Below are 122,992 nucleotides of genomic sequence, written 5' to 3'. Positions count from 1 at the left end.
AGTTCTATGAGGAGGTAAATGTTCCTACAAAGTGACTTGAGCTTCCAGAAGGAACGTACTGTTTTTACCACAAGCAAACCACAGGGAAAGCCCATTGACCCCAGGAGTTCATTGATAGATGAATGGATAAACAAAATGTAGTCTATCCCTCTGATGGAACATTATCAGCCATGAAAAGGAATAGAATACTGATTCCTGCTACAGCAAGGATTGTCCTTGAAGACGTTAGGCTAAGTGAAAGAAGCCAGTCACAGAAGGCTATGCATTGTATGATTCTATTTATATGAAATGTCCAAAATAGGCAAGTCCATAGAGACAGAGAGTAGATTCGTGGTTTCCTCGGTCTGTGGTGGAGGAAATAGGAAGTGACTGCTAACAGGGCTTCTTTTTTTTTTTTAATTTTCATTGGAGTATAGTTGATTTACAATGTTGTGTTAGTTTCTGCTGTATAGCAAAGTGAATCAGTTATTCATATATGTATATCCATTTTTTTTAGATTGTTTTCCCATATAGGCCATTACAGAGTATTGAGTAGAGTTCCCTGGGCTATAGAGTAGGTCCTTATTCGTTATTTTTTATTTTATTTTATTTTATTTTGCCACACCTCACGGCGTGTGGGGTCTCAGTTCCCCAACCAGGGATCGAACCCATGCCCCCTGCAGTGGAAACACAGAGTCCTAACCAGTGGACCGCCAGGGAATTCCCAGTTATCTATTTTATATATAGTAGTGTGTATATGTCAATCCCAATCTCCCAACTTATCCCTTCCCCGCCTTCACCCCTGGTAGGGGCTTCTGTTTGGAGCAATGAAAATGTTCTGGGAATTCCCTGGGGGTCCAGTGGTTAGGACTCAGTGCTTTCACTGCGGGGGCCTGGCTTCGATCCCTGATCGGGGAACTTAAGATCCTGCAAGCTGTACAACTCAGCCATAAAAAAAGAAAAGAAAAGAAAAGAAAAGAAAATATTCTGGGATTAGATAGTAGTGACGGTTGCACATTATCTGTGAACATACTAAAGCCATTGAATTGTACCCTTTAAATGTGTGGATTTTATAGCATATGAACTATATCTCAATGAAGCTATTTAAAATAACAGGGAAGAGTTCTCAGCTGTCCAAGATGTAGTCCAGAAACAGCCAGGTCCAGGCATAAAGGCAGCCAGGAGAGGTTGTGCCTTTGACATTTGACCACGTTCTGAAGCTGGTCAGGGTCAAGTTTTGCTTTTTCCTAGACCCTACTTCCACCTTGAATATCAAACAACCTTCACAGCTTTGAGAAAGAGAGGAGCAGCACCAGATGTACACTTGCTGACCTGGCACAATCAGCTGGCCTTGCTGTTCTCCCGTTGAGATAACAATTTCACAGAACAGCAACATCGGCCGAGGTCGCTCCGGGATGGTGATGGAACAGGACAACAGAAACGTGGTCCAGGCCACAAGATGCCAGATCTATCCCTCTCTTCGCGAATGTGAGTGACGGCTGCTTCTGTACCAATTATAGCCTTAGCTTCTCTCCAGTCTGTCCTCCGTATAGATAAGATTTATTAAGAGCCTGGATCCTAGAATTGTCCCTGCTTCCTGACAGCACCCACTCTAGAGCAAACTCCCAGATCCTTAAACTCTCCCTGGAGCCACCCAACCAAAGCCCAAATCCTGTAGTAGTTTCTTCCTAACACTACAGTCTACACTTTAGAAAGATGCGTGGCTGCAGTGGGGGAGGGACCCCCTACCCGCTCCCCCCAGTACCCACCCCCACCCCCACCCCGCACCAACATAGCCCGGGGCTGGCTCTCTGCAGGGTGAGCTGTGGCCTGCAGCCTCGTCCTTACTGCCTAATCTATAGGCAGGAATGGAGGTGCTGGGCAGATGAGGATGTAACGTATTTTAGCCACTCACTTCCCATCAAATCGAAAGAACCAAAACTTGCCTGGACTTACACAGCAATGTTGTTTAAAATAGCCCAAACTGGGAAATAGTGTGAATGTCTATCAAGGGAGAAATAATCAGGTAAATTACAGTACATCCATAAAACAGAAAACTATACAATCATTTACAAGAATGAGGCAGGATTATCTATTTAGAAAGAAAAAAAGAACGAGGTAGATGTATATATGCTGAGCTGGAAAGATAATTACAGGGTAATGTTAAGTGGCAAAAGCAAATTGCTTACTAATATGTATGTCATGCTTCCATTTAAAAAATAAATGTGTGTTTAGATATTCTCAGGAAAAAATCAGGAAGCGCATGGATCAAACTGTCAACAGTAGTTACCTGGGAGTGAAATGGGATGGGACGAAGCCTACTGCATCCATAACTTTGTTTTTTGTTTGTCTTGTTTTGTTTTTTTGCGGTACACAGGCCTCTCACCGTTGTGTCCTCTCCCGTTGCGGAGCACAGGCTCCGGACGCACAGGCTTAGCGGCCATGGCTCACAGGCCCAGCCGCTCCGCGGCATGTGGGATCTTCCCGGACCGAGGCACGAACCCGCAACCCCTGCATCAGCAGGCGGACTCCCAACCACTGCGCCACCAGGGAAGCCCGCATCCATAACTTTGTAAATGGACGGATTATGGGTGTGGCAGACCCAGAGCCGTTTGTCCCACCTGTACCCTCCCCCACCTCCACCTGGGATACTTGCCTCTCTTCCCGGCATGAACAGCATCAGCTACAGCTCACACTGTTCCTGTGGTGCCAGAACCTTGTGCAGTGCCAGGGTCACCACAGCTCCTACAAGTTCTGATGGTCTTAGAAGACCACAGGGGTAAAGGCTGCGGCTGTCTCAGTACCCAGGACCAACCCAACTAGGGGAGATCTGCCTAGAGAAGCGGGGAGGTTAATGCCCCAAGGGGAGGACTAATGAGAGACATAAAGGAGCGGGCAGATAAATCGCTCATCTTCTCCCCACCCTCCATATACCCTCCCAATACCCCTGTCTGTGCTATTGGACAGTTTTGAGATTCAGCGGTTTCACACGTTCTCCCCAGAGACCTCCCATGAGATTAAGCATCCGGCTGAGTGTTCCTGCAAAGCTGGACCAACTTCGGTAATATTCCACCTTGAATTTGCTCTCCCTCCTTTTCGGCCTCACTTCCCTTCTTCCCTGACTCTTGCTTCCCTGGTATCATACCCTCCAGTAAAGCATTAGCTCATAAGCTTTTTAAGGAACCCTTACAAAGGCAGTGGGTGATTTTTTTACTTTTTAAATATTTTTCTTTAAACATTTTATTTAATTAAGAGGCCAACCATTTAAGTGGATGAGACCCTCAAAGCAGAGAAGTGCTACCAAATTAATGTAACTGTAATGGAAAATCTACACCGATCCAGTATTTACAGGTGGAAACAGACATTGAAATTCAGAGAGCGTGCCCAATGCACTTTAAAGTCTCTTGTTACTAAGGTTTTCCATGATGGGTTTGGGGACATTATTATCTTCCATATAATGTCCTTGAGTTGGGGGGCGGGGGTTGACCATTAAGTAGAATCACTGCAGAACAAACTGAGTCTTGCGTGACGTTCTGGTGTTTAAAGATGTAATGACGATATCAGAACAGCTCATGACCATCTCAAGTCTATCAAATTAAAGGAGGAGGAGGAGGGCTTCCCTGGTGGCACAGTGGTTGAGAGTCCACCTGCCAATGCAGGGGACACAGGTTCGTGCCCCGGTCCGGGAAGATCTCACAGGCCGCGGAGCGGCTGGGCCCGTGAGCCATGGCCGCTGAGCCTGCGCATCCGGAGCCTGTGCTCCACAACGGGAGAGGCCACAACAGTGAGAGGCCCGCGTACCGCCAAAAACAAAAACAAAAACAAAAACAAAAAACAAAATAAAGGAGGAGGAGGAGGGAGTAAGGAAGAGGAAGGATAATCTACATCAGCAACCACGGGAAGTCAAGGTTGTCATGGGTAGAAGAGAGGGTGTGAGGCTATTTCAGGTGGTCAGCCCTTGGGATTGAGCCCAAGGGACAGGGCAAGTAGAGCAGAAGACTACTCAGTCTCCTGAAAAATAAGGGTCCTCGTAAACTAGTCTGTTTTCGTCAGCTTTGGCTGCTATAACAAAAAAACATAGACATGCAGATGTCAGCTAATGCTACGGTGGCAGTCATACCGTGATACATAAAGGGATCAAATCAACACGTTGTATGCCTTAAAACTTACACAGTGTATGTTAACTATACCTCAATTTTTTTAAAAAGGAGGTAAAAAAAAAAAATGTACCGTAGACTGGGTGGTTTATAAACAACAGAAATTTATTTCTCACAGTTCTGGAGGCTGGAAGTCCAAGATCAAGGCACTGGCAGATCTGGTGTCTGGTGAGAACTCCCTTCCTGGTTCACAGACCTCTGTCTTTTCACGTGGTGGGAGGGGTGAGGAGTTTCCAGCATTTCTTTTATAAGAGCACTAATCCTATGCATGAGGACTCCATCCTCATGACCTCATCACCTCCCAGAGGCCCCTCCCCCTAACATCATCACATTGCAGGGTTAGGTTTTCAACATATGAATTTGCAGGGCCTCAATCTATCAGACAGTCTATGGCAACAGCACAGGGGAGCTACACTCTAGCGCCCCGAAGTTCCCTCTCCAGTCCTAGTGTGCTTTCTCAGGCACGGGTAGCCTGATTTTCCAGGAAGCAGTAACTTCTCCTTCCACATAATCACTGCTTCTCTCTTCCACGTGCCCATGCAACTGGCTCTTCCTCCTGTCCCTATAACCATGGGAGGTCCCAGCACCCACTCATCCTTTCTCCCCTCCCCGCCTCCAGATCTTCTGTTCCTGTTGGTGGCATCAAATCTCTCTTCTTTTACCCATGGCTGAAACAAAACTCATCCAAGGAAAGCTAATATTTTGCCATTCACTCAAGTCCATAGTCTATATTAATTTTTTTAATTTCTAATGAAAATTTTCTAATATTACAGAAGGAAGAAAAATAGTATGATGAAGTTCCATGTACCCATCACCCAGCTTCAACAATTATTAACAAAAAGGCCAGTCTTCATTTTATCCATATTCCCAACCATCCCACCGACCCAGTGGGTTATTTTAAAGCAATTCAAAGACATTATATCTTTTTATTCACAAATCTTTCAGCAAGCCCATAGTCTTTAGATAGCTGTTCTGTGTTATTGGGAGGGGAGGTTGAACGCTGTGTGTGGAATGGATGGAGAAAGAGGCCCTCTAGTGGACTGATCTTTAATTCCTTTCCTATTGTTTCCCAACAGTACAGCTCGGACCCAAATTTGCATGGGCCCCTCAACAAGTCATGTGTTGTTTCCTGCTCAGCATCTGAACCCCCTTTCTAAGTTTGGGCTGTCCACCCCTATGTGATCCATCCCTGTGTGATTCTTGGTGAAAGCAGAGTTTTATTCCTTCGATGGAAGCTGAAAAAGTTAAACTTTGCTTCGTCTGATCCCAGGGCACTGGCTATGACCCAAGCTCAGCCATTTGGATGCTCTTACCAGGGATTTGAGTTTGGAATAGATAAACCATGGTACGTAGGAGGACTAAAGGAATAGCAGGGTGGCTGGTGCTTAGAGAGTGAGCCAATTAAGTGTGAGATGAAGATGGAGAGGTAGACACGGATGACACTATGAAAGTCCTGTCGGCCATGGGAAGGACTTTGGGCTTATTGTAACTTGGCATTGATACCTGGAGTGATAAAAAGTACGTGTATATCAAGATTACTGGCTGCTGTGTAGAAGACAGATTAGAAAGAAGACAAGATGAAGCAGAGGACTCGGTTAGAAGCCTACAGTAGCCTTCCAGGAGGGGAAATGATATTAAGTGGGGCTAGAGTGGTTTCAGGGAGGTGAAGAAGTGTGGAAGAATTTGAGAGATATTTTGCAGGTACAATCGATGGGACTTGGTTTCCCTAATTTCCAATTCCTCTAACAGTCACACAACAGTGTTGATTCCATGATGTCATTGTTCTGAACTAAATGCTTCAGGGGTAACAATAAAAGCAAATGTAATAGTAACAACAGCAACAATAATAATATAAATAGCAATAGCTAACATAAATGTAGCTCTTACTACGTGCCAGCCTCTGATCGAAACACTTTACGTATTTTAACTCATTTAATCCGCACAAAAATCCTGGAGGGAGGTATGATTGGGGTTATTCCCATTTTACAGATGAAGAGCTAAGACAAAGAACGATTCAATGACTTGCAGAAGATCATATAACATACTTACTGCATCAAATTTGAACTTGGCCCCAGAATCAATTTCTGGTCCTCTCTTCAACCTCTTTCCCCACCGCTCCCCAACTTGCCCCATCCAATCCAGTATGCTGACTCACACAAATAGAGCCTATTTTTTACCTGGGATTCACACACATGGCCTATGGTCTTCTCTTATTCCTGCACATATGGTATGATTCCATTTTTTCGAAATGTCCAGAATAGGCAGATGCACAGAGAGAAAGCAGCTTGGTGGTCGCAGGATTGCCCACCTGGCACACAGAAGGTACTCACTCAATAGTTGTGAGCTCCCTGGTTGGATAAAGCCCTTTTCCCATTTCCTCCCTACCCACTTCTGGAGCCTGTGTCATCTCCCAGAAACAAGGAGTTCTGGGAGGAGAAGATGTTCCTACAAAGTGATCTGAAGAAAAGTACTGTTTTTACAACAGGCAAAACAACAGGGAAGGTGGAAACAACCTAAAAGTCCATCAATGGATGAATAAACAAAATGTGGTCCATCCTTACAACGGGACATGATTCGGCCGTAAAGAGGAATGAAGCACTGACACAGGCTACAACACAGATAAACCTTAAAAACCTGAGGCTAAGTGGAAGAAGCCAGACATAAAAGGCCACATAGTCTATGATTCCATTTATATGGAATGTTCAGAACAGGCAAATCTGTAGACCCAGAAAGCAGATTCGTGGTCACAAGGGGCTGGGGGCAGAGGGGAATGGAGGGTGACTGCTAATGGGTACAGGGTTTTATGGGGAGGTTAATGAAAATTAGAGAGTGGTGATGCTTGCACAACCTTGTAAATGTACTAAAAACTACCAAATTGCACACTTTAAAAGGGTTAATGTCACTGTATGTGATCTATAGCTAAATAAACAGAACAGAATCCCTCCAAAATAAAGAAAAATGCCAGAATGCATCACCACCAAGTAAACTGAACTCAAATCAAACCAATCTCTCCATCCAACACCAGTCTAAAGAAAACATAGGGAACAAACATACTAAGGGTGAAATTTCACAGTGGTGAAATCATCAGAATCCAGACTGAGAATCTCTAAAACGCAAATAATCCTGTTTCATCAACTAATAGATTTCAAAGGGAAGGAGACCAAAAAATAGAGATGGAGGATTAAAAGAGACTAAGGGACATATCAACCAATTGCAATATGTAAACATTATTTGGATCTTGGGTTAAACAAACAAACTTTAAAGAAGTAAACTGATGAGACAATTGAAATTTTGAAGACTGGATATTGGATATGAATAAATTAATTTTTTCAAGTGTGATCATGATACACCCAGTCAGTGACTAGACCAAGGTCACAAAGCAGAGAGGTCTGGATGCTTAAGCGTCAGGATCAACTGCCTCTCCCTACATTTTTTAAGATTGTAAGCATTCTCCTAAGCGCTCAGGCCCATCATTTGTGGGGGGGGGTCACCTTGGACCCTTGCCTCCTCTTTCCCTTCCTAAAGTCATTTTCATCCCTTCCACTCTCCCATCCCTTTCCTGCCTTGGTCCCGAGGCTCAGGCTGCAGGCTGGCACTGTGGCTCCTCTTTCCTTGTCCCCTCCCAGCAGACTCTCAGTACATCTTTGCCACCTGGAGGGTAAAGTTGCCCCAATCTGGGCATTCATTATTTATCCCTTAGTTCACCATGGGTACCCACTGGGTTCAGCTCCATCCCTCCCAGCTGTGGTACCCTAAGCAAGTTACTTAACCTCTTGTGGCGAGTTGAATGGTGCCACCCCTCCTGACACACACCCTCCCCCCCCAAAAAAAAGCTATGTTCACATCCTAATCCCTGGAACCTGTCAATGTGACCTTATTTTTCAAAGTGTCCGTACAGATATGATTAAGAATCTTGAGATAAGATCATTCTGGATTGTGTGGGTAGGTCCTAAATGTAACGATAAGTGTTCTTATAAGAGATTCAGAGGAGTAGACAGAGCTGCAGAGAAGGCCACGTGGAGACAAAGGCAGAGATTGGAGCGATCCTGCCACGAGCTAAGGAAGCCGGCAGCTGGAAGAGGCCAGGAAGGATCCTCCTCTAGAGCCATCAGAGGGAGCAGGGCCCTGACAGCACCTTGATCTCAGATTTCCCGCCTCCAGAACTGGTGGAGAATGTTTCTGTTGTTTCAAGTTACCAAGTTTATGGCAAGTTCTTAGAGTAGCTACAGGAAGTTAATGTCCCTCCCTATTCCTCACTGTTCTTGATTTAGGGTGGGGATAATCATAAGTCCACTTTATTGGATTGCTGTGCACAGATCTGACCCCAGTTTTAGCACTTACCAGCTTGCCTGGCCTTGGGCGAGGGACCTGGCTTCTCTGTGCCTCAGTTTCCTCTTTCGTAAAGTAGGGAGAATAATACTTCTTTGGATGTTGTAAGGCAGCAGTTCTCAAACTTTTTGCTCTCAGGGACCTTTTTCCGAGGGCATTCTTAAGAACCATTGAAGACCCTAAAGAGATTTTGTTAGATATGTTATATCTATTGATATTTACTGTAACTAGAAATTTAAGCTGTTTTTTAAAAATTAATTTAAAATAGACACATGACATGTTAACATGAATTTTCTTTTTAATATTTATTTTTATTTATTTACTTGGCTGTGCCAGGTCTTAGTTGTGGCATGCAGGATCTTTAGTTGCAGCATGCAAACTCTCAGCTGCGGCATGCGGGATCTAGTTCCCTGACCAGGGATCGAACCCCGGGCCCCCTCCATTGGGAGCACGGAGTCTTAGCCACTGGACCACCAGGGAAGTCCCTAACATTAATATTTTTTAATAAAAAATAACCATGCTTCAAAACAAACAAACAAGTACCAAGGACAGTGGCATTGTCTCATACTTTTGCAAATCTCTTTAATGTCTAGCTCATCATCAGAGAGCTGGACCCTCAAATCTGCATCTACATATTCAGTCAATTACGATATGCTGGTCTGTGTTTCAGTATATGAAGAACATCTAGCCTCTCACTGATACATAGCCGGCAAAAGGGACCTCATAGAGACCCTTTGGGTATTGGGGAACCCTGGTGGTCTTCAGGCCACACTTTGAGAAGTAGTGGAGTAAATGAGGAAATATTTGTAAAGTACCTAGAATAATGCCTGGCCATAGTAAACACTCTGCATTTTTAAACTAAATGTAAAGCCAAAGCTCGATGCATTTTAAACTTTAAAAAATTTTAGTTTTAATTAACATGTGTCAGGTTGGGGTGGGTTTTTACAGCTACAAGGGCGTTCAGGGTTTTTTTCTGACTTCAAGGAGCTTACAGTCTGACGGGAGGAGGAGTATGTGTAACCACAGTTAAAACTATGCAAAGAGCAGTTTTATGGGAGTAGGAGGCAGATGTGGGGATGCACAGGAGGGCGCCTAATTACGCATGCGTGGGGTGGGGGGCTGTTCAGGGAAGGCTCGCCTGGACGCGGAGGGGTGGTCTGATGGAAAGGTGGATCTAGCCAGGTCAGAAGGACAGAGGGCTTGGGACAAGAAAGCTGAAATCCAAATCCCGGCCTCACCTTCTCTGTAAAGTGGTTTTTAGGCCACAAGAAGCCGCTAATAGACGTGGCTGGCGGGCAGCGCAGCCCGGCCGCTTAAGGACCAGAGGACCCCTCGACCCTTCTGCCCCTCTCCCGGGCGCCTCTCCTGGAGCGCAGGGCCTGGCGCCGCCAGGTCCGCCCGGTGACCTGGTCGGACGGGTCTACGAGCCGTGGGGTCCTCGACTCTTCCCCAGGATGGGCCGCATCCCGGAGTGCACCTCTTGAGCCCTCCATTTCTCTCCAGCGCAGGGGCTGCCCCAGACACTGTGAATCGTCCAGAGAGACCAGCAACCCACACCCCTACCACCTCCTCCCCTTCTCTTCTGGGCTAGTCTCGACTCCGCCGGGGCGGGAGTGGGAGAGGAGGAGCCAGGACCTGACTGGAGGAGGGGGCGGCGCGTCCGGACGCGCGGTGGGGGGGGGGGGGGACCGGCTGGAGCGGGGGGTGGCGGGGGGAGGGGAAGGAAGGTCCCGCGGGTGGAGCGGCGGGGCGGGGGGCTGCGGAGCCGGTGGGTGAGGGTGCAGTGTCCGCGGGGACGCCGGGGCGCCCTCGGGCGGCGGAAGCCGGGCGCGCCCCTCTCCAGGCCGGGATCGGGGCGGGGCGTGCGGTATCCCCGCGGGGGGAGCTGATCAGCTGGCGTCGCCGCCGCCAAAGTTTCCCGGAGGAGCCACGGCCGCCCTTCTTTGCCAGGCCCCGGGCGTGGGGACTAGCCGCCGGCAAGGACTGTTTCAGAGGGCAGCGGGGCCCGCTCTCCAGCCAGACCCCGCGCCTCCATTGCGCCCAACTCAGATTCCCAACTTGGGAGGCGCCGCGGGCCTGCGCACGCGCGCGCCTTCCTCGCCTCCTCCTCCTCCTTCTCCTCGTTCTCCCCCCACTGGGGAGCAGGCTCCGGGCCGAGCCGGGCGCAGAGACCCGCGCCCCGCGCGCTGACCCCCGGGTCCCGGCCCGCCGCCTCCGCCCATGCCGACGCCTGCCGTCCCCCCGGTGCGCCCTCGCTCGAGGGCCAGCTAAGCGCGGGCCGGCGGCGGCGGCGAGAGGTGGGCCCGGCCCGGCGCTGCCCTCGACAGCGGCAAGTTTGGGAGTTGCACTAGTTTGTGGGGTGGGGGAGAGGCCGGGCGGGGGGCCATGGAGGAGGACCGGGGGTCGGCGTTGGCGGCCGAGTCGGCGCTGGAGAAGAACGTGGCGGAGCTGACCGTCATGGACGTGTACGACATCGCATCACTCGTGGGCCACGAGTTCGAGCGGGTCATCGACCAGCACGGCTGCGAGGCCATCGCGCGCCTCATGCCCAAGGTCGTGCGTGTCCTGGAGATCCTGGAGGTGCTGGTCAGCCGCCACCACGTCGCGCCCGAGCTGGACGAGCTGCGCCTCGAGCTGGACCGACTGCGCCTGGAGAGGATGGACCGCATCGAGAAGGAGCGCAAGCACCAGAAGGTGGGCGGTGGCCTCAGTCTGCCCATCCCGGCAACGTGGCCGCTGGGACCTAAGGGGTCCTTCAGCACTGGGCAACTGTAGGTGCACACGTGTGTATACAGGGAATAGACGAGAGACGATCGGACTGGGTGAGGGAAGGAGGGAGGCCGCTGGCCCTCTTTTGCCCAGGCTGCGCACCCCCAGAGATTAAGAGTAGTTCTTTGGAGTCACACCTGAGTTCCAATCCCACCTTTACCACTTAATAGCCGTGTGACCTTGAGTAAGTTATTTAACCTCTCTGTGCTTTATTTCCTCACATATCAAATGGTGATACTAATAGGACCCGCCTTATGAAAATTAAATGGGATACTATCTAAAGTGCTTAGATAATATTATTCTTTTCCAGAAATGAAATAAGCGCCCCTGCCCTTCAGTGTTGCCCGAGAAGATGTGATACCGGGCCGCATTCTTCATCCCACTCCAGAGCCCTCCAGAGAGCCAAGGGGATGTGACCTCCAGTCACTGGGCTTATTGACCGCCAGTCTCTGGGTTCTAATTTACAAAAAGGAACCCTGAACCCCAGTCCAGGGTTCCTTCTAGTTTATTAACCTGAAGTGGTTTCCCCACCTCGATTTTACTCTGTGAGGTAGGGATTATTCTCTTCATTTTACAGATGAAGAAACTGAGGATCACAGTGGGGCTGGGGAGAATTTGTCCCAAGGTAGTGCTGAGAGTCTCAGCCCCAGTGGAGGTAATTCTAGTGCCTCTTCCCCACCTTCTTTGAATTGGAGGAAGATGATTTGGGGCAGCTTTAAGGCTAAGCCTCTGCCTTGTGAACAAGCGCTGGGCTCATGAGTCAGGGACTCCTCACTGGGCCGGGAGTCCAGACAAGGTGCCTGGGGAGAAGGAAGTGGGAGACGTGTGGTTTCCTGCCCCAACCTCAGCCCAGGGACGCTCCCTTCAGACTGAGAATGGGAGGAAACGCTTTTCCTTGGGGGATCAGGGCATCTGAGCAGACTCTGACTTGCTGTGTGGCCTCAGGAAATCCAGTTGGCCTCTCTGAAACTCTCTGGCCAGCCATCACATACTGTGTACTTTGAGGTCTGTGTCTTTTCAAGGAACAGAGCCCCGGCTGTGTTTGCAGTCTTAACCTAAGGGCAGACCCCTGGGTGATTAAGAGAACTAGTGTTTTGGAGGTTTGATTGTGTTTGCCCCCAGAGGTCCCTGTGCGCTGGGGTCAGGTAGGAAATTCAAGCTCCCAAGCCTTAGGCAAAGTTTCCAGGATCACACTGGGAGCTTGAAAATGTCCCTGCCCTGTAATTAATGTCAAGATTCCCAGGAGCAGCGACTTGGGAGCTAGATAGCCTGCTTTCAAGCCCTGTCACTCATCGGCTGTGTGATCTTGGACAAGTCACCTCGTCTCTCTGTACCTCAATTTTCTGAGCTGTGAAATGGGGATAATAATAGTACCTATCTCATAGGATTGTGGTGAGAATTAAAGCGCTCAGGACAAAACTTGGGCCATTTCGAGGGCCTTACCACTGTTAACTATTGTTTTTAGGCCGGGAGAGTTTTTCACCGAGGGCTCTTAGGCTGATACTGGAGACACCACTCCCACCCCAGATACCCCTACTCCTACCCCAGATCCTTCCATCTCTCCCGGGGGGTTGCGGAAGGAAGGGACCTTGAGATCCTGTCATCCAACTGCCTCTTATTGACAGGGACTAAGGGACTTAGCCCAAGTCACACAAGAAGTCCTGGCACCTATGTCCCCACCCCTAGCACTTTAGTTCTGCCGCAGCCGGACTGGAAGACACCCTTGAGAGCCATTGGAGGCCACTAGGCCTGGAGTCAGGTGGAATTCCCAGCCAGCTGCACTTATCACTTCTGGAATGCTATCAGCCAGGAAGTAAACACCAGTGTGTTCAAAGCCAGAGCTCATTTGTCAATACAGAGGACGATCTTTTCTAATTCGGAGGACAAAACCCTTTTTTTCCCCATCCCCGCTTCAGTCCCCTTTACTTCATATTCTTGGGATCAAGAATACGATCCCAGTCTCTCTTGGGATCAAGAGAGACTGATCCCAAGAGTCTGATTCCCCTCACCCCGTAAGCCTCGAAGGCTCTTCAAGGTGCTAATTCCACAGAAATCTTAGCATGTCCTTCATCTTATCTGTCTATCCATTCATTCCTCCCTCCCACCTTCCCTCCCTCCCTTCCTTCCTTTTTTCTTCCTTCTCTCTCTCTCTCTTTCTCTTGACAAATATGGCTCCAGTAAAGCATGCATCCTCTCTTCCACCACCTCTTCCTCCCAAAAGATCCCTGGACTCAGTTCTGTTCATCACTCAGACCTAGGCCACAGTCTCATCATGTTCTACCTGGTTACTCCATCTGCAGCCTTGTTGACCGACTGCAGCTTGCAAAGTGCCTTTCGAGGTGACTTGGGTGATGCAAAGGAAAGGAAAACCAGGTCCTCATCTCAGGCAGTGGGTGGGTAACAGGGAAGACAGGAAAAACACGCGAAGAGACTTTAGAAAGCAGTGGCTGTGCAGATACAAGTGCATATAATATAAACAGCATACGTTGTTCATTTATTCATTCAACAGATATATTTATTGAGTACCTACTAATTGCCAGGCACTGTTCTGGGTGACAGTGGCGACCACAACAGGTGAGGTCTTTGCCCTCAAGGACCTGACTTACTAGTGCAGTGCTGTCCCATAGATATATAATGTGGCACGTCACATTGATAAAATGACACAGATGAGGTTAATTTTTATTTTTTTGGCCGCACCAGCAATTGAACCCGGGCCCTCGGCAATGAAAGCGCAGAGTCCTAACCACTGGACCTCCAGGGAATTCCCCAGATGAGGTTAATTTTAATAACATATCTTATCAAACCCAGTCGTTCCAAAATATTATTTCAACATGTAATCATGTAAAAAATTATTTCTTATTGAGATATAATTGACATACAACATTGTATTTGTTTTAGGCTTACATTATGATTTGACATATGTACATATTGCAAAATGATTACCACATAAGTTTAGTTAACATCCATCGGCACACATAGTTAAAAAAAAATTATTAATAAGGTATTTTGCATTCTTTTTTTCCTATTATGTCTTTGAAATTCAGTGAGTGTTTAACCCTCACTGCATGTTTCAATTCAGACCAGCGGCATTTCAAGTGCTCAGCAGATACATGTGGCTAGTGGCTACTCTAATGGAATGGTGTGATTCTAGTGTGAGGAGATAGATTTTTTTTAACTTCTAAAAAATTTCAGCTTATGATAAGTACCATGAAGAAGATAAAACAGGGAAATATCAAAGAGACTGGCCAGGGATGGTGTCTAGTTGACAGGGCAGTCAGGAAGGCTTCCCTGAGGAGGTGGCATCTGAGCTGAGATCTGAATGAAGTGTAGATGCCAGCCATAGAGAGATCTGGGGGAGGGGCATTCTGGGCAGGAGGTGCAGCAAGTGCAAATGCCCTGAGGTAGGAGTGAACTTGGTGTGTGCAAGGAACACAAAGAAGGCTGGTGTGACAAGAGCAGAGCGAGTGAGGAAGAGGGGTAGGAGGTGAGGTCAGGGAGGTACAGGGGTCTGCTAATGCTGGGCCTCACAGGCCAGCGTAAGGAGTTTGAAGACAGTGCTGAGAGGAGGCTAACGAGGTGATTGGTCAGGGGCCACTTCCTGGAAGAGCCTTTTTAGCTGGTATCCAGGCAAGATCAAATTCTCCATTGTCAGCTCAGAGGCAAGAACCAGCTCCCCCAGCATCAACTTTAGTTCAATGAGAGAAGAAAAAAAAGAACTGAGGATTAAAGTCTGTATTCATCTATTGCTGCTATAACTAATTACCACAAACTTACTCAAAATCACACAAATTTATTATCACATTGGATAATATGATATTATGAATAATATCAATATGGGTAATACTGGATAAAATTCTGGAGGTCAAAAGTCAGAAATGAGTCTCACTTGGGTTAAAATCGGGTGTCAGGAAATTCATTCCTGCGGGCAACTTTAGGGGAGAATTCATTTCCTTGCCTTTTGCAGCTCCTGGGAGCCAGCTGTATCCTTTGACTTGTGACCCCTTCCTCCATCTTCAAAGTCATCAGTGTAGCATCTTCAAATCTCTAACTCTGATCTCTGCCTCGCGACCCGGGGAGCCAACCCTCGCCCCCTGCAGTGGAAGCACAGAGTCTTAACCACTGGACCACCAGGGAAGTCCCCACGTGGTCTCTGATTCTGCCCTTCCTGCCTCCTTTCACTTTTAAGGACCCTTGTGATTACATTGGGTCCGCCTGGATAACCCAGGAGCATCTCCCCATCTCAGGGTCCTTAACTGAATCACATCGGCAAAATCCCTTTTGCCGTGTAAATTCGCATATTCTCAGGTTCCAGGGATGAGAATATGGACCTCTCTGGGGACCATTGTTCCGCCTACCCCAGCCAATTACACCTGAGATAGCACTGGGGCCCTCTGTGTGCTCAGCCTGTGTCAGGTGGGAGCAGAGAGGACCAGGGCAAGAAGAGCCTGATTCAGCTGCCAGCCCACACCTGCCTGTGGGAAGGTCCCGTGGCCACTTACTTCATCATTCCACCACCACTTTCGCCCTCTAGCCCCACCCTTCACCTCCCCTGGTGACTTTGAAGCAGCTGTGCGAATACTTAGTTATTACCTCTCATTTCCCCAGTGCAGCAGGCTTCCTGACAAAGGAGATGGGATTTAGGAACTTATTTAAGAGATGAAAGGAGGCGATGCTGACATCCGGCCACCTGGGCCGGCTTGGGATGGGCTGTAGGAGGACCAGAAATCAGCAGACATATGTTTAGCACTTTCTGGGTACTGGGCCCTATTCCAAACATCTACATATATTAACCATTTAATCCTCATGACACCCCATGGGGGTAGATATAACACTGTATTCCTCATTTCCAAGGCACCCTAAGGTTGAATAACTTGTCCAAGATCAGCTAGTAAGTGGCGGAAACAGAATTCAAACTCAGGTCAACAGGCTCCAGTATCCACGCTTTAAACCAGCATTCTATACAGTTTATGATTTTACAAAATACCTCTTTTTTTTTTTTTGGTAACAGCTTTACTGAATATAATTCACATACCATACAATTCAGTGGCTTTTAGTTTATTCACAGAGCTGTGCAACCATTACTACAATCAATTTTACAACATTTTCATTACTCCGAACAGAAAACACAGACTCATTAACAGTCATTCCTCACTCCCTGCCAACCCTTCTGCCCCTAGAAAGCTGCCAGTATGCTTTCTGTATCTATGGATTTACCTATTGTGGACATTTCCCATCAACGGAGTCAAGCACTGTGTGCCCTTCTGTGACCAGCTGCTTTTGCTCACCATCATGTTTTCAGGGTTCATCCAAATTGTAGCATATGTCAGTATTTCATCCCTTTTTGCCTGAATCATATTCCAGATACACCACATTTTATTCATCTTTTCATCAACCGATGGACATTTGGGTTGTTTCTACCTTTGGGCGATTATGAATAGTGCTGCTATGAACATTCATGTACCTGTTTTTGTGTGGACACGTGTTTTCATTTCTCAGACCCTACAAGTGGAATTGGTGGGTCATATGGTAACTATGTTTAACTTATTGAGGAGCTGCCAGACTGTTTTCTACAGTGGCTGCACCATCTTACATTCTTACCAGCAATGCACAGGGTTCCAATTTCTTCACATTCTTGCCAACACTTGTTATTATGTGTTTCTCTGATTACAGCCATCCACAAAGTAATTTTTACAGACATCTTATTTATCATCACATTCAACACTGTGAGCCTTTATTTTTTTATTTTACTGAAATACAGTTGACACAATATTCTGTTAGCCTCAGGTGTGCTATACAGTGATTTAACATTTGCATACATTATGAAATGATCACCAAGCTAAGTCTAGTAACCATCTGTCCCCGTACAAAGTTATTACAATACTACTGACCACATTCCTTATGCTGTGTATTACATCCCTGTGGCTTATTTATTTTGTAACTGGAGGTACCTCTTAGTCCCTTTCACCTATTTCACTCCCCCTCCAGCGCCTCCCCTCTGGCAACCACCTGTTTGTTCTCTGTGTCTAAGAATATTTTCATTTTGTTTTGTTCGTTTGGTTTGTTTTTTAGATTCCACAAATAAGTGAGATCATATGGTATTTGTCTTTCTCTGTCTGACTTATTTCACTTAGCATAATACTCTGTAGGTCCATACATGTTGTTACAAATGGCAAGAGTTCATTCTTCCTTATGGCTGAGTAGTATTCCATTGTATATATGGACCACATCTTCTTTATCCACTCGTCTATTGATGGACACTTAGGTCGCTTCCACGTCTTGACTATTGTAAATAATGAATGCTACTGTAAACATAGGGGTGCATGTATCTTTTCAAATGAGTGTTTTTGTTTTCTTCACTGCGAGCTTTTATAGTAGGGCTCCCCAACTAAGGGAAACAGCCTCAGATTTGTAGAGTGAGTCGTCCAAGCCTGCTTGAAGAGATTCCCATTTCCGATGTACAGGGAGCTCCGGGGCCAGGTGGTATCCCTGGGATCTTTGCAGCCCCTTTCTCCCTTGGAGAGAGGTTTGTCTCGATGGAGGGTCTGTCCAAAGATCAGGGACGTGACCTCCCTAGAGAGATTGGTATGTCTGGGTCCCTGCAGCCTGGGGCTGCCCCTCCACCCTCTCTCTCCTGTCTAGACAGTTAGAAGGTACAGTTCCAATGCCGTTGTTGTCTTCAGGGCATTTCTAACTTGGCCAGGTCCTAACGGCATAAATGCACGCCTTGCCCAGAGGAAGGACACCTTCTGTTTTTCGTGAAGTTGCCATGTGGGCTAGTGATGGCCTGATCTGCTCACCTGCCGATGCTTGGTTCTCATGGAGAAGGGAACAACCCAAAGCCCCAGCAGCCCTGAGCTGCTCCCGAGGGTCAGGGGGGTAAGGCTGCTGCCCTGGGAAGGCTGTGACCCCACTCCGGCCCCTCACCCCCGCAGGAGCTGGAGCTGGTGGAGGACGTGTGGCGAGGGGAAGCGCAAGACCTCCTTTCCCAGATCGCCCAGCTGCAGGAGGAGAACAAGCAGCTCATGACCAACCTCTCCCACAAGGACGTCAGCTTCTCCGAGGAGGAGTTCCAGAAGCATGAAGGTAAGAGGAGGGGCCAGCATGGGTGGTGAGGGGAAGGCTCTCCCCACTGCCATCACCGGCATCACCAGTGACAGGAGCGTGGTCCCCAAGCAATGGTGTCTCATGCCATGTGGATTCTCACCATCACTCTGCCTGAGAGACATTGTGTAGCCTGGTGTACAGGTGATGAAACCGAGAGGCTCGTTTGACAAATTGTTCGAGAGTCCTCACTTTTCCAGCCTCTTCTCTAGGCACTGGGTGTACACATTGGGCAAGACAAAGCCACTGCCCTCGGGAAGCTTATGCTCTAGTGCAGAGGAGATAGGTGATAACTATGTAAACGGACAGATGACACAGTTCCAGATTCTGACCAGGGTTGTGGAAGAACTAAAATCTGGGGGGGATATGCTAGAGGTGACTTGGTGGGGTGCTTCTTTGGATATGGGGATCAAGGAGGGCCTCTCTGATGAGGTGACATTTGAGCCCTAATGAAGTCATGGAGTGAGCCATGCAAATATCTTGGGGGGAAGGCAGGTGCAAAGGCCCTGGGGCATGACTGTTTATGGAAACCAAGGAGACCAGTGTCACAGAAGATGATCAAGGCCAAGGGTGGTTAAAGATGAGGTCAGTGGGGTCAGCAGGGCTCAGATCACATAGCCCCTTAGAGGCCAAGATTTGGACTTTATTCTAAGTGTGCTGGGAAGAAATTTGAGGTGCTTGTCACGGGTGCACGTTTAACAATGAGCAACCCAGGGTGGCCACCCAGATCTGATCGGTGCTGGAGCCCCCCGACTGCCATTCATCCTACGAACAGTTATCTAGAACCTTGTCTCCAGGCCTTTGCTGGTGCTGGAGAAGCAAAGACAGACAGAGGGGTTTGGTCTGGGCCCCCGTGCGCTGCATCAGCTGTGGGCCCCCCAGCAGCCTCCTTCTCATTCAGAACCTGGCTCTGATCGCAAGGAATCTCAGGCTCAACTCTTTAGCCTGGGTAAACTTCCTGGGTCCCTATACAAGCCCCCTCCTTGTTGGGAAGGGTGTGGACTTCCGTGGGGGCCTGAAGTTCAGAACTCGTGTTTACCACTCCGTGAGAATAAAGTAGCACACTGTATAAGGGCCGTAGGGACCAAGGAAAAAGGAATTGTTTGACCTGGGTGCTGGCATCCTCTTTCCCGTGGGTTTCCTTTGTTGAGATCTGAGTCATGCAGTGAAAACAAAAGTCGCAGTGGTGATAAGTGTTGGTGCTAGAGCCAGACTGCCCAGTGTGAATCCTAACCCAATACTTACTGGCTGAGGGACCTTGATCAAGTCACTTGACCTTGGTGTGCCTTAAGTGCCCCCTGTAGAAATGGGGGCAATAACCATATCTCCCTCACAAAGTTGTGAGGATTAAATGAATTAATACGTGTAAACTGAATAGTACCTGGTGCCCACACTCAGCAAGTGTTAACTGTTGTTACTATGAGCTGTTGTTATCGAATCCAATCTCCTTTTTGAAAAGAGGAGGAAAACAGGCTGAGAGGGTGCATCCTTCCTCTTTATGGCTTAGCAACACTCCGTTGTCTGTTTGGACCACGTTTCGTTTATCTATTCATCCACCGATGGACGCTGAGTTGTTTCCAACTTTTGCCTGTTGTGAAGAGTGCCGCTGTGAAGGTTCTGGTACCTTCATGTTTTTCTGTGGACATGTGTTTTCGGCGCTTTGAGGTATATACCTCGGCATGGAATTGCTGAGTCCTGTGGTAACTGTGTTGAACTTAGTGAGGTGCCCACAGCCATCTTTTGTTTTTTTTTGTTTTTTTTTAAATGTTAGTCATCTCCCTAATTAATATCGTTTGGAATCCTACCTTATGGTCTGGTGGGTTTTATTTTATTTTGTTTATTTATTTATTAATATTTATTATTTATTTGGTTGCGCTGGGCCTTAGTTGCGGCTTGCCGGCTCCTTAGTTGTGGCATGCGAACTCTTAGTTGTGTCACACGTGGGATCTAGTTCCCTGACCAGGGATGAACCAGGGCCCCCTGCATTGGGAGCGTGGAGTCTTATCCACTGCGCCCCCAGGGATGTCCCCATAGCCATGTTTTGGTCTGTGACATTTCTGCAGGGCACCCAGAGGCCTCCAGGGGTGACCTTGGAACTCCCCCTGCCTACCCCAGTGATGCCCTAGAGGCCGCAGGTCCCCCAGGCACGGGCCCGAACACCCTAAGCCGCTTCCTCGGCGCTCGGTTGCATGTGTGTGCACACGGCACCCCCCCGTGTGGGAGAGCTTGGCCTTGGCTCTCTGCATCCCTGCTGGGCTCTTCATCAGACAGCCCACACGGGTGCCATCTGAGACGCACTCCATTGGCATCTCGCGTGGGTCCAGCTCCCGGGGGTGAGCTCGGGGAGCCTCTGGTGTTCAGCTCGACAGCAGCCCTCACCCTAGTGGAGAAGCTGGGCAGATGCCAGGCATGCCTTTCACAGTTATTTTTATTCTGCCTGGGAAGCCATGGGAACACAATAAGGGCAAAAGCATGTCTTCCACCTGTGAGGGGAACAGACACTGGGCCAGGGGGTCCCTGGGAGGAGGTGCAGCCCATGAAGTTAGACTGTGTGTCTGGCACCACTTTAGGCAGTGGGGCAAGGCCTAGGGGCAAACAGGATTTAGGGGGTGAGTGGGCTGGGATGCCCGCTTAGAAGAGCCAACCCTGCCCGGAACAGTGCTGCTTTCCCAGCCATTAATACTGGGCACTGCGACGTAGAGAACAAACGTATGGCTACCGAGGGGGGAAGGGGGAGTAGGATGAATTGGGAGAATGGGATTGACACATATACACTACTCTGTATAAAATAGATAACTAATGAGAACCTACTGTATAGCACAGGGAACTCTACTCAGTGTTCTGTGGTGACCTAAAAGGGAAGGAAATCCAAAAAAGGGGATATATGTGTACGTATAACTGATTCACTTTGCTGTACAGCAGAAACTAACACAACCGTGTAAAGCAACTATACTCCAATAAAAATTAATTTAAAAAAAATACTGGGCAGTGCGCTCAGAGCACCTGCCAGTCTCCTGTCTCCCCCTCCCTGGAAGTCTCCAGATTAAAAAGCACTTCCCTACTTCTTGTATTTGGAAATCATCTTGTCAGCACCTGGAAACTACTAGTTAGCACATGCGGAGATGAATTACAGATATGGAAGCAATTGGACTGGGGGCATGGGGGTGCAGAGATACACTCAAGCGTCTGGAAAAAAATCCTTGGGCTCTGGACAAACAACTCTGTCACCAGGAGAGGATGAAAACTGACCACGTATCCATTTTCTGAAGGGCAGCTGAGAACAGCACTGTCCAAAAAAAATGTAAGGCAATACACTGGTTGCTCTTCCAGTTGTGTACGTATTTCGCCTTTTACCAAAAAATGTAAGGCAAGCCACAGATACGACTATGATTTTTCTAGGTGTGGCATTAAAAGAAAGTAAAAAGGACAGGTGAAAGTAATTTCATTAATATTTTTATTTAACCCAGTAGATCCAAGATATCATCCTTCAACATGTAATCAATTTAAAAATTATCAGTTGGGGGGAATTCCCTGGTGGTCTAGTGGTTAGGACTCTGTGCTTTCACTGCTGAGGGCCTGGGTTCAATCCCTGGTCAGGGAACTAAGATCCTGCAAGCCTCATGGTGCAGCCGAAAGAAATAAATAAAAATTTTAAAAATTAAAAATTAAAATTATCAGTAGGGTATTTTGCATTTTTTTCATATTAAGTCTTTGAAATCTGGTGGGTTATTCATTCATATATAATATATATGTATGTTTTACTGTGATAACATACACGTAAAATTTCTCATCTTAAGCTGGGACAAAGTGAGAGAGCGGCATGGACATATATACACTACCAAATGTAAAATAGATAGCGAGTGGGAAGCAGCCGCATAGCACAGGGAGATCAGCTCTGTGCTTTGTGACCACCTTGCGGGGTGGGTTAGGGAGGGTGGGAGGGAGGGAGATGCAAGAGGGAAGAGATATGGAGACATATGTATAGGCATAGCTGATTCACTTTGTTATACAGCAGAAGCTAACACACCATTGTAAAGCAATTGTACTCTAATAAAGATGTTAAAAAAAAATTCTCATTTTAACCATTTCTAAGTGTATATAGTTCAGCAGCGTTAAGAACATTCACATTGTTGTACAACCAGACTCCGGAACTCATCTTGCAAATGTAAACCTCTGTCCGCATTAAACAATAACTCTCCATTTCTCCCTCCCCCAGCCCTTGGCAACTGGCCTTCTACTTTCTGTCTCTATAATTTTGACTACTCCAGGTAGCTCACATAAGTAGAATCATACAATATTTGTCTTTTTGTGACTGGTTTTTTTCACTGAGCATAATGTCCTTGAGTTTCATCCACGTTGTAGTTGTGTCAGAATTTCCTTCCTTTTTAAGGCAGAATAATATCCCATTGTATGGATAGAGCACATTTTGTTGATCTACCCATCTGTTGATGGCTGATGTGTATTTTACATTTTCAGCACACGTCCATTTGTACGTGCCCTATCTCAGGTGCTCCATTGCCACTAGTGGCTGCTGAGTTGGACACACAGAGCTAGAATATTCTTGGAGATGTGCCTGGGTAGAGCAGTCTATTATAAGGGGAATGGGCTGTGGAGTGAGGTGGACCTGAGTTTAAATCTCAGACCCACTCTTACCAATGGGTCACCTTGTTCCCATCCTCAGGTTCCTCACCTGTAAGGTGGGGTGTGGCAACTCCTAACACCCAGGACTGTTGAGAAAAATATATACAGCATCAAACGCAGAACTAGTCAATAAAAGATAGCTCTGGGGGGCTTCCCTGGTGGCGCAGTGGTTGAGAGTCCGCCTGCTGATGCAGGGGACGCAGGTTCATGCCCCGGTCTGGGAGGATCCCACATGCCGCGGAGCAGCTAGGCCCGTGAGCCATGGCTGCTGAGCCTGCGCGTCTGGAGCCTGTGCTCTGCAACAGGAGAGGCCACAACAGTGAGAGGCCCGCGTACAGCAAAAAAAAAAAGATAGCCCTGGGCTTCCCTGGTGGCGCAGTGGTTGAGAATCTGCCTGCCAATGCACGGGATCCGGGTTCGAGCCCTGGTCTGGGAAGATCCCACATGCTGCGGAGCAACTGGGCCCGTCAGCCACAACTACTGAGCCTGCGCGTCTGGAGCCTGTGCTCCGCAACAAGAGAGGCCGCGCGACAGTGAGAGGCCCGCGCACCGTGATGAAGAGTGGCCCCCGCTTGCCACAACTAGAGAAAGCCCTCGCACAGAAACGAAGACCCAACACAGCCAAAAATAAATAAATAAATTTATATATTTTTAAAAAAAGATAGCCCTGAGGGCAATTACGTCGCTTTTGTCCTGCCAGTTGAACCTTTTGTGGGATCCGAGAGTGGCTGGTACGAATTTCACCTCAATAGAAATCGTCTGTGCACCTTATATATAGGACTTTCTCCGTATGCTTGCTGTATTAGTTTCCTGGGGCCACTGTAACCACAGACTGGGAGGCTTCAAACAAAGAAATGTATTCTCTCACAGATCTGGAGGCCAGGGGTCCAAAATCAAGGTGTCAGCAGGGCTGTGCTCCCTCCAAAGGTTCTAGGGGAAGAAGCTCCCGCCTCTTCCAGGTGGCAGCTCTTGGCTTGTGGCTGTATCACTCCAACCTCTGTCTCTGTTGTCACGTGGCCTCTGCGGGTCTGTGGGTCTGACTCTCCCTCTCCTTTCTCTTATAAGGACCCAGTCATTGGATTTAGGGCCCACCCTCACTTAGCCTGACCTCCCCTTAACTTAATTACATCTGCAAAGACCTATTTTCAAGTAAGGTCACATTCTGAGGTTCCAGGTGGATGTGAAGTTTGAGGGGACATTATTCTCTCCGGTACACTCGCTGATAACATAAGGAGCTTGGGCTGTGAGACTTTGAGCGGCAGTAGAGTGGTCGCAAGCGTGTGGATTCTGGGGACTTCCCTGGTGGTGCAGTGGTTAAGACTCCTTGCTCCCGATACAGGGGGCCCGGGTTTGATCCCTGCTCAGGGAACTAGAGCCCACATGCTGCAACTAAGACCCAGTGCAACCAAATAAATAAATAAATATTTTTTAAAAAGTACTATGAACAAAAGATGGTCTGTCCATGTAATGGGATATCATTCAGCCATAAAGAGGAATAAAGCACTGATACACACCACAACGTGGAAGAAAAAAAAAAAAAGTGTGGATCCTAGAGCCAGACTGCCGGAGCTTGAATCCTGGTATTAGCTGTGTGGCCTTGTGAAAGTTAACAAGCTACTGTGTACCCGAGGTTCATCGGCTATACAAGGCGGGCAGCAGGGGTCCTACTTCGTAAAGTATTCGGGGGATAAAATGAGTTAAGTTCTGCTTATGTCAGCATCTTCTAGAAGGAGACCTGAGGCGAAGATGTTCCTCTGCAGGTGATTCATTAAGGAAGCAGCCCTAGAAAAGACTACTGGGGAAGTGGAGGAATCAGGACAGGGAAAGGAGGAAGCCCAACAGAGTCCATGCAAGGCAGCGAGCTCTGGGATGTGAGTTACTCCTTAGAGTTGCCCTGCCCTTAGGCTTGGGGCCTGTACTTTCTTACAGAGCCTGCCAGCCAGGGAGCCCAGGGTGCCTGGTCAGTAGCAAAAGCACACTGAAGGGCTTCCCTGGTGGCGCAGCGTTTGAGAGTCCACCTGCCGATGCAGGGGACACGGGTTCATGCTCCAGTCTGGGAAGATCCCACATGCCGCAGAGCGGCTGGGCCCGTGAGCCATGGCCGCCGAGCCTGCGCGTCCGGAGCCTGTGCTCCACAACGGGAGAGGCCACAGCAGTGAGAGGCCCGCGTACCGCAAAAAAAAAAAAAAAAAAAAAGTACACTGAAGAGGGGCGAGGGGTGAACACAGGGTTCTGAGGGGGTCTGAGCACCGCTTCATCCGTGGTGAGCGCTGAGCCCAGTAGCTGGTGACGGCAGGTGCTTGATAAACATTGGTGATCATCACCATCCAGTATCAAAGGCGCTTTTCTGACTCTGGGGGAGTGAAAAACGTGTGGGTCTGGTACTAAGAGACCTGGATTATGCTCCCAATGGCCACTAACTAGCAGATTTGGGGCAAGCGGCTCAATCTTCTCAGGGTGTTTTCTTCTTGTAGAGACTGAGGGGCACAGACAGTATGGGTTTGTGGGTGTTGGTGGTTGTTTTGGTCTTTAACAATGGAAACTATTACATGTATTTATTCATGTTGTAAAAGTTGAAACAAAACTCAAGAAAAACGTGAGAATTCCCTTTGCCTCCTTTCTCACTCACCAGAGGGAAGACCATCCCTTTCTCTGCATTTACACATATTCCACGTGCGTGTTGCTTTTAAATAAGAAAAAGCTCCTACAGTGCTGGCGTTGACATTGCAGGGAATGTGTTTTGTTTATAAAATAAAAGGGATTATGCTGTATGGATTGTCACTTGCCTTTTTTTTTTTGCGTTATGCGGGCCTCTCACTGTTGTGGCCTCTCCCGTTGCGGAGCACAGGCTCCGGACGCGCAGGCTTAGCAGCCATGGCTCATGGGCCCAGCTGCTCCGCGGCATGTGAGATCTTCCCGGACCGGGGCACGAACCCGCGTCCCCTGCATCGGCAGGCGGACTCTCAACCACTGAGCCACCAGGGAAGCCCTGCCTTTTTTTTTTTAACAAATTATAATTATGTGTTTACTGTTTGGATTGCCCTTTTAGAAAAATTGACAAGCGAGTCACAGAACATAACATTAACAGTTTTGAAGTGTACAATTCAGTAGCATTTAGTACATCATTTAATGTATTTATAACGTTGTGCCATCATCACGTCTGTTTAGTTCCAGAACATTTTCAACACCCGCAAAGGAGACCCTGCACCCATAGCAGTCACTCCCCAATCCCCCCTCCCGCCTGCCTTTGGTAACCTCTAGTCTACTCTCTGTCTCTATGGATTTGCCTATTCTGGACATTTCATATAAGTGGACTCATAGAATACGTGGCCTTTTGTGTCTGGCTTCTTTCACTCAGCATCATGTTTTCAAGGCTCATCCACATTGTAGCCTGTGTCAGTGCTTCATTTCTTTTTACGGTTGAATAATATTCCATCATTCGGATAGATCACATTTTTTTAATCCATACATCTGTTGATGGACATTTGAGCTACTTCCATCTTTTGGCCGTTGCGAATACTGCTGCTGTGACTTTGTCACTTGCCTTTTGCTTTTTTTTTTTTTTTTAAGGTCAAGGTTTTTTTTGTTTTTTATAAATTTATTTATTTATTTGTTTATTTTTGGCTGCATTGGGTCTTCGTTGCTGCGCGCGGGCTTTCTGTAGTTGTGGCGAGCAGGGGCTACTCTTCGTTGCTGTGCACGGGCTTCATATTGCGGAGGCTTCTCTTGTTGCAGAGCACGGGCTCTAGGTGCACGGGCTTCAGTAGTTGTGGCACACAGGCTCAGTAGTTGTGGCTCACGGGCTCTAGAGCGCAAGCTCAGTAGTTGTGGCGCACAGGCTTAGTTGCTCCACGGCATGTGGGATCTTCCCCGACCAGGGATCGAATCCGTGTCCTCTGCATTGGCAAGCGGATTCTCAACCACTGAGCCACCAGGGAAGCCCTTGCCTTTATCTTTTAACTGGCTACATAGTGTCCCATTGTGTGGAAAGTACTTGTTTAATCATTTCCTTGCTAGTGCATGTTTAGATCATTACCAGTTTTCACTACTACAGACTCGGGACCTGGGACTGACCTTGCACTTGCTTCTCTGTGCACTTGCCCGGATGTCTCTTTAGTTTAGATCCCAGGGTCTTGCATTGCTGGCGTGACTAAACAGTTGCTCAGAACTCTCCTGGCTTTTGTCTATGTCTGTGAGTCTGTTAAAAACACTTAACCTTTTAATTTTTCAAAGCACTTTCGTAACGACACTTGGACTTAGCAGCAACCTTTGGAGCAGGGAAAACTGGTATTTCTATTTTATAGATAAAATAACAGCTAACACTTAGAGACTCTTACTCTGTGCCAGGCCTGTTGTGAGCACTTCATGTAGATTAACATATGCAGCCTCACGAGAGCCCCCCAGGTGGGGCCTCCACATGATCCCCATTTGCAAGTGAGAAAACAGGCACAAGGCACAAGGCACAAGTTCAGCTGCAAGGGAAGTGGCAAAGCCAGGAATGAGTCCAAGTAATCTAGCTCCAGGCGCTAAGCTCTTTACCGTTTGTTCTCTAGCTTCTTAGTCCTACAGCTACTGACACCCTTGACAGATGAGGAGTTCCCTGGCGGTCCAGTGTTTAGGACTCGGCACTTTCACTGCGGTGGCCCGGGTTCAATCCCTGGTCGGGGAACTTGGATGTAGCTGGGCTCCAGATCCAGGTTTCCTTTCTCTGGGCTCATGCTCCCCCGCGCCCACCCCACGTAGCTGTTCTGCTCACCTGATTTCTCCAGGAGTGGAATCTGCCCCCACCAAGGATTAAATTTTACGAGTTAGGCCCTTGATGCCCCTGCCTGGAGCCTTTGCGGGACAGGTGCTCAGAGAGCAGTGAATACTTTCGTGGCTTTTTCACAGACTCTGCCTACACCTGATTTCAGCCCTCCTTCTCCACACACACACACACACACATACACACACACACACTCACTCATGCACTGTGTCTAAGGAGCGCTTTTTCGGGAGATGTTAGCAGTGTCCTCTTGTCACACTAGCCCAGGCCCAGGCCCTGCCTTGCAGCAGTGGCCCAGGAGTTTTGGGAGGGGGACACCTGGTGCCCAGAACCCCCAGATGGCCCTGTGTTTCCCCATTGCAAGTCTGGGGGCCCTTCAGCTCAGGACTCCAGCTGAAGAGCATCCTTTGAGGAGCAAGGAGTGTCTGAAGAAATAACTGACTTTATAAACTCCAAGTGGAACGTGTAGTTATTCTTTTTCATAGCTGTATAGTATTCCAGTGCTTGTTAGTATCGAGGTTTATCTGTTCATTCTACTATTTCTTAAATATTTATTTTCCTTATTTTTTTGGCTGCGTCGGGTCTTAGTTGCAACACACCAGGGAAGCCCTTGGTTCCCTGATCTTTGTCGGGGCATGCGGGATCTTTCCTTACGGCACAAGGTCTCTTTGTTGCAGTGCTTGGGCTTCTCTCTAGCTGTGGCGCACGGGCTCCAGAGCGCGTGGGCTCTGTAGTTTGCAGCACGCGGGCTCAATAGTTGTGGCACATGGGCTTAGTTGCCCCGAGGCATGTGGGATCTTAGTTCCCCAGCCACGGGTTGAACCCACGTCCCCTGCATTGGATTCTTTACCACTGGACCACCAGGGAAGTCCCTATTCGTTCTACTATGGATAGGCGTCATGGCAGTTTCCAGTTTGGGGCTATGATGAATAAAGCTGCTGTGAACACTTTTGCACGTCTTGTGCTGTACAGATTGTCCCTACTTTACTTACCAGTGTATCTGTCTTTTAAATAGCCACGTAGTGTCCGATTTTCCTGCAGTTTATTGAACCATCCTTCTACTGGCGGTCATGTGCACTGTGCATGAAGGCCTGTGGGGGCTGATGCCCAGCAGCAGCTGCTGGTTCACAGAGGATGTGTAACAGCAGTAGTAGGTGATGCCTATTGGTTTTCCCAAGTAGCACCACCGCCCCCCCGGCAGCTCAGACGAGCATTCCTGGTGCTCCGCCTTCTCTCCAGCACTTACATTGACAGTCCTTTTCAGTTTAGCCATCCTGGTGAGGATGCTTGCCCCTTCTCTCCATCCCTGCCTCTCCACTCCTGCTTGGGCTGGCATCTCTGAGGGACTTGTGCAGCTTCTCTGCATCTCTCAGCCTTCTAGCTTGGTATGAGGTCCAAGGAGGAAGCTGAGTGGTCTGAGGGGCAGAATGGATGCCCCAGGCCCACCAGTAGGAAAAGATCCTATTTCATGGCCTTGTGTGATTTCCTAGTGTACTTATTTTATATGTACAGCATTGTCAGAGAGGTGGAATAAAGAAAAGCATCGTGGGACTTTCCCTGGTGGTCCAGTGTTTAAGACTCTGTGCTTCCACTGCAGGGGGCACGGGTTCGATCCCTGGGCAGGGAACTAAGATCCTGCATGCCAAGTGGCGTGGCCAAAAATTAAAAAAAAGAAAGAAAGAAAGAAAAGAAAAACATCAGCGTGTCCCCACTTTGCAGGTGAGGAAATGGAGGTTCAGAGAGGTTAACGTCACTTCAGAAATCAGAGGCCATATGCTGTGATGGAACCCAGGCATTCAACGTCATCCTTATTGCCTCCGGGGCCTCCCAGTCACTCAGCTGACAGCTTTTCTCATCACAATTCCTTTCCTTCCAGCTTGTCTCATTTGCATACCAGGCACCCCTGCCCTCCTGTAAGTCTTTCCTCTATGGCTGTCCCTTCCTGGTCTCCTTGGCCTGACCCTCCAGCTCCGTGCAGGCTCTACGTGTTGAGATCCTGAGGTTCTTTTTGCCCCTTTAGAGGAAAATCCAGCCTCCTTACCTGGCCTCCGAGGCCCCGCATGGTCCAGCCTCACTCCCAGCTCAAGCCTGTATCACCCCCTCAGCCACTGTGCTTCGGCCACTGGCACTGCCCTCCAGTGCCTCAGATGCAGGGTCTCCTCCCATAGGGCCCCTGCCTGGGAACGCTCGTCCGCGTCACCTGGCTGCCCTTCCCCCCTTCCAGTCTCAGCATTAATGACCCTTGTCCAAGAGGCCTTCCTGCACCCGCAGTCTACATTGGGTCTCCCTCATCATTCTTTCTCAGCCCCCGTTGAGTCTTTCACAGTACTTGTTATGGTCTGTAATGACACACACATCTGTCTAATGCCTGTAAGTTGGTGAGAGCAGAATTGTACCACACTTATTTGCCATCATGACCCTAGCGATTAGCTCAGTGTCAGGTATACAGCAGGTGCTCGATAAATACTTGAGGAATGAATGTCGAACGTGTATGCACAGTAAAATGTGAGTACTCCCAGCAGGTGGCCCTGTCTCGAACAAAGTATGGGCTGGAGTCTGCCCCATGGTGACACATTCTGGTGACCTGCCAGGAGCTTCTGAGTCTTGTCCCCCAGTGGGGAGGCAGCATGGCATCATGGAGAGGACACAGGACTTGGAGTCAGAAAACTTGAGTTTGAGCCCCAGCTCCACCAGAGCCTAGCTGTGCGACTTTTGAACAAGTCTGTCTCTGGGCCTCAGTTTTCCGTATCTGTAAAATGGGACTCATGTTAAGACGGCCACAACAATAATACCCATTTCCAGTGGTTGGGAGTGAGAATGAAATAGGGTCGAGGGTGTAAAGCAGTTTATCCTTACTGGGCTTAGTAGGAGTGAGCTATACATTGGGAACGTGGAGGGGAACTAGTCCCTCTTCCATCAGCCAGCCTGGAGCATCTACCGCATATGAAGCCCCAGACTACAGAGACGATTGAGACAGGATGGCTGCCTTCTGGGACCGTCCTGCCTTTGTGCCTGTTACATAAAGCCTCCAGCTCATCAAGGGCAGGGTCTGGGTCTTCTCTGGGTTTGTAGCCCCAGCAGCATCACACACCGTTCTAGACACGCACCATGAATGCTTCTTCATCGTGGTGACTTCCTGCTTGGGAATATCCAGGACATGAGGAGGGCGGCCAGTGGAAAAGCTGGGATGGAGCGGCTTAGAGAAGGGAGTCCCATGGGGAGAATAGCTGAGGAATCACCCACATAGTTTCTTTTCCCCAGGGCCTGGTCATCTAGTGGTATGTCCCCTGAGTCCCATAGGGGAGGAAAATTGGAGAGAAGCAATGGTTTCTCCCTTGTTAATCTGTGGTTGAGCCTGACTACCACTCTCCCCAGCTCTGGTCTCCTGGGGAGCAGGGATTAGCTCTCAGGCTTAGTGCCTATGAGAGGCTGAATAATGGGCCCCCTAAATATCAGGTCTTAATCCTTGGAACCTGTGGCTGTTACGTTCTATGGTAAAATATTTACAGATGTAATTTAGTCAGAATCTTCAGATGGGCATTTATCCTGTACTATTTGGGTGCACCCTAAATGCCATCACAAGTGTCCTTATAAAAAGGAGGCAGAAGGACTTCCCTGGTGGTCCAGTGGTTAAGACTCCATGCTCCCAATGCAGGGGGCATGGGTTCAATCCCTGGTCAGGGAAGTTCCACATGCCTCATTGTGTGGCCAAAAAAAAAATTTTTTTTTGAAAAGGAGGCAGAGAGAGATTTGACACAGACAGAAGAGAAGGAGGCATGTGACCACAGAGGCAGATACTGGAGTGATGGGGCCCCAAGCCAAGGAATGCTGGCAGCCACCAGAAGCTGGAAGAGGCCAGGAATAAATTCCCCCCTAGAGTCTCCAGAGGGAGCACAGATGTGGTGACGTCTTGATATTGGACTGATGTTTGATTTTTTTTTTTTTTTTTTTTTTTGCCCGTGCTGCATGGCTTCCAGGATCTCAGTTCCCCAACCAAGGATAGAGCCCAGACCACGGCAGTTAAAGCCCGGAATCCTAACCACTAGGCCAGCAGGGAACTCCCAACATTGGACTGATTTTAAACTTCTGCCTTCTGGAACTTTGAGAAAATAAATTTCTGATGCTCTTAGCTACCAAAATTTGTTGGTTATTTGTTACAGCAGCACATGAAACTAATACAGCATCCATCCGCGCGTTCCTTAATTCACCAAAGCCCTGAGCAGACACCTACTGTGTGCCGGGCACTATGCTAGTCCAGGGAATACACAGTGAATAGGTTAGGCAAGGTCCTGCCTCCTGGGCTGACCATATACTTGGGGGATGAGGGGCAGGGAGAACAGACAACACCCTTTGAGCACCTGCTGTGTACCAGACCTCTTCTTCAATATTGGCTTCATGTGTATTAACAAGAGCAATCCTCGCAGCAGCCCTATGGGGTAGGTACTGTTATTCCCATTTTAGAGATGTGGAAACTGAGGCACAGGTTGGGTAGCCCAAAGCCACACAATTAATAAATGGGAGAACCGGTGTTTGATCTCCAGAGCCGACCCTCTGAATCACTATGCAGTATCACCTTTCATTAGATGAAAGGATGTACCAGACACTTAGCCATTGTAAAAAGTGAGGGGATGGATGAGGTGGGAGGAGGGGGCTACTTGGCGGGCGGTGGTCGGGGAAGGAGAGGCCTCTGTGAGGAGGTGACTTTGAGCTGAGGCCTGAGAATCAAGGGGAGCCAGCCTGGGGGAGGTTGGTAGGAAGGGACTTGCGGAAGCTGGAAACAGCAAATGCCCTGCGGTGGGGATGAGCAGGGGAAGGGTGGAGGGGCAGAAAGCAGGCGCTGGGGAGGGGCAGACGAGCAGAGGTGAGTCCAGGAGGAGGTGGGGGGCAGGTTCATCTCGGTGGGGAGCCGCCGGATTGTTTAAGCAGCGGAGGGAGGTGGACACACCCACGGGTCCCTCTCACCCCACCCCAGGCATGTCGGAGCGGGAGCGGCAGGTGATGAAGAAGCTGAAGGAGGTGGTGGACAAACAGCGCGACGAGATCCGCGCCAAGGATCGGGAGCTCGGGCTGAAGAACGAGGATGTCGAGGCTGTAAGTGCTGAGCCCCAGCCCTGTGTCCGCCCTCCCGGCCAGTGGGTACCAGCAAGAGACGGGATCCTCCCCTCAGGAAGCGCCCCTTCTCCCTGTCGGTCTCACTCCATGGGCTCCATGGGGTGGGGATCCTGCTTACGGCTTGAGAGGCCCAGCCCTGAAACAGTTGCCGTGCGTAGGACCCTCGGCCGAGTCTTCACTGGAGCAGTAGGAGGGAACATGGCACTGCCCAGTGACCTGACTCTTTCCACACACTGAGGAGGTCCCAGGGCCCGGTCAGCCTCTGCTCTGACTCTGAGGCTTCCTCCAGCCCATCCCCTTCATGCCCCAGCGTGGTCCAGGCTGCTCCAGGAACCTATACGGTGTCTCTGCCTAAATTAGAAAAAGATGCCCCTTTCTCAAGGCATGTTACTTCCCTCTGTTGGGAAACTGTCATAATATACTAACAAGACACTTATCTTCCATCTGTCATAAAATTATCATAGTAAATATACACATTGCCCATCTCTGGCATCGACAGAGTTGTAAGAACGTGAACAAATTTCAAACAAATCAAGGCATCTGCAGTATGAATGGCACGCCTGTAGATGGTTTGCTCTTGTGCAGTACACAACATGAGCTACTGGATGTGGCGGCCCCATCCAGTAGCCTTCATCTCTCTACAGCTGCAGCAGCAGCAGACCCGGCTGATGAAGATCAACCACGACCTCCGGCACCGCGTCACAGTGGTGGAGGCCCAGGGGAAGGCCTTGATCGAACAGAAGGTAGAACTGGAGGCAGATCTGCAAACCAAGGAGCAGGAGATGGGCAGCCTGCGGGCGGAGCTCGGGAAGCTGAGAGAGAGGCTGCAGGGCGAACTCAGCCAGAACGGAGAGGAGGAGCCTGTGGTGAGTGGGAAGCTGGCTTCTGCAGGCTGGCTTGAGGGGGGCCAGGCTGCCTTGCTTTTTCCTCATTACACTTGAGAGAAATAGGAGGCCGAGGGAGGGCCAGCTGCTGGCTAGAAGACACACAGCTGGGCAGAGGCAGGGCTGAGCCTGGAACCCAGGACTCCCAGCATTCTAGCCCAGGGTATCCAGCTCGGTGGTGGTTACTGGGCATCTGCCATTCATTCATTCATTCATTCAAATAATTGTTGACTGTGTTGCAGGCATGGGGGATAAAATAGAGAACTGGTTCCTGTCCACATGGAGCTTACAGCCAGTATGGGAGACAGACATTAGTCAAATAATCACATAATATACCGTGTGACCCAGCAATTCCAATTCTAGGCATATGCACAAGAAAACTTAAAATGTATGACCACATAAAAACGTGTACACAAATGTTCATAGCAACACTATTCCCAACAGCCAAAAGGTGGAAACAATCTACATGTCCATCAACTGAAGAATGGATAAACAAAATATGATCTCTGCACACAGTGGAACATTATTCAGCCATAAAAAGGAATGGAATACTGAGACAAGCTATAATTTGGATGAACCTCAAAAACATGCTAAGTGAAGGTAGCCAGACACAAAAGCCCCCATATTGTATGAGTCCATTTATTTGAAATGTCCAGAATAGACCAATCCATAGAGACAGAAAGCAGACTGGTGGTTGCAGGGACTGGGGAAAGGAGAGTATGGGGAGTGACTTCTGGTGGGTACGCAGTTTCTTTCAGGGTGATGGAAATGTTCTGGAATTAGATAGTGATGATGGTTGCGCAACTCTGAACGTACTAAAAATCTCTGAATTTCTTTAATGGGTTTTTTTTTAACTTTTATTTATTTTTTGGCTGCGTTGCGTCTTCGTTGCTATACACGAGCTTTCTCTAGTTGCGGCGAGCGGGGGCTACCCTTCGTTGCAGTGTGCAGGCTTCTCCTCTTGTTGCAGAACACGGGCTCTAGGCGTGCCGGCTTCAGTAGATGTGGCACCTGGGCTCAGTAGTTGCAGCACGCGGGCTCTAGAGCACAAGCTCAGTAGATGTGGCACACGGGCTTAGTTGCTTTGTGGCATGTGTGGTCTTCCCGGACCAGGGCTCGAACCCGTGTCACCTACATTGGCAGGCGGATTCTTAATCACTGCACCACCAGGGAAGTCCCTCTCTGAATTTTATACTTTAAAAGAGTGGATCTTGGGAATTCCCTGGTGGTCCAGTGGTTAGGACTTCATGCTTCTACTGCAGGGGGCATGGGTTCGATCCCTGGTTGGGGAACTAAGATCCCACAAGCTGCGTGGCACATCCAATTAAAAAAAAAAAAAAAGAGTGGATCTTATGGTAAGTGAATTATATCTTGATTTTATTTTAAAACGGTGATTCATGCTAAAGGAGAGGGATGGTGCCAGAAGGTCCCATAACTGAGGGAGGGTCTGGAGTGCGTAACTAACTGTGTGGACTCTAGAGCCAGTCTGCCTCGGTTCCTTACTGCCTCCGTGTCTTTGGATAAATTATTTAGCCTCTTTGCGCCTCAGTTTTCTCATCTCTAAAATGGGAATACTAATAACAATACTTACCCCCAGATTGGTGTTCTGAGAATTAAATGAGTTAGTTCATTTAAAGTGTTAGCTGTTGTTATTATTACCATGATAGTCTGGGGGAGTCAAAAAGGCTTCCTCAAGGAGGTGATCAAAAGAATGAGTGCAAGTAAACTAGGTGAAGCGGTGGGGGGGTGGCATGTGCAAAGGCCCTGAGGCAGGAGAAATTGCAGTGCAGTCAGGAAAGTATAAGAAGGCAAGGGTGCCTGTTGTGCAAGCTGACAATGAGGGAGAGGGTCTGAATAAGGTCAGAGAGGTCGGCAGGGGCCAGTGATGCTGGCCAGGTAAGCTGCAGAGGGAAGTCTGCTTTTTTATCTGCAGGCACTGCGCTGAGTGCTGTGGAGGTTCAAGCAGCTTACAGCCCAGTGCAGGAGACAGACTTGGAGACCAGCAGCCACACTTAAGGTGGAAGGGGGTTGTCTTAGTGGTAAGGGGTTGTCTTAGTCTGGGTTCCCTTGAAGCAGAGCTTGAGAAAAGGACTCTGGGCAGGAGTTTAATTTGTGAGGTGATCCCAAAGACCAGAGAAGTGAGGGAAGGAGGAAAAGGGAATTTGAGGGTGTGTCATTGAGGTCACAGTGGGAGCTCAGTCCCGCTGGGACCTCTGAGAAGCACCATAGAACACCTCCCGGAACTGTCTTTCTGGAGAAGAAAGGCTTAGAACAGTTATCCACAAATGCCTGTCCCCAGTTAGCTAAGAGTGGCCCCCGGAGGTGTCATCTCCCCAACACTCCTGGGCAGAACTTATGGAGCAGAAATGGAAAGACGTACAGCGTGTGCTTGAGGTGGGCCCCTGTCCACATGGATGGAACTGCACCACAGCTGCAGCAAAATCCAGGTGGGCCCAGGATGTGACACGGGGCACCAGAGGTGTCTCCCACGTAGATGTGCCCCCAGAATGTGCCAGGAACACAGAGAGAGTGCAGTTAATCCTGATGGGGGTGGCGTGGAGTTTCATGGACGAGCTCTTGCTTCAGCTGGATGTCAGTGATAATAACGCTAAGATTTTGACAGGTAGGTGTAGAAGATGGAGGTGCCGTTTCAGGAGAGTATAATGAACCATCACAGGAAAGCTCCGCCCTTGCCATTTGTTCCAACAAATATTTATTGACTGTTTCTGGTTTGCAGGCACTGTGCTGGTCTCTTGGGTTACAGGTGGGGGAGGTTAGACAGAGGAGCTTACCATCAGGTTGGCTCTAGTCCGAGCACAGTCATTAAGTGTCTTGTGAATTCAGGCCATACACTTCTAGGTTCTTGGAAGGACAAGAACCTCTGGGCTACAGATAGGGAGGTAATGGAGAGAAGACTTAAAAAGGAGAGGTTAGAGTCTGCTTTTGGCTAAAAGTGACAGAAGCCTAAGTTAAAATGGTTTAAGGATTTTTTTTTTTTAAGGAATTTTCGGCTGAATAACTAAAAGCTTTGAGTTAATGATGGCTTCAGGTATAGCTGGTTCCAGGTGCCCAAATGATGCTGTCAGGAATTTGTTTCAGACCTTCTCTCAGCTTTGCTTTCCTCTGTGTTGTTGTCATTCTCAAGCAGCCTCTTGCCATATAGTGGCCCCTGGTACTCAGCCAGCTTTGCAACCCCAGCAGAAAGAAATTGCTTCTTTCCCAGATTCTCAGCGAGAGTCTCAGGGAGCCTCTCATTAGCCCACCACTGAATCAGTCTTTGTAGTCTGAGGTTAGAATATGCATGTCGTCCATTCCTGAGCCACATGGAGATGGCACCTATCTAAGCCACACTCACAGAGAGTGGGAAAGGGAAGTTTCTCCAGAGGAAAATTGCAATGACTCAGCCCAAAGATGTGTGGGAATGGATACAGACCAATCGGAGACAACAGATGTTAATCGTCCGTGCCAGAGAGTCGGGGCTGAGAATGCCACACACAAAAAACACTGAGCAGTGAGGGATGTGGATTCTTTCACAGGGTTTCTGCAGGGGAGTGACAGGATCAGCTCTGAGCTTACGGAAGAGAGTTTGAACAAGGAGCTGGTGGCAGACGTGGCTGTTGGGAACCTTTTGCAGTAGTCCCGGCAAGAGAGGTGAGGGCTGGACCAAATCTGTAGCAGGGGGATGGAGAGGAGGCGCCAGGGGGAGAAGCTTGGCGCCATCACACCCCCCCCCCCAGCCTTCCCTGGGTACCCCTTCCAACCTCCTGAGCCCCACGAGAGCTCAGGCCTGTCTCCGGCTGGGCAGGTGGGGCCTGGTCCAAACCTGGGTCCTGAGGACATCACCCCAGCCACAAGACTCTGAACCCCGCTCCAGGTCTCTTTAGGACAAGGACATTTCACACCTCCATGGCACGGCTGCCAGTCGGTTGCAGTTTCCTTTCTGGCACGATGGGGGTGGGACAGAAACAGGGAAGTAAAATCCGGTAGCAGTTATGACTGACCCACTGAGCTTCTTTGCAGCGTCTGTTCCCAAACCCAGAGCGTCTTTGCGGGGTTTGACGGCATCCCTTGGAGCTGAGTGGCATTCAGGATGCTTGTCACTCAAACAGGGAAGCCGCGGGTAGTGGTGGCTTCATCACCCGCTGCCATGTGACTTGGGGCCTGTCCATCTCTTTGATGGTCAGTTTCCTATCTGACAAATGAGGGACATGAAATTGACTTGATTCAGTCGGTCTAAAGGTTAGTGTGGCACGGATAGAGGGTGGTGGGATCAGAGGAGGACACAGTGAATTCTGAGTGGAGAGGAGAGGGCAGTGCAGCTCTTCAGGGCCTTGAGATGGGTCTTGTGGGATGGGTAGGATGTCCAGGGGTAGAATGTGGGGCAGGCCATTCCAGGCAGGACGAACAGCATGATCCAGACTAGAGAACGTGCAGGGTGTGGCTGGGGTTGCGGTTAGTCCTGGCACCAGGTTGGTGAGGGAAGGTGGGAGCTATGGAGGGATCCAGAGCGGGGGAGGAATCCATTCTTATCATTGCCTCTTGATTCATATGATTCTTTCTGAGATGCATCACCATCATTTCAGTGTGATCTCCAGTAGGCAAGACTCTTTGTATATTTTTATAACATATTTATTGAGGTGGAATTTATTGAGATGTAATTCACAGACTATACAATCCAACCATTTAAAGTGTACAAGTCAGTGTTCTTTTGTTGGGTTGGTTGGTTTTCGTTTTGTGTGGTTTCTTCATTTTTTGGCCGCGCCGCATGGCCTGTGGGATCTCAGTTCCCTGACCAGGGATCGAACCCGCGCCCCCTGCATTAGAAGGGCGGGATCTTAACCGCTGGACCACCAGGGAAGTCCCCAAGTCAGTGCTTTTTAGTATATTCACTGTATTGTGAGATCGTCACCACTATCTAGAACTTTTCCATCACCCCAGAAAGCTATGCCATACACATTAGCACTCAGTCCCCATCTCTGTCTCCCCCCAGCCCTGGCAACCACTAATCTACTTGCCGTCTCTATGGGTTTCTCTTTTGGACATTTCAGAAATGTCCAGAAATGTCCAAAATGGAAATGGAATCATACAACAGGGGATCCTGACTGCCTTCTCACTCAGCATGTTTTCCAGTTCATCCAGCTTCTCATATTTTAACTGACGGTTTTCCTGCCTTTGACAGTTAGACATATAAACCCTTAAGAAAATGAGGCTGGCTTCCTGTCTAAGGGACTTTATATAAAATCAATAAGAAAACTGTAAAGTTAATAGTACCTCCTTGATGTCACTGTCTCTGCCTTACAAGTTCTGATTTCCTAGTAAGTGAAGGTTTTTTCTTTTTTAAGTGTACAGGGAAAGCAGATGGGGTCCTGGTGGCTGGCCTGTGAAACAGGCCTGGAGCCTGGAGCTACCAAGGGTGACCAGAGCACAGTCATTCCCCATTGCTGGCCCAGGGGCTGCTCAGAAGTCTGTTCAGTGGCCTTCAAGAGCACAGGAAGTGGCCTTGCTGTGCCCAGGCAGTGGGGAGTGTGCCCAGGAGGCCAGGCCTCAGGATGGAGAGCCCTGGTGGAGGGTGTCACCTCCCTCCACCAATGACAAGGCCCCATTGCTTGTCAGCCGGTCTCTGGGGCCTCCCTAGGGAGCACCTGGGGCCTCGGGCATCTCCCTCAAGCTGTGCCCAGAGATCCTCAGGGGACCAGCAGACAATCGGCGATAACCCGAGCCACCTCCGCGGTCCCTCGTGGAATAAGCCTAGAAGGCTCGCTTCTGATTAGCCCGATTGCCGTGTTGGGAAGAGCCTTCGCTGTGTCTCTTGAGGACTGGCCTGCATCAGTGCCTGTGCTGGTCGCCGAAGAGCTGGACCCCCAAGCTTACCCTCTTCTGCACTTGCAGGCAATGGTCCCAGAAGACAGGACTTTTTTTGCAAACCTGTCTGGGAATCCCCCAAGCTATAAGGGAATCAGGTTGCTCCTCTGATAGAAGAGCTGTCCCTGGGACTTCCCTGGTGGTCCAGTGGTTAAGACTCTACGCTTCCACTGCAGGGGGCATGGGTTTGATTCCTGGTCAGGGAACTAAGATCCCACAAGCCGCTCGGCACAGCCAAAAAAAAAAAAAAGAGAGCTGTCCAGAGGAAAAGAACTCAGGTTCTAAGGAAGCCCTTTGACGTCCTGGGTGATGTCAACCCATGGGAACTGCTGCGCCTTGAAAGCCTGTATTCATAGGAATCCCCGGATGTCAGGGTGGGAAGGGCCCTTAGAAATATTATTGGGTTTTTTTGTTTGTTTTTTTTTTTTTTTTGGTCCACGCTGCACGGCATGTGGGATCTTAGTTCCCCGACCAGGGATCGAACCTGCGCCCCCTGCGTTGGCAGCATGGAGTCTTAACCACTGGACCACCACAGAAGTCCTTATTGGGTTTTTGAGGGCTAGATGGGGAAACGAGGGCCCAGGGAGGAGCAAGCAGCTTGCCTAAAGTCCCCTTGGAAAGTGAGGGGCGTGTGGACCCTTCAGCTGGCCCTTCCCAGAGAGGCCGAAAGTCAGGGGACTTGCCCAGTGAATGTCAGGGCCTGAGTTGTTTGGGGAGGGTGGGGCTGGAGGGAGTGTGTGAGCCTGAGATTAGAGTCTGCAGCCGCCAGCACCTATGGAGTCCACAGGCAGGGAAGGAAAAAGGGGAGGGCAGTGGGCAGCCATAGAAATAGCATGTAAAAGGGAGCAGCTGCTATGTAAAAGGCAGCCCAGTGCTGCCATGTGGACCCAGTGGGATCCAGTCTTCCAATTTTTTTCCCAAAAGGAAGCCCCAGACCCAAACTTCAGTGTGAAATCTCCTGATCTAAAACCATTGGCAACTAATTCAAAAGAGTTTTAGAACACAGTGAAGGCCAAACAAAATGGGGGAGGGTGCCCCCGCCAGGGTGGGCCCAGAGTTCTTGGTGAACTCCTACACATTCGTCAAGACCCCATGCACAGAGACCACATCTGCAGTAACGTCTTCCGTGATCCTTCTCGGAGCCTGTACCTCTTTAATTATATTACCTTGTAAATTTGTGTGTATCTTTCCTCCACCACCAACTGTCCTATTTGTCTCATTAGCTCAGTGACCAGCAGGCAGAAAGTTGATGCCCAGTAATGTTAAGTAAATGCTAGACATCCGGGCTTCCCTGGTGGCGCAGTGGTTGAGAGTCCGCCTGCCGATGCAGGGGACGCGGGTTCGTGCCCCGGTCCGGGAAGATCCCACATGCCGCGGAGCGGCTGGGCCCGTGAGCCATGGCCGCTGAGCCTGCGCGTCCGGAGCCTGTGCTCCGCAACGGGAGAGGCCACAACAGTGAGAGGCCCGCGTGCCGCAAAAAAAAAAAAAAAAAAAAAAACTAGACATCTGAGGATGCTCTGAGATTAACCTGGGCAGAGGAAGAGAAGGGAACTGGCATTAGTGAGTGCCTGCTGTATACTAGGCATTTGCACTACGGAGCTTGGGTAGGGGGTACCATCTGAATGTGTGGCCATCAGGTGGTCCAAGGAGCAGCCCCCAAGGCTCTGCAGAGGGAGTCAAACACTGAAGACGCACCCTGAGGACACAGCCCCCCGAAGGTGTGGCATCAGCAGATGCCTTAGAGTGCCTTCTCGGGAAGTTAAATCCTCCACCATTTCCTCCCCAAGTTCGTGGGTGGAAAGAGGCCCCACTCCGATGCCCAGCCGGTCTGAGGGGGCGGCATGTGTCAGGTTTCAGTTTCCTGCTGCCACGAGGTGCCTCCCCTGCTGCCTGCTGCTCAGCTGCTGACCTGCCGGGTGGCTCTTCTGTCACCTGATCTGCCCTGGTGGGAGGTGTCTCCTTTCAAGTGTCCTTTCCCAGAACAGCACGTCCCTGACTCTCCCAGGACGGGAGGCCTCTCAGCTCTGTCTTCTGGAGTCCTTCAGCATCCTGGCCCATCTAGGTGGGAGTCCCTTTCTCCTTGTGCTTCTGTGGGATTTTTTTTGGGGGGTGGGGGCGGGGGGCAGTTCTGTATTTCAGTCCCTCCTTCCCTTGTTCCAGAGCTTTCCCACTGTTGTCCTAAGCTTTTGTCCACTCCTTCTAGACGATCACGAGACATTGGCAGCTCAAGGGTGTCAGGAATAGTACACTGCCTGGAGAGTGTGGGCCACCTGCAGATTTGGCCAGCTGACTTGGAAAGCTTGCAAAAACTTCCTTGCTATCAAAAAAGAAAAAAATGTTGGCAAGGATGTGGAGAATGTCAAACCCCTCCTACACCGCTAGCAAGAATGTAAAATGGGGCGGCCACCGTGGAAAACTGGCAGTTCCTCCAGAAGTTAAACATAGAGTCACCATATGACCCAGCAGTTCCACTCCTAGGTGTGTACCCCAGAGAACTGAAAACAGGTGTTCAAACAAATCTTCATACACAGATGTTCATGGTAGCATTGTTCCCAATAGCCAAAAGGTGGAAACAACCCAAATGTCCATCAGTGGATAAAAGGATAAATAAAATGTCTCTTCACACAGTGGAATAGTATTCAGCCATGAAGAGGAATGAAGCACTGACACAGGCTACAATGTGGATGAACCTTGAAAACATTGAGTGAAAGAAACCAGACACAAAAAGCCACATATCATATGATTCCATTTCTAGGAAATGTCCGGAAAAGGCAGATCCATAGAGATGGAAAGCAGATGGTGGTTGCCAGGGGCTTGCGGGGGGTGGGGGAGGGGTGGATGGGGAGTGACTGCTAATGGGTGTGGAGTTTCCTCTGGAAGATGTTTTGGAACTAGGTAGAGGTGGTACTTGCGCAGCACTGTGAATGTCCTAAACACCACCCACTGCACTACACATTTTAAAATGGAAATTTTATGTCAAGCGAATTTTATCACAGTTTTTTTTAAAAAAGCTCCTTGCTGTGGAAGAGGGCAGGAGGATGGGATTTGGGTGTGGAGCAGGCGATTTAACAGGCTAGGATCCATCTGTGTGACCCGTGTGGAAAAGAAATAAATGCCCTGCGTGTGAACATTGGCTGGGATGTTACCCACCCCGCCCCCGCCCCAACCAGGGCTTCCACCAAACTCCAGTGAAAAGATGCTCACAGCCACTGGGGAGGAGCAGGCTTGACCAGAAGGCCAGTAACAAATGGGAAACTGTATATGACTTAATATCAAATGGAAAGGAATAGAGAATTGCACATTGGCTCTGATTCCAACAACTTTGGCCAAATTAGCAATGCACTTGGCTAGAAAATGAGTCAAGAACGTGGGAAAGGGAAAGCAGGCAGATTGAAGAGGGTGGCAGCATTGGGTAGTACACGGTTTCTTCTCCTCGGACACCTTTTCATGTTATTTGTCATAAAACCCTGGGTCAGGTGGGGAGGCGCCAGGACTGCAGGTCTGGCTATCGAGAAGTCAAACAATGCGCAGGTGGCCGCTCGCTTTGGTCTCCCGAGGGATGCTGACTGCACAGAACATGAGCAGAGGCCACCCTCGAGTTCTTAAAATAGCGTCCTCAGCAAGCTGCTCAGGCCCCGGGAGGGTGGGAAATTCGGGCTCCGGCAGGATGCGGAGTGGGTGCTGGTGGCGGCGGCCAGGAATTCATTAGCAGCATCTCTGCCCTCCTCCAGATGGAGCTGGGTGGAGACGGGTGTGTCTCCGAGGCAGAGAAGGTGGCCATGGATCTCAAGGACCCCAACCGCCCCCGGTTCACACTGCAGGAACTGCGGGACGTGCTGCACGAGAGGAACGAGCTCAAGTCCAAAGTGTTTTTGTTGCAGGAGGAACTGGCATACTATAAGAGGTGAGTGCCCCTGGGAGCTCCCAGGCTGGCTCCTTTGTGAGGTTGTGCAGAGGCTGGGGACAAATTCACACCTGGAAGACAAGGATTGCATCTGTGTTCGTTGTGGGGACCATCTCTGGCCTGAAGCACATACATACCAACTCATAATTCCTTTCTGAAACTCGGGCTCAGGTGCATTCCTGTTAGAAAAGAATATTATGTATACTGTATTACCTTATTACCTTATACTGCCAGCGAGCTCTGGGGCAGCTCTTCCAAAATCAAACACGTGAATATTTTCGCAGCAAAAGATATGAACATTCCTACTAAATGGGATAAATAAAGACTGTAAACAGCCTCACGAGATTTCATTTCAGGTGTTGCCACCAAGTGAATGACCAAAAATAAAAGAAAACAAAACGAATTTTGGTTTTTAGAGCCTTTTGGATTTTGGAATTAGAGATAAGAGATGGTGGAGCGATAGAGCCTAATATTTGATCATTTAGTCCATCCGTGGCCAATGAACTCCTTGTACATATTAGAGCCACACTGTCTGATACACTAGCCACTAGCCACATGTGGCTATTTAAATTTAAATGAGTTAAACTTAAGTAAAATGTAAAATTCGGTTCCTCAGTTGCACTCGGCACATTTCAAGCGTTCCACGTGTGGCTAGTGGCCACTGTATTGAACAATGAAGATATAGAATATTTCCATCCTCGTGGAAAGTTCTGTGGACAGCACTGCACCTGGCTTAGAGCACCACCTAATACCATGCCACCTCACACTTGTTCAGCTTTGTACACACTACCCTGCTATTGGTTCCTCAAAACACACCACGCTCGGTTCTACCTCAAGACCTTTGCACATGCTGCTCTTGCAGCTGGGAAAACATTCCCCTTGGTTCTTCCCATGGTTGGCTCCTGGTCATTCAGGGTTCGGGTCAGATGTCACCTCCTGAGAGAGGCCTTCCTTCTCCATCAACACCCCTCCAAAGGAGCGCTCTGTCCTAGTCACTGTCTATCACTTTACCCAGTTTTACTTTCTTCATGGCTGTTTTCATCGTCTCACATTATCCTGTTTATGAACATGCTTGTTTTATTGTCTGTTTCCGCATTAGATGCAACAACATGAGACCAGAAACCTTATTTGTCTTGTTCATGACTAAGTTCCCTGCACTTAGGATGCAGCTTAGCTCAGAGTAGACGCACAACAACTACCTGTTGAATGGAAAGCTGGAAGGAAGGACAGATGCACCAGATGTGGTCCCTGCCCCAGTAGGGAAGATAAGACATCAGAGAAAAAACAGTGCCACACATTTTTATTGAAAACCCACTGTGAGTCTGGCACATAAGAAAGTTTTATGACAGTCTGTGCACTGGCTGTTCGAAGAAGAGAGAAATCACTTCTGGCTTGGGAATGGGGCAGAAATCAGGAAGGCTTCATGGAGGAGGTGGCATTTGAACTGGGCCTTCCCTAAAGGATAGGGGGGTACGTTTCAGGTATGGAAGATGTTGTGGGTGGCATATTCTAGGCAGAATTAACCACAAAGGTGTGGAGACAAGGAAGCATTTGGCAAGAACAGAAAATAGGAAGCCATTCTTTTCAGCTAGAATCTCCAAAGTAAACTTAAAATAGAGATGTGGGTACCTTCCTGAAATTTCTCACATGTGACCAACTGGGCCAAACGGCCTGCAGGCACCTGTGTCCGTTGCCTCCAGGACTGATCCTTCCTCTTAACTGGCCATTCCAGAGGCCAGCCTCCGAGGCAGAGAGCCTATGGGGCAAAGGCCACCGTTGCTGGTCCTCCTGGGTCCCTTATTTTCACTCCCTGAAAAAGTACATGCCCTCCCAGACCATCAGAGAGAATATTCCAGCTCTCATGGAATTTTTGACTCTTATCTCACACCTCTCAACTCCTTCCAGTGAAGAAATAGAAGAGGAAAATCGAATACCCCAACCTCCACCCGTCACCCACCCGAGAATGTCCCCCCAGCCGGAGTCTGGGATCAAGCGACTGTAAGTGCTGCGCTCCCGGCGTCTGGGGCTGCTCGCTCGCGGCTGAGCTGGCGGCTCACACGGCTTCTTACTTCTCCTGGGCACCTGCTCCAGGGCTGGGCTTGTTACTAACCACCTCCCACGGGGCTCGGCCTAAGCCCGGGGCACGCTGGGCCTGGCCCTTGACTGCAGGGTCACCTCTGTACATTGAAGGCTGAGTTCCTCCTTGCGGGGGGTCCCTGGGCAGAGAGGTTTGGGGAAGGCCTAGGGGGTGGGAAAGGGCTGGGGCCTGGGCTTGCTTGAGTGTGTCAGTCGGGGCATGTCTTTGAGGACAGCAAATACTGCATGGTGGGAAAGGTTCACGCATCTTAAGGCCTTGAAACCCCAGCTCCGAGGTGTCTGAATGGCCGCGGGTCCACCCCATATATGCTTTTCTGTGATGACTTCACCTATCCATCTGTCTCTCCACTAAGTATTCACTGGTGTATAATACAAGCAGCACTGGGCCCTGGTGGCTGTGGGGGACACACAAGAGAAAGAGCGGCCTAGTCCTAGCCCTCAACTAGACTTAAAGCTACTTCGGAGTCCTTGCGTCAAAAGACTCCTCTGAGATTTGAATGAGAGTTTGCAGACCCTTTCAGCGGCGGTGGGGATGGTGGGGGTGTGAGGGTGGAGTCATACAGTCTTGCAAACAGTTTTAGGTTCGTTGACCCCTGTAGCCCTTCAGATAAAGGGTTAAAGCTCTGGTCTAGTTAGCTAATATCTAGTAAGAATCTACTATGTGCTAATATCTACTAAGAACCTATCTGCCGGGTACCGTTCCTGCAGATAATGGCACTGAGTCCTCACTATAGCCCTGTAAGGTGAGGGCACTGTCATCCCCATTTTACAGTTAAGGAAGCTGAGGCACTGAAGTCAATCACCTGCCTAGGGTCATACAGCTAATAAGAGGCAGAGTCAGGGTTCGAACCCAGGCAGCCTGGCCCAGAGCCCACGTTTCAAACTCTGCAGGAGGGCCTTCTGCTCCCAGTTGTCTTGTGGCCTCATTTTGTCCCCTGAGAGGGTCTTCCTGACTCTCAGCCTTGCACCTTCTTAGAGAAGAGGCTTCGGTTCTTCCCCCCAAACCCTGGTAGAAGCTTTGTGAAGGCGAGTGGCATGGGTTGGAAAGCCAACTGGGGTGTGTGGGGAGAGGAACTGGGGTGTTACTCAGATGCCTCAGCCTTTTTTTTTTTTTTTTTTTTTTTTTTTTGTACGCGGGCCTCTCACTGCTGTGGCCTCTCCTGTTGCGGAGCACAGGCTCAGCGGCCATGGCTCACGGGCCCAGCCGCTCCGCGGCATGTGGGGTCTTCCCGGACCGGGGCACGAACCCGTGTGGCCTGCATCGGCAGGTGGACTCTCAACCACTGCGCCACCAGGGAAGCCCCGCCTCAACCTTTAAATTCCACTTTTGTTTGGAAATTCTTGGCTACTTCTTGTCCTGTGAATTGACGTAATCCACGGTGTTGGGGGATAGGAAGGGAACGCAAAATGTGTGTAAGTGCTGGACCCTCTGCCCTTAGAAAGGGGCGACTTGTTCAGATACCGGGCCCTGGGAAAGGCTAGCCGCCCTCTGGAGTGTGTGGATTAACACGTGGCTCCTTTCCAAGCCTCTCCTGCCAGCTTCACGTTGCTTGTTTGCTTGGCCCTCGGTCAAGCAGATCCGCTGGATTTGGGAGGGGCTGTGGTCCCCAGTTCTGGTTAAGGATAAATATTTCCTGGGGGTGAAGCTTGGAACCAGATAGGCTTCCTCTGGATCCCAACACCATGTTGGCCACGTATTCGTTTGTAATCTCCCACTGGCCCTTGAAACGCAACTCAAAGTAATTTAAAGAAAGAAAAACTGTTGGCCAAGCAGCTAGAGATTTTCAGGTCATCCTGGCTTCAGGCTCAGCTGGACCCAGGTCTTGTTCTCAGGGCTCTGCCTGGTTCCTTCTGCCTCAACCTGTTTTCCTTTCTGTGGGCTGTATTCTTGGGCGTGCTGTCCCCTCAGGGTGGCAGTATGGCCGCCATCAGCTCAGGCTTCTGCTTTCTTGTCTGAAACTCCAGTGGGAGGAGAGAATCTCCCACAGAAGTCACAGAATTGAGTCTCCTTGGCTCTGATTGGGTCACATGATCACCCCACAGGGCAGTGCATCCATAGGTCTGGTCCGGGTCTCATTCTCACGCCTGAAACTTAGAGTAGCTTTAACTCTATCCAGTTCCCATGGACAGGGATTTGGGGAAGGACAGACCCCAAGCAAGATCAGTTTGCTGAGCAGACGGAAGTAACCGGCGTCCACTGTAGCCTCATCCTGGGGGAGAGGGAGCCCTTTGGTCTCAATTCTATGATGTACTCAGTATCCTTGGTTAGGCTTTCCCATCCAGTGCTTGCTAAGAAATGGGATTGACTTCGCTTAGACCCTGATCTGTCCACCAGCCCCACTCGCATGTAAGGATGAGCAGAAGTGATCTTAAATGCTTTGGGTTAAAACCTGGGGAAATTGAGAATAAGTTCGCGAGCCCACACAGTTCCTCCCTTAGCTAGGGGAGGGGTGAGACCAGGAGACCAGCATCTATCTTCTTCTTTCAGCAGTTCCTTCCCTTTAACAATCAGACCTTTCTAGCATCTCTGCTCCAAGTGTGCTGCATTTACAGCATGTCTGGCACTGTAATTCCAAGTCATATGGAATTCTAAGACTTCCTTCTGAAGCGGGGATGTTCTGACTTTCTAGTTTTCCACTCCAGCCCCCTTTCTCTAAAACAGGTACTTAAGAGTTGGTTTTTGCAAATCTCAAACTGGGTAAAATCCAGAGGAAAGTTGTCAGAATTAACCAACAACGTTTTTCCCACTAGTTCTTCTACCCACACACGAGTAGGCTGTGGTGTCTGGTCCTCTTTTCCAGATTGTTCCAGAAAGGACCCTGGGGCCCTGTTCTCAAACCCTTCTCCCCTTCAGTTTGGCCTCTGGTTGCTCAGCAAGACCTGGGGCTCTGAGCCCAGCAGGAGAAGCAGATGGAATCTGGGAGTCAGAGACAGAGAGGGAGAGAGAATTCAGAATCTCTTGTCCACAGGGTGCAGGTGGCCAGTCCCATGGCCGCCCCAGCCTTGTAGGGGATAAGTGGAAGATCCAGATGGCACAGAAGGCTTTTGACCAGCCCAGACAGGACACTGGTCACTTTGTCCACCTTGGCCACTGACCGGAAGCTGCATCAGTGTGGCCAGGAGCTTAGAGCCTGGGACAGGGATGGATCTTCCCTGGGGACCGGGGCAAGGGAATGACAGTTCTTAAGACGGTTCCATGCCTGTCTCCCTCTCCATCCTTCACTCTCGGGCACCGGTCTGGGTCTGTCTGGTCCCTTTGTCCTTGCTTTTATGGAGTATTAGTCACACAGCCTCTTTAGTACAGCTCACAGCCATGCTCCAGCTCAGCTTCTCGCCCTCGACCACTTTTCCCCACCCTCCAGTAAGTAAGCAGTAGCTACCGTGGAGGTTCGAAGGGGCTTCACCGGTTTGGAGCACTTGAACTAGGGTATCTTCCACCCTGTCAGAGATTCAGGGCTGGGACAATTAGCCCCATTTCTCAGATGAGGAAACTGGGGCCCAGAGAAGCCCGCTGACTTCACTGCGATCACCTTGCTGGATGGATCAAAGTCGGGATTGGAACCCATGCCTTTTGATTGCCTCCTGGCCAAGACAAGACAGTGCTTGCCCCAGCTGTCTCGTTCAGCCTCCCCACCCACCTTTTCCTCACCCCATTTCCCGAGTCACCAGCTGTGGGCTGGCTGCCCAGTTCCCTTATCTCTCAAATGCACCACCAGCCAGAGCCACCAGAGTCTACGTTTCTGGGCTGAACTGGTCAAGGGGACCAGAAACTCCTGCCGCCTGTCAAAACTGTGCCCAGAAAACCTTCCAAGAATAGCTTGTGACTGAGCAGCTGCTGGCCAGTCTGGGTTGGCACTGGCTGGGCAGGTCACGAGGGAGCGCCTGAGTGGCTCCAGCCTCATCCCCAGTGGACACCAGGCACCAGAGCCCCCTTTGTGTGGTGCCCGGCTCTCAATCCCGGGCTGACAGGTATACACACAGCTGCTCGCTGCTGAGCAGGGGCGGGGGGCTGACCTGAGAGGCAGGCAGCTGGCAGGGGGCGCAGAGGCACAGCCAGGGAAGCTGCGATCAGAACAACTGGCCTCACACACTGGAAAGCTTGGCCTCGAGCAGGCAGCCACCCAAGTATCCGACGGTAGCAACAGCAGGGCATTCTCTCCCTGTCCCCCTACCCACCGCCCTGCTCACTGCAGCCCAGAAATAGCTTCTTTACAGCCACCCATCACACTGCCTGAAATGCCACTGTTAGAACTTCATTTGGTTTGATTTTTCCAGAAATAATTTGTCGCAGGGCGGGGTGGTGGCAGGGGAGTTTGAAACCAGCTACATCGTATCCAGGAGACAACTTTTGCCCAAAACAAGCCAGTCTTTCTCCATGGAAGTGGCTGTCCCTCTAGAGCAGGCGGCTCCTGCAGCAAGGCACCTGGAATAGAGAGGGAAGGGGGTCGTCCGTTCCATGATCCCAGCGAGACGCCCGGAGAATAGCTCGGCTGGAACACCCCAGGTGTCCCAAGGCCCTGGTTCATCAGTTTGGCCCCTGATCGGGCCCCAAAGGAAGTCCAGCACTTCCCAGTGGGCAAACATCTGTCCAGGCAAAATACCCACCCCGCGCATCTGGGGCCATCCCCCAAACAACGACTTTGTCTCTGGGGGCTCCGTGTTACGCTAGAGAGGGGTCCTGGTAGAGGTGAGTGCAGTACCTTGTGGCTTAGAGCCCCTGGAAAGCTAACGGTACCCGCTAGCCTGGCCCCTGGGGATTGGGCCCATTCATTTACCAAACGGAACCCCTTCTCGTTGTCTCTGAGAAGCCATCCAGGTAGTTTTGCCAAGGTGCCAACACCCAGCTAGTCTGTGAAGTTGCGTCAAAGGTGATCCAGACGCAGAGAATTCTCAAACCTCATTTGAGATAATTATATCTTTTCTCAGCCAAGCTCTTTAAAAAAAAAAAAAAAAGAAATCAGAGCTGTTCAAAATCAGCTCTGGAGGCTTGGTTGGAGTTTCTTCTTCGTTTTCCTTGCCAGACAAGGAACCGACGAGCACTCGCTGTCAGCTCTGACTTACCAGGCGGGTGACGATGCAGGCCATCTCCTGCCCGGCCCATCCTGGCTGCCTCACCTTCTCTCCTGGGTCTCCCCTGGCTGCCTTCAGGGCACATAGCCTACAGCTCATGGCATCTGGGGGAGACGTGCTGGAAGACACCCAAGAGTAATCCCACGGCAGGTTTTGACACTTCCTTCCCCACACCCAGGCCTGCGTTTTCAGCCCTTGAGGCCACCCTGTCTTCCCTACGTGGTTATCACACGCTGTATCCGTTTGCTAGGGCTGTTGTACCAAAAACTGAGTTGGCTTAAACAACAGAGATAGGGACTTCCCTGGCGGTCCGGTGGTTAGGACTTCACGCTTTCACTGCCGAGGGCCCGGGTTCAATCCCTGGTCAGGGAACTAAGATCCCACAAGCCAAGTGGCATGCCCCAAAAAATACAAAAAACAATAGAGATGTATAGTCTCACAGTTCCTAGAAGCTACAAGTCCAAGATCAAGGTGTTGGCAGGGTCAATTCCTTCTGAGGGCCATGAGAGAGAATCTGCTCCACACTTCTCTCCGAGCTTCTAGTGGTTTGCTGACAATCTTTGGCCTTTGTTCACTTGTAGAAGCATCACCCCAAACTCTGCCTCCATCTTCACATGGCCTTCTTCCTGTGTGCGTGTCTGTGTCCAAATTTCCCCCTTTTATAAGGACACCAGTTGTATTGGATTAGGGCCGCCCTACTCCGGTATGACCTCACCAAAACTAGTTACATCTACAAGGATTCTATTTCTAAATAAGGTGACATTCAATAAATAAATAAGGTGACATTCTGAGCTCCTGGGAGTTAGGACTTTTCAAAATATGAATGGGGGGCGTTGGGGGCCATAATTCCACATCAACCATAAGCAAACCCTTCGGCTGACCTGTCTGTGGAGTGTGTTTCTTTTTCATGCCGCCCCTGTTTTTATCTTCTCTGTGTCTATCTGTACTTTTCTAACCAGGATGTTTACAGCCATAATGCCCATGGTAGCAGCCGGACTGATAATAGATGACCCCACACTGCAGCCTGTCCGACGACTTGTGTCCCTCGTAGGCACTGCATTTTTCTGGTTTCCTTTTGAGCTGTGCCTTTGGAATGTCTGCTGCAGCTACTGCTGGGGCTGGCCTGTGTCCTCTGGCCCCTTTAGCTGCATGGCCGTCACCTGCGTGTTCCCATTTGAAGTGGGTGTGGAGTGCGATTTCAAACGTGCGGCTCATGACGCTGCATATGCACGAGTGAAGCCTCGGAATTCTCGGCTCTGTCACCAATAATTCTTTCTGTCTTTTCTGTTTCCATTCTAAAACCACCTTGTCCATGATCCAGTAAAGAAGGTCCTTTAAGTGACGGGTCAGTAATCAACGCCCACCGTGACCCATCCCTGCGCCCCCCCAAGTGACACTAACGCTGTGTTTTTGATCTTCACACCCTGGCTTTCTAAACCGCTTTGTTTTGCCAAGCCATAGTCAGCAAGCCATTTGATCTTGTTAAAACAGGAAAAGCAGAGGAGGAGACTTTTGTCTTGATTCTTTCTGTGTCCCCTTGGACAGGAAGTGGCAAGTGGCTTTCCTGCTTGAATCATGTAGACATGACATGTAACAGTGATGAGCGCTACTGTCTTTCTGGCCAGCTAATTGCTTTGATTACCCTATGGAAAGAGCTCACAAATAACCCAGAATGAGAAGAATGCCTTCATTTGCCAGTACACGTATTGGCTGCAGAAAAAAGAGACTTTAGCTGGTAGGGAGAATTTCTCTAGACAAACTTGGCTTGCCCCAGCTTTACAATGAAAGACCACTTTATTCCTGCTAGGAAGTTATTGTAGGATCCAGTAACCACGGAATAGGAAGATCATTTTCACTCAGATGTGATTAAAACTGAACTCCATAGGCCACAGCACTAAAAAACAAAAACAAACCAAAAAACGAATAGGTAAACGGACAGAGGGAACTGAAAATAGTTGATCTGAAGCTTTGACTTCTTCAGGGGTTCCTTCCTATTCCTGCCCCTGGAAAACATAACAGAGCTACTATATTTCTTACCAAGTTCAGAAACCAAAATTCAGGAGTAGGGGAACTTGGTAAAAATAGAAAGAATCTTTAATTAGAGGCGGAGAGTACAGAAGGACAGCTGGCAGCTTAGAGAGGGCTTTGGGGAAGCACTCAAAATAGGCCAACTCAGGTCTACTGGCCAGGGTCCTAGTCTCTGTTTAGGTGGAGTTTAAGCTGACTTTGTTTTAAATGGGCCACATTATCAGCTTTTGGCCTGAGATTTCTACTTTCATCTTTAGGCATCAATCAGATGGTTCACTCAGATTGATCAATGACCAATAGTCACAGCTGTTTTGAAAAGACCTCTTGGTCTACTTTAGCTGTCGCTATGTAGATAGTTACTGTGATAACTTCTAAAGGCTTTCACCTTTAAACTAAATCCGTTTTAATCACCATTAAATCAGTTCTTGTCACTTGTCCAAATTAATATTTCCCAAATTTCATTCACATACTATATTCGTAATGTCCATCTAATCAGAGAACCGTGTATGCTATTCCTTAATACATATTTTAATTGCCTCATTTTTCTTAACTACCTACTTTCACCTCATCCTAAGCTGTAGTAATATCCATGAGATTTGGGCTTTGATGTGCTACTTACCTAGTTTCCCAGTCCACATGCAATAATTACTTGAATTTAAAATATTCATCTCTTTACATCCGAATCGTCTTACGTACCATATGGCTTTCAAGTATTTCTTTCTGTGCATCATTAAGGTAAAGAAACCCATAATGTATGTTTCCAGTAGCTTTTTATTTCCACTGGTCATGAGAAGAAATCCTCAGTAGTGCTTAAGGCGGGAGATACATCACCTATGTGCACACCCTGCTCACACTGTGTCACCTCCAAGGTACTGTGACAGTGACACGCAGAATGCCCTGCTGCTTTCTGACCTGCACCCCGAACTTTTTCTTTCACACCTCGAGTTGATTTGCTCCCTCACGTTTGCTGCTGGCATTGCAAAAACTGTGATGTGCATGGCCAAGGGCAGCCTCTTATTTCTTTCTTTCCCTTCTCAAAGGTTTAGCTTCTTCTCCCGAGATAAGAAGCGTCTGGTCAACACGCAGAGAAACGTGCGCATCCACGAGTCCTTTGGCCAGTGGGCCAACTGCCACCGCGACGACGGTTACACGGAACAAGGACAGGAGGCCCTGCAGCACCTGTGACCGTGACCCGCCTCTGTCCTTGGACCTGAACCACCAGCGCCTGCAACAGAACCTGGCCGCCTTGGGTGTCACACCCTCAAACCTGATCCCTCCAACAAACTGTCTGCTTTGAGGGAGCACGTCAAAAAACTGATGCCAAACTCTAAAGAAACGTTTATTTATACCAGGGCTATCACCGTTTCTAATAGATGACTCTGATCCCTTAGGATATATATTTAATAAGACCACGAGCGGAAGCTGACTTTTGCATTAACTTCAGTAACGCAAGCTTCGCCAGATACATCACATGCCGCTATAACTGCTGTTTGACATGCTTTGTATGAAATTATCTGTGTAGAGGTTTTATGATCACCTTTGTCATACTTAAATGGGAGGCAGGGAAGTGGTAGGTCTTCATTAGTTACGTTCATGACATTGTCATGGTGGTAGCATAATATATAGGACGCATCGACTAGACAGGCAGGGCTTCCAAAGTCACAGGGTGAGCTGGCCCAGCTTAGGTACAAAGCAAACAGAAAACAGGGAGGACGGTCCTCCTGCCCAGAAACTGGAGACAAGTTTGCAAGAGCCTGTGGTTCTCTATTGCATCTTGTTACTGATAATGCCTAGAGCATGTAGCAATGTTCAAGGCCAGTGCCTTGGAATGTGCTATGAGTCATGCAGTACTAACCAAACAAAGTTGCTAAGGATGAGACATTGCAACGTTTCGTGTGGATTCTTTTTTTCTTGGCATCTTGTTTCAGCATTCACTGTGTCAAATACTTAAGTCCCCTGCGAAAAAGACAAATGTCCCAAAGCGGATTGAGTGTGATGTGCGGAACCCTCGGGGATGCCAGATGGTGGGTAGGGTAGACTCGCCAAAGCAATGGTGGTGGGTGAAAAGATGGCTTGGGGACCAAACGTCTGGCTGACTCATGAGGCTGCAGTGGAGACGGAGAGCCACATGCCGTCTGCAACTGGCAAGTTGGGGGGTTACCCAAGTAATGTTTTCTCTCCACTCACGGAGCACCCAGAGTGCAAGACTGCGCGCTCACGGATTGAGAGAGGTACCATTTCCTAACAGGGCACTCAAGTACATCTGACTGGGCTGCTTTCTACACATTTTACTATGGTTTGCTAAGAAACCATCAAGTCGGTTTATAGAATCGACATGAACTCTGTTTCCAGATCGCTGAGAAAAATCACCAGACACGAAAATGTTGGTTTAGAGCAGTGGTTCTCCAACCTGGCTGCCCATTAGAACTATTAGAGTTTATTCTCAGAGAGTATAAAAGCATTTGTGCTGAGGAATCCCCCTCCCCGCATCACCTTTGGTTGTCTTCCCCCTGGGGTGACCAGTGTTGGTAGTTTCCTGGGTGTCTTTCCTGAAGTAATTTATAAATATACACGCAATCATGTAAAAAATACAGATATATTCCTGTTCTCTTTCTACATAAATGGCAGCGTGTCATACACATGCTATCCCATACCTTTCTTTCCTTAGAATACCCTGGACATGACTTCACACCGGTATAAAAGACAGTGGGTCTCAACCAGGGGTGATTTTGGCCCCCAGGGATATTTGGCACTCACCGGAGACATTTTTGGTTGTTGCAACTGGGTGGGTGCTACTGCCATCCAGTAGGCCCCAGGGACGCTGCTAAATACCCTACAATGCATAGGACGGCACCCGATACCAAAGAATTTTCCAGCCCCAGATGTCAATAGTGCCAAGACTGAGGAACCCTGGTCGACCGAGTGTAATTTGTTCATGTTTGTCCAGGCCCCACTGGTGGACAGGTAGCTTCCAGTCTTTCTAAAACAGCGCTGTACACTCACACACGTGCATCAGTCTGCAGAATAAACTAGCAGCAGAATCGCCGGGTCGGAGGGTATCCGCCTTTGCCATGTTGACAACTACAGTCCCTGACGGGGGGGGGGGGGGGGGGGTGGGGGGGGGGGGGTGGTTCTACTAATTTTTTTTTTTTAGTTACCAGGGTCATTGTAAGACTAAGCCCGAATGTCCAGGGGTGGGGACTGAATGTGCCTATTTTTTCCATCCATCGGTATTCTGGTACTCAGGGTCGACAGCCGCCAGCTTAGACTCTGTAAACACTACGTAAACACTGCTGCCCCTGTCTGTGTTTCTTCTGAAGCTGTCTCACGACTCAGCTTCCCTGATGTGGAGCAGCTTGATTACCTAATGTACCTACCAACTCTAGCCCATAACACACGCTGTAAATGAAACATGGGTGAAATCATAAAGGTGTTCCTGCAAGGTGGTCTTCTGAGATTTAGGAGAAGAGTAAAATTCTGCACTGGAAATGTACAAAGGAAAGAGCATATTCTTCTAAAACAGTTCTAACAGCTGACAGCACTTTTAAGATATCGTAGGTCCCCTATGTAACGATGAGATTTATACTCCTGATGCAAAAACCTAGTAATGAATGTGTGAGTCTTGCTACTAAATCAGACATTTACTTTACATGAGACATCCTGAATTTTAAGAACCTGAGCTTTCAAAGACACAGCCATGGATAAAAGAAAAAGGTTGAATGGCACTTTCTTGAAAAATCACATGGACAGTATGGTACTTATTCAAAGCTCTCAGAAGTTCAGGTCAATATATCCAGTTTCAAACAAACCAGAGGCTGGATGATGAAGAGAGAAAAGGCAAATCAGTCCATCGGAACTAGCTACTAACCTTTCATTGATTTCATTTTCATTTCACTCTCACTTCTTTTGAACTTTCTCTTTTCCAAGGGCTGGAGGATTGCCACAGACCATAGCCCCAAAGCCCTGCAACTCTGGGTTTTCATTTTAAATGCCAGCCACCCCGCCAAAAAGAGAAAAGGAAAAAAGGTAGTCAGCATTTGGCTCGAGAATGGAGTTATATTTGTTCAAGAGAAGCTGGTTGCTGACCCAGATCACTGCTAAGACTGGCTTTTGGTACTAAGTCTCTGGACATTCTCCTTGGATTCATTTTTCTAACCCATTTTTATTTCACTGCAGCAAACCCTGCACTATGGACATAAAGGTGGAAAACACACAACTTAGATTCTGATCAGATTTGGGTTCCCAGGAGTCACAGATCAATGCAAATGGTTTTCAGCCATCACCTCTTTCTGCCAAGCCCTCAAAATGGCCATTTCCAATAGATGGGAGAAAAAGCAAATTCCGTACTGCCAAATTAAATGAGTCGTGGCTCCTTACATAGGTCTTTCTGTACAGATGCTGGTGACTGCAAAATTGTTTCTCAAGCTTATCAAATAATGGGTCCTTACAACTATAAGATGAAGGGAGTTCCCTGGTGGTTCAATGGTTAGGACTCTGCACTTTCACTACTGAGGGCGCGGGTTCAATCCCTGGTCAGGGAAGTAAGATCCCGCAAACCACCCAGGAGCCCCAAAAAACAAAAAAACTATAAGATGAAGAAGAGAAAATTCAAAGTATCAGCGTGTTCATCTTGAACCTGCATTCCAGAGTCGAAAGAAAACATACCCAACTCCATTATCATTAGTAAGTTTTTTCTGTTTCGTTTTTGTTTTCATCAGTAAGTTTTATTCAACCACCGGACTTGGATTCTGTAAACAAGCAGTGCAGGTCTCCCTGCGCTTTTACTGGTCGGGTACCTTCGTTTGGGTTTGGTAGGGGATGGAGTCTACTTACTTCTGTCCCTCTTCTCCCTCCCCTTGATCCTGTCATCTCTGAAGTCCCTCTCTCTGTCCCAGTCACCTTCTGGCCACACCCTAGTTGATTCTTTTTCCTGCCACCTCTTCTCCCGGCCCCTGTCATGGTCCCGATCCCTCGTCCTGGAGTCCCAGTGTCTTTCTCGGGATCGAGATCGCTCCCTTCTCTCCCTCTTTCCCTCTCGAAACTGGTCGCTTTTAACAACTGGCAGATTAATGGGTTTTCGGAAAGGCCGATCCCGCCCCCCAAATCTCAGCTGCCCAGATTCCTTTTTCCCCCCGAGGCCTCCTCCAAGTCGCCGAGGAATCCACCCTTTGAGAGTCCTTTCCAGTTCATAGTCCACGAATATCTCGTGTTGGTCAATAACCAGGCCATCGGCGTCCCGGTAAGCTTTGAGCAGAGAACGCTCCTCTTTGTATTCGATGAAGGCGTAGCCCTTCGAAAAGCCCGTGACCAAGTCCCTCACCAGCCGAATCCGCCGGATGTCCCCATAGCGGGAAAATACTTCCTTTAACTTCTCCTCTTTGGTCTGCAGGTTTAGTCTCGCCACAAACAGGGTGAGGAGGGGGTCTCCTGTGACGCCTTTGTTGGGGGCATATCGTGCCAGCATCGCCCTCCAGACAGCTCGATCATGTGGGTCCTCGTCGGTGCCATCAATGCTGCCAGCTTTAAGCGGGTCATACTCCTTGGCGATGGGCATCCAATCGTTCATGTTCTAAGGAGAAGCACGGCAAGCGTTTATGTAGCATCTACTGTGAGCTGCGTATTCAATCCTTCCAACAACCCCATGAAGTAGATACTGCTTTTCACCCCTTCTTCCCAACAGGGAAGGAAGAGGATTTTTCAGACGCTGTGGCCTCCCAGCTAGAAAGCAGGGGAGACAGTATCAGAGCCAGGCAGTGGGGCTCCAGAATGCTTGCACTCACTCCTCCACCAACCCTCCCCGGAAGAAGCAGAGGGCAACGTGCCTGAGTTTGATGCATACGTGTATCATCCAGCTTAGCCACGGTAGGCCACACACAAACTGTTATAACGTGGCAACACGGATCACAATCCAGAATCAAAACCCAGGCTCACCTTTCAGAGACTTTAAAATGGTCATAGGGAAACTAGCCTGGGAACTTCTGTGGAAAGGGCATTTTAAAACACTCTTTATGGGAGTTCCCTGGCGGTCCAGGGGTTAGGACTCGGCACTTTCACTGCCGGGGCCCAGGTTCAAACCCTGGTTGGGGAACTAGGATCCTGCAAGCCACACGGCTCGGCCAAATATATATATATATACATAATAATAATAATAACATTAATAAAAATTAAAAACTCTTTACTATCAAGAGTTTCAAACACATACCAGTGTAGACAATGGCATAACCTTCCATGAATTTCTCACCCAGCTCCAACCATGACCAACACCTGGCCTGTCTTATTTCATCTGTGCTCCCCACATTCCCGCTCCCAGATTTTTTTTTTAATTTTTAAATATTTATTTATTTAGGCTGCACTGGGTCTTTAGTTACGGCATGCAGGATCTTCGTTTCGTTATGCAGGATCCTTAGTTGCGGCATGCGGGACTTCTTAGTTGCGGCATGTGGGATCTAGTTCCCCGACCAGGGATCGAACCCGGGCCCCCTGCATTGGGAGTGCGGTGTCTTACCCACTGGACCACCAGGGGAGTCCCTCCCAGATTATTCTGATAAGGACTTTTTAAAAAAACAAAACTACATGGGAAAATGGTGCTCTGAATGCAGCCTTTTGCATCTGTCAGTAAACAGGGAGCAAAGCCAAAATGACAGTGACCCAGCCGCAGGCTCTTTAGTTCAAAAGGAAGATGGGGGACTTCCCTGGTGGCACAGTGGTTAGGAATCCACCTGCCAATGCAGGGGACACAGGTTTGATCCCTGGTCCAGGAAAATCCCACATACTATGGGGCGGCCAAGCCCGCATGCCATAACACTGAGCCCACAAGCTCTAGGGCCTGCGTGCTGCAACTACTGAAGCCTGCGTGCCTAGAGCCCGTGCTCCACAACAAGAGAAGCCACTGCAATGAGAGGCCCACGCACTGCAACGAAGAGTGGCCCCCACTCGCCGCAACTAGAGAAAGCACGTGTGCAGCAACGAAGGCCCAACGCAGCCAAAAAATATATATAAATAAATAAAAAGAAACTTTATATATAAAAAAAAGGAAGATGGGATTTCTTCCCACTTCCCTAGCTCATAATCCATTTATGCTTTGGAGCTTGAGAACTGATTGCAATGGTAATTTTAGTTCAGCAAGCACACTGCAACTGTCATTCATTCCGATAGATCTTTCTAGTTTGTTTGAAAGAGGGTGGGTAAGTTTAAGTCTGACACATGATAATTGATTCATGTGAATTTGCTGGAATAATTCGGTGCTTGCCAACATTTCAGACCCTGCTGGTAATCATGTGACTACCTCTGTAAAGCTTTAGAGCCAAGGCTGAAATATGTTCCTTAAAACCAGGGCTCTGTCAAATATATCTGGTGATCTTCATTCCTAACAGCATCTTTCCATGATATTTATTAAAATGGTATCTATAGTTTCCCCCCCTCCTCAAATTTTCCTCAAGGATCTTTTTTGGTTTTGTTCTTCAGTTTACAGGTTATGTAGGGGGAGTGATCACAGTGGAATTTCTTTTCCCAGTAAAATAGTAAAACACCTACAGAATAAAACCCAAAGTCAATGAACTCAAGAATTCTGACTCTCACTTAGCCTCTCCCCAAATTCCACTGCAGAACCTACTCTCCCCAGGACTGCTCCTCATTCTTTGAACGTGCCCTAATGCCCTGGCTCTGTGTCTTTCCTGGTGCAATTTCCTCTGCTGGGAATATTCCCTTCCTTTCCACCTCCCACATCTCCACTTGTGGAAATTCTACTGGTCCTTCAAGTCCAGCTTCCAGCCTCTTCCCTATGAAGCAAACCCGTTGGTCCCACAGCTCATGGTACCTCTTCTGTCATACTGATCACGTTTTGCCCAACACACAATAAACACTCTTCACAATAAACACTCTTCAACCCAGTGTCTCCAGATCCTAGGACACTTCCTGATAAATGTTGGGGAACTGAACCAACTCCAAACAAAATTCACTGAACTTATTTTGGTCCAAATCAGACAAAAAGGACCACTTCATTGAAAATTGAAAGGCAGGGACTTCCCTGGGGCGCAGTGGTTAAGAATCCACCTGCCAATGCAGGGGACACGGGTTTGATCCCTGGTCCAGGAAGATCCCACATGCCGCGGAGCAACCAAGCCCGTGCGCCACACTACGGAGCCTGCGCTCTAGAGCCCACGAGCCACAACTACTGAAGCCCATGTGCCTAGAGCCCGTGCTCCGCAACAAGAGAAGCCACCGCAATGAGAAGCCCGTGCACCGCAGCAATGAAGAGCAGCCCCCGCTCGCCCAACTAGAGAAAGCCCACACGCAGCAACGAAGACCCAACGCAGCCAAAAAATTAATTATTTTAAGAAAGAAAGAAAATTGAGAGGCAGGACATTACACCATCTGCCACCAAATTGTAAAAGGAGGACATATATGCGTCTCATCATTAACAAGCAACTTTGGAGAAGACACCTCTCTGGTATCCTTATCAGTAAAAGGATGATAAACAACTAGAACAAGGGAAGGAGCACGAGAAGAGTGAGACGCTTTTGGTCCGGTCTGGGCTCTGCCTCTAACTCACTTTGTGTCTTTTGTCTATTATGGCTGTAATTTCTCCACATGGGGTAAAAAAGGAGAGAGAGATCACTGTGTTGTTTGGATCTCTGCTCTGGTATTCTCTAAATGGACCTAAAATTCTTAAGATTCTAATCGTACTATCGCAAGGTTGCAGGAAAAGCAAACAAACAAAAAAGAGACCATAGTATAGTTAACCTGTATTGAACACTTAGGAGGTGCCAGGCACCGCGCTAAGCACTGAACTCCCCTCCCCTCTCAACAACACCGGGACACACCCACTTCTATTACTGCCATTTCAGATGCCAAAGGTGAGATGCAAAAAGATTGTCTTTTGGCCCAAATCACAGAAGTAGCCCAGAGGGGGAGTTAGAACCAAGGGCTTTTATTGACTCCAGAGCTTGAGCTCTTAACTCTTTCCTTAGATAGCTGTCATAAAATATAAAGCTTGAGATGGGGATAGGAAAAAGCAGGCCACGTCTGGGTGTCTGAGGCTGAGAACCCCCTCGCAGCCAAGTGGGAAAGGAACCCGTCCCCATTCCACAGGAAAAGATCACAAAGATCCACCAAATAAAGCTGGCATTGCTGTACACGGTCAGAGCTCCTGTTCAAAGCTTTAAGAGTTCCTCAAATTAAACTCTGGAAAAAAATTACAAAGGGATAAAAGATGAGTTTCCGGTTTTCTCCCTCACCTGCATGCTCCTATCAATACTCAATACCAAGAGAAGAGCGGGCTTCACAGCTTCTCGTTAATCTTTCTAGGTGTATTTCCTCCGTTGCAACATTGCATCGAGATTTTCTACCACCATCTCTCTGGATGTTTAGATTCTCGTCATTACTTCATAAACGGAGATGGGATGTGAGAGATGAATCGTCGGGGGTGGAGGTGAGTGGGGCAATGAACTATTAAAGACAAGTGTGGAAAGTGAAAAAGCACTGGATTGGGAGTCAGAACACCCAGGTGTGAGACCTAATGTTAGCTTCGGCAAAATTTAAATCACCTGTTAAATGCTGCTAAGTGCCTCTTCACCGCGTTTTTTTGTGAAGATGAGAGAAGGTAATGTCTTTGAAAGCGCTTTCTAATTATGAATTATTATACAAATAAAAACTATTCTTGGGCTTCCCTGGTGGCGCAGTGGTTGGGAGTCCGCCTGCCGATGCAGGGGACACGGGTTCGTGCCCCGGTCCGGGAGAATACCGCGTGCCGCGGAGCGGCTGGGCCCGTGAGCCATGGCCGCTGAGCCTGCGCGTCCGGAGCCTGTGCTCCGCAACGGGAGAGGCCACGGCAGTGAGAGGCCCGCGTACCGCAAAAAAAAAAAAAAAAGCTATTCTTAAGCAAACAAACAAAGCACTCGTCCCTGCAGCACTGAGTCTGCAGAACAGAACAACCGGCGCTTCCCACCAGGTGGGAAGCAAACTGAAGGCAGGCGCCCAGAGCCGTCCGAGCACGCGCAGTGAGGCCGTGGACGCTAACGCGGAAGTCTCCGTGAAAAAGTCTATACTTCCGATCCGCCCCCCGCCCCGCAGCGCCTCCGTCTCGGCCGCCGTCCCTCAGGGATGCCTTCCCCAGCCCGTCACCATCTGAGGGGGCACAGGACGGAAGGGGCCATCCTAGCAACCCAGCTGTCGCCCCCGCTCCCGGCAACACAACCCCAAAAGGTCCCCCTTTGCCCGCTTTCAACATGGCGGCCCACGCACGCGCCGACATACCGTCCAGGCCGAATTCCTTCGTCCTTCTCGCCAGGGTGGGCCCTACTCCCACCAAACCGCTCCCGCTCACCTCAGGAAGGCTCGGGCTTTCTTTCCCACGGGGCCTGGTGCCGAGCTCGAAGCGACGGAAGATTCTTCCTCCTTGACTGACAGGACCTTTACATCGGAAGTAGCAGATTCGTCACGGGCCCTGTTTCCGTTTTTGCTTTTATTTTAAGAAATTTAATCACATGCCTTGAGCATCGACTGCATATCGTCTCCGACGAGAATGAACTTTCTGTTTCTGTAAAATTTTTCACGAAGACAGAAACTGCTAAATTGAACAAAAGTTGAAAGACGATCGAATGTGCAGCTAGTTGTCTGGGAGCCGCTGGATTTCTCTCCGTAGCAAAGAGGTGTTTCAGCGCGATGCGAGTTTTGGTTCTTAGGCTCGCTTTGAGAATTTGCTTAATATTGTGGGGTTTTTTTACTCAAAAAATCCGTATGCCGGTTCACAAGGAAACTTTGTACGTATGTTTTGCCAGAGTTTTTCTAACCCGTAAATTTAACACGTTCGCTTTCCACACAAGCAAAACAGTTCTTCACAGTTTGGAGAGTTTACTTAAGAATCGCGTAGAAGCTGGTTTAAATGCCGTTTCCTGGGCCCCGCAGGGAATCAGTGAATTCAGAACCGCTGAATGAACCTCAAAATGACTTTGAGGACCCCTGCCTTTAGAGTCACGGTTAAGAAACCCAGATTTAAAACCTAAGTGTGGGAGGGAGAGGGGAGAACGGTGTGGTCAGTAAATCTGTGTAGAACGGGTAGATGTATGCATTCAGATTATGCTGTGTTTCTTTTTTGTTAGGTCAAAATATTCGGGTAGATTACGACTTGTGGTACAGCTTGAAATGTCTTGAGACAGTTGTGCTTTTCATGATGAGTCTCGTGATTTCTTCAGCCAATCATTTTCTGATTAATTCTTACAAGTGGGTCATTTCTGCGAACAGCTGATCTCATTTTGATTCCAGTCCTATTCTTAGAAGGTAAGCCAATGACCAGCTACTAAGGATGTATTACGGCTTCCTAGTTTTTATCAAATCTTTATTATGTAGGTGAAGCATAGGTTCTGAATATCTATAGCTTTCTTTAAAGTACGTCCTCTTGAAATATATTAATAAAATGTATTGAGCAAAAAAGTGAGCAATATCTATAGTTTAAAATTTCATATTTAGGACTTCCCTGGTGGCGCAGTGGTTAAGAATCCACCTGCCAGGGGCTTCCCTGGTGGCGCAGTGGTTGAGAGTCTGCCTGCCGATGCAGGGGACACGGGTTCATGCCCCGGTCCGGGAAGATCCCACATGCCGCGGAGCGGCTGGGTCCGTGAGCCATGGCCGCTGAGCCTGCACGTCTGCAGCCTGTGCTCCGCAACGGGAGGGGCCACAGCAGTGAGAGGCCCGCGTACCGCAAAAAAAAAAAAAAGAATCCACCTGCCAATGCAGGGGACATTGGTTCCATCCCTGGTCCAGGAAGATCCCACATGCCACAGACCAACTAAGCCCGAGCACCACAACTACGGAGCCTGCGCTCTAGAGCCCGCGAGTCACAATTACTGAGCCCACGTGCCACAACTACTGAAGCCTAGGCGCCTAGAGCCCGTGCTCCGCAACAAGAGACGCCACTGTTTGAAGCCCGCGCACCGCAACTAAGAGTAGCCCCCCTCACGGCAACTAGAGAAAGCCCGCGCTCAACAACGAAGACCCAGTGCAGCCAAAAATAAATAAACATATTAAATAATTAATTAATTAAATTTTAAAAAGAAATATTGTGGTCCCAGTATCTCTGCTCTGCTGGCTTATCAACGGAAGGCTTCTGGGAAAAGTGCATCCACAGCATGAATGCTTCTGCAGACTCTGAAGGTGCTGCAGACATCTTTTAATATGCTTGGTGGCCTCTTGAAGGGTCATCTGAAAGGCATCTCCACGGCTGCCACATCTATATAGTTAAAGTTTAATTATATACAAAATTACTTACATAACAAAATACTTTATAAACCAAGCAGAAGATCTGAAGGGCAACGTGAGCAACCCTACTAGAGATTTCTATAGAAGTTTCATATTTATACAATCTTTTTTCCCTTTTTCCGGTTTTATTGACATACAGCACTATATAAGTTTAAGGTGACTTACATACATCATGATATGATTACCACAGTAAGTTTAGTGAGCATCTGTCATCTCGTAAGGATACAAAATAAAGGAAATAGAAAAAAAAATTCTTTTTCCCATACAGCAGTGTTAAAAAGATATTTATCATATCATACATTACATCCCTAGTACTAATTTATAACTGGAAATAAGTACCTTTTGACTGCTTCTGTCCAATTCCCCCACCCCCAGGCCTCACCTCTGGGAACCACAAATCTGATCTCTTTTTCTATGTGTTTGTGTGTTTGTTTGTTTTGAAGTATAACCGACCTACAACACTATGTTAGCTCCTGGTGCACAAAATTATGATTTGATATTTCTGTACATTTCAAACTGATCACCACCATCTTAAAACAAACATCACCATCTTAAAACAAACATTTAAACAAACAAACAAACAAACAAACAGTTAGCATCACCTGCCAGACACTGGGCTAAGCTCACTTCACTCTCTCAACAACCCATTGCAGAGTGTATTGTAACCTTCCTGGGTGGAACAGAGCTGGCCTGGAGAGTAGGGTGGAGGACATTAGTCCCTTGGCTGTAGTTTCCTTTAATGCTTCCCTCACCCACCTACACCACCTCCCCACACACACACCCCACCCTCCCACTCATCACCCTGAATAAACATTTCACCTAAGTTTAAAAAAAAAAAGTGTGCTGTTATGCAAACACCGACTGAAAACAAGTGCTCTGGGCACCACCCTTCCTGCAACCAAATTCTTTTCTAAAGACTTTCAGCTCCTAGAGCTGAAGTCACTGACCCAGGATTGCAGGCATTTAAGCCAAAAGAGAACAGGAAGAAAGACATACTGAATGTACCACTCAGGAAATTAATGGTGCCACCAGTATTCAGAAGAGCATGAGACCTACTCTGCTTGATGTACCAAAATAGGACCACCAGATATTTGCTAATGGAACTTTCCTATGGGTGGAATTAACCCCCAAACACTTATGGTTCCATTTTTATGAAGCATGATCCACCCACTACTTTTGTTTCCTATGTCATGTTTTCCTTTGCTTAACAGTGAGTTGGGCGATACCTTACTTTATTCTCCTTTTTTTTTTTTTTTTTTTTTTTTTTGCGGTACCTGGGCCTCTCACTGCTGTGGACTCTCCCGTTGTGGAGCACAGGCTCCGGACGCGCAGGCTCAGCGGCCATGGCTCACGGGCCCAGCCGCTCTGCGGCATGTGGGATCTTCCCGGACCGGGGCACGAACCCATGTCCCCTGCATCGGCAGGCGGACTCTCAACCACTGCGCCACCAGGGAAGCCCCACTTGGACTTTTTAAAAAGCTTTGTTGTAGACATATTCTATGTGTGTTACTGATCCAGCCTTTCATAGCTTGTACCCAAATAATCATATGAACTTGGGGAGTTTCTCATACTTCATATTCTGGAGATAAAGTAGTTTATAATAGGCATAGTAATAATAATAGCCAACATGTATTGTGCACTTACCGTGTGCCAGATGCTGTTCTAAAGCACTTCACGACAATCTTATAAAGTGGCTTCTATCCTTATCCCCATTTGATAGCTGGGAAGACTGAGCCCCAGAGAAGTAATTTCCTTGCCTAAGATCACACAGCTTGCAAGTGACAGAGCCAATCAAGATTTGAACTGTTGTGGTCTGGTCTAGAATCCACCTTGAACACTGTGGTAGCACTCATACTTTTTCAAATTTCAGGGTGCATGTGCATCAGAATTACCTAGAGAGCTTGTTAAAACACAGATTGGGGCTTCCCTGGTGGCGCAGTGGTTGAGAGTCCGCCTGCCAATGGAGGGGATGCGGGTTCGTGCCCCGGTCTGGGAGGATCCCACATGCTGCGGAGCGGCTGGGCCCGTGAGCCATGGCCGCTGAGCCTGCGCGTCCGGAGCCTGTGCTCCGCAACGGGAGAGGCCACAGCAGTGAGAGGCCCGCGTACCGCAAAAAAAAAAAAAACAGATTGCTGGGGCCCACCCCTAAAGTTTCTGATTCAGTGGGTCAAGAATTTGCATTTCTGAAAAGTTTCCAGGTGATGCTGATGCTGCTGGTCTCGGAAACACACTTTAAGAACCTCTGCTGGGTGAGAAAAGAAACCAGCCCCAAATGGAATCACTTGTGCTAAGCCCTTAATATATAACTTCAGTTTCAGCCTCTCCCGGGGTGGAATTTTAAACCAATCAATCTGGAATTTCCTGATCATCCCTAGTAAGGTAATCTGCTTGATAGACTCCCCACCTTTACCCCCAAGGGAAGGCGACCTTACCTGAAATAATCCTTTCTTTTGTTTATGACTTCCTTGTCTTATCCCCCTTTTCTGCCTTTAAAAACCTTCCATTTGTACAGCTCCTCTGAAGCTCTTTTCTACTTGCTAGATGAGATGCTGCCCAATTCATGAATCGTCAAATAAAGCCAAGGAGATCTTCAAATATACTCAGTTGAATTTTTTTTTTAATATTTATTTAGGGGCTTCCCTAGTGCAGTGGTTAAGAATCTGCCTGCCAATGCAGGGGACACGGGTTCGAGCCCTGTTCTGGGGAGATCCCACATGCCGCGAACCACCTAAGCCCATGTGCCACAACTACTGAGCCTGCACTCTAGAGCCCACAAGCCACAACTACTGAGCCCGCGCGCCTAGAGCCCATTTCAAACTGATCAAACTGTGCTCCGTAACAAGAGGAGCCACCGCAATGAGAAGCCTGAGCACCGCAAGGAAGAGCAGCCCCGCTAGCCGCAACTAGAGAAAGCCCACACGCAGCGACAAAGACCCAGTGCAGACAAAACTAAAATAAATAAACTTAAAATATTTATTTATTTATTTTTTTAATTTAGTCTGCTCCAGGTCTTAGTTGTGGCTCACGGGATCTTCATTGTGGCATGCGGGATCTTTAGTTGCGGCATGCAGACTTCTTACTTGCGGCATGCATGCGGGATCTAGTTCCCTGACCAGGAATCGAATCCAGGCCCCCTGCACTGGGAGCATGGAGTCTTACCCAGTGGACCACCAGGGAAGTCCCGAATTTTGTTTTTGTTTTTTTTTTACGGTACGCGGGCCTCTCACTCTTGTGGCCTCTCCCGTTGCGGAGCACAGGCTCTGGACGCGCAGGCTCAGCGGCCATGGCTCACGGGCCCAGCCGCTCCGCAGCATGTGGGATCCTCCCAGACCGGGGCACGAACCCGTGTCCCCTGCATCGGCAGGCGGACTCTCAACCACTGCGCCACCAGGAAAGCCCCCGAATTTTGTTTTTTAACAGCTGTAATTCAGAATTGTTTTCATAATTTCCCAACGGAGAGAGAAGGGTCATGATTATCTACCAACAGATTGTCCAATTCTATGAGGGATGTATGAGTTAAGATCATTAACACTTGATAATAACAACCAGTGTCCATTGATGCTTATGATGCGCTGGACACTGGATGAGGCACTTTTCACAAATTAGCTCGTCTAATCCTCACACCAGTTTTGGGGAATACTTTTATTTTTCCAAGTTGACTGTAGGAAATGGGGATTTGGACATTAGAGAATTTGATCAAATTTATGTACCAGGAAGTAACAATTGTGAGGTTCAAGTCAAAACTACTTAACTCCACAGCCCTGTTGGCTACTACTTTACAGTCCTGGCACATAGTAGGCGCTCAGTAAATAAGTTGTCAAATGAATGAACAAAAGAATCTTTTTTTTATATATCAAAATCCTAGTTACTCAATGGAAGACACTTTGACTTTTTTTTTTTTTTTTTTCGGTACGCGGGCCTCTCACTGCCGCGGCCTCTCCCGTTGCGGAGCACAGGCTCCGGAGATGCAGGCTCAGCGGCCATGGCTCACGGGCCCAGCCACTCCGCGGCATGTGGGATCTTCCCAGACCGCGGCACGAACCCACGTCCCCTGCATGGGCAGGCGGACTCGCAACCACCGCGCCACCAGGGAAGCCCACTTTGACTTTTTTAAAGTGCGATTTACCAGGTTTCACTGTGTAACAAAAAAGGAAGAAAGATATGGTGCCTTAGAGGATCAATTTCTAGAGAAATTTCAAGGCAGAAGGAACTTTTGAAAAGGACAGTGGCGCAGAAGAGATTCATACCAGCAGTGGTGGCTGGGGATCCTGATGGTAAAAAACAAATGCAGCAACATTAACTTCTTTCTGATAAGCATTGCTCTGCGAAGGCTACATTCCAACAATGATGTTCGGTGCTTTTTAGTCTATTCACAGAGTTGTGCAACCATCACCACAATCTAATTTTAGAGCATTTTCATCACCCCAAAAAGAAGCCCTGTCTGCATTAGCACGTACTCCCCCTCCCCCTCCCCCAGCTCTAGACAACCACTAATCTACTTTCTATCTCTATGGATTTGCTGTTGTGCACATTTCATATAAATGGAATCATACAATAGGTGGCCTTTGTGGCTGGCTTCTTTCACTCAGTAAAATGTTTTCAAGATTATCCACATTGTAGCGTCCGTCATTCCTTACCTCCTTACCAGCACTTTGCTGAGGTATAATTTACCCAAAGGAAACACACAATGTTAAGCATACAGTTCCGCAATGCTTCACCTATGTATATACTCATGTGACCTTCACCAAGATCAAGATGTAGCACATTTTCATCACCCCGTAGAGCTTCCTCACATGTTAAAAGAAGGAAAACTGGTCAAGTACACATAGGATAACATTTATTTTACAAGCTTAACCGTTTTTAAGTGTACAGTTCAGTGGTGTTAAGTACATTTGTATTGTTGTGCAACCAAACTCCAAGACTTTTTCACCCTACAGAACTGAAACTCTATACCCACTAAACAACGGCCCTCCATTCCCCCCTCCCCCCAGCCCCTGGCAACCACCATTCTACTTTCTGTTTCTGTGAGTTTGTGCACTAGATATCTCATATAAGTGAAATCATATAGTATTTATCTTTTGGTGACTGGCTTAATTTCACTTAGCATAATGTTCTCAAGGTTCATCGATGTTGTGGCATGTGTCAGAATTTCCTTCCTTTTTAAGGCTGATTAATATTCCATTGTATGTATACACCACATTTTTTTTTATCCATTCATCTGTGGATGGACATTTGGGTAACTTCCACCTTTTGGCTATTGTGAATAATGCTACTATGAACATGAGTGTGCAAATATCTCTTTGACACCCTGCTTTCAATTCTTTTGGATATGTACCCCAAAGTGGTATTGCTGGATCATATGATCATTCTATTTTTCATTTTATTTATTTATTTTCTTCTTCTTATTTTTTTTTATACAGCAGGTTCTTATTAGTCATCCATTTGATACACATCAGTGTATCCATGTCAATCCCAATCGCCCAGTTCATCACACCACCCCCACCCCCACGCCGCTTTCCCCCCTTGGTGTCCATACGTTTGTTCTCTACGTCTGTGTCTCAATTTCTGCTCTGCAGGGACCTCCCTGGCAGTCCAGTGGTTAAGACTCTGCACTTCCACTGCAGGGGATGCAGGTTTGATCCCTGGTTGGGAAACTAAGATCCCACATGCCGTAAAGTGTGGCCAAAAAGAAAAAGAAAAAGAAATGCAATTGATATTTTATATTGATCTTGTAATTGATCTTGTATGCTGCAACCTTGAGCTCATTTATTAGCTCTAATAGTTTTTTTGTGGATTCTTTAGCCTGCTAATATGGTGGATTACATAGATTGATTTTTTTTAGTATTTATTTATTTATTTTTGGCTGCATCGGGTCTTGGTTGCAGCTGCGGGATTTTTTTTTTTTTTTTTTTTTAATGGCTGTGTTGGGTCTTCGTTGCTGTGCGCGGGCTTTCTCTAGTTGCGGTGAGCAGAGGCTACTCTTCGTCGCAGTGCGTGGGCTTCTCATTTCGGTGGCTTCTCTTGTTGCGGAGCACGGGCTCTAGGCACGCAGGCTTCAGTAGTTGTGGCTCGCGGGCTCAGTAGTTGTGGCTCATGGGCTCTAGAGCGCAGGCTCAGTAGTTGTGGCTTAGTTGCTCCACGGCATATGGGATCTTCCCCGACCAGTGCTCAAACCCGTGTCTCCTGCATTGGCAGGCGGATTCTTAACCACTGCGCCACCAGGGAAGTCCCTAATTTATTTATTTTTTACTTTTTTGGCTGCATCGGGTCTTAGTTGTGGCACATGGGATCTTCGTTGAGGCATGCGGGAGCTTTTGTTGCAGTGCGCAGGCTTCTCTCTAGTTGTGGTGTGCGGGTTTTCTCTCTCTAGTTGTGGTGCTCCGGCTCCAGAGCGCGTGAGCTCTGTAGTTTCCGGCACGCGGGCTCTCTCGTTGAGGCGCGCGAGCTCAATAGTTGTGGCGCGCGGGCTCAGTTCCCCGACCAGGAATCGAACCCACGTCCCCTGCATTGGAAGGTGGATTCTTTACCACTGGACCACCAAGGAAGTCCCAAAAGATAATTTTACTTAAGTCAAACTGAGGATTATAACCCAAGAGACAGACTCTCAGAAGCTCTGAGAACTGTTCTGCCTATTAGAAGTCAAAGACACAGTCATAAGCCTTTTTGAGACAAAGGATCATACATCAAAATGACATACAGGCATTTTACATAAACTTCACCAAAGATACAGAGTCCAGGTAAGCAAGCAATTAAGTCACCATGACTCCCTACAGAGTTTGGAAAGAGTGCTAATCTTTTAAGCGGTTACATTGCTAGCATCAGAAGAAAGGGGAAAAAAAGTTGACCTTTGTGGTCAAGCAGGCATTCCCACCTTTGAGGAGGTCTGGTTAATGTATAATGCAAATGTACATTGCACATGAGAGAGGGAGGGAGGAGGCCCAAATGTACAGAGAGAGGATTTTATGTTTACATTTTCTTGTCCTGCCTTAAAATATAAATTTTATTTCATTAATGTAGTCCAGTTTATCTATTTTTTTCTTTTGTTTCTTTTTCTGTGTTTTTTAAAAACTCATTGCCAAATCCATTGACATAAAGCTTTTCCACTATGTTTTCTTCTTAGAGTTTTGTAGCTTTAGGCCTTTGATCCATTCTGAGTTAATTTTTGTATATGGTGTAAGGTAAGGTACGTCACACTTTTGCATGTGGGTATCCAATTTTCCCAACACCATTTGTTGAAAAAACTATCCTTTCCCCAATGAACAGTCTTGGCACCCTTGTTGAAAATAATTTGACCGTGTTTGTGAGGGTTTCTTTCTGGACCCTCTATTCCTTCATTCCTTTTTATGAGTGAATAATAGTCCATTGTATGGATATGCCATATTATACTTATGGTAAGCCTAATATTTCTCCATATTTAATCACAGGGTGTCGTCAGGTCTGTGACTAATGGATTACTGAGCCCTTGCCCGGGGCCTTGTTTGATCATTAAAACATTGTACCGTTTGAAATTAGTGTCTGTTTTGTTCGTTTGCTTTTTGTTTGTTTGTTTTATCCTTGTCCACTCTCCATTTTGACTCCACAGCTTCACTGTGGAGAAAATCTGGTACACCTACCACGAAGAAAACTGCCAATACGTTCCTGGGAAAGACAAGCTCCATTGCTGGATTGTCTGCCTATGACTATTACAAACCCTGAATTAAATCTAAAATAACCCGTTTTGTAATCCACACTGCTAATATTCTCAGTCATACCCTGTGTAGCTGCAGAATGTTTTCTAATTTCAAAGCGGTGATTTTTGTCTTATCTATTACTCCTCCCTTCCCAACCCAAGTGCCAAGCGCGCGGCACACAAGCTTAGTGTTTGTTGGAGGGAAGAATCCAGAATACCCGCTAATATTTTTTGAGCCTTTCCTAAGCGCTTTTTGTCACAGTCATTGTCTCATGATCTCATATATTCCTCACAACGACCCTACTCCGTAGGTACGGTTATTTACCCAGGAGTAAAGTGAGGCTCGGAGGACTTAAGTAACTTGCAAAGGCCACACGCTGGTCAAGTGGAGGCACCCAGGATAGAGCCAGGTGCATAGCGCAGGGAATCTCCATTTAACTGAGGATCAGATGCCGCCGGTCCCGGTGACCATAGGCCTGGAAGCTCTGCGCAACACAGACCACTAGACTCCCGCGCGCTGCCACCAACTGCTGTTTTCCGCTTTGCCGCACGCTTCAGGAAATTTTCTCAGAGACCGGATCTGCCTCCCCGTACCATGCAAATTCTATGGCTGGAACACCTGAGTGCAGAAAGGGAAGAGTTGTGTGCTTTTTAGCCTCCTTCCCAGAATGCGGTGGAAACTCCGCCCCTGTCTCCGTGGACACCCAGCTTCTGCGGTGGCTGTCACCAAGGGCGGAGCTGGGGTCTGGGCCCCTCCCCGTCTGCAACAGCTCTCGGGCTGGGAGCGATCACTGTCACCCCTTAACCTCTCTGTTCCTCTTCGCGGCGGCCCTCCCTTTCCCTTGTCCTTTCGTGCCCCAACCACATCCTGGAGCCCGCACTTCCGCACGGGCCTCCGCTGGGACGGTGCACCGGGAGTCCTGGCCTGAGATCTGCCCTGCGTGGCCTCCTCCTACAGCCCCTCTCCGGGCCCACCCCTCGGCTGCGCTGATTGGCTGCTCCTGCCCCACCCTGAACAGGCAGGGTCCACTGACCCGCGGAAAGTTTTCCGTGCCGGGAGGAAGCTGGACGTTCGGAGACTCCGAGAAAGCAGCAGCTCCGGAGGCTGCAGGGGTCTGGGCGGCCATGGAGGAGCCCCCTTTGCGAGAGGAGGAAGAGGAGGAGGGGGACGAGGCTGGGCCCGAGGGGGCCCTGGGCAAGAGCCCCTTCCAGCTGACCGCCGAGGACGTATATGACATCTCCTACGTGATGGGCCGCGAGCTGATGGCCCTGGGCAGCGACCCCCGGGTGACACAGCTGCAGTTCAAGATCGTCCGCGTCCTGGAGATGCTGGAGACGCTGGTGAATGAGGGCAGCCTGACGATGGAGGAGCTAAGAATGGAGCGGGACAACCTCCGGAAGGAGGTGGAGGGGCTGCGGAGAGAGAGCTCGACGGCCGGCAGGGAGGTGAGTGCGGGGAGCGGCCACTGGCAGGGGGGACGCTTTCTTCTCTTGAACATCCAAGCCCCTCAAAACAAATCACTACGAGTATGCAGTCCTCAGATTAGAAGGGTTAAGATGGTTAACATTAATCGAGCACTTGCTCGGTGCTGGCCCCTGTGCCGAGTGTGTTCTAAAGCAGCGGCTTCCAGCATTTTTGACCAGGACCTTGAGCAGTGGTTCTCAAGCTTTAGCCTTGAGTGTTCGTTAAAACACAGATTGCCCGGCCCCAGCTGCAGAGTTTCTGACTCAGTAGGTCTGCAATGGGACCTGAGAATCTGCATTTCTCACAAGTTCCAAGATGATGCTGATTCTCTTGGTCCAGGTTTCACACTTTGAGAAACTTTGACCTAGAGTAAGAAATACTTTTTAACTAAAGAGAAATTAGTACTTATGACCACAAAAAGATACATATAAGAATATTCAGGGCTTCCCTGGTGGCGCAGTGATTAAGAATCTGCCTGCCAATGCAGGGAACACGGATTCGAGCCCTGGTCCGGGAAGATCCCACATGCCACGGAGCAACTAAGCCCGTGCGCCACAACTACTGAAGCCCACACGCCTAGAGCTCCGCAACAAGAGAAGACACCGCAATGAGAAGCCCGCGCACCGCAATGAAAAGTAGTAGCCCTCACTCAGCGCAACTAGAGAAAGCCCGCACACAGCAACAAAGACCCAACTCAGCCAAAATTTAATTAATTAATTAAAAAAAAAAAGAGGGCTTCCCTGGTGGGGCAGTGGTTGAGAGTCCGCCTGCCGATGCAGGAGACGCGGGTTCGTGCCCCTGTCCGGGAGGGCCCCGTGTGCCGCGGAGCGGCTGGGCCCGTGAGCCATGGCCGCTGGGCCTGCCTGTCCGGAGCCTGTGCTCCGCAGCAGGGGAGGCCACGGCAGTGGGAGGCCCGCGTACCGAAAAAAAAAAAAAAAAAAGAATATTCAGAGCAGCTTTATTCATAATTGTGTCAAACTGGAAACAATCCAAATGGAAAAGAGGAATCAATTTTTTAAATTGTGGTACATTCATATGATGGAATACTACACAACAATGAAAAAGAGCAGAGTAGTGATACACACAACTGTATGGATGAATCCTGCAGATACTACATTGAGAGACAGAAGCCAGGTACAAAAGAGAGCATTCTGCACGTGGAATTCAAGAACAGGCAAACTAATCTTTACTTATAGAAGACAGGTTGATGGTAGCCCTGGGATGGGAGAATGGTGGGGGCAGGAGGTACATTTATAGAGAATTAATCCAGGTGTGGTTACATGGGTGTACACATATGGTAAAAATTGTCAAGCTATAAACTCAAGATTAGTGCATTTTTCTGTATATATGTTATACCCCCATTTTACAAAATTACATTTTACGTTGATATCCAGTATTGATGAAACAGAAGTTCAACAATTTACCCTAACTCTCCCTTACTAAACATGATGTACAGTCATACTTTCCTATTCTATTTTTATGAATTTAAAAATTATTTTGCAACTCACTGAATTAATATCATGACTCACTAGTGAATTTCCAGCTACAGTTAAAAAAAAAAAAAACTGCCCCAAGGGGATTATCTCATTTAATCCTCATACTATTATTATTCCCATTTTACAGAAATGGAGGCATAGAACAGTTAAGTAATTTGCCTGAGGACTTAACAAGTAAGAGGTGGAGGCAGGATTTGAGCTCAGAGATGCTAGTCATAACCACACTGTAATAAAATACAGACCTATGACCTTTCTTGTAGTAACATTTGATGAGTGACTGCACTGTGTGGGCTCTGGAGCTATGGCACTAAATTAGACAAGGTCCCTGCCTTCACGGAGCTTCACATCTAGTGGGAGAGGCAAGACACACAGACCTCCAAAACTAGACCACAGGATTACAAACAGAAGTATGCCATGAAAGGACAGCAGGAACTGGGTGGCTGAAACTCATAGGGAAGAGTGAAGGTTTCCGGTAGCTTCCTTGGTACTCTTTTATTTCACCTACTCATTGCTCACGGTGACAATTATATTTGTAGATAAGGTTCTTCTTTAGTATCCGTCGTATGAGATGGTTGAGTGTCATGATTAGTAGCCTGACTTTTGAGATTCAAGAACAGTTAAATGACTTGCCTAAGATCCCTCAGCTCACATTCTGTGCTCTTTTCCTGTCACCTCCAGCTCCAGGTACAAGGATATGCAGAAAGCCCCATCATGGACCATGAACAGTGTGGTCTGCACGGGGGCCGGGTCATTTCCTGTCTGGGGCATAGCGGACAAGCTTGTCAGCCAGCGGATGAGCTGGCACGTTTTCCTCCCAAACTGTAGTCTTAAGAACAGGGGTGGGGCAAAAGGCAGAGAAAATGAATATTTAGTGTCACTAGCAGTTTATAAAAATATGCCCTAGTGTTGTTTTTTTTCTTACTTGTTTTTTTTAGTTACCATTTTTAGTTGCGGTAGACATAAAAGTTACCATCTTTTTAAGTGCAGAGTTCAGTGGCCTTAAGTACATTCACAGCCATTATTATGCAACCATCACCACCATCCTCTCTAAAACTCCTGTCTTGCGAAACTGAAACTCTGTACCCACTAAACACTAACTCCAAATGCCCCCGCTCCCTCAAGCCTCTGGTAACTACTGTTCTACTTTCTGTCTATATGGATTTACCTATTCTAGGTACTTCATATAAGTAGAGTCGGATAATCTTTGTCCTTTTGCCACTGGCTTATTTCACTTAATGTCCTCAAGGTTCTTCCATGTTGTGGCATGTGTCAGAATTTCCTTCCTTTCTAAGGCTGAATAATATTCCATTGTATGGGATCCACCACAGTTTGTTTATCCGTCTGTTGATGGACGCTTGGGTTGCTTCCACCTCTTGATTTGTGTGAAGAATGTTGCTATGAACGTGGATCCATAAATCTCTCTTTAAGTCCCTGCTTTCAAGACTTTGGGGTATATACCCAAAAGTGGAATTGCTGCATCACATGATAATTCTATTTTTAATTTTTAAAGGATCTGCCATTCAGTTTTTCATAGTGACCACACCATTTTACATTCCTACCAGCAATGCACAAGAGTTCCAATTTTTCCACATCCTTGCCAACACTTACTTTCTGACTTGTTTGTTTGATTACAGTAGCCATCACAATGGGTATGAGAATAGTTTGTTTCCTTTCTTTTTTAAAAATTTAAGTTCAAAATTCAAGTGTTACAAAAGTGTTTGCCTTGGAAAAGCTCCCTCCCCATCTCTCTCCACCCCTAGCCACCACTTCCCCTCCCTAGAAGAAATTAAAATGATCAGTTTCTTAAAGTATCCAGAGATACTTTGTGCAAACACAAGCAGATATGAATATATTTTTCCGTTATTCACACAAATGGTATTATAATATATACCCCGTCCTGCCTCTTGCTTATTTTCACTTAACATGGCATGAAAGTTGTACTAAATCAGAATATAAAGCGCTTCCTCACCTTTTAATGGCTTTTGAAAACTTCCACTGGACAGTGTTATCAAGTGCTCAACATGAGGGTTCTTAACTTGGAGTTTTTGAAACCCCCAAGAGGACCATGATTCTAATCCGCAAAATCTATGAACTTGCATGAGAAGAAATGGTATTTTTATTTTCACCAACCTCCATCTGAAATATAACACTTTCTTCAATTATGACTATAGACAACAAACCACAGTAATATTAGCAGTACCTGTGACAATCACCAATGGAAATCACAGATGTTTTCATATCCCATTACAGTGTAGTGCAGATCTCAAAACTTTGTTTTCCTTCTGTATCTTATTAGACCTGTGGCTACATCGTGTTATTTAATAAAGAAGCAGGTCTAGGAATGACAGATTTATTTTTAGAAGATTTTGATGAGTGTGTTATCTTAGTTGGTTTTCTTGTAATTCAATGCCTTTTATACATTTAAAATCAGTATTTTGAGATGGAATCCATGTGGGCTTTACCAGGCTGCCGTAAGGGTCCACGGCACACACAAAAAAAAGGTTCAGAATCTCTGCTTTAACCAGTTTCCTATCAAAAGACCTTCATGTTCCAATCGTTTGCTCCGACCCCATGCAACAGCGAATTACTCTGACCTATAGCAGTTGGCCCCCTCGGTATCTAGGGGAAGTGGATTCACTGGGTCAAAGGAAAGCCACATTGGAAGTTTTTTTTTTTAATTAATTAATTAATGGCTGCATTGGGTCTTCATTGCTGTGCGCGGGCTTTCTCTAGTTGCGGCCAGTGGGGGCTACTCTTCGTTGTGGTGCACGGGCTTCTTATTTTTTTAATTTTTTTTCAAAACCAGAACATTTATTGCGTGACTAATGATTGAAATCCTTAAGATGAACTGGATGCTGCAACAGCTGCCCTCTTGGGTTTAGGTGTTGCTCCTTCACGGAATCCATGCCTGAATCGGCGGTATACAATTTCTAGGTGCCTCATTCGACCAGTCCCGGTGGTATTTCGTCTTTTAGCTTTAGCACTCCAGTTATACTTCCTCTTCCGCTTGGCAGGGTAGCCATATTTACCACAGGTCGACTTCTGAAGGTGGTAGGCCTTAGAGCCACAGCGGCGGCACAACGTGTGCGTCTTATTCCGAGGCTTTCCAAACGAGGACGTTCCGTTCGTCATTTCGCTTCTGCCGCTGAGACCAAAGAGCTCGGGCTTCTTATTGTGGTGGCTTCTCTTGTTGCGGAGCACGGGCTCTAGGTGTGTGGGTTTCAACAGTTGCAGCTCGCGGGCTCTACAGCGCAGGCTCAGTAGCTGTGGCGCACAGGCTCAGTTGCTCCGCGGCACGTGGGATCTTCCCGGACCAGCGCTCGAACCCGTGTCCCTTGCATTGGCAGGCAGATTCTCAACCACTGCGCCACCAGAGAAGTCCCCCACATTGGAGGGTTTAATAAGTATTGTCAAGTTGCACTCCAAAGGGGTTAAAGAGATTGGCTCCCTCTGCAATCAGTGAAGGAACCGGTTTCCCCACAGCTTTTACAACACAGTATGTTTTCAAACACGCTGATGTTTATCAATCCGAGAGTAGGAATGTGGTCACTATTGCATTTCTCTTTATAGTGTGGTTTATTCTCTTTACCAACTGTAGAATATTCCAGAGTGTGGTTGTGCCTTAGTTTGTTTAACTAGACTTCTGCTAATGGACATTTAGGTTGTTTTCAAATATTTGTTTTATTTTAACTTTAGTTTGAAAAAATGTCAAACCTATGGAAGAGTTGCAAGATAAGTACAATGAACACTTGTATATCTTTCACCTCAATTCAGGTGTTATATTCAGGTGTATGTATGTATGTGTTTGTGTGTGTGTATAGTATGTCTTAAGAGATACACACTGAAGTATTATATACACACATATACATACATGTATATATGCACATATGTACTCATATTTAACAAATATTTATGTCTATATATTATTTATTCGCTCAGAATCTTCAGACATTATGTTAGCTGCAGAGTTAGTAAAAGATTAGGATCTTTCACCCTAAATACTAAATACTTCAGTGTGTATCTCCTAAGACATATTGCTACATAACCACAATAAATAATTGAATTCGGGGGAAAAGTTGGTAGAATACTAAGATCTAATATGCCATCCCTATTCAAAATTCATAATAATATCCTTTATCGCATTTTTTTTTCTGATGCAAGATCCAATGCAGGGTTATACGGTACCTTTAGGACATATCTCTTTAGTCAGCTTTAGTCTGGAACAGTTCCTCAGCTTTTCCTTGTCTTCCATGACCTTGACATTTTTTGAAGATTGTATATCAGTTAGTCTGTAGAATGTCCTTCAACTTGGGCTTGTTCTGATTCTGATGTCTCCTCATGGTTAGATTCAAGTTATACATGTTTAGTAGGGACACCACTTAAGTGATGCTGTGTCCTTCTCGGTGCCTCATATCAGGAGGCACCTGATTCAGTTTGTCATTATTGGCAATAGTAACTTCTATCACTTGGTTAAGGTGGTGTCTGCAAGATTTCTGCACTGTAAGGGTGTCTTTATTCCCTTTGTAATGCATAAGTAACCTATGGGAAAGTACTTTGAAACTGTGAAATATCCTGTTCCCCAACAAACTTTCACCCAAAAGTTTTAGGTCCATTCATTAGTCTTGCCTGGATCAATTATTACTGCGTTGGTTGCAAAAGAATGATTTTCTGACTCTATCATCTTCTACACTTATTAATTGGCATTCTTCTGTAAAGTACAGATCCCCCTCCTCCTTTCTGGTATTAGTCCGAGTTCTCCAGAGAAATAAAACAATAGGTGATATAGATGTAGGTATAGACACAGATGAGAATATTTATTATAGGAATCGGCTCACGTGGTTATGGAGGCCGAGAAGACCCACAATCTGCTGACTGCAAGCTGTAGAATAAGGAAAGCCGGTGGTGTAATTCAGTCCAAGTCAGAAGGCTTGTGTCAGGGGGCTGATGGTATAAGTCCTGGTCTAGGTCCAAAAGCCCAAGAACCAGGAGGGTTGATGTGCACTGTCCAAGGGCAGGAGAATAAGGATGTCCTGCTCAAGCAGGGAGTAAATTCACCCTCTCTCCACCTTTTTGTTCTATTCAGGCCCTCAATGGATTGGATGAAGCCCACCCACACTGGGGAGGAGCCTCTGCTGTACTCAGGTCACCAAGTCAAATACTAATCTCTTCCAGAAACACCTTCACAGACACACCCAGAAATAATGGGTTAACCAGCTGTCTGGGCATCCCTTAGCCCAGTCAAGTTGACACATAAGATTAGCCATTACATCCCCATTAATTAGTTAATTAATTTAAATTTTTATTTATTTTATTTTTTTGGCCACGCCACTCAGCATGTGGGATCTTAGTTCCCCGACCAGGGATTGAACCCATGCCCCTCTCAGTGGAAGCTTGGAGTCCTAACCACTGGACCACCAGGGAATTCCCTAAATTAAAAATTTTAAGTATGGATTCCTGAATCCTGTTTTTATTTGATGGGTTATTATCCATTCCTGTTACTATTCACGCGGATACTCAAGTCGTTCAGTTTGGCCAGTAGGAGTGCCTTCAAACTGTGTCCTTTTGATCTGTCTCCATCCCTTACACAATGGAATGTTCCAGACTCAACTTGGACTTTCCCTGTTCCAGCCCTGGACTCAGCTATTCTCCAAGGAGCACTGGCTCCTTTCTTGGAGAGTGGTACTTGGAATTCTTGCCTCTTTACCATCAACCAAACACTTCCAACAGGCAACGTCTCATCTCATCGGGTCCCTGGGAGTAGTAACAGAACAAGAGAACTTTCCTTTCTGGGATGGACAGTCCATCCTCATGAGGGAAACTGTATAAGTGATATCTTTTCTTACAGGTGAACCTGGGACCAGACAAAATGGTGGTTGACCTGAAAGATCCCAACCGACCACGCTTTACTCTACAGGAGCTGAGAGACGTGCTTCAGGAGCGCAACAAACTCAAGTCGCAGCTGCTGGTGGTGCAGGAAGAGCTGCAGTGCTATAAGAGGTGGGCTGTGCTGCCTGGGGCTCCTACACCGCAGAGCAAGACACTGCCTAGAATTCCTTGATATATTACATATCTGTTCTTATGTTCATCCAATCTACTTATTGAAGACCCACTATATGCCAGACACTATTCCTGGCACTGGGGGTAGAGCAGGAACAAAACAGAAAGTCCGTGCTAGTCTAGGGGGAAGACAGGCAATCAGCCAGAAGGCCTGCAATGAACACACAGGATAATGGTGGTGAGTGCTGAAGAGAATGTAGATCAAGGTGACATGACAGAGAGCAGAGTGCTGGGGGGGCCCTGCTTTAGACTGGGTGGTCAGGGAAGACCCCCGTGAGGTGAATGACAAGAAGAAGCCAACCATGTAAAGATTTGGTTGCATAAAAGTAGAACAAGAAGTGCAAAGGCCCTGAGGTAGGAACCCATTTGGCCAATTTAAGAGGCCCACCATGGTGGAACTTGGAATGTGAGGTAGAGGATGGTCCAGAAGAGACCGAGGGGTGGCCTTTTTGGACACAGGAAGGAGCTCTAGTTTTGGGGTTTTTTAAAAAATAAATTTATTTATTTATTTATTTTTGGCTGTGTTGGGTCTTCATTGCAGTGCGTGGGCTTCTCATTGTTGTGGCTTCTCTTGTTGTGGAGCACGGGCTCTAGGCACGCGGGCTTCAGTAGTTGTGGCTTGCGGTCTCTAGAGCTCAGGCTCAGTAGTTGTGGCGCATGGGCTTAGTTGCTCCATGGATATGGGATCTTCCCAGGCCAGGGTTCAAACCTATGTCCCTTGCATTGGCAGGCAGATTCTTAACCACTGCACCACCAGGGAAGCCCAGGAGCTCTAGTTTTATTGTAAGCGTAATGAGAAGATTTTGGGAAATCTTAAGGGAATGACACAGTCTGATTTACTATTTTAAAAGATCAATGTGGTGATTTTGATAACTGAATGACTTGGTTATGTGAGAGAATGTCCTTGTTCTTTGGAAAGACACTTAAGCATTTAGGAGTGAGGGGGTAAGATTCTTGTCTCCAGTTTACTCTCAAGTGGTTCAGGGAGAAGATGGTTGCATGGGTGGATGGGTAGGTGGATAGGTGGATGGATGGATGGATGGGTAGGTAGATAGATACACGGATAAGCATTTGAGGGATCTGGCTAGATATATGGGAAGTTTTTGTACTAGTATTACACCTTTTCTCTAAGTTTGAAATTGTATAAAAATTACAAGTTAGAAAAGATCACAATAATACTGGGTAGAGGAGGAACTGTAGGACAAGCAAGAGAGGAAATAAGGAAGCTGTTGACATAGCAGGTTTGGACTTCACTTTATCCTTCTGCACCATGTTTCCCCAAATAGTTTACTTTATGGAGGTATTTCTTGAAAAGGGAGCTCTAGGGAGTTCCCTGGTGGTCCAGTGGCTAGGATTCGGCGCTTTCACTGCTGTGGCCCGGGTTCAATCCCTGGTCGGGGAACTGAGTTCCCACAAGCCACACAGCGCGGCAAAAAGGAGCTCTGTGGTTGAATAATTCTGGGAAACACTGAGTTAAACAAAGCAGGTTTCCTTAGAGGCAGGAGAAGGAAAGATCAAGAGAATAAAAACATGGTGCCAGGACTTCCCTGATGGTCCAGTGGTTAAGACTTCGAGCTCCCAATGCAGGGGGCGCAGGTTCGATCCCTGGTGGGGGAACTAAGATCCCACATACCTCAGGGTGCCGCCAAAAAGTAAAAACCAAAACAAACAAAATGTAGTGCCAACTAATATTTACCAATGCTTACCATGTGCGAAGTGTATCCCGAGCATCATCTCAATTAGTGTTCACAGCAAGCCTATGAGTTAGGGTAATGTCATCCCCAAGATGATCTAAGGGTCAGAGAGGTCAAGTACCTGCTTGAAGTCCCAGGGCTGGTGGTGGCAACCTTGAGACATGGCGTCAGACAGCCTGACATTAGAGCCTGAACTTTTAATTATCATGCCACATTTGGACTCGGAAAGTTTGGAAGTAAGGAAATACTCTAATTCAAAACAAAACAAAGCCCCAATGATATTGTTCCTTAAATTCATTCCATGTGGCATCATTAAGAGAGCATCAAAGTAAAAATGTCCTAGGAAGCTAAATCCAAAAGAGCTGAGTTCTGCCAACAGGAATTTAATTGTCTTCCTTCTGCTGAGGTTGGAACGCTGTTAATGGAAAGACCTGTCTTCATCTCATTTAATAAGTACTCCAGACACGGTTAATTAAAAAGAGGAACTCTTAGACTGCTGATGCCATGAGCAGCTTGCTAGTGAATAACGCAACACACGTTAGTTCCAGTTTTGAATTCCCAGAGAACAGCAGATGTGCACTTCCCGTCTGGTACAGGCCAATAGACAGACAGCAGGATTCTGTTTAGTCTCCTGTGTTATATATTCTGGAGAAACCAGCATGTCAACTGAGGTGTTCTCTTAGCAACTGCATCAATTTGGAGGCTGAAGCTCATACTAATGATAGTTTTAACTGAAAGCAGATACGCTCGACTTTTTCCAAAGATGGTCACAACAGTTTTTCCCATCCTGCATTCCTTTTTTTTTTTAATTAATTAATTTATTTATTTACTTAATTTTATTTTTGGCTGCATTGGGTCTTCGTTGCTGCGCGTGGGCTTTCTCTAGTTGCAGTGAGCTGGGGCTACTTCATTGCGGTGCGCGGGCTTCTCATTGCGGTGGCTTCTCTTGTTGCGGAGCACGGGCTCTAGGCACGTGGGCTTCAGTAGTTGCGGCACATGGGCTCAGCAGCTGTGGCGCACAAGCTCTAGAGCGCTGGCTCAATAGTTGTGGTGCACAGGCTTAGTAGCTCCGCGGCATGTGGGATCTTCCCGGACCAGGGCTCGAACCTGTGTTCCCTACATTGGCAGGCGGATTCTTAACCACTGTGCCACAAGGGAAGTCCACCTGCATTCCTTTTCCAATGAGATTTTTCCACTCCTCTCATCGGAGTAGAGGTAGAGTCTATTTTCCGTCCCCTTGAATCTGGACGGCCCTATGACTTGCTCTGACCAATCGAATGTGGTGGAAGTGATGCTGTTTGGCTTCCTAGGTTAAGGCTCTAAAAGGCCTAGCAGCTTCCATGTTTGTGCTCTCAGATTGCTGCCTTGAGACCACCATGCTACGAGGAAGCTCAAGGTAGTCACATGGAGAGGTCACATGAAGAAGAACCAAGGTGCCCCATATGACAGCCCCAGCTGCATCCAGCCCCCAGCTGATCCACCAACTGAATGCAGCCAGTTGAGAACCCCAAACTAGACCATCAGGAGAACCACCAAATGAACCATAAGAAACAGAGCCATCATGAGAAGTCATAAATCATCATAGTTTTAAATCACTAAGTTTTAGGGTGTTATGTAATGGTAGATAGTGGGAAAAGGTAATTTTTAGATGATTCTCATATGAATATTATTATAATAAATATATATAATAAAAATAGAAATAATATTAAGTAATAAGAGCCTACTCTTTGCAAAGAAAGAGAGAGAGGGGTAAATTCTGCTATCTGACATTCATACCTAAAGGGGTATCTCAGTCAGCTCAAGTTGCCATAACAAAACACCAGAGACTGGGTGGCTTAAACAATAGAAATTTTTTTTCTCACAGTTCTGGAGGCTAGAAGTCCAAGGTCAAGGTGCCAGTATGGTTGGTTCTGGTTCTTCCTGGCTTGTAGACAGCTGCCTTCTTGCTGTGTCCTCAAATGGTGGGGAGAATGAGAGAGCAAGCCGTCTGGTGTCTCTTCTTACAAGGGCACTAATCCCATCATGAGGGCCCACCCTCATGACCTCATGTAAACCTAATTGTCTTCCAAAGGTCCCATCTTCAAATACCATAACATTAAGGGTTAGGGCTTCAACATATGAATTCAGTCTGTAGTAAGGGGAAAATTGATGCCTATAGCATGGACATAAATTTACCAGTAGGTACTACAACAAAATACCTAAGTGGATCTAATGAGCTTACTGGGTCAGACTTTTTTTTTTTTAATATTTATTTATTTATGTGGCTGCATCAGGTCTTAGTTGCAGCACGTGGGCTCTCTAGTTGTGGCGCCCTGGCTTAGTTGCCCCACGGCATGTGGGATCTTAGTTCCCTGACCAGGGATCGAACCTGCATCCCCTGCATTGGAAGGCAGACCATTTTTTAATTTTTTAATATTTTAAAAATTATTTATTTATTTATTTATCTATGGCTGTGTTGGATCTTTGTTGCTGCATGCGGGCTTTCTCTCGTTGCGGCGAGCAGGGGCTACTCTTCATTGCAGTGCACAGGCTTCTCATTGCGGTGGCTTCTCTTGTGGAGCACGGGCTCCAGGTGCCTGAGCTTCAGTAACTGTGGCACGGGGGCTCAGTAGTTGTGGCTTGCGGGCTCCAGAGTGCAGGCTCAGTGGTTGTGGTGCAGGGGCTTGGTTGATCCACGGCATGTGGGATCTTCCCGGACCAGGGCTTGAACCCGTGTCCCCTGCATTGGCAGGCAGATTCTTAACCACTCCGCCACCAGGGAAGTCCTATGGAAGGCGGATTCTTAACCACTGGACCACCAAGGAAGTCCCTGGGTCAGACATTTAAATGCTTCACTGTGGTCAGGCTTCTTTTGGTTGCAGGTGACAGAGATCCAATTCAAACTAGCTTAAGCACAAAAGGGAGTTTTATCTGTCACATAGCTGGGAAGGATCCTGGAACTGGTCTCAGAAATAAAGAAAACACTGCAACTAAGGCCTCAGTGTTGGAATCAGGGACTGTGTGCCTCTTTCTTTCCTCTTTGCTTCTCTTTATTGGCCTTATTATTTTGTATTAAAGACAGTCCTTCTCTGAATCTTAGGAAGCATGGCTGCTGGCAATCAGCAAGTGAGAGAGAATAGCCTTCTTCCAACTTCTGTACATCAAATCCAGGGAAGTACTCTGGCCCTCTCTGGGTCACCTGACCTAAATATCTTATTGATCAATATCAATCTAGCCCTTATCACCATCTGACTTACTATATATTTTTAAATTTTACTTATTTATTTGTTTCTTGACTGTTTCCTTTCCCAATGGGATATAAATTGCATGAGAGAAGGTATTTTATCTATTTTGTTAATTGCTATATCTATATACATTGGTACAATTTGTAGCTTAATAATATTTGTTGAATGAATGAATGAATTCCATTTATTATCTCGCTTAATCCCTCAATCCTAGGAATTAGGTATTTTCATTATCCTTATTTTACTAATTAGGAAACCAGAGGTTAAGTTAGAGGATTTATACATGGTTATATTTCTAGCAATTGGAGAAGCTTAAAGTACCAGCCAATGGAATTAGCCAAGGGAAAGAAAGAAGAGGTGTCAACAGTGGAAAGGCGGAAGGAAGATTCTAATCATCTGAGTCAGAATGTCTAACTGTAGCATTTCAATGATAATATTATTAATATAATAAAAATTATTAAGCACCTTCACTTTCAGAGCTGCACAGATAAGAGATCTGCAATAAAACAACCCACTTGGGGGCTTCCCTGGTGGCGCAGTGGTTGAGAGTCTGCCTGCCGATGCAGGGGACACGGGTTCGAGCCCTGGTCTGGGAAGATCCCACATGCCGCGGAGCAAGTAGGCCCGTGAGCCACAATTGCTGAGCCTGCGCGTCTGGAGCCTGTGCTCCGCAACGGGAGAGGCCGCGATGGTGAGAGGCCTGCGCACCGTGATGAAGAGTGGCCCCCGCTTGCCACAACTGGAGAAAGCCCTCGCACAGAAACGAAGACCCAACACAGCAAAAATAAATTAAATAAATTAATAAACTCCTAACCCCAACATTTTAAACAAACAAACAAACAAAAAAACCCACTTATTTGTCTCCTTTTTCCTAGTGGCCTGATCCCAGCAAGAGAAGGCCCAGGAGGAAGAAGAGAAAAAGATGCTCTGGTTACTAGGGCCAGCAATGCCAGCAGTAACAAGGAGGAGACAATCATAAGGAAGCTGTAAGTCACCTGGCTGCCCCCTGTTGCCACTAAATAATCACTAAAGGAAGGAGTGGGGGTGAGAAGGGGAGGTCCTGCTCTCCTGGTGGTGGTCTTGCAGCTGATATGAAAACTCATTGCCGGTGTATTATAATATCTGCCAGGCAGTAGCGTAAGCACTTAACATATATTAATTCATTGACTCTTCACAGTGACCCTATGAGGTAGGAACTATTACAATCCCCAACTTACAGATGGGGAAGTAAAGACCAAGAAGTAAAGTTACGTACCCAAGGTCACACAGATAGTAAACAGTGAAGTCAGGATTTGAACCCAAGGAAATCCAGATTCTACGCTCTACTGCCTCCCTATGATATAATAACAATAAACAAATAATAATAATATTACAACCACAAGAAAAACACAGTAACAATAATGATTGGAGTTTAAGGGGGCTAGTTCATCACCAACTTTGGAGGACCCTGGGTCTCCCAACGCTGGGACCCATAATGCAGTGTCCTCTGAATACCCCCTCGTGTTCACGCACCATTGTTAATCCCTTGTTTCTTTGGTTGCTGTGCCTCAAACCATAGAGTGTGGGACACTAGTTAAAATTCAGATTCTCAGATATCAAGTCATTGGTTCTAGGATGAGGCCCAGAAATCTGGATTTTTACTAAATTCCCAGACAGTTCTGATGTGGGGAACCCTTGGACCACACCTTGAGATGTGCCTTTTCTGTCTACAGATGTCAGTACAATTAGGCACACCTTTCCTCCACCCCAGGCTGAAGGGAGCAGCTGGTTTGCCTTGGTTGCTTTGAGAATGTCCTGCCTGGTGACAGTTTATCAGCTCCTGGTCTTTTGGATCAAAAGTGAGAAACAGCCTCGATCAAACTAGAAAGCCTACGGGGGGCCAAGCACTTAATGTGGATGAGTGATGGGGCTGTGGGGTGGGGTAGGGGACAGTTGCCCCTCAGTTCTGTCTGGCCTAGGAATAACATGTTACTAGAGCTTCCACTTCTTGAGTGAAGCCGAGAAGCCGGATTTGTTCATGGAATCTGATTTCCAAATGCCGGCAAATAATTTAAGATTAAAAATAAAGACTGTACGATCCAAACGACCCACCATCGCAGGCTGTATCAAGTCTTAGGCCGCCATCTGGCTCTTGCTCCATTATTCCTGCTTCTCAGGGAGGGCTGAGGGGACCTCGTTTTCTTCCATTCATTCGGTCATTAGTCAGTCAACAAACCCTCACTGAGTCTATATTGTGCACCAGGTGTGGTGCTCAAGCTGGGGGTGCTGCAGTGACCTATTTTGCAAGGACTTCGTGGACTAACTTCACAGGGAAATAATTTTGAGGGATCAGAGATTCTGAGTTACCTTCCAGGACAGGTTTAATTAAGATGCCTTTGTTTCAAGAGAGAGGAGAAAAGTTTATTTTTCTGTTTTTGGATCTCAGGAACATAGGGTTGCGTTAGTGAGTCTCAGCTCATGGCACAATGCACCTCGCTGTGAGTGTAAGACCCCTTCCTTCTTGGTTTTATTTGTTCCCTCTTTATCCCCATCCCCCATTCCCATTCTGCTTCCCAGCTCCCCTCCCCCTCAGCCAGTCTCCTATGGGTATTTATTTACCATGTTCTAAAAATTGTATATTGTCTTTTGCGGATGTATTTTCAATAGTAACTAATATTCTGTTTAACACTTCATTCTGTTTCCTCGTATTGTTTTTTTTTCTTCACTAAACACTGTTGTTGTTGTTTTCTTTTTTATCAGGCACTCTTTTTTTTTAGAAAAAGAAATATATATTTAAAAAGTTTTTGGCTGCACCGTGGCATGCGGGATCTTAGTACCCCGACCAGGGATGGAACCCGTGTCCCTTGCAGTGGAAGCGCAGAGTCCTAACCACTGGACTGCCAGGGAATTCCCTCAAGAACTCTTTTTAAAATTTTAATAATATATTTTACTAACCCAACACATCCAAAATATTATCATTTCAACGTGTGATCACTATAAAACATTATTAATGAGATATTTTACATTCTTTTTTTTAAATAGTAAGCCCTTGAAATCTGATGTGTATTTTACACTGACAGCACATTTCAGTTAAAGACTCGTTATGGGGCTTCTCTGGCGGCACAGTGCTTAAGAATCCACCTGCCAATGCAGGGGGCACGGGTTCGAGCCCTGGTCTGGGAAGATCCCATATGCCGCGGAGCAGCTAAGCCCGTGCGCCACAACTACTGAAGCCCGCGCACCCTAGAGCCCGTGCTCCACAGCAAGAGAAGCCACCGCAATGAGAAGCCTGTGCACCGCAACAGAGAGTAGCCCCTGCTCACCGCAACTAGAGAAAGCCCGTGAACGGCAATGAAGACCCAACGCAGCCAAAAATAAATAAAATTAATTAATTAATTTAGAAAAAAAAAGACTTGTTATGTTTCAAGGGCTCAAAAGGCATGTGGCCGCTGTATTGGACAGCATAGCTTTAGCCGATATATGGTCAGATGCCTTGGGCTTTGAGAACTGCGTTTGAATGATCTTTTTTTTTTTTTTTTTTTAGTATTTTTTATTTTAATCATACCTAACATAAAATTTACCATTTTAATTTTTTTTTTTTTTTGCAGTACGCGGGCCCCTCACCGTTGTGGCCTCTCCTGTTGCGGAGCACAGGCTCCGGACACGCAGGCCCAGCGGCCATGGCTCACAGGCCCAGCTGCTCCGCAGCACGTGGGATCCTCCCGGACTGGGGCACGAACCCGCGTCCCCTGCATCGGCAGGCGGACTCACAACCACTGTGCCACCAGGGAAGCCCTTAATTATTTTTTTAAAAATTGAAGTATAGTTGGACTTCCCTGGTGGTCCAGTGGTTAAGACTCCACACTTCCAATGCAGGGGCTGCGGGTTTGATCCCTGGTCGGGGAACTAAGATCCTGTATGCCGTGTGGCGCAGCCAAAAAAAAAAAATAATAATAATAATAAAGAAGTTGTAGTACAGTTGATTTATAATGTATTAGTTTCGGGTATACAGCAAAATGATTCAGTTATACATATATATATATTCTTTTTCAGATTATTTTCCATTATAGGTTATTACAAGATATTGAATATAGTTCCCTGTGCTGAACAGTAGGTCCTTGTTGTTTATCTATTTTATATACAGTAGTTTGTATCTATTAATCCCAAACTCCTAATTTATCCCTCCCCGCCACTTCCCCTTTGCTCACCATAAGATTGTTTTCTCTGTCTGTGAGAACATTTTAATCACTTTTAAGTGTACAATTCAGTCACATTAAATGCATTAAGATCCTGTGCATCCACCACCACTATCCATTTCCAGAACTGTTTCGTCATCCCGTCCCGAAACTCTGTCCCCATTAACCATTAACTCTTCTGTTCCCCTCCTCCAGCCCCTGGCACCCACCACTCTATTTTCGGTCTCTATGAATCTGACTACCCTTGGGACCTCATATACGTGGAGACATGCAGTATTTGTCCTTTCATGACTGGCTCATGTGATTAGCATAATGTCTTCAGGTTCATCCATGTTGTACCATGTGTCAGAATTTCTTTCATCTTTAAGGCCCAGTGATATTCCATGGTATGTATAGACCACATTCGATTTATCCATTCACCTGTGGATGGACATTAAGCAGTTTTTAAGAGCTGTCCATATAGCAGCGTAGACATCCAACTTGTTTCTGACCCCAGCAATGGGATCGCAGTTTGCCTCCCCCACTGTGGACAGTGCTGCAGTGAATATCTCCATGCTTCTTCATGTCCTCTCCTGGACCTGAGTGTGAATTTCCCAGGGATATATACCCAGGAGTGATATTGCAGGGCCGTGGGGCCTATCATCCAGGGTTCTTGCTTATCAACAAAGGCTCACACAAAAGGAGTGACTGAAAAGATTTAAAGAAGGGACATTTTACAGACGTGGGAACAGAGATGCGGGATGGAGAAGCATGGAGAAGCATCCTGGGGCGGGCAGCAGAGGGGCGGGGGGAGGGTCATACAGGCATGTGGCCTTCAGAAGAGGAGCACACAGCAACTAGTGAAACAAAGCCTGGCAGGGACAGAGCAGGGAGTGAATGCCCTCATCTCTCTCTCCTCCCACCCTCCCTGCGCCTGCAGGTGCTTCCCATTGGCTGAGCCCAGCCGGAAGCTAGAGGACAAGGGAGCTTGTTGAGATCCCCCACAGAGCTCAGCCTCCTGGAGCCTCAGGCTAGAGAAGAGAGGAGATGCTTCTGCGGGGGCAAACAGCCCACAGAGTGCGTGTCTACTTAGTTCAGTTAAGTATTACGCGCAGGCTCAGCGGCCATGGCTCACGGGTCCAGCCGCTCCGCAGCATGTGGGATCTTCCCGGACCGGGGCACGAACCCGTGTCCCCTGCATCGGCAGGCGGACTCCCAACCACTGCACCACCAGGGAAGCCCTACCAGGCTTTCTTGAATGGCTGCATGAAACAGCGTTATCAGACAAGACCACCTGAAACCACATTTACTTACTCTTCCAACAAATACTTACTGAGAGCCTACCATGTGCCAGGCACTGATCTAGGTGCTGGGGATACAGTGAGCAAGACGGATTCCCTGCCCTCATGGCGCTTACGTTCCAGCAGGGGAGGCAGAGAGTGAACCGGTCAGGAAATGTCCTAACGGGACAGCTTCAGATGGTCCTACCTGTGCTGAAGACCATTAAATAGGGTGCTGAGAGAGAGGTTGATCAGGAGCTGCTTTTTTTTTTTAAGTTATTTTTTGGCCGCGCCATGCGACTTATGGGATCTTAGTTCCCCAAACAGGGATCGAATCCGGGCCCTGGGCAGGCAGTGAAAGCATGGAGTCCTAACCACTGGACAGCCAGGAAGTTCCCGATAGGGAGCTACTTTAGATTTGGGGAGTCCCGGAAGACGTCTATGGAAAGGCAACATTCAAGCTGAGCCCTGGAAGGCCATAATGACCTGAGTTTCCCCTGCCTTCCTGGCAGAGGGAACAGCAGGTGTAAAGGCCAGAGGCTGGAGAGAGCTTGTGCAACAGAGATCATGGTGGCTGGAGCGGCAAAGAGAAGGGAGGTGAGGTTGGAGAAGGGGAGGGAGTGGGTCATTCGGGGCCGAGTGGATCCCGGTGACGACTTTAGGTTTCATTCTAAGTGCTTCGGAAAGACCTTGGAAGGTTTGAAGATGGGGAGTGACATGTCCATAGTCACCTATAAGAAGGTCACTCTGGCTGCTTTGTGAAGAAGGGTTGAGGGGACAAGTAGGGCCAGTGGGAGTGTTTCTTCCCCAAGAAAGGGTCTCCTAAGGTAAGATAATGAATGAAAGAGCATCTCCACCCTACAGCAGGTGTCAGATCTGAAGGTGTTTATGTGGGACATTCATTGGCTGAGGATCTCACTGTAAACAAGACTTCCAGACCCATAAGCTACCCATAAGTTTCTTTCCTTCTTTCTTTTAATATTTATTTATTTATTTTATTTTTGGCTGTGTCGGCCCTAGTTGCGGTGTCCGGGATCTTTTTGCAGCACGCGAGATCCTCTGCTGAGGTGCATGGGCTTCTCTCTGGCTGTGGCCCGCATGCTCAGTGGTTGCGACACACGCGGGCTTAGTTGCCCCACGGCATGTGGGATCTTAGTTCCCTGACCAGGGATCGAACCCGTGTCCCCTGCATCAGAAGGCGGATTCTTAACCACCGGACCACCAGGGAAGTCCCCATAAGCTACTGGTTTCTTTCTGCCTCTTCTAGGGGAGTTCTTTGGGTTACTTAATTGGAGTTTGAGCCTGATACGGCAAAAATACAATGTTTGTAAGCCAGCCTGAGGACACAGGTTTAAAGAGCGTGAGACCACAAATTCATGTCAGACGAGATTACTGAGCTAATGGAATGAATGAGTGAATGAATGAATGAACGACTCTCCGAAGAAGTAGGTCATGCTGAGAAGGATTTTTGTCTTCGTCCTGAGGACAGTGGGGAGCCATGCAAGGGTTTAAGCTGAGGAGTGACTGAGCTCTGCACAGTGACGCGGTCATTCTGGCGGCCCCGTGAGTGGATTGTGGGAGGGGAGGCTGTTATGCTCCTCCTGGTGGCTTGGCCTGCGGGTGGCAGTGGAGGAGATGAGAAGTGGGGGGATCAGAACATAGCTGGGGCGTGGTGACTAAAATACAGCAGGTGGGCTGAGGGGAGACGAGTTGAGAACAACTCCCGGTTGCTGGCTTGAATGACGTTTCCTGAGACAGGGAAGTGGGGTTGGCGGGGTATGCACAGGCTCAGGGTGCGGGCGGCTGAGCCCTCACGCCTATATCGCATGTGAGTCAAGGGCTCGTCCTGCTGTTGCTGGCAGAGCTGCTAGCTGTGCTCAAGAGGTTTGTCTTTGACTGGAAGCAAGAGCCCGTATCCCCATCACTGACTTTTCAGCCCACCAGCCATCTTTCCTACAACTGGAAATAGCATTGACACTGTACTTTGTGTCACTGTACTTTGATCAACCCCAGATGTCATTCCGTTTTTAAATTTTTATTTATTTTTGGCTGCACTGGCTCTTCGTTGCAGCGCGGGCTTTTCTCTAGTTGCGGTGAGCGGGGGCTACTCTTCGTTGCGGTGTGTGGGCTTCTCATTGCGGTGGCTGCTCTTGTTGCGGAGCACGGGCTCTAGGCGCGCAGGCTTCAGTAGCTGTGGCACGCGGGCTCAGTAGTTGTGGCGCACAGGCTTAGTTGCTCCGAGGCATGTGGAATCTTTCCGGATCAGGGATAGAACCTGTGTCCCCTGCGTTGGCGGGCAGATTCTTATCCACTGCGCCACCAGGGAAGCCCCCAGATGTCATTCTTCCTTTTCAAAACTTTGCATGAGGGGGACTGAAAGTTTGTTACTCATGCCTCAGGGGATATCTTTATATGTTTTGTCTGTTATATCCAAGAACTTACGTGTTACTCTTTATTCATTGCAAATATCTATTTTATAATTGTAGGTACCATTGAGAAGTTACCACTTCCTCTACAATAAAAACCACTTAAAATCAGAAATTAAAAAAAAAAAAGGTTCCAGACTCCATCTGTCAGTCTAGCACAGTAGTTATGTGGGCTCTGGGCCCAAGTCCCAGTGGTTCCAAGATATGCTGTGTGACCTTGGGCCTGTTACTTCACCTCCCATAACCTCAGTTTGCTCATCTATAAAATGGGGGTATTGATTGTACTCACCTCCTCATGTTGTTATGAGTTTGAAATGAGCTAGTAGATGGAAAGCCCTGGAACAGTGCCTGTCCCATAATGAGCCCCAAGGAAATGGCCTGCAGGAGCTGCTTACAGATTTTGCAGGAGGTTCTGCACCTCCCACTTCAGAACTCGGTCTGTTTCCTCTGACCCCTCTCTTTCTCCACCCAGGTTCTCTTTCCGATCGGGGAAGCAGACATAGATCTGGGACCATGGCTCAGTTCTCAGAAGACGACTTCAAAAATCATCTCTCAGTGCCAGTGCGTACCCACTGCACTTGCTCCTTTGTTTCCCCTCAAAGCCGTCTGAGGAGGAACGGATGAGGTTTCCTCCCCGACTGCAGAATTGAACACCCCCGAAGGCTGGGCCAGGGCGAGTGAAGCGGCACAAAGAAACCGAGAAAGCAGAAGGAAAGCGAAACGGGGCCACCTGCAGCCCCACTTCAACCCCCCAAGAGGCCCCCAGCGTGCGGATGTGCTTTCTGCTTCTCAGGGCTCACAAACGACCCAGGTCTTCACCGCGTAGCTGCGAAATACACCGGCCCAAATCGGGGTGGGGAGAACAGGATGCAGGACAAGCTGGTATGGACTTTGCAGTGATGACTTCACTGATATTTGGTGACTATTTGGTTTTGCTAACGTGACTTTCTTTACATGATTTTTTTATTAAAGTAAAATGACTTTTACACTTCCCGTGTTTTAGAGTGGCCTCTTAGAGTTACGTGACCTTGTGTAAGTTACTTCAGCTTTTTGGAGTCTTGGTTTCCAAATCTGTGAACTGTACACAGTTGACCCTTGAATAACAGATTGAACTGCGAAGGTCCACTCACACACAGATCTTTTTTCAATAGTAAACACTGTAGCACTGCACGACCTGCACTTGGTTGAGTCTGCGTATACGGAGGAAACTCGAATATGGAGGGCTGACTATAAGCTGTGTGCAGATTTTTCGACTGTGGAGAGGGTGGGTGTCCATAACTCCCTGCATCGTTCAAGAGTCAAATACACACACACACACACACGTATATATACATATATAACGTATGTATACCTACATACATATATATATACATGGTGCACATACATCTCATTGAATCTAAGTGAGGCACCATTAGTGTGTTGCTATGACAGGAAAAATGCTACAAATTATAACATTAAGAAGCTATGGATTTTAAGGCTCATCCTGATTTCAGCCATGTTAAAATGTGGGAAAAAATAAGTGCATTTAGGAATCAATGAAATACAGTCTGTAGATAGCGGGAGACTGTACTTTGCAAAGAAACTAACGAGCCTGCTGAACTCACCCTATGAGCCTGCCTTCTTAGTGAATAACACTGGCTTACTGAACGCGTTTCCCTGCCGCCCGGATTATCTCATTTATTCCTATAACATCTGAGGAGACGGGGACTAATACTAATCGTCCAGTTTACAGATTTGGAAACCAAGACCCCGAGAGGTTAGAGTACTTCACACGAGGTCACGTAGCTGGGAAGTGACTGCCCAGAACGCACACGGAGGTCTGATCCTAAGGCCTCGGTTCTTATCTGTGACGCTCTGTGTACCCTGATTCTCCAAAAAGTGCAAATATTAGTAATGAGTACAGTTTACTGTATGCCTTACCCACACCTATGTATGTTGCCTCACCTCATCCTGTACACCTATGTATGTTGCCTCACCTCATCCTGTACACCTATGTATGTTGCCTCACCTCATCCTGTACACCTATGTATGTTGCCTCACCTCATCCTGTACACCTATGTATGTTGCCTCACCTCATCCTGTACACCTATGTATGTTGCCTCACCTCATCCTGTACACCTATGTATGTTGCCTCACCTCATCCTGTACACCTATGTATGTTGCCTCACCTCATCCTGTACACCTATGTATGTTGCCTCACCTCATCCTGTACACCTATGTATGTTGCCTCACCTCATCCTGTACACCTATGTATGTTGCCTCACCTCATCCTGTACACCTATGTATGTTGCCTCACCTCATCCTGTACACCTATGTATGTTGCCTCACCTCATCCTGTACACCTATGTATGTTGCCTCACCTTATCCCTATGGGATGGGCGTTACTATTATGCCCGTGGTTCACCCAAGCACGTGCCAGCACAGTGGGGCTAAGGGGCTTGTCTAAGGCCCCAGCTGGAAAGTGATAAAAGTGGGACTTGAACCCAGGTGCCAAGGCCAAGACCACTCTGCCTCCCAAGAAGAGTCGGCAGTGTTCAAATGTCTGATCCAGAATGCCATCTCAGCAGCATCTTAGATCGGGGGGGTCCTGATTCCTGTTAACGCTGCAGCCCTGACTGGTTGCTGCCCTCTTAACAGCAGGGAGGGAGGAGGATTTCTGCACCTTGGAGGAGAGAGCTGACTTCGGAAACGAACCCAAGCATCCTGACTTCAGAACTGCAGATGCTGGGGTGTGGCCGCAGGAGCGCCAGAAGCTGAGTTCTTGGAGCCGGGCCCAGTGTGACCACAGACAGCAGAGACACGGCCGCTCCCACACTGCAGGCTTCCAACTCCAAACCCAGCCCCAGGAGGAGCAGGCTTAGAGGCAATATCTATCAGTCCTGGGCACTTGTAAACAGGGAATGATAGAAAACCACCCAAAATTTTCATCCTAATAATAGCTAACATTGATTACTGAGGATCATCTATGCGCAAGTACTTTTTATGTCTTAAACTCATCCAGTCCTCACCATCACCCCGACACAAGCACCAGTGTCATCTTCGTGTCACCGGGGAGGAAGGTGGCACGCAGGGCGGTTAGGTAACCCGCCCAAGGTTACACAGCTGCTAAGTGGCTGGAACCTGAGGTTCTGTTCCAGGGCCGAGCACTTGGCCACCAGGCCACACTTCCCCTCCAACGTGAGGAGGTAGTAATACGTGACGACTGAATCCTGTGGAAACCCCTGCAAGGCAGGTGGGCAGAGGCTGTTCTGAACCTGATGGACAAATTTCAGAGGGTAAGTGATTTGTTCAGGGTGACAGCTGACAAATGCTTAGAGCCGATCGATGCTGGGAATGGATCTTCCACCTGTAAACCAAGGACTCTACCCACCGTCCCAACCTGCCTCTAGTGCCTGGGGCTGGGGGAACTAAGCCTCTCAGGGGCGGTTGGTGGCGTGTGCGGTGGGGATGGCGATCTGGGCTGGCGGTGGGGCGGGGGACAGGACGACTTCCAGCACCACTGAGACGCCTACCTGAGAATCAACTCTAGCACGTTAGAAACAACAATGACAGTTACAACAGCTAAAATGTATGCTACTTGCCAGGCATTGTTCTAAGGGGGCAACATGTTTAACTTTTAATCTCCACAAGCAACCTCTGACCGCCCCCCATGATAAAAACGAAGAGACTGTCCCCTAGGAGGACAGTCACCAAAACTGATTCACACTGGTGCGTAGCCCTTTGTAAAATAAAATGGGAATTCCCTGGCAGTCCAGTGGTTAGGACTCCGTGCTCTCACTGCCGAGGGCCAGGGTTCAATCCCTGGTTGGGGAACTAAGATCCCACAAGCCGTGCAGTGTGGCCGAAACAAAAAGCAATACAAAACCCAAAAAATGCAACCTTTTTTCTGCCTCTGCCTTGTAAAAAACAAACAAAAAACACAAAAAACCAGAATGACACACGTAGCCTCGCCTGGCAATAAATATTTTAATTTTCATTTCATTTTTATGATGACAAATAATTTTCAAGTTTATTTCCTTTTTTTTTTTTTAAATACAAAGCTAAACCACAAACAGGTACAACCAAGACATTTTATCTCACATTTACACACTCCCATCAGATCCTCCTCCAATTCACTGACCACTGACCAGGCAAGTGTGGGGTGGGGGGAAGACTTTCTTAGGTAGCACCGTCGTGAGACCGGGACAGGGGCACTGAAGTTGAGGACAGGCTCTCATACCTGTCTCCATTCACATTTACCTGGGAGCAGGGGGCCAGGAGACCCCACGTCACAGCTCCAGAGCCCCAGGCCCCTGAACTACAGGTTAACAGAAAGTGGGAATCGGTTGCCCTTTGGGAGGAAGCTACCTGCTGCTCTTCCTGCTGTCACAGTCGAGGTGAAAACTTTACCCTTAGCCGTGATCCCTGGGCCGCTGGGCCCGCCCGCTCCCCTGCACTCCAGCAGCTGGGGTGGGGACCCTGCATTTCGGGGCTCGTAGGCTCACCCTTTGGTTCATGGCTGCATCTTCACAGGAAGGACACCAGGGGGTCTGACAAACAAAAGCCTTGACAGCAGGTCTGGAACTTTCAACCCAGCAGAATCAGGTTGGGGCGGGGGTGGGGAGATGGGGGATTGGGTAAGTAATTTCTGGTCGCACTACAAAACTTTATTTTTGATTAGAATAGTGTACCATCTCAAATCTCTTCTACAGAAACAAAACCAAAGGGGAGAAGAAAAGCCAAACTAAAAAAAAAAAAAAAACCCAAACAAAAACGCAGCCACATCACTCACTTCAAGACCTATATACATGTAAGTTGTCTTCTGTGGTTTCTTTTTTTTCTTTTTTGTTTTTTGATTTTTATTATTTTTTTTTAAAATAAGCTCAGTGTTCACATTTCTATAAAGAAATTAACCCAGTTTCGGGAACCCCTGCCCGGCAGGGCTAGGTAAGCAGTGCTTGTTCCTGCCCACATCTGCTTTGATTCCCCGCCCTGATGATTCGAGGTGCCCAGAAAAGCGGCAGCCCGTGGAAGAGTAAATCTAGGCCCGGCCCGTGAGCCACCGGGTCAGTAAGCTTTCGAGAAAGCAGAGGGGAAGACTATCTTACTGTGAAACCTTTTTAAAAAATATTCATACACTTCCACGTGCGCCTGTCGAGATGTCAGGAAAACAAGAGCTTGGGAACATCCCGTCCAGGCCGTGGGGAGGCAGTTCTTCCTCGCGCCCGCCTGGCACTGGGACGTCAGGGCTGAGGAGGGGAGAGAGTCCCGGCTCCTCGGGTGGACAAAGGCGCATCGCCCAGCTTCCTAGTTCGTGTTCGACTCTTTCCTCTAAAACCTGTGCTGAGTCTTTGACTGCATGCACGGGAAGCACAAACGTTTGACTTGTATGCAAAAAAGGTACAAAAACAACCAGAATATAAAAGTTTTGGTAATATAAGGCCATCTGTTCAAGTCCACCTTGGAAACCTGTAACAGATATTTAAATACTACAGTGAAAAGGCATCTTAATATACTTTTTTAAAAACATCTGAAGTAATCTGCTAAGATTAAATGTGTAAAAAAAAAAAAGTCAATTCCCTTTGAGGGCACTTTGTCCATTGAAGAAGGGAGGGGGGAGGGGCGGGGCCGTGGGGTTAATGCTTCAGCCAGGGGTGGGCTTCGATGGAAGCCCGGCTGCGGTCCCCATAGTCATACAGGAGCTCCTCCCCAGCCTCGATGTCGCGAGAGGCAATGAGGATGAGGTGAGGCACGCCGTCGATGTCGTGCAGTTTGGTTTGGCAGTTCCCACATTTACTGTGATTGATCAGTCTTCCCAGGCGATTTGTCTCTCTGGTTGCATCCACGCTGGTGGGGAGGGAGGGCGACAGAGGATTAAATTGATAAAGAGGGTTCTGAACCCAGTCAGAGTCATGCTTGCTCTCAGCTCTGGTGGGACGGTTATTTAGGGCCACGTTTTTGGGAAAGCAAAGTAACTCAAAAAAAATATCTTTAAGAGCTCAGAGAGGTGCTCGGTGTGGGGGATCCGAGGCAGGGGGCAGGCCTAGACGGGAATGCAAAAGGCTCTTTGTGGAAGTTCTGCATAATAAATAAGTGAATAAAATTCAACTATGTTGACAGTGGGGGGAGGCCGTGCGGGTGTGGAGGCAGGCAGTACATGGGAACGCTCTGTACTTTCCACTCAGTTTTGCCGGGAACCTAAAACTGACCTAAAAAGTACAGTCTATTAAAGAAAAAGCAATCAATGACACTGCCACACTGGGGACAGAGAAGTCAGCAATTCCCAGAGCTGTTCTGGCCACGGGTCCCAGAGGAGAGGCCAGGTGAGCCCCTACGCAGGCTTTCATGAGACTGGTCTACGTCTTGTCCCACGAGACGGCATCCAGAACCGCTCCGATCCCCAAAATTAAACATGGGAAGCGGGGGAGTGGGGGAGCTGCATCCCAGCTTTGAAAAAAGGCAGCAAGGACTAAACAAGAAGGGGGAGCAGGAGAGTCAGGATGCCCTCAGTGGCCCTCTGGCCGGACCTCTGCCGGGGCGGGGAAGAGCCACTCGAAGCACTAGGGGACTTACCAGTAGGTTTTGCTCAGATACTGAAAATAGTACATGTAGCAGCCCGTGGAGGGGTCTTGCGCGTACAGAGCCTCCCGCTTCTTGGCGTCGGTGATCTCGATGAGGTCCCCGTGGTATTCCACCACAAACTCGCCCCGGGAGAACTGCTTGGTGGCGATCACGCCCCTGCCTTTGCCGTCAATGAGGTCGATCTGTTGGGTGGTGCCAAGAGGGAGGGTTGGTTCATAACAGCAACAAACGCCACAGTGCCACGCCGGCTTCCAGGGGGCGGGAGGCTTGCACCGCGTTCTCTGAACAGCTTTACTGCGGCAGGCCATAAAATTCACTCATTTCACATGTACAGTTTGATGGGTATTAGTCAACATATACAGCTGTGCAACTACTGCCACAATCCATCACCCCAGAGTTCCCTCGTGCCCACCTGCAGAGCCTTGTCACGCCAGATCCTGAGAGATCTGCTAGGTGGGTGCTGCCCCATTTTGCAGGTGAGAAAACGGGATTAGAGAGGCAGAGTTGTGTCCATGGCCACAAAGCTAGGAAGCTGTGTAGCACAGACTCAAATCCACGTCCTGGCCTCTTCGGGGGAGTAGTAGGACCCAGTGTTCTGAGTCTCTCCTTTATCCCATAATTAACCCTCCTGGGTTTCTCCTCAGTCCATTTTAAATGGAGATGGAGGGTGATTGCTTGAGGAGTCCAGACTTAAATTCAGATCCTCCTAGGGCAGCGGTCCCCATCCTTTTTGGCACCGGGGACAGGTTTCGTGGAAGAGAATTTTTCCATGGACGGGGGTGGGGACGTTCAGGAGGTGATGCAAGCGTTGGGTAGCGGGGATGCGGCTTCGCCCGCCTGCCCGCCCGCCCGCTGCTCACCTCCTGCTGTGCGGCCGGGGACGGTATTGGTCATGCAGCCCAGTGGTTGGGGGCCCCTGCCCCAGGGGACTCCCTGGCGGTCCAGTGATTAGGACTCTGAGCTTCCAATGCACGGGGCACAGATTTGATCCCGGGTCAGGGAACTAAGATCCCGCAAGCCGTGCAGTGTGGGCAAAAAAAAATTTCAGATCCCCCTCAATGGTGGGTGGAAACTGAAGCTTTCCAACCCCTGGGTCCTAGTCCAGGGCCATCTGGCCACCACTATGGAGACTTGCTCCCCTCTCATCCACCCAGTGTGTCTGAAATATACGAAGAGAAAAGCAAATCTCCTGGGCATTGCCATTTCCCAGGAAAACAGTCTAGAAAAATCTGATCAGTTTGTCCTTTTAAAAGTTTCCCTAAGCATCATGCTAAATGAAAGAAGCCAGATAAAACAGGCTACACAGTCTATGATTCCATTTGTATGAAGTGTGCAGAACAGGCAAACCCATAGAGACAGCAAGCAGACCGGTAGCTGTCAGGGGCTGAGGGCAGGGAACGCCGAGTGAGTGCAGAGGGGTTCGGGGTTTCCGTTTGGGAGGATGAAAAAGTTCTGGAACCAGACAGAGATGATGATCGCACAACTGTGACTGTAGGATGTTCTTAACTGTGCACTTAAAATGGTTACAGCAGTAAATTTTATGTTGCATGTATTTCATAACCTTTAAAAAGTTTCCTCAGGGCAACATCTCATGTTTCCTTCGTGAGGCCTTCCCTTCAACGATACTTTTAGCATTTGGTCCCTCGACAACCTGTAACAGCCCGCCTGGTCACAGTGACCATCAGAGGGTTAAAGCAGCGCAGCTCCTATGTGAGCCTCTGCACCAGGGAAGGTACGACTTCACAGCCTTAACTTCCACGCAGTGGGCCCTGCGGCCCCTTACCTTCATTCCTTCTTCTTTCCCACTTTCAATCAATTCGTCTATTCTTTTCCTTTCTTCAGACTGGGTGCGGAGGAAAGAAAAAATGCGACGTGCATCAGCATTGTCTCCGAGGCCATTCCAGGAGCCCCGGCCGCCCGCAGGTCACTTGCAGTTGGCCTCCAGGGCATTGGTCCCAAAGGATGCCCAGGCCCCCAAGCCCCCATCCTTTCCTCAATGCCCATCTGAGGCGGACCATTCGCCACCTGGGGTTTAAAGAGGCCAAGAGGGAGACAGTGGTGGCCCCAAGGGCAGAATCGGGCTTGTGGCTATGTTCTGTTTGGCCCACGCAGACTTCTAGAAAATAGCGAAATTGCTGACATTTAAAAATCAGGACTCTGACTTCATACGGCAGCAGCCAGGGCCGTTCAGAGGCTGCGCCCTTTAGACGGGGGGCGTGTGCCCACCGCCTGCTCACTGCGGAACCTTCTGGCCTAGAACAGTGCCTGGCACACAGTAAGCCCTCAAAGCAACAACGGCCCCCCGCCACCCCACATGCACACACACAGCTACCTTGTTAAATGATGAATCAGTTACAAGTGTGCAGAGACAAATGGGAGTAATCGTGGGAGAACTGAGATGGGCGACGGGGGACTTTCCTGCCGTGACAGAACAAGGCAGAGGAGACAAGCTGAGGAGAGCCGGGGCCGTGGAGGCCCTGAATGCACGGCCCTGAGTTTCACTCTTGGAGGCTCGGGGGTTTGGGGCATGTGAGCCACCAGCTCTGAGCGTCCTAAAGAGGATTCTGGCAGCAGCCCACAGGGGACCCAGGGCCTGAGTGGGCGGGAAGGGAGCAAGGTGTTGTCTGCAGAGCTCTTTGTCCGTCTCACCCCCGCTGCCCACACCCAGCCCCGGGCCTCTGTTTCGGCCGGCCCCGGAGGGCAGGCAGGTCAGGCCTGACCTCACCCCTGAGACGAGGCCCAGCTGCCCCGCCCTTGGGCTTCACCTCTGCGGTCAAGAGCCGCCGCCACCCTGGCAGCCGCAGCCCAGCAGCCCGGCAGACAGCTGCCTCGCCGTCCTGGCCGGCGACCACCTGGCCGCGGTGCGCGCGCGGCAGAGCCAACACAAACGGCGGCAGGCACAGCGTGTCTCTCCCTCGCCACTGGCTCTGCGTCCGGGGACAGTGTGAGCTTCACTGTGCCGCCCGCTGCTTGCCGCCCGCCTGCTGCAGGGTCCGGCAGACCTGCGGCGCACCCTACTGCAGCCTCCACTGCCCCGACAGAGAGCCCCCGTTGTTGTTGTTTTTAATTAAAAAGGCCAACTCAGCTGCCGCCCCCCCCCCGCCCCGCCCCACAGCCCAGAGCGGCGCCTGGTGGAGCCCCAGCCTCCCTGTGTGGGCGCGGCGGCTCTGAGCTGGGCTGGGCGGCGTCCCGGGTTCTGGGGGCTGGCACCGCCTCGCCCTCTGCAGTGGCGTCTCTACGATGACCTCACACCGCCTCCCGCTGCAGGCAAACAGCTTGCAACAGCTTGTTCTTGGCTGAAATACGCTGCCTTTCTAAGGAAATAAAGCCAAAGCTTCTCTCTAGGGGGAAAGATGGACCTCCCCCACTTTTTAAAGGAAGTCCTGCCAGTTCAGAGGTGGGGGGGCGGAGAGAGGCTAGATCACCATCTGTACAGCCACAGCTCTCACATCAAAAGGCTGAAGGGGTCTGTTCCAGTTGAAAGGCCAGGCCCCCACCTCCCTCGTGGGGGGCAATCCTGAGCGCTACTCCCAAGCCTGAGGGTTATTCTGCCGCTCCCGGGGTGGGAGGGTGGACAGAAGCAGCCGGGGGCTGCAGGGCCCGGCCATACCCTGGGTTTCCCTAACAGAAAGGCAATAACCACACCTCACTGCATCAAATATTGATCACCTGTGCACAGCTCAGCACTCTGCAAACACGGCAGGCAGGGGCCTCACAGCCCAGTCAGCCTTCCTGCCTGGTTTTCTCACGTTCTGAGGGACAGTGGCTGGGTAGGAAAGAGCAGAGAGGGGCCCCAGGAAGGGACAACACGGGGGAAGCAACAGTGACGATAGTTAACAGGTGCTCAGTGCATACCAGGCACGGTTCTAAGTGTTCTACGTGCATTAACTTAAGAATGTAGCCCTCCCAACAACCGCACACGGTACTACTTTATTATCCCATTTTACAGACAGGACAGAGAGGCACAGAGCGGTTAAGTAACTGGCCCGACGTCATACAACCAGGAAGCGGTTCCCAAGCCACTGCTCTTCACCACCTCGAGACATGAAACTTCTGGACAGCAGAAAAACAAGCCTCCCAAGAGCACGCAGCCCTCATGGTCCTAGGCTCCAATGGCCCTGCCAAAGCCACTTTCATGGTGAGTCCTGACTTTCCAGGCCACATGCTACAGGCGACAAGGCTCCTTCACAGAGGCATCGTAACTAAGCTTCCTGGTGACCCAGAGCGTTATGACGGCCCCCACCAGATCAAGGAGAATATCGAGGCCATGGAGGCCAAGAGACTTGTCCCAAGATGATACAAAGCGAGCTCAGGCTGTGCACGGCAAGCACTGCCCACTGGGATGCCCTGCCCCTTCCGAGAGCCGGAATCAAAACCACGTGACTCTACCTGCAGCTCAGCTTTGCTCTTCCTGGAGCTCCTTCGAACAGGGTAGAAATCTGTGAGCTTACGATTCTGCTGCGTTTTTCCTTGAGCTCTGGGGTGAGAAAGGAAGAGGAGAAAACAAGTATTAGCACCGAGACCGCATTCACGTCCAGGAGGCACACAACCCCTGAGCAGCAGGCACCTTGGAAGCCATGTCACTTCAACACCTCTGTCCACCGTGGCCCAGGGTCACTCAGGCTCACCTGCCCACGGGGGCCTCAGAGAGAGTGTCAAAGACAGGCTGCCTACTCTCGGCGGGGAGCGGGCTCCTGAGCTCTGGTCCCATGACAGACCAAGATGCTGACAAACAGTGGTGTCCCCGGTGGCGACTCAGGAATCTGAGCCTTGACGGCTCAAGGGGCTGAGAGGGTGGGCGGCCTCACCCCTGCCGGCACTAGGCAGGCTGCCCTGTGTTAGGGGTGGCCTCCAGGGGGCACTTACTTTTTCCTGGGAGCCTGTTTGGCCCTGACGGGCTTTTTCAGGGCTTGCTTGGCAGCAGCTGCATTGGGAGAATCACAAGACGAGGTCGGGGTTTTGGGAGGTTCTGTTGCTTCAGATTTTTGGTTTGGAAAAGGGGCCAGGGGACCTCTCCTGGCGTCTTTGATCTTCTGTTCCTCGGCCTTCATGGAGCTTCGTATTGCATTCCCAGAGTTTCTTTTCTCTGTGGGCAGAAGGTGGGGGGAGACAGGCTGACTCTGGACCCGCCGGCTCCCGCTTTCCAGCCCTCAGCCGCATGCTAAGACAGGCTTGGAGAGAAGAGAGGGGTGGGGCATGTTGGGCAGCCGTGCCCTTGGGCTGTTAAGCCTGGTGTCCACTAACCAGTATCTTGGGCAAAGCATCTGGCTTTACTTTTTGACCCAGACACTGGGTGCAGCTTTTGGTCTTCTGCATCTTTTTTTTCTTTTTCTAGCTTTGTTGAGGTATAATTGATAAATACAATTATAAGATATTTGAAATGTTATACCATGATGAGTCAACATATACATTGTGAGTGGATCCCTCTCATCTAATTAATCAACACATCGGGCCTTCTGCATCTTGAGGGAAAGAGCCCTTGAAGCAGAAGCACCACGGCCAGCAACACTGGCCTGAGGGCTCGACCAATGGCTTTTCAGGAAATGGGCTGCAGACCCCAGGGAAAAAAGCTAAATTCCTAAAGGGTGGGCCAGTGTTGGTGGACAGGAGTAAGGCAATAAAGCAGAACCTCTCCCCAGCAAAGACCTCTTCCCCAAGAGCTAGCTGCCTAGAGTGATTCATTTCAGACTCGTTTTCTTTCTTTTTTTTTTTTTTAAATTCCCTGTTCTAACAGGGTCGAAGCCCAGTGTTCACAGTGGTTCCCAGCACGGTGCCCCGACACCAGTCAGTGTGTTGTGAGGGACGTCACCAATGACTTGTTACTAAAAATAGTTGTGGAGCACCAGTGTTGGACTATTTTTTTTCAAAAGAGATTTTATTTTTAACAGATAATTAAATAATACATTGCTGGTGGGAATGTAAGATGGTGCAGTCACTTCGGAAAAGAATTTGGCAGTTCTCCAAAATGTTAAACATAGAGTTACCATATGACCCAGCAATTCTAGTTCTAGGAATCTATCAAGAGAATGAAAAGCAGATTCTACACAAAAACCTGGATATGAACGTCTGCAGCAGCTTATTAACAGCCAAAAACTGGAAACAACCTGAACGTCCATCAAATGATGAATGGGTAAAGAAAATGTGGTACATCTGCAGGATGGAATATTATTCAGCCACAGAAAGGAACGAAGTACCGACACAGGCTACAACATGGATGAACCCTGAAAACATTATAATGAGTCAAAGAGGCCAGACACAAAAGGCCACGTATTAGATGACTCCATTTATAGGAAACGTCTGGAATAGGCAAATCCATAGAGACAGGAAATAAATTAGTGGCTGCCTGGGGCTGGGGCAACGGAGGAATGGGGAGCGACTGTGAATAGGTACAGGTTTTCTTTTTGGGGTGATGAAAATGTACTGGAGTTTAACAGAGGTGACAGTCGCACATATCTGTGAATATGCTAAAAACCACTGAATCGTACCCTTTAAAATGGTGAACTTCAGGATATCAGAATTATATCTCAATAAACAAAAGAGAAAAATAAATACATCAGCACCCATCCAGACCATTCTTGCTCCTTGTACGCCCTCCTGGGTGGAGGTAAGGCGTCAGGCGTAACCCTACAAGTGGGTGGTGCTCGTGAACATCAGCAGTCATGTTGAGTCTGCACCAAGGCAGGAAAAGGGTCTAGAATCATGGACAAGAACCTGGACCTTGGGGTCTCCTCCAATGTTCCTCCAGCCCCCAATTCTGACTGTCACCATGTAGTAACACTACGAGTCACATCAGCTAGCTTGTGCCCCGTGTCCCCATTTAGGACAATCTACATCCTGCCCCGTTCCAGAGGGGACGTGAGACTGGCTGAGTGCCATCTCAAAAGAGCCCCTTCCCCAACCCAGTGTGGTGAGTGCTGTCCTGAGTGCTGCCTACGCTGAACTGCGGGGAGGGGCAGGCCGTGATGCTCGCAGCCCAGTGGAGAACAGGCTGACTTATGGAGCACTCACAAAGCTGCCCCCCACTCCTTTTTTTTTGGCCGCACTGCACGGCTTTTGAGATCTTAATTCCCCCGAACGGGGACTGAACCCGGGGTCCAGGGCAGTGAAAGAGCCGCGTCCTAACTACTGGGCCACCAGGGAATTCCCTCACAAAGCCCATCTGCACCTGCTCTTTAACTGACCTTCAGAATGGTCCTGTAGGACTCCTCTCTCTCACACTGTACAGAGAGAACGGAGGCTCAGAAAAGAGTAGCAAACTGCCCACGTCCCTTCCTTTGATAAATGGCAGAGCTAGGATTGGAACCTTTAAGTCATATGAAGTAACATCACCCTGTGTACCAGGGGGAATCAGGCAGAGGGCTGGCTCCTGCCCCTGGGTCTCAGATCTGGCCCAGAGGTTGGGCTACCCCATCCCTTACGGCACTTTCTGTTAACGAATACAAAGCTTCCTTGTACGGAGCTGCTGATAGCCAGAGTTTTGCTTCTCTAAGGCAAGGTTTAATCAGAAGGGAGCACGGTGAATTGGGGAAAGCTCACGTGCACTGGCGCCCCCGCCCCACCCTCAGCTTTAAAAGGGAATATTTGGGTTAGATCAAGATGTGTAAGAGGTCTCAGCGTGTTTTGCAGGGCCAGACAGAATTTTCAATAACCATTAATTTTCTTGCTCAATATTTTAACCCCAAATCTCATTCCAGAGTATGCTGCTCCAGAGACTAGCACTGAACACTTGAGTAGAAAGAAACTTCAGAACTGAGGTCAAGGCCACCTCATAAAAGGGAAGGAAATCAGGTCCTTAGGTTCACACGACTCGGCGGGAGTGCAAGCGCCTGGTCCGGACAACCTAGACTCATAATTTCTGTACTTTCAGCACCTGTGAGCCTCTCTAACAACAGGCCAGGTGCCGTATTGTTGCAACTTGGCAAGATAATCAAGCCTGAAGGACACGCTAACTCTTGTGAAAGCAGGGAGAACCTGTCAGACCAACAGGGCACACGCCCTGGAACAGGCAGCTCTTTCCCCCTTGTCTGTGTTTCCCAGCAGCAAGACCAAACATGGTTCAAACCTCTTGAACTTTGGCTTGAAAAGGCTGGATAAAAATTTAGCACATTTACATTATTCTGCAGGATGCGAGCGGGCCAGCTACGGTCAGAACAGGGCCATTTCAGAGGCTTACCGTCGCGTTTCCTGTAGATTCCGGCTAACGGCTTCCCCTGGCATTTGACTTCGTGATGTGCAACTGAGTTCTCTTCCTGAAGGGGGGAACGCATTCCAGAGCATTTGTTCGGGCTCATGTAGGTATAGATCTTTGACTGCCCGGTAAATACATTCTCCTAAAACGACAAATGCATATTCTGAAAGAGGCTTGAAGAAGAAGATCCCACAAGATTTAGGCAGCCAAGGGGGCAATCAGAATACAAAAGACAAAAAATAGACAACATCTCTCAAAAACTGGGCTACTCCAGCCCCAGCAGAGCAGTGGAAGGTTCAGAATCCCCCAGGTCCAAGTCCGTCTCTAATTCCATTCGCTAAGGGGGGACATCTGGCCAGCAGAACCAGCCGTCCACAAAAGTCTATGTAAGAAGGAGGCAACCTACCCGTAGCAAGGAGGTCAGAAGGACCAGGGTAAACAAGGCCGGGATGGGAAGGGCTGGCCTAGTGCAGGAGCCGACTGCCCTGGCAGGAGCTGCAGGGACTCTGGCACAGAAGCGGGCCTCAGGGAACCTGATCAACCACTTCTCAGTCCTGAGGTCAGCTGGCAGGACCTACCATTACTGCCTGAACCTTCTGTGTGCCCAAGCCTGGCCCCTCACAAAACATGCAGCCCAGCAGCCTCCAAGGACTGCGGGACTGGGCTGCGGTTGGGGTAGTTCTCTCGGGCTAACTGGGGGGTGCAGAGCTAGAGGAAGAAACGCCTAGAACCGTTGCATTTAGGGCGGTTACTCGACTGCGGTGGGCAGACCGGTGGGGCGGACAGGTCACTGCTGGTGTCTCTGGGTGTGCGGCCTCTCCTCTGAGTAAGCACAGACAGGAGGAGGGCCTTCCCAGAAACCCTACTGAGCCTTTCTGCCTGGTGAGCCATTCAACACCAAGTCAGCGAGACCCTGTGACCTCCCCGAGGGCCCCGGGCAGGCCCCGCACACTCTGGGAAGGCGGCCACCACAGGAGTGGCTGGGTCTCGGGGCCTGGAAATGCCATAAAGACACAAACTTTTACGAGGTCAAACACTGCCAGGGTCATGGCGGAGCGGGTGTGGGCGCCACTCCCAGGCAGGCAGCAGAAAAGGAAGCTGCCCGGCCGGGCGCCCCGCCCGCACCCCCGCCCCAGGGCCGCGGGGGCGCCCACGTGCTCTCGGAGCGGGGTCGGCAGGGGCGCCCGGCCGCACGGCCCTTCGGGGCGCGCCGAGCGAGTGCGGGGAGGGTGCCTGCTTACCCCGTTGGTGCGGGGCCTCCCCGGGCCCCTCCGCTCCACCATCTCCGGGCCCGGGGCCGTCGCTGCCACCGCCGCCGCCGCCGCCGCCGCCTCCACCGCGCGGGGCTTGGACATCTTCCTGCCTGGAGAGGGGGACCCGGGGGAAGCGGGGGAGGGGGCGCTCAGGGCGCGGCGGGGCGGGGAGCGGGGCCGCCCGGGCCGGGCGCCGCGGCGGCGCCTCCCGCCGCAGCCATGTTCCGAGGGCCCGGCGGCGGTGGGCCGCCCGCGCCGCCGGGAGGCCGGGGCCGGCCGGCGGGGCCAGGCCGGGGCCCGAGTCGCCCTCCCGCCGCCCGGCCCGGCCGGGCCCCGCGCGCCGCCCGCCCCCCGCGCGGCCGGGCCCGACACACCCACCTGCAGCCCGGCCAGGCCCATGGCGGCGCGCCCCGCGCCCTCGCCCTCGCCGCCGCCGCGGCCCGGCCACCAGCGCTGCCGCTGCCGCTGCTGCTGCTGCTGCCGCCGCCACCAGCGCCGCCGCGGCGCCCCGGGGAAGGGCCGGCGGCGCCCCACGGCGCCCCCTTCCCCCATGGCCTGCGAGGCAGAGCCCGGCACCCGCGCGCCGCGGCAGCCCCGGCCGGCCCGGGACCGAAGACGCAGGGAGGGAGGCGCTGGCGGCGCGTCCTCCGCGGCCCGCCCGCTCGCCGCTGCCGCCACCCACCGTCCGCTCCCGGCCGGGGAGGGGGCTGGCAGGGGCGGCGCTGCGAGGCTCCTCCGGAGCGAGGGAGGGAGAAGGGGAGGGAACGAAGGAGGGCGGGCCCCGCGGCCGCGAGGAATCCCGACTCGGGCGCGCCCCCTCTCGCGCGTCCTCAGCCACTCGGGGAGGAAGGGGTGTGAAACATGATAATGACAGTCCGGGCTCTCGGCCGGCCAGGCTCCTACTCTCGCTGGCTCCAATGGCTATTTCGGGAGACCCGTCCGTGCCAGGCGCAGTCGGCAGCGGTGAACGCGACAGGCGAGAGCCCTCTTGTGTGCCCGAGCCTGTGCTCACGGAGTGTTTTCCTGGGCGTTTAACCTTCCCGGCAAGCCCCTGGGGGCCAGGTCCTGTGGCTAACCCGTTTATGATGAGGGTACTGAGCTTCCAAGGAGGGGCAGAGGCTTGTCCAAAGCCACAGAACTAGAAAGCGATCAGGTTAGGTGTCAAACCCAGGCGGTCTGCACCTGACCGGTCCGGACCCTGGGGAAATAGAGCCAGGAATTATAACGGTATGTTTGCTGGGTGCTTCTTTTGCATACCTTATGCCATTCAGACCTCACAACAGCCCTTTGAAGGTAGACACCATTATTTTCTCTTCCACAGACAGGGAAAACAACCTCGGAGAAGTGAGGAGCTTGGCCAAGTTCTCAGAACTAGAAATAGATTACCAGGCCAACAGACCAGAGCCTACACTCCTGGCCACTAACTTCCAGGTTACAGGTGAGGAAATAAACATAGAGGAGCAAATGGTGTTGCAGAGGGTTTAGCAAGTCACCCAAGTCTCCTGTCCTCGAGGAAATGTCCTGGGAGGCAGGGGTTCCAGTATACCTTACTGCCCTGAACCACTGTGCTGTAGCCATTAGGGTTTGAGGGCCCATGGCCAAAAGAGTCCCTGTATTTGTTCAAAGTCATAATGCAAACGAGACACCGCGGGGCATCTAGCCTTGGGTTATGGCCTGAGAGGCAAAGATTGGGTATCTCTCCCTGCATCTGCCCCAGAGGTGCTTTGTGACCATAGCCAACTCCCTTACCCAGACTAGCCCTCAGCATCCTCATGGATAAAAACTGAGAACTATGAATTCCACAACGTACCCAGGGCACCTTTGACATCCACAGATAAACAAATGGCTGTCACTTTAAGTAGCTGCCTCCCCTTAGAAGGGATAAGACAGTGGATTAAATGGCAAGACACTGCTCAGGACAACACCTCCCAAATCAGCTCGTGCTTTAGAATCCTTCAGAGCAGGGCTGGGGAGCCCCTGCCATACCCATCCAACCACTGACTCCAGTGGGGTAGGCTAGTCTGCCCACTTGAATACCCAAGAGACCATGCAGAGTTAGGATTCTAAAGTGACACTCTGACACACAGGTTGAGCCATCTGAAACAGTGTCTGTTACCTCTGCAGGGCAGAGAAGGTTTGTAGTTCGTTGCCAAACTATCATGGGAATCATGGTCTGGAGGCAGGAAGCAGAAGCTCAGATCAGCTTGTCCATTTCTCATACTATTTTAACTCCCTCGCCCCCACTACACACACCTACTCAGGGCTATAGCTTTCTCCATCATAGCCCACAAAATGCAGGGGATACATTAAAATACAAGTCTAGCACCCATTTGTCTCAACTCTGCAGCTCTAGTAGCTAGAAAATTTCGTTCAAATCCTTCAGTAAAGTTTCAAAACACTTTGTTTTGTCTGTACGTGAGGTGTTCATATGTGTATAACAAATACATATACCCAGTCACAGAAATAAAAACTCTTAATGTTGCCCAGGGTCTCACAGAAATAGAATCCAACAGCAATGATGCTAATAGCTTGCACTTACTGAATGTTTACTGTGTCAGGCCGTACAATAATGCATTATTTAATTTAACCTTCCCAGCCATTTATGAGAAGGTACTATTCTATTTCACAGATGTAGAAATCGAGGCTTGAGGAAAATAAATCACTTGCCTAAGGGTCACATGACTGAGATACTGATGGATATGAGGCTACTTCAGCATAAAAAAATGTATATTGCTTTCCTCAAACTCAGACACTAAAATACCAATTCATTCATTCAACAAGCATTTATTGACTACCTACTGTGTTCCAGGCCCTGTGCTAAAGACGCAACAATGAACACAGACAGAGATGGAGCACACTGAGGCCAGAGGGGTGGGTAGGCCCCTTACAGGCCAGGGTGAGGACTGTGGATTTGATCCTAAGAACAGAAGGGGAGGTTAGGGGCAGAAGGAGTGGTGAGAGTCACATGATAAATATCTGTGTTCTTGGGGACCACTCTAGCTGCTGAGGCACAATAAATTGGAGATGGTCACAGTGGGAAGAGGGAGACCAAGTATGAGGCCATCTGACAGTGGCAGTAGAAATGGGGAAAAGTAGATGTACGGATCCTGCCCAAAGTAATATCCTTGAGGCTGTAAATATTTACATGATTGTAAAACTTCAAAACCAGAGAGGAGTTACCCAGTATCTGAACATTTTGTTCATGTGACTCCACAGGGCTCTCAAAGTGAACTACAACTTAGGAACAAAGACCTCTTTTCTAGAAGAAAAAGACTGACCCTTCATTGGGGGGGCGGTCATGTGAGTCACTGAGAATCATTAACCAGTGCATTACAAAGGTGATTTGTAACCTGTTATGGTAGAAGCTGGGTACACTCATCTTCACTTTGGCTAAAAAAGGGAGGTAGAGTGGAACAAACAAAGACACAGAATGGCCAGAGTCTGGACAGTGACTTTGGACTTCAGCTTCCACCTCTGAAAAATGGAAGTAATAGTTTGTAAAGATTAACTGACATAATAAAGCACCTGGCCCTCAATGGTAATTATTACTTGCCTATATTGAGTATTCAAGTATTTCAATGGCAAAGTGGTTCACTTTGTTTCCCCCAACACATTAATTAAAACAAGCTATTTTTATTTTAATGCACTACTGTTAAAACAGGTAGTTTAGGGCTTCCCTGGTGGCGCAGTGGTTGAGGGTCCGCCTGCCGATGCAGGGGACATGGGTTTGTGCCCCGGTCCGGGAAGATCCCACATGCCGCGGAGCGGCTAGGGCCGTGAGCCATGGCCGCTGAGCCTGCGCGTCCGGAGCCTGTGCTCCGCAACGGGAGAGGCCACCAACAGTGAGAGGCCCGCGTACTGAAAAAAAAAACACACACACACAAAAAACAGGTAGTTTAAATGATTTTGCTGCTGTGATGGGAAAAATGAATCAGGGAAGCACAGCTTTATTAAGATATGTCAGATAAATTAGATATTATTAAATATACTTTTAGATGCTTAACCCTTTTCTGAAGAAAAATATTTAAGGCATCTTACTTTTCTGTGTGGACTGGGTTACGAAGCTCTTTAACATGAAGTTCACTATGCCTCATTTCTTAATCATAATCTAGGTAAATCTTGTCCCAAAAGACCGTAAAGGGATGCTGGGAGAATAAATGATGCACCTTGGTGCAGGGGCTGAAAACAAAGAAGCCCAATAAATATTTGCTGAACGAATCCTTATTTTATTCATTACGATCGCCACAGGGAGCATACTGCATTAACGCAAATTCCTACTAATACGTAATAGCCTGAGAATTTTGAGAAAAATGTAAAACCTCAACTTATTTCTTTTAAATAATAATTCAAGTGAACCATCACGCTGAAGTTTTTGCATGAAGGAGACACAGCGGCTGGAAATGACCAGCGGTTGGAGATCACTTTGCCGCATAACGTGGGTCTTACTGTCCTGACAGCCAACTAACTGCGAAGAACTTCAGGCAGGGACATCGCCTCCCTCGCGGCTGCACAAACCCACCCAAACCATCTCCCGTGGGCAGGAGTACTGATCAGCTGCGGCGCGAAGGGCCGCCCCGGGAGGTGCCAGGGGACCTGTTTCACCCCAAAGTGGGCCAGCGGGGCCCGTCCCCGCCCCGGCGGCGCAGAGCTGACTCAGGGAATGGGGAGGGAAAGGAAGGCGCCTGCCGCGGGGTCCACTCCGACGCGCTCCCCACCATGTAGGTTACCGATCTGCGCCCTCGCCTCGGGGTCACCTCCTTTCCTAACAAGAGAGAGCCCTTAAGCAGGCGAAGCCTCGCCCTCCCCCCATTTGTATCAATGACAACCATTCCCTGGAGGTGCCCTGCGCTTTAGTTTCCAAACAGCTTTGACATATGGCCCCATTGCGTCGGGAGAGGCAGGCCACCGGGTGCCCACACTTTAAAGAGGGGAAACCGAAGCACGGGAGTGGGAGGGGTTTCTGGGGGCTTCGGAAGCGAGGGTGGGGACGAGGTGGGGAAGGTTCCGCAGCCCCTCCCCCCCGCAACCCAGCTCGTCCCCGCGTTCCGTGCGAGCAGCCGGCGGGAGAGCGCCTCCCTGCCGCAGCTCCCGCCACCTCGGTCCCGCCTCCAGCGCGACCCCCTATCCCAGCTGCCCCGGCGCTGGCCACCCGGGCCAATACCTCTAGCCATGGCCGCGCTCTGTCACCGCCTAGGATCTCCCGGGAAACGCAGCTTTCGAAAAAAGTTACAAGTGTAGCCAACTGCTCCGCCGGACCCCGGCTGCTGCCCTGATTGGCGCCGCCGCCCGCCTTTCCCCAGGTTGCCCGCCGTGATAGGCGAACTCGAGAGGAAAAGCCCGCCCTTCTCCCCTCCTCCCCGGAGGGGGCGGGGCGAGCGGCCGCACTTCATACAAACGCTTTCAGGACAGGTCCCAGCGGAGGACGTGGGAGGGGGTTTAAATTTTACCGTCTTCCCACGTTGATTGGCTGCGCTGGAAGGACATCCGCGCTGCCATTGGGAAGCCCCAAACTCCGCCCTCTCCGGGTGCTGCAGCTCCGCCCCGGGGAGATTTAGTCACGCGGCTGGAGGCCCGGACTAGGATTAGACCCACTCGGGACTTCCGGTTTTTCGGGCGTTTGACCGGAACCCGACCTTTGACCCCTCGACCTCCCCTTTTGACCTGGGAAGCCTAGGTCCCAGCAGTTTAACATCTGCACCACCTTGACCATTCCAGCAGTTTAATCCATTCATTCCTAAATTGAAAGGTTTATCGAGTCCGCTTTTACAGTATTCAAAACCCGCGGGCACAGTTCTTAACCAACTGAGTCAGCCTCGCTGAGCCACAGCGATCCCAGCCCAACATACCCCAACCGTTTTACAGATGGGGAAAGAGAGGACCAGCCGGAACATGTAACTAACTTGCTGCCCAGTGTCACCCAGCAATTTAATTGCAGGTCCTGGATCAGTCTTTTGACTGTTAGTCCACTAGAGGGCTACCTTAACCCCACGGAAACAACCGGGCACCTTTCTCCACCCAGGGGAGCTCGGTGGTAAGGTCCCAGAGAAACATAGGTGTCCTGGATATTCTTTGCTTTGAACACAGGTAAGGTGTCCAGTTACAGCTCTTCCCTGGGGATCCCTCCTGGACATAGGAGGAGAGGTCACTCATCCATTCTCTCTCTTCGGTCCCCAAGAAGATTTTGGAATCCCCACCATTGCCCGAGTACCCTACCATTGCACCAGGAAAGTAGGAGAGCAAAATAAGGTGATATATGTGAAAACACTGGGAAAAGTAGGAAGCAACACTTTTCTCACTCACTGTGTGCCCTTTGGTATATTATTTCAGCTCTCTGTCCCTCGGTTTACCCAGCTGTCAAATGATGGAGTCAGCTGTGATCTCCAAGTTTCCTTCCAGCTTCCATAAATACATAGAGGTTTGTACTTTCTCTAAAATGCATTAATTCAACATTTATTGAGCTGTATACCTGACACTGTCTGGTCCCCCAAGGATACAGTGGCAAATAAGACAGATCCCTACATTTTTTAGGACAGAAACAAACAAGAAATCACTTTTTAAATATTGAATAGTGATTAATGTTATGGGTGAAATGAAAACAGGGAATTTTACAGAGTGTGAGTGGGGAGATCATTGCTTCTATGGATTGGTGAAGTCAGAGAAATCCTCTTTGAGTTGGTGGCTTTAGGTTATACCCTAAATAAGTGAGTCCCAAGGGAGAAGGTACTTGTAGGTAGAGGGAATAGTGAGCGCAAATGCCCCAGAAGTGGGAATAAGCTTGGTTGTCTGGGGAAAGAAAAAGAAACCCAATGTGATCGGAACTGAGTGTATGATGAGAATGGAGGACATCAGGCTGGGAAGGCAGGCAGGGGCTAGATCACATAGGCCCTTGAAGGCTGTGCTGGTCTCTCAGCTCCAAATTCACTCTTCTCCACCCTGCTCTGCAATATTTGGGCTGCAAACTGTAGTGCACCTTTGTCAGCTAGTGTTAGGTTCTGTCAATAGGCGAGGATACAGGGAGACTGGAAGGCAGGGGGAGGGACTCACTCCTGCCCGTTTGCTTGCTATTCCTGTCAGAGTAAGTAATGACATTTTGCTTCTGACAGGCCATTTGGTTCATTCTCCAGGCTCTTTCCAGAAATAGCCTCAGCGTGCTACCTCAGAAGTACCAGCAGCAGCCCCTCTTCAGAGTTCTGAGCCCCAGCTTTGCAGGGCCCCTCCCGTAAGCTCTTGAAGGGCCAGTGCCAACGCCATGGTGCCCCTTTCTCAGCGGCATAAGAACCAGCCCTCCAGGAATCCTCTTCTGATTCTTATTCTCTGTTAACGCCAACGGATCTCTTTGTTCTTCAGACCTAGAAATGGGAGCTGCTTCCTGCAGTTATTATTAAATGACTTCAGTGTTCCCTCTCTGCTTGTTCGATCCTCCACCACCTGTTTAATGAACTTCCTATTTTAAATTCTGTTTTCCTGACCGGACCCTAATGGACACAAAAGCCATTAGTAAGGACTGAGACTTTTATCCCAAATCTGATAAGAAGCCATTACATGGTTTTAAGCCAAGGGTAGATGGATAGATTGGTCAATCTGAACAGCAATTTTGCAAACAGTTATGCAAACAGAAGGATTGCAAATAGCTACAGTTACAGTAATCTGCATTGAGACTCGGGATATTGGGAAAATGTGACATGCTTCAGGACTGACTGCCTGCTTACTGATCTCCATTTTCCTAAGATGCCGTGGGTGAAATCACACCAGTGCTGAGATGACTTTCCTTACTCTAGGGTTATCTTTGAATCAATATTGGCTCCAGGCTTTTGCTATTGTTTAATACTTTTTTATTAGCATCAGTTCTTTTTTTTTTTTTTGCGGTACGCGGGCCTCTCACTGCGGTGGCCTCTCCTATTGCGGAGCAGAGACTCCGGACGTGCAGGCTCAGCGGCCACAGCTCACAGGCCCAGCCGCTCCGCGGTACGCGGGATCCTCCCGGACCGGGGCACGAACCCGCGTCTCCTGCATCGGCAGGCGGACTCTCAACCATTGCGCCACCAGGGAAGCCCAGCATCAATTCTTTTTTTTTAATGGAAGAGGTTTTTAAAATTTATTATTTACTTATTTATTTTATTTTAATTTTGGCTGCGTCTGGTCTTAGTTGCGGCACTCCGGATCTTCATTGCAGCACACAGGCTTCTCTCTAGTTGTGGCGCTTGGGCTCTGTAGTTTGCAGCACACGGGCTCTCTCACTGAGGCGCGCAAGCTCAGAAGTTGCGGAGCGCGGGCTTAGTTGCCCCACGCCATGGGGGATCTTAGTTGCCTGATCAGGGATTGAACCTGTGCCCCCTGCATTGTAAGGTGGATTCTTTACCACTGGACCACCAGGGAAGTCCCAGCATCAGTTCTTAAAAGGTTCTACCGAATGGGACATGTATTCCACAGCTGGTGACCACTGTGATCTACTAATTTCTTCCATTCATCTGTGAGTATAAATAATATACATACCTTTTCCTATTATATGTATGTGTGTATATATATATATATATATATATATATAAATATGTATGTATGTATGGATAGATAGATATACACAGGTACATAAATATATAAACTTCCCCATATGTATATATACACGTATATGTTAATATGTGCAACATGCATATATACAATATATGTAAAATACTTGGAATGCAAGCAAGTGAGAGTAAAACAATACTCATTCTACCTCATAGGTTTATTGTTAGAATTAAATGAGAGAGGGGAATTCCCTGGCAGTCTAGTGGTTAGGACTTCGCCTTCCAGTGTGTGTGGGGATGCGGGTTTGATTCCTGGTTGGGGAGCTAGGATCCCACATGCCTCGGAGCCAAAAAAACAAAACATAAAACAGAAACAATATTGTAACATATTCAATAAAGACTTAAAAAATGGTTTACATTTAAAAAAAATCTTAAAAACAAAACAAAACAAAACGTTTAGGGACTTCCCTGGCCGCCAAGTGGTTAAGTTCGCGCTTCCACTGCAGGGGAACATGGGTTCAATCCCTGGCCAGGGAACTAAAGATCCTGCTTGCCACATTGCGTGGCCAAGAATATATAAATAAGATAAAATAGAGAAGTTAAAAAAACACTTTAAAAATTAGTTTAAATATATACATAAACCTTTCAAAATTGCATTTTAATTAGTATCTGTATTGGTCAAGATTTTTCCCTTTTAATTTAAAAAAAATTATTTATTTCATTTATTTATTTTTTATTTTTTTTTAATAAATAAATTTCTTTATTTATTTGGCTTTGTTGGGTCTTCGTTGCTGTGCGCGGGCTTTCTCTAGTTGCGGCGAGCGAGGGCTACTCTTCATTGCGGTGCGCGGGCTTCTCCTTGTGGTGGCTTCTCTTGTTGCAGAGCACGGACTCCAGGCACGCAGGCTCAGTAGTTGTGGCGCACGGGCTTAGTTGCTCCGTGGCATGTGGGATCTTCCCAGACCAGGGCTCTAACCCGTGTCCCCTGCAATGACAGGCAGATTCTTAACCACTGCGCCACCAGGGACGCCCGGTCAAGATTGTTTTGGATTGCAAATGAGAGAAACAAAGCTCAACCTAGTTTAAGAAAATAAGGGAGGAGCTCCCTGGCAGTCCAGTTGTTAAGACTCCACACTTCCACTGTAGGGGACACGGGTTCGATCCCTGGTCGGGAAACTGAGATCCCAGTGCAGCCAAAAAAAAAAAAAAAGGGAGTTTATTGTCTCTCATAACAGAAAAGTTCAGGGTATGAGTAGCTTCAGGCATTGCAGGATGATCCAGGGACTCAAAGGATGTCATCAGAAGGTCATCAGGGTTTAGTCTCTCCCTCTTTCTCCCCATCCTGCTCTTTGCACCACTGATTTCTAGGTTGTCTTCACAGACTGGTCTCCAGCTCCACATCATGGCCTCTGCCCCTACTTCTCAATGTTATTTTGGCAAGGGAGTCTTTTTCCTATTATTTTCAGTACAAAGTTCTAGAATTGAAACTCACTGGCTGGCACTAAACCAATCAAAGCGGCCTTGACAGTGGATCCAGTATTCCAATTGGCCAGACCCAGATTACATGCTCTACCCTGGAGTGATGTATGTGGGAGAATGTTAGTCCTTTCCATACCACATGGACTTTGAGAGGGCATGATAAATTTAAGGTGCGGTTATCTGAAAAAAGGGAGGTGGATTCTAGGGACTTCCCTGGCAGTCCAGTGGTTAAACCTGGGGCAAGAAATACACAAGATGGGACTTCTCTGGTGGTCCAGTGGTTAAGCCTGTGGCAAGAAATACACAAGATGGGACTTCCCTGGTGGTCCAGTGGTTAAGAATCTGCCTTCCAATGCAGGGGGTGCGGGTTCGATCCCTGGTTGGGGATCCCACTTGTTGTGTGGTGCAGCCAAAAAAAAAAAAAAAGAGAGAGAGAGAGATGGATTCTGGGCAGTCAAAACAACTGCTGTTACAGAGCACAGAGGATTTTTAGGGCAGTGAAAATACTCTGAATGATACTGTAATGACAGAACATGTAATTACACATGTGTCCAAACTCATACAATGTACACCACCAAGAAGAAGTAAACCATGGACTCTGGGTGATAATGATGTGTCCATGTAGGTTCATCAATTGTAACAAATGTATCATCTGGCGGGGGCTGTGTATAGTGGGGGAGGCTATGCAAATGTGGGGTCAGGGGGTAGATGGGAAATCTCTGTTCCTTCTCCTCAGTTTGGCTGGGAATCTAAAACTTCTCTAAAAAATAAAGTCTTCAACAATAACAATACCGCTACCTGCGATTATGTCTACCACCTTCTAAAATCCAGTACACGCTTCAGCCCACATTCTGGTGCTCTCTGCTGCATTAGATACTGCTTGATCACTCATTCCTTAAAACTCTACTGCCTTGGTTCTGCTTTGACCTCTCTGATTGATCTTTCTAAGTCTCATTGCATATTCACTTTTTAGATACAGGACCTCAGGTTTCTGCCCTTGGCCCCCTGCTCTTCTCTCTGCATTCTCTGAGTACAGTTTTCTCCTCTCTCATGTTTTAATCCCCATCTGGATCCTCAAGCTGTAGACTCAACTGCTTGCTAGACATCTCCACTTGGATTCCCACAGGCCTCTCAAAATTCCTTATAATAGACTTACTTTGATAGCCTCCAGTGAACAGCATCTGCCACTATTCATACACTTGTGTGACTTTCCTTGAGTCCTATTTTACCTTGTTAACCAACAGAATATGGTGGAAACATCACTGTGTCACTTGAAAGCCTAAAATTTAAGAAAGGCTAGAAGCTTCTGCTTTCGTGTTCTTGGGAGTCCTGAGCCACAGTACAAGAACCATAGAGAGGCTGCTGGAGAGACCACTTTGAGAGAGAGAGAGATACAGCTGTCCCAGCATCCCAGCTGAGCCCAGCCCACAGCTGATCCACCAGCTGATTACAATCACACAAGTGACTGTTAGCAAAAACCAGAAGAACTGTCCAGCTGAGCCCAACTTGCAGAATCATGAGAATAACATTGCAGTTGTTAAGTCATTACATTTGGGGGTCATTTTTCCCCTAACAATAGGTAAGCAAAGCATTCCTCATACCTAAAGCCAAACTCATTGTCTTCCTCTTTAGACCTGTTTGTCTTCCTGAGGTCAGCGTTTCAGCAAATGGCACTTGGCCTTCTATTGCTCAACAATTTTGCTCCAGTTCAGGTTCTGTTCTTCTCTCCTCTCAACCTGTCTGGTCTTTGTACCTGCAGCCCAGTTTTTAGATCCAACTGCTGCACTGCTTCCAGAGTGATTCTTCTAGAATGCATACCTAACCATGGCAGTTTTCTGCATAACAGGCTTCTGAGTTCTTTGTAGCTTACAGAATAAAGTCCAAACTCAGTTATAAAAGGCTCTTTGAGAATGATCTTTATCTACTTTTTGCAATCCTCCTAGTAACTCCTTTTTACTTGCTATATCAAGGTACAGAAGGCAGACACTACACCAGTTATTTAATGATGAAAATTTAACATAAGAAATTGTTGGGCATTCCCTGGCCGTCCAGTGGTAAGTACTCCGTGCTTTCACTGCCGAGGGCCCGGTTTCAATCCTGGTCGGGGAACTAGGATCCCACAAGCCGCGCAGTGTGGCAAAAAAAAAAAAAAATTGTTAACTAGGTATAAACTGGTGAACTAGGTAACTGAAAGGGTAGAGAGAGAACTTGAAGGCATCACAGAGGTTGCAACTGTGGAAAGCAATTCTCACCACTCAGGCTAAGGGGACAAAGGGAAGGGGTTGGTGTAATTTAAACTTATAAATGGGACTTCCCTGGTGGTCCAGTGGTTAAGACTCCATGCTCCCAGTGCAGGTGGCAGGGTTTGATCCCTGGTCAGGGAACTAGATCCCGCATGCTGCAACTAAGACCCGAGGCAGCTAAGTAAATATTTCGAAAAAAAATAAACTTAGAAATGTAGAAGAGGGGCCCCGTGTTGCTGAAACCGAATCTCCAAGGAGGGGGTTCTGCTCAACTGGTGTTAGTGTCTCTGAGCTTGGAGGGTGACCCTGTGGATGCTGTCACTGGTCCTCGTGTCTGAGAGGAGAG

General features: G+C 48.6%; 4 protein-coding genes and 1 pseudogene across 9 annotated transcripts; 2 read left to right on the top strand and 3 right to left on the bottom strand.

Annotated features, from left to right (window-relative positions):
• The first annotated feature begins 10,598 nt into the window (after positions 1 to 10,598).
• RILPL1 (Rab interacting lysosomal protein like 1) lies at positions 10,599 to 54,585 on the top strand. Its single transcript, XM_065889996.1, has 7 exons — positions 10,599 to 11,159; positions 18,167 to 18,317; positions 32,714 to 32,832; positions 33,498 to 33,719; positions 43,331 to 43,503; positions 45,409 to 45,501; positions 53,739 to 54,585. The coding sequence occupies exons 1-7, from the start codon at positions 10,851 to 10,853 to the stop codon at positions 53,881 to 53,883; spliced, it is 1,212 nt and encodes a 403-aa protein (XP_065746068.1). The 5' UTR covers positions 10,599 to 10,850; the 3' UTR covers positions 53,884 to 54,585.
• Positions 54,586 to 57,404: 2,819 nt separating this feature from the next.
• On the bottom strand, positions 57,405 to 63,088 carry SNRNP35 (small nuclear ribonucleoprotein U11/U12 subunit 35). Its single transcript, XM_065890464.1, has 2 exons — positions 63,023 to 63,088; positions 57,405 to 58,267 (listed from the first exon to the last, which is right to left on the bottom strand). The coding sequence occupies exon 2, from the start codon at positions 58,262 to 58,264 to the stop codon at positions 57,524 to 57,526; it is 741 nt and encodes a 246-aa protein (XP_065746536.1). The 5' UTR covers positions 58,265 to 58,267; positions 63,023 to 63,088; the 3' UTR covers positions 57,405 to 57,523.
• Positions 63,089 to 73,719: 10,631 nt separating this feature from the next.
• On the top strand, positions 73,720 to 95,128 carry RILPL2 (Rab interacting lysosomal protein like 2). Its single transcript, XM_065890446.1, has 4 exons — positions 73,720 to 74,068; positions 81,429 to 81,580; positions 87,434 to 87,544; positions 94,891 to 95,128. The coding sequence occupies exons 1-4, from the start codon at positions 73,748 to 73,750 to the stop codon at positions 94,919 to 94,921; spliced, it is 615 nt and encodes a 204-aa protein (XP_065746518.1). The 5' UTR covers positions 73,720 to 73,747; the 3' UTR covers positions 94,922 to 95,128.
• Positions 78,422 to 78,715, bottom strand: LOC136133186 (large ribosomal subunit protein eL37 pseudogene; annotated as a pseudogene).
• A 4,133-nt stretch (positions 95,129 to 99,261) lies between the features above and the next one.
• KMT5A (lysine methyltransferase 5A) lies at positions 99,262 to 115,972 on the bottom strand. 6 transcript variants are annotated; one of them, XM_065889724.1, is made up of 9 exons: positions 115,582 to 115,591; positions 110,515 to 110,530; positions 110,409 to 110,424; positions 109,153 to 109,309; positions 105,846 to 106,065; positions 105,369 to 105,456; positions 102,763 to 102,822; positions 100,971 to 101,161; positions 100,034 to 100,244 (listed from the first exon to the last, which is right to left on the bottom strand). In XM_065889724.1, exons 1-9 carry the CDS (start codon positions 115,589 to 115,591, stop codon positions 100,034 to 100,036), a joined length of 969 nt encoding a protein of 322 aa, XP_065745796.1. The 6 variants fall into 6 exon arrangements, with proteins under 6 accessions (XP_065745795.1, XP_065745796.1, XP_065745800.1 ...); XM_065889723.1 differs by having other exon boundaries at positions 99,262 to 100,244; positions 110,409 to 110,530; positions 115,582 to 115,648; XM_065889728.1 differs by lacking the exon at positions 115,582 to 115,591 and adding an exon at positions 110,795 to 110,922 and having other exon boundaries at positions 110,409 to 110,526.
• Between the last annotated feature and the right edge of the window lie 7,020 nt (positions 115,973 to 122,992).

Source organism: Phocoena phocoena, chromosome 13, assembly GCF_963924675.1.
Source record: "Phocoena phocoena chromosome 13, mPhoPho1.1, whole genome shotgun sequence".
NCBI classification, from domain to species: domain Eukaryota; kingdom Metazoa; phylum Chordata; class Mammalia; order Artiodactyla; family Phocoenidae; genus Phocoena; species Phocoena phocoena.
The sequence above is the reverse complement of the archived record's forward strand: the minus strand, read 5'-3'. Positions and strand labels throughout refer to the sequence as shown.

Bases quoted from the DNA above. Each gene is read 5' to 3' on its own strand.
- RILPL1 (XM_065889996.1), top strand. From the start codon at position 10,851: ATGGAGGAGGACCGGGGGTCGGCGTTGGCGGCCGAGTCGGCGCTGGAG. The intron at 18,318-32,713 runs GTAAGAGGAGGG...ACCCCACCCCAG, and splicing joins GGAGTTCCAGAAGCATGAAG to GCATGTCGGAGCGGGAGCGG. The intron at 45,502-53,738 runs GTAAGTGCTGCG...CCCTTCTCAAAG, and splicing joins GAGTCTGGGATCAAGCGACT to GTTTAGCTTCTTCTCCCGAG.
- SNRNP35 (XM_065890464.1), bottom strand. From the start codon at position 58,264: ATGAACGATTGGATGCCCATCGCCAAGGAGTATGACCCGCTTAAAGCT.
- RILPL2 (XM_065890446.1), top strand. From the start codon at position 73,748: ATGGAGGAGCCCCCTTTGCGAGAGGAGGAAGAGGAGGAGGGGGACGAG. The intron at 81,581-87,433 runs GTGGGCTGTGCT...CCTTTTTCCTAG, and splicing joins GAGCTGCAGTGCTATAAGAG to TGGCCTGATCCCAGCAAGAG. The intron at 87,545-94,890 runs GTAAGTCACCTG...TTCTCCACCCAG, and splicing joins GAGACAATCATAAGGAAGCT to GTTCTCTTTCCGATCGGGGA.
- KMT5A (XM_065889723.1), bottom strand. The intron at 109,310-110,408 runs GTAAGCAGGCAC...TTGTCGTTTTAG, and splicing joins GGAGGCCCCGCACCAACGGG to GAGAATGTATTTACCGGGCA. The intron at 102,823-105,368 runs GTAGAGTCACGT...CTCCGCACCCAG, and splicing joins AGAGCAAAGCTGAGCTGCAG to TCTGAAGAAAGGAAAAGAAT.